The sequence below is a fragment of the Megalobrama amblycephala genome, linkage group LG12 (assembly GCF_018812025.1).
Source record: "Megalobrama amblycephala isolate DHTTF-2021 linkage group LG12, ASM1881202v1, whole genome shotgun sequence".
Lineage (NCBI taxonomy): Eukaryota > Metazoa > Chordata > Actinopteri > Cypriniformes > Xenocyprididae > Megalobrama > Megalobrama amblycephala.
The window spans coordinates 20,892,209-21,036,387 of NC_063055.1; the positions used below are offsets into that span (position 1 = coordinate 20,892,209).

Here is a 144,179-nt window from a genome sequence, read left to right on the forward strand (position 1 = left end):
TAGAGTAACATTACAATAAGAGCGCTTATCACTGGCTTAGAAACAAGTTGTTTCTCATTATGTAGGAAAATGCAGACTCATGTGCAGCAAGCTTACATAACATAAGCCTTGCTCAAACAATATAGGTTCTCACTTGGTCTCTTTGGAAAGAAATTTGTGAGGAATTGTTTTCCCTTAATATGTTTACTCATCTCCCCTCCTATTTTTGATTGACCTTCGTTTGAACATTGTACGCGGCGGCGTCACGACTCGAAGATAACTAGAAGTCCGGCGAGTCTGCTCTCCCTCACAGCCAACTGGTGCTTTGCAACGTTCCTAGACAACCAATCAAATCATGCAAATTGCGTGCATGCTGTGCTTGTGGGAGGTGCCTACACGAACGTGTGCAAAGGTTGTCAAAACGTGCAAACAGAGAAGTAGCGCAGACGCAGTGTACGCGCACAATTGTAAAACAATAATAATAATTTCAGGATCTTCGAGGGCCCCTCACAAGCCAGGGCCCTATGCATTCTGTCACCCTTTCCCCCTCACTTACAATGCCCCTGATAGGGAAACTGATTTTAATGATAACTTACAACTGTTAAAAACATGCATTAAGAAAGTAAATGGTTGATTTTAGTTTCATGTTGCCTTTAATATACAGGCATTATACAAGTTTAAAAATAAAAATACAAAACAAAAAATACTTGCTTTTTTTTCATGCAAACCTCCAGCAGCCTGAAAATATGACAGCATGAAAGCAAATGTGCCTCAGGCTGAAATAAAACACTACTGAAATATGCATGAGACAAAGGCGAAGGATCAATGGTTATGTTTTAGGAATTGATTCTGCGGAGCTAAAATGACCATTGCTTCCTCTAATTATATTTGTGCACAGCTAAACTGAGAAAAATACTCTATTGCCAGAGGGTTAACCCTTAAATGCACACCTCGGGTCTTTAGTGACTCATTCACTACCCTCCTCCTCTTTCATTTTTTTAAAAGTTAGACATCAACCTTCTTAGTATTCCTTAATCAATTCATTATAAACAATATAACAAGGAAAAAAAATTATAAATTAAAATTATAAAAGAATGCCTGTCCATTCATTTTTGTAAAAATTTTATAGGGTCACTAACGACCCAAGGTGTGTAACAGTGTAAGTGTATATTATCTGCGCAACAATAATTTGAATCTTTGATGACTGAATAAGTGCAATCACCTTTATTCCACAAGGTGGCAATGTCTGATACACAATGATGAAGTGACGTTTCACTCATAGTTACCGCAGGCAGAAAACAAAAGAATAGGAAATATCATCAGCAAAACTTGAAATGGCTCAGCGATTTACTGCAGAGCAAGTACTGAATGCAGTGTCACTGTCAAATGATGTTGGATCTGGTGAAGAAGCTGTCAGCAGTCAAAATATTGATTAGATATTGAAAATGATAGTTTTGAGAATATGTTTGAGATCGCAAATATGAGCCAGTCAGCCAGATGCTGAATATACTGGGAAATGAGCTCTAATGAGGACAGTGATTATGGTATAAAACATCTGCTCAAAATGAACCCGTCCAAGCTCCAAAAAAAAGGTAACAAAACATGCTTTATTTTATATTCTTTTCTAATTGTTACTGTAATATCAGGAGAGTTTTATATGATCAAAACAGGTAGAGATCCATCTATGCTATATATAGATCTGGGTCGCTAAAGACCCGAATATGTAATAATGATTGGTGAAACATTCATGCATTTAAAAGGTTAAGCAAAATCAAGTTTGACTAAGATTGGATCAGAGCACAATAGATGAATGGACGGACAAAAACTTTTATTGAGATAGATAGGTAGGTAGGTAGGTAGGTAGGTAGGTAGGTAGGTAGGTAGGTAGATAGATAGATAGATAGATAGATAGATAGATAGATAGATAGATAGATAGATAGATAGATAGATAGATAGATAGATAGATAGATAGATAGATAGATAGATTTTATACAAGCTTACATTCTAATAAATCTCTTTTTCATGTCTTCAAGAGTAAGTCTTAACTGTGCATTGTGAGACCAACTCAAAAGCTCACAGATTTGCAAGATATCTGTGTGGGAGTGGTACGTGTCCAGAATTCTTACTCAAGACATAATTCATTTAGAGCCTTTTGATAAACAGCTGCTACACTAACTTTCCATCATCCACCCACAGCCTTGCCGACAACACAGTTTTACAAAAGTTTTACAAAAGATTGATGATGGCACTGGGTCAAGTTGTCCTCAAGTAGGAAATGTTGCTTCAGTGCTACTGCTTGAATGATGCATCCAGTACAAATGATGCATCCAGTACGATGAAGTCAGAGCACTTACTGTACAGTATGATCAAGAAAGCAGTATGATCCCTGTGGCACATGGTTGAAATAGGTGTTAATCAGGGTTTTAATCAGTGATGTCCGGGCTGATTGCTCCAGCCTTTGGTGCTGTTCAACAACACATATACCACTATATTGGCCGTAACACCAGTCCCTTACAACAGCAAAAGATGAAAACTGCAAGTATTGAGAGTTTAATCATGATTACATTTGTCTCAACAGAAAATATTGACATACACTCAACAAGTGATGATTCATTATTGGTTGTACACCATGAACATGCAGGGCAACGCCTGTATGCAAACACATCTTGCATCCTCTGATTCCAACATGCCTTCCAACATGTTTTTATTGCTTCAGGACAGTGTCAACAATCACAGTTCCTATAGTGATTACGTACATGCTATCTAGGCAAGTTACTCACAACTGCAAGTTACGCACATTGGAGTGCGTTACGGAGAGTGCACCTTGTGAGAAAGGCATCATGGGGTATGATGGAGAGTATGCTGGCAATGAACAAGTGGTTTTATCCTTAAAAATAAAAGTGGGGGTTTTTCGCAGCGAAGCCTTCGAAGAACCATTTTAGTTTCCCAAAGAACCTTTCAGTGAACAGTTCTTAAAAAAAATATCATTATTTTATAGTGTGAGGAATATTTTCCAATGGAAAGGTTCCAAGGTCCTTCATGGAACCACAAATGGCAATAAAGCAGCTATTTTTTGAAGAGTGTATGGAAATTAACGCCTATAAATAAGGTTTAGGTTTTTTAGAGTAGGCTATTGGCTGTCATTAAGATGATGAGTAACCTAATAAAAAAAAAAAACAGAAAAAAAAAACAGTGACGAAGCAATTCTTTACTTCGTCGTTTTTATTTTGTATTTATTTATTTATTTTTCTGATCATCTAACTACAGTATTGGTCTATACATAATCTCTGTGCCGTTTCGTAATATTGTATAGGTCAAAGAAAGCTGTGGCACATGTGTAGCCTAATATGTGTCTCTTAATCCATCGCAGAGACGGATTTCGAGCCCCAAGCAACAAGTGTCCTATTTAATTTATGCCACACGTCTTAACATTATTATAAACTCGCTGGGTTGGAGCAATATTAATGCCGACAACCTATTAGTCACACAATAGCATATGTCATAAGCAGAACCCATTTTATCTACGTTTATGTGACCTCTCACTGCGATGTACGTTTTGAGCAAGAGTTGACTAAAATAATAGGCTACTAAAAACTTTTTTGAAAGGGTCAGTTAAGTCATTCTAGAAGCTGTACCCAAGCATAATTTTTCATATATATATATATATATATATATATATATATATATATATATATATATTCCGCAGCAATTTCTCACTGTTCATAGGCTACTATTCCTCCTATGCGCGCATTAAAAGGCATAACAAGACTTACCCGGTATGGCGAGGTTGGTAAGAGGAATACTGTGCAAGGTTTCAGGTAAACTTGACATCCAGTCCGCATAACGGAGTTCGCTCTTCCCCTGAGACGAAGCCATGCCGTCGGTTCTCCGGTGCGCAGTGTCCGTGCGTCGCTCTGAGTGCTCTAGTATTCAGCGCCCGCGCTCGCGTGAGTTCACAGCACGAGCATCACCACACCCCCGAGACGGCGCGCGCCGCACATACATCACAATTTCCCCAGCCTTCTGAATTTAAAGAGCATCTTGACAAACATATATAAGCTCGTTGCATGTAACAGGTCTAAATTATTCCCTCCCATGTGTCTGCTGGGTGTGGGCGCAATTAGATAGCCTATAGCCTTTGGCGCGCACAAGGCTCGTGCGGATTTAATTAATTAATTTGATGTTGTTGAACAATTAGCCCACTGTGCCGAGGAACAGGGTGGACGAATCCTCAATCCGTGCATCACACACATTTACTCTTTCACGTTGAATATTAACACAGTGGCTGTGCAAGTCTGAATTATTATGAAGCAGTTCAATTCGCGTTGGAAACAAACGCTTGTGCAACAAGTGTAACAGAAGAATCATACAAATAATAAAACAGCATGCTTAAATTACATAGCTTCAATACATATTCTCAAAGTAGATGATAAAACTATTCAAATATCCAATTAAAGGGAGATGTTAGAATCTCGGTCACCACTCAGTTTCATTACATTTAGAAAAGACTCAATGAAAGCAGGACCATAACCACCACAAGCCCCCCTTTTCACATGACGTCACGCAACTTCCGAATCCGTTTTGATTGTATTCCACAGATCAGTGATGTATTCTTACTTCCGTCAGCATAGTTAGTGGAATACTAGCGCCACTCAAATGGATTACACCCAATATTTATATATGCCACAAATTCGGTTAGACGATGACTGTAGCCATACTTTCGTCTACATTCAAGGCAAGGCATATGGCAGATCTTAAACGAACTTACCGATATCGTTCATTTGTACTTAGTATAATCATTAGCCTATCTGATAGTTGATAAAGAATTCCAGGGAGGACCCGATTTGTCATGACAGTGGAACTGAATAAGGTGCGAATAAATAAAACGCACGCCATTGCGGTCTTTTTTTCACGGTCCTTTTTTGTTTAAAGAAACCATACCACATAACGAACATAAAATATGATCAGTCATGAAATAATCAATAATAATTCACAAATAAAGAAGAGGGCATACATGTATATTAAAGCTGCAGTCCATAAGTTTTGCTTCTTTATCGCCATCTCTGTTTGAAACCTGAAATTGCAGTTATTTGCAGAATTATCTTTACATGGGTTGTGCATCGGCACGGCTCCTCAGTGCGGATGAATCTAATGTTTTGAGGAGAACGTGTGGCTGTCAGTCACCGCACCGGTGGATACTGTACTTCAGAATCACAGATTGTAGTCTTGTCATCTGAACAAGTAAGTAACAAATCTGCAACTTTTGTTCTGACCAACTAAAAAAAAAGAGCATTACAATAAATTGCGCTACCAATTGTGATTAAATCTAATGATTGCTTAGATCACATCAAACCGTGCAAATTATTTTTATATTTTGTTCTCAAATTGTTAGTTAACAACATCAGCATTGCGTGACAACGTGTATTAGTGTTACCTGTAGATTTCAATTTCTGTAAAAATTTAGTTTAATCTCTAACGTTAAAGGTGCCCTAGAATTAAAAATTGAATTTTCCTCGGCATAGTTAAATAACAAGAGTTCAGTACATGGAAATTACATACAGTGAGTCTCAAACTCCATTGTTTCCTCCTTCTTATATAAATCTCATTTGTTTAAAAGACCTCCAAAAAACAGGCACCCCCAATATTTGCATATGCCAGCTCATGTTCAAGGCATTACACAAGGGCAGCCAGTATTAACGTCTGGATGTGAACAGCTGAATCATCAGACTAGGTAAGCAAGCAAGGACAATAGCGAAAAATGGCAGATGGAGCAATAATAACTGACATGATCCATGATATCATGATATTTTTAGTGATATTTGTAAATTGTCTTTCTAAATGTTTTGTTAGCATGTTGCTAATGTACTATTAAATGTGGTTAAAGTTACCATCGTTTCTTACTGTATTCACGGAGACAAGAGCCGTCGCTATTTTCATTTTTAAACACTTGCAGTCTGTATAATGCATAAACACAACTTCATTCTTTATAAATCTCTCCAACAGTGTGTAATGTTAGCTTTATCCACGGAGCACTATCAAACTCATTCAGATTCAAATGTAAACATCCAAATAAACACTATACTTACGCGATTAGACATACTGCATGACGAACACTTTGTAAAGATCCATTTTGAGGGTTATATTAGCTGTGTGAACTTTGTTTATGCTGTTCAAGGCAAGCGCGAGCTCCGAGGGCGGGAAGTACGAGAATTTAAAGGGCCAGCAGCCCTGAACTGGTGCATAGTTAATGATGCCCCAAAATCTATGGGGTATTTTGAGCTGAAACTTCACAGACACATTCAGGGGACACCTTAGACTTATATTACATCTTGTAAAAAAACGTTCGATGGCACCTTTAATTTGTCATACCATACAATCCGCCATCAAAATGATATTTTTAAATATTCCAGCTGCTGTGAGAAAAGGCAATAAATGATCTGTCATCTGCAGCATCCTCACCATAGACTGTATTACAGATCTTCACATGCGATATAGCCTGCTTGCTGGGACTCCTTTATGTAAACAGATGTGACGTAATGGCACAAAGACGAATGGCGGCATACTCAAATTTCCAGTGGAAACCTACCAGTACCAATCGAATTAGAAAACATTATTACAAGCTTACCGTTGTGAATCAGGCTAAGTTAAGTTTTGAACACTGGCTGGTTATGTACTTGCTCAAAATTTTATTTTGGATAATTTTTAACCAAAAAAAGTTATGGACTGCAGCTTTAAAATGAGTAATTGTAAATGTCCATAGTCTTAATAACTCTACGGCTTGAAGGTCCTTGCAATGTTTCAAAATAAAGCTTAACTTTATTCTTGAACTGGATTGGGTTTCCTTTCAGACCACTTGCAGGATGTGAAATTTGACATGTAATATGAGAATACTTAATATAAAATATGACTCCAGTGACTGTCCATTTCATTTTTCTCATCGTAAAAAACCCATCACGTCATCGTTTGTCTTTTTATTGCAGAACAAGAACATCACAAAATATACAGAGTGTTTACACAGTATATTCACTGTTACATAATAAATTATCCAAATAAATTATCAAGGGAATAACATTAAATAAATTAACAACTAGGCCTATTCTATTCTTTTGTTTTGCCTTTTTTATTTCTTACAGATTTTATAATCTCAATATATTGCATCAGTTCAGTTTAAAATGGTATGATGTAAAATGATCTAAAATCCTCACACTATTAATTCTTCTGAGTATTATACGTAGATGTAATACTTTTAGTTGTCCATTACTCTTAAACAACTTTCATCAGTACAAAACTTATATCTTTCGAATTTCAAGTTGTTACAACAGTTTCCCAAGAAGTCTCCAGTACAAAGATATACGACGGAAGAAGAGACGCTGTTTTGCGAATAGGCGGAATTTAACTGATGTCATTGTGAAAAGGGTCTATTCTGCTTAACATCTCCTTTTGTGTTCCACTAAAGAAATTAAGAAATACATTTAGAACAACATGAAGGTTTGTGAATATAAAAACACAACATGTTTTCTTTTGCGTAAGTGAATAGACATTTATTGCTTATTTCAAATATGTACACACTGTGGAAAGAACATTTAAGGCCTCAGACCTGTACAGTTGAATTTAATGGCAAATCTGGGATTATGAAATGCAGATGGATTGTTTTGTGAGATTAAACACAGTACTTGTGTTGTTTAACCTATTGATAATACTCTCTGTTTGATACCCAATGACAATACTCTAACAAAACCTTTAAATAAAATAAACCTTAAAAAAAAAGAAGTTTTTAAATAAACTAATGTTGCTAAAACAACCATTCAGACTATTGTACATTCATGGACATTATTTGAACAGATGAAGATACTGTGATGGCTCGATGGCCTTATTGAATATTTGTTTTGAGCACACTCCAGTGAAATGTTCAGTTGAAGCCCTAAAAGTATTTGCGTTGGAGATTTGGTTTCCGTCAGCTGTCCGAACAACCGTAAGCATTTTTCCTAAATGAGTTAAATTTGCTGCATTGGTTTCAAGTTAGCAGAGACCTGTTTGAAAAAAGAAGAAGTCAAAGTTATGACCTTGTATTCTGGATATTGATGGTTCATTCAAGCAAGCATTAAAGGTCTTTATTTGTTATTAAATGTAATTTTGGGCTAAGGAAACTACATACAGTATGGTGCAAAGTGTTCAACTGTATTAACTGTTTGTGTAATTCATCAGTTGTGTCATTCACCTCAAAGTCTGTCCCTGTGCATTTCTTAATGTCATCTGGTGTCAGACCCTCCCAAACCTCAATCAGGGTTAAACCTTTGTCCTTATCCACATCGAATACCGCCTGGAGAAGAAAGGAGAACAATGTGACCATGACAGTGCCATCAAATGTGCAGCCATGTGTAAGTGAACCCTTCTGACCTTGAGGATGTGGTCAGACGGGGTAGAGAAAAGCAATGTAGCACAGAAAAGGCACTTTGTGATGTAATAAAAAGAAAAGAAAAAATGTTTTTAAAAAGTCTGAGACCACATTGCAAACCTGGGAATTTAAACCAGGAAATAGTTATGATGAAAAAAAAAGAGAAATATTTCCAACTGTTTTTTGGTCGCTATTTAAATAAGGAATTTTGTGAATTTCTGCGTACAGATGGTCAGATGTTCTTGCTTCCACTGAACCTCTAGATGCTCTCTGGATTGTCTCAAATCATGCTGGAAAACATGATCGTTGGGTTTATATAAAAACTTGTGGAGCTCGAGTTGCTCTTTAAAGCAAAAGAGTCTTATTAAATACTTGAACATTCAGAAAATCATGTCAATTTTTTTCTATTTAAAGGGTTAGTTCACCTAAAAATGAAAATTCTGTCATTTATTACTCACCCTCATGTCGTTCCAAACCCGTAAGACCTTCGTTCATCTTCGGAACACAAATTAATATTATTTTGATGAAATCCGAGGGGATCTGATCCACACATAGGCAGCGACGTCATTGCACCTTTTGACGTCCAGAAAGGTAGTAAAAAACATGGTTAAAATAGTCAATGTGACTACAGTGGTTCAACCTTAATGTTATGAAGTGACGAGAATATTTTTTGTGTGCAAAACCAAAACAAAAATAATGACTTTATTCAACAATTTGAACTGTTGTCATACGTAGTGAACTCAGGCTTCCTTGTTTACGTCCGAACGGCAACTCAGTATTGGCCAAAGTTGAACACGTGAGCAGTACGACGCATGCATGTGATGCTGACACAGGATCCGGCCAATAATGAGCCGGCATTTGGACGTAAACAAGGAAGCCCGCACTGAGTTCACTACGTATGACAATGGTTCAAACTGTTGAATAAAGTCGATATTTTTGTTTTGTTTTTGTGCACAAATGATGTTGCTGCCTATGTGTGGATCAGATACCCTTGGATTTCATGAAAAATATCTTAATTTGTGTTCCGAAGATGAACAAAGGTCTTACGGGTTTGGAACGACATGAGGGTAATTAATGACAGAATTTTCATTTTTGGGTGAATTAATCCTTTAACTTCTCACGCAAGTTGTTATGCTGATAACATAATTTTTAATGTTTATGTGTGTGTGTGTGTGTGTGTGTGTGTGTGTGTGTGTGTGTGTGTGTGTATGTATATATATATATATATATATATATATATATATATATTATATATATAAAAAAAAAAGATATAATATTATAATATATATTAAATAAAAAATATATTATATATATATATATATTAAAACATTTAAATGAAATAATTATTCAATTCAACCACTGTCTTTAGCATCCCAAGCACTGCAGATCTGTACTGAGATGAAATAGCTCTTTTTTCATAATAATTCATAATCAGCTTTTGACTAAATGAAGAATATTTCTACTAACTATTTCTACTATTTTTTTTTGCATTGCTTTTACTGTATTCTCTATTTAATTCAGCTTGCAGTGATAAAAACACCACCTCAGTAATAGGTACTAAAACACTGTTAATGGGCTCAAAACAGGTGAGGACATCATTAATATAATAACAACATTTAAAACGAATTATTGTTATAATAATGCAATACTTAATACACGTTGTTTGAAGAGACATAAAAACACATTTGCCTGCGTCACAATGACTTGCAAGAGGTCACGTGCATGTGTTGCGCATGCTAAAGGCTATTACTGAACCAAATCATGTATGTTTGCATGAAACCAGCAGTCTGTTTTTAATGTTCAATGTGACCCCGATCTAATGTTCCTGTAGTCTCATTACACTCAATACCTGTGGAGCACAACCTGCCATGGGCAGCACACTTGCTGTCGCTTCGCCTTGAGCCTGCTGTCTCTGTATCCTCTCTTCCACTTGAATGAGAGGCTCTAATTGCTGGAGGATTTGCTTGGGTGTGTAACAATGCAGGCGATAGGATTAATCTACCTGCAAGAGTCCCAGCTGTAAACTCTGACAGTCCAAAAAAAAATGTTTCTCTCCTCAGAGATATTGTGCTGCATGCTTGTTTATTTTTTTTCAACAATCAGGGGAAGGTGAATTGAACAGTCAAATATGGCAAGATGGATGGTGTACTCACATCACAGCTTGCCAGCAATGTTTATATAAAAACTTCCATCGCTGGAGATATGCGTGCTGCTGAGATGACAAGTGGCAAATTGGCTCAGAAAACTACTTTTAGATTCATATGCATTCTAGGAAACAATATTTGCCCTGTATTATAAATTGCTATGAGAAGAAAACATCTTATAATAAAAATCTAAGCATCTTATGATAAAAATAAGCCCAATAACTAACATATGAATCACACGTTAAGTTTCATTCATTGGCTCTAACAGTTGCCCTTTCTTTGTAATACTTCTGTGGGAGGTTCAAAAAGACAGCTTAACCTTCATGTTCTTTTAAAAGTGACTTTACAGTCTTTATGTTTGGGGTCAACAGTATTTTCAATATTTATAATTCATAATTCATTTTAATTAACTAAAAATAAACATTACATTTATAGCATTTATCTTAATGTTACTTCCTGCATATACTTTTAACAAGCTGTATAAAATGAACATTAGTTAATGTATTGTGAATAAATATGAATTAACAATTAACAGTATATACTTATAAATTAACAACAACTTCATTAATAAAAGCTGTATTAGGTTAGGTCATTGTATCAAAGAAAGCATGATTTAAAAAAAATTATTATTACTATTATTCAGAAAATTATTTATTCAGAACACTGTTGTTTCTATTTGGGTTTTTTTTCTTCTATTTTTTATCAAATAAATGCAGCCTTGTTGAGCATGAGACATTTTTCATAAATGTTTTTTGAACGATAATTCAATTCAACAACTGGGTGTGAATTACTAAATGAAGTTGATTACCAAAATAAACAACTATATTGTGTACATCCATCAGAAAATGTTAAAGGGATCATGAAAATCTGACTTTTTCTGTGTTTAAGTGCTATAATTGGGTCTCCGGTGCATCTACCAACCTAGAAAACGTGAAAAAAGACAACCCAGTAACATTGTTTTGGTAAGCATTTCTCTGCAAGCATGTGGAAAAAAAAGAGACGCTCAGATAATGTCCAAATAAATTCATATACTAGTATGTGCAAGTCATTTTACACCAGACTGCTTTGCACACGAAGGTCAGTAAAACATTCTCAAAGACTGATCGATAACAACTGTTCATGATCCAATTTCATATATTTCGTGATGTTTGCAAATTGTCTTTTTGAATGTGTTTCGTTAGCATGTTGCTAATGTACTGTTAAATGTGCCTAAAGTTACCATTGTTTCTTACGGTATTCACGGAGACCAGAGCCATGTTGTTATTTTATTTTTAACCCAAAAATGCTTGCAGTCTGTATAATTCATAAACACATCTTCATTCTTATGGAGTCTCTCCAACAGTGTAGCTTTAGCCACGTTAGCCGTGCAGCACGCTATCAAACTCATTCAGAATCGAATGTTAGCAAACATCCACAAAATACATGCCATACCAACATGATCTGATATGCTGCATCACAAAGAGTTTTAATGATCCATACTGAGAGTTATATTTGCTGTGTGAGCTTCTCCTGTATTGTTTATGCCTCAGTGTATTAGAATCACAAGCTTGGGGGCGGGGAGCACAAGCTCATTTGCATTTAAAGGTACACACACCAAATTAGCACATTTTTTCTCCCACCTAAAAATATGCAGTTAAAAGCTGAAAAGATACATTCTGGGGACACCTGAGACTTATATTACATCTTGCAAAAGGGGGCATAATAGGTCACCTTTAACATGCGCAAATTAATCTGTAATATCTGTGACCAAAAACAGACAAAATATAACAAATTGTTATATTTTGACAACAACAAATTGTTATATTTTGAAATTATAATCAGTTCTTTGTAATCAGTTCTCACAAGATTAGAAAAAGCCACCAAGTATAAAGCAGATACTTCAATATAAAACACATTTCTTGAGTTATTAAAATGGCCTTGGGGTCTCGCAGAACATGAAGGTTAAATAGCCGAGCGGTTCTTCTTACAACCAGAGCTAAAGCTCAGCTTGTTAGGCTGACAGACAGGGGGCTGTGTTGAACAGCAGGGTGGCATGACAAACACGGGCTGAATACAAGGTGGTGGCAGTGTTGCTGGAGAAGTCTAACCTTTCTAAATGTTGACAGAATCCTTTCATTGGAAACCACGTTGTGTGATTGTTACAAAAGCAAATGCTGGCAAAGCATATAAAGAGGAAGTGGGGGAGAGAAATTACTAAAAGGTAAGGAGGGGAGGAAGGCAGGTAAGACTTCTGTTCTACAGTCCAGTGATACAGCTGGTGAGACAAGAGGCCAGGCCAACAAGTGCCAGCAGCATTTCGTAAAAACCAGCAGCTCTAAACAGCTGAGATAGCCTACGAACAGCTGCGTCAGTCAAGAGCCCCTGAACCGTCTCCTAAGGCTTTTAATGAGAGGACAACAAATCCTTAGCCTCCACAATCCATCTGGGACTCCCAGCTCTCCGAACCCTGGCCATGTGGCAGCACTAATAATATTATTAAGTAACAATCACATTAAAGAGCTCTGCATTTGAAAAAAACAGTCAATATGTAATGTCGCTCCGATCAGGAGATTTGATTAGGGTTTGTTTAATAATTGGATTTCCATTTTCTACTGCCTATGTGCAGTGTCATAACAATTCATCATGTCCCCTTATGTATTTGCACATGCGTTAAGGGAAAAGAGCAAAGCCATTTTCACAGCTTTTTACTGTGGTGACTGAAGTTTTATCCGAGGCTGATTCGTTATATTGATGACGTGATAAGATGCTGAATAGATGACATTTATTCTTTACCAGAAGAAACGAGTGTGGGCTGTTGATTAAAGCAGTCTACTATGTTAAAAGGGTAAAATCAATGACTCTTAAATCAAAACCCACCTTTTCTGTGATTATACGGTCCACACACTGTTTTCCAGTCAGAGGCAGGTTGCACTTCTCCATAATCTTGTGTTTACCACCCTACAAAATACATCAAATAACAAAACATAAAATATAAAATATACTGTAGGAATTTCATTAGCACACATGAAAACAAATTAAAAAAAGCAGTCTGAAGACTGGAGTAATTCAGCTTTGCCATCACAGGAATAAATTACTTTGTAAAATATATTCAAATAGAAAAGTTATTTTAAATTGTAATAATATTTTACAATATTACTGTTATTACTGTATTTTTAATTAAATAAATGTAGCCTTCGTGAGCAGACGAAACTTCTTTTAAAATCATTAAAAATCTTACCGATCCCAAACTTTTGAACGGTAGTATATATATATATATATATATATATATGTTAGAGCTATCAATAGATTCAAATTCTTAATCGTAAGTAATTACACACTTAAATTGTGAAATTAAGCATACACCATTTATCTTGTACAACACATAAATTTTGGCATCATTTGCTATATCCAGCAAAGTAAGCCAGGTGATTCTCACAAAATTGTGAAAGACAGCAAATAACCAAATTATGCATATACTTAACTACAGTACACGGATCCATTCAGAATTATAAACACAGAAACATACACATGACAAATCAAAACATCAAACAGCAATCATTTTTACTTTGATTGCAATCCTCATCAATCAAAACCTTAACTAGCGAGATGCTGGTTTGCTTTATCCAGCAGAGAAACATAGTTTGCATATCATCTGGCCATACAGCGGTGGGATGTTTTGACGGTCAGTCTGTATTTCACACAGCGCAATGCGGGAGGGCTCACGCTCTTCAGAAACAATCACAGAATATGACAGAGCTCAGGTTAAAGGGTTAGAATTGACATTTCCACCTACCAGGGTTACAGGGTTATTGTAGATGCTCAGTGTGATAAACTCCCTACTTCTAAGATCATCTAACTGTGTGACGTAAATTACATTAATGATGCAATTTCACATGCTTCAGTCATTTATTTGTGTTAAATTATTTTAACATTAACGTTAACAGCCCTAATATTAATACATAATAATGAGGACTGTTGACCACCAGGGTCAGCTAAAATTCAAGATTTAAGAATTCACTGCTTTACAGTTCATTAAATGGAATTGTAAAGATCCATATGATGTCACAAAACAGAGAAACTGCATAAGTCTAACAAGTTTTGCAACAAAAAAAGCAAAGCAATTGCATTGTGACTAAATGTGTATATTAATCCTTATACTGTATGTAGAATGTTTTTTTTTTTAATTAAACATATTTCTCTAAATGGATAAATGAATATGAAATATACTCATCAAGTGAATACTCATTCAATTAGATAATTTTAGGAACTCCCCCCTCCCCCCTTTAATATGGTCAATTTAGAATTTAGATCCAGGAATTAAAAGTAAAAAAGGAATTCTCAATTAAATTCTGAAATTACATTTGTCATCCACTTAGCCCATGGGTACAGAAACACTCTAAGCTAGCTGTGTTCATCATCAACTGTAATGGATACAGTGGCCCTGCTGACTCCATGTTCTGTTGGATCAGGGGATAATAATTAGATAGCTGATGGTGGTTAATTCTACTCATGTCCAGAGAGCTCATCCCACCAGGGGCAGGCAGCTGGCCCTGTTAGCCTTCCCCCAGGGCAGCTACTGCCAGCATGAACAAAGCAAAGGCAACATGTGAACAGCAGCTATATCTTTCTACGTCCATCTCTCTTGTCTTTCACGCCATCTCTGCCTGGACCAATGTGATCTGAGTGGTGTGAAGGGAATTATGTCATCACTGTCATAATCGAGACTATTCACGACCCTGGAACAAAATTAAGCACATTTCACAGATGGGAACACTGAACTCTGACAGATTAATGAGCAACGGTGTTATTTATGTTCAATAGGATGTTTTGATGATGGACACAGCAAAGCATCAAAATCTATGTCTGAATATTTTTCAGTGCCTGCCACTAGTTTTATTATAACAGACAGCATGAAGATTGCTTTTGAGGCATCTGTTTTACAGCATGTAGTGAGTTGGAATGACAAAATGCACTGCATACACTACTAAAGCTGTACCTAAAGAACAGTTTAAAGAAACAGCACCCTCACGTCGTTCCAAACCGTATGCAGTCAAAGGTTTTTGAAGAATCTTTACATAGCTCTTTCCATTCAATCACAGTTCATAGTGGCTGTCAAGCTACAAAAATACACCATAAAAGCAGCAGAAATACAGTCCATGTGACTCATGCAGTATATTCCAAATCTTCTGGAGCCATACAAAGCTATTGTATGGCTTCAAAATACTCGGAATGTAAAGCATAACACAGTGTCTACATCGGATGCAACAGTTGTTGAGACTTGAGACTGTCTGCAGACGCAACAAAGCAACCAATGCAATTCCATTTGTTCTTTGTGTCAGAAGTAGCACGAGAGCTTGAAGTACGTCAGTTTACTGTCAGGAATTTGTTGCATCCAGTGTAGACAGAATCACTGATAGTAATGGTTTCTATTTGCTTTTGTCGCATCACATTGCTCCGCTTGCGTCTGGTGTAAGCATAGTGTAAGCCAATTTTATGATACTTTCATGATGCTATTAAAGGGCACCCATTATGCAAAATTCACTTTTACATGGTGTTTGACCATAAATGTGTGTTGGCAGTGTGTGAGCAAAACCACCCTAGAATGAGAAAAATCCACCCAGTGGTTTTTTTACAATCTCAATAATTCATAAGCACTGTCTCAGAACGCCCTGTTCTAAGATTGCTCTCACTGTGACGTAGAATTGCGCTAAGCCCCACCCACGTGGTTTGATTGACAATCTGGTTTTGGCATAGACCCCGACCTCGGTGATCTGTCAACCATCCTCCATTGTTTCAACGACAGCCGGTAATGTCTCCTAAGAAACATAAGTGTTCTGTTGTGGGATGTAATAATGAACATAGTAGTTTTCACTTACTTCCGACATCAGAGCCACTGAAAACGCAGTGGATGGATTTTATTTACGAAGGAAAGGCGCCACTCAAAATTCCAAAATACGTTTATGTTTGCGCAAATCATTTTTTGACTGACTGTTTTGAGAACGAGGGTCAATTCAAAGCAGGTCTTGCTTCAAAGTTAATCCTCAAGTGTGGATCGTTTCCTACTGTTCGCGATCCAACGTCACCTCCAGAAGAAGTAAGTGTATTTAATGTTTTTTGAGCAAATAGTCATTTCAGTCGATGTCAGCCAATTCAATAACAAATGCGTCTAAAGTTGTTGTCGTCGTTGTTGTCGTCGTTGTAGAATGTCTGTGTATATAATTTAAACCTTGTTTGTATAGTGTGTATCCACACGTATATATATATTTTTTTTTAAAGATATTGTATTAAAAACTGTGTAGGTTTACTTAGCAAACGTTATCACAGTATTTGTGTTTGTAGTTTCAAAAAATTGCACGAACGTTATCACAGTGTGTGTGTGTGTGTTGCACATCCATAATTGCAAAGGGGGCGAGATTTAAACTCTATAAGTACATAAATGTATCAAATAACCATTCAGAGACGTCCTGCTCCATTCTCAATTGTGTTTCTTCTGCCGGAGTCTCTTCATCATCTGGGTCTGATTCCGGTTCAAACATGTACGGCTGAATGCCATACAAAACAGCGGGTCTCTCACTCTCAGCCATTCTGCTTCTACCGACTGTTTATTGCCATAGGTATGCAAGTTACGCCCTCATCCAAAGACAGGGCGGGGATATGCAGCTCATTTATATTTAAGGTGGTACACACCAAAACAGCTCTTTTTAAAACAGGCCCCAAAAATGACATTTTCAAATGGTTATAATAAATTAACTGTGGGGTATTTTGTGCTGAAACTTCACAAATACTTTCTGGGGACACCCAAGACCAATATTACATCTTGTAAAAAGGGGCATAATAGGTGCCCTTTAAAACTGGCCGATACATTTAGGTCGTGTGTCCACCAAAGACAAAGAAAATGCCTTGCTGTGAGCGCTTCGACAGCGCAGCGTTTGTTTTTTTTTGTGTTTTTTATTTTTATCAGTTGAGACGCTTTGCTTGCTATGATACGGAATATCCTTGGAAGTGATACTAGTATCTCATTTCACTGATATATTCTGTACTGTTTCTATATAAAAATGTTGAACAGTATAGAAGAGTGTTGTAAGTTTCACTCTAATTATCTCTCGGTAGCCGATGCATGAGCGTGCAATTGTGGTGCCGCAAACAATTTTTCTTTTTCTTTTGTTTATTTAATATTTTTTCCCAGTGGAAGAGTTAATTATTTTTGTACAGTTTTATATATTTTATAAACTTGTGTACAGTTTTATATATTGTTTATATCGTAATATTTGTATACATTGCACATCTTTTGCGAGTTGGGCCATCATTTTTACTTTTTCCACCTTTGACCATAACACATCCAGGGAGTGGGCCGCCAAAACCCACTTCCCTACAATGATAATATTTATTAAATGAATGCTGCCTTATTGAAACATTACTTGTCCCTAAAGCCCTAGCCTTATAATTAAACATTAAACACTTCATTCTCTCTTTTAAATATCCCTTAAACACTTTATTCCCACTATTAAAGACCAGTTAATCACTTTATTTCCACTTTTCTAATATATTATTTTTGTTTTTATATAAAATTAATGCCTTTCCAAGCTGATATGCGATGGGAAAAGGGAGAAGAATGAGTTCGGGAAAAAAAGGATTCGAAGATTCGACCAAAAGCTAGCGAAACCCACCTTACTCTCCATGCCACTGCTCCAGTTAGTAGTGGGATTTCTTTTCTAATTTTGTCTGGTTCAATCAAACAATAGTGGGCGGAGTTAATGTAAATGGCCTCTGCCAAAAAGAAGGGCTATTAATTTGCACTTAGACAAATAAAACACTAAATAAATAATAACTAAAAAAAATAAAATCAATCATTTTAAATGCTAAAGGTGAATTTAGGCCTCACAACATTGTATAACATGCAGTATGAAAAAAGGATATTAATTTTGAGATTTGCTAAAGATTGTATTTATCAAATTATTATTGTTTAAAGATCAACTTTGAGTCTAGATTATCTCTAAATGTAAAAACAGAGGAAATGAAAATGCAAATATCAAATATTGTAAGTTTCTAATATCAGGCAAAAGCCAATAAGGTACCAATGTGTTGTGCATCCCTAGCTTTTTGGTCTGTGTGTGTGTGTGTGTGTGTGTGTGTGTGTTTGTGTTTGTGCGTTTTGTGATTCATGAGGACACAAATTTGTATAATGACATGGGTATTACACTGGTATTACGACGTAAACATGAAATATGATGACATTTCATGAGTCCTCATATTTAAAATAGCTCTAAAAACATACTAAACAATGTTTTATTAAAAATGTAAAAATGCAGAATGTTTTCTGTGATGGGTAGATTTAGGGGTAGGGGTAATGTAGGGGGAGAGAATGTACAGTTTGTACAGTATAAAAACCATTATGCCCATGGAATGTCCTCACAGATAGCAAAACAAACCTGTGTGTGTGTGTGTGTGTGTGTGTGTTTTCTTTGCTGTTTGGAGCCCCTGGTAACTATGAACTGTATGGCAAAAATGCTCCATTTACAAGCAAAATCAACATACAAAAAAGAGCATAAGGATTAGAAAAAAACCCCAAAAAACATGAGGGTGAGTAAATAATGATACAATGTTCATTTTTGGGTAACTATCCTTTAAGGTTGCAAACACGCGTAGCATACACCACTGACACTGTGTGTATGCGTACCACTGTCTGCACAGCTGAAAGCTTCTCAGAATACTGACGCCTCTCCAACTGTCTGCTTAGGGAAAAGAGATTCTGTCACTCACGGGAAATAATGATGCCCTTCTCACAGGGAATATGTGCCATGCAATGTGACTCAATAAGAATCTGTTCATTAAAACTGATTGATGCAATCATCACTTGCTTCTACATTTAAAATAAAACTACTTAGAGGAATTACAAATATCACATTGTATCTTTGTAAAACACAATGTTCAATGCTTATTCCAATCTTCGAGATCTGATTCGCCATCCTCTCAAGGGAAAGAGACATATATTACTTTATATTACTACGTTATATTACTTTTCTAAGCAGTGTTCCAAAAGTGCTGACATTTAAAAAAAAAAATAGAGTTTAAATTAGGATTTCGGAGGTGGGAAAAACATTCAAATTTAGTGGTGATTCTGGTGACCTAGGAAAGGTATGACATGGATAAATATACAAATATGACTAATACCTATATGTCGATCCAGTGGTATGATTGTTGCTTCAACACGAAGGATCCCAGGTTCTAAACTTGACTGAAAGCTGCATTTATTTGATCAAAATACAGTAAAACAATTTTGTAAAATATTAAAATAGAAAAGTTATTTTTAATTGTAATAATAGATTTCAAAATGTAATTAGGGCCAAAGCTCAAAAGGCGAAGTCCTTATTGTTCCCCTAAGGATTATTATTAGGGCCCAAGCCACTAAGGCGCAGGGCCCTATTGTTTTTCTAAGGAGAATTTTTTTTTTTTTAACCATCTGGAGCTGGGACCCGGGCATGGCAGGGGGGCTCGACAGCGCCCCCTTGAACGGAGTCCAAAAACTTGGTCCATATATCAAACACACTTGCATGTATTCATATGAAACTCCTAACTACTTTCGTGCTCTAAGTTATACGCCAGCTCAACAGGAAGTCAGCTATTATGGGTTGTTTGATAAACGCATGCTCTGGAATTTGATATACTCCTCCTAGGCAATTAACCCGATCACCACCAAACTCGGTCAGCTTGAAGTCAAGACATTGAGGATGCTAATTTGCAAACGGATTTTTGATATCTCTAACGGTTTGGCTGTGGCGAGGCAACAAATTTATGGTGAGATAAGGGAAACAGGAAATGTGTTATAACCTCTGCATACATTGATTTTGATCAAACTTCAGCTGTGTGTTCATTGTAGGTGTCTGATCACATGGATGTGACTATTGGAAGTTATAGTGCCACCAACTGGCAGCAGGAAGTGTGTCATTTTCAAAATGCTTTGAGAAATGCTTGTTTTTACCCGATTTGCTTCAAACTTCGTAAGAATAATGTCAAGACACATGTGAATGTACACCTGTGAATCGAGTCTTGATATCTCAAACACTGTTGCCATAGCAATGCATCAAACTTTACTATTCGTTTTGGATGCTTTTGAAACTCTTAGCATGCTTCAAATTGCATCCGAGATGTCAACCAGTAGACATGGGCAAAAGCCTAGAAATGGGCAGGGAGGAGGGCCTCTATAGTGCCACCGTTTGACAAAAATGGGGGGGTTAGTTTTAACTACAGTCACCAAACTCGGTACATATATTGTTCTCATTAAGCCGGACAACTTTCTAATTTGCAGTCATTAGCTCCAACCAACAGGAAGTCAGATATTTTGGTTTGAATGTGGATTTTTTGAATAATCAAGCTATAAAATTTTAACTACTCCTCTTAGGGGATTCATGCAATTGCCACCAAACTTCCTGAACATGATGAAAAGACACTCAAGATGCCAAATTGCAAACAATTATAGGATATCTCGAATGGTGTTGCCATGGCCAGGGTTTAAAGTGTGGACAAAAAAGGTAAACAGACAGTGATTCATATCTTGTAAAATCATTGTTTGATTTAAATTAAATTAAGGTTGTATGTTTGGTAATTGAGCCTAAATTAATTTAAAATGAATGTACTAGTTTTCAGATCAATATGTTTTTTTCCTTTAAAATTATGCATTTTGAGATTAATTCATGACACTAAACAATATTCTCCTTTGAATTATACACCATTTATTTATATATACAATACCAACCTTAAAAAAAAAAAAAAAAACACTTTTCAGTTTCTTTTTCAATCAATGTATTATGTATAATTTAAAAATAAGCAGATTAGTGTTCTGTTTATGACAAATATAATACATTGTATAACCAAAAAATGGCACCAAAGGCCTTTTTTAAACAGGGTTGGATAAATCTTTTTTGCTGTCAAAACAGTGTTTTAAAGAGCAATAGTTTCTTTTTATTTAACACTGTATTTGCATGTATATTTAAACATTACCAAAGACTACTTTCTGTCACAATTTAGATATTATTTTTTGTTTAAAATGTTATATCTTCTCAATCTCAGTCTATCTATCTATCTCTCCTTCCCCTCCCCTTTCCTCCCTCAGTTTCAATGTATGGGTGTGTGTGTGTGTGTGTGTGTGTGTGTGTGTGTGTGTGTGTGTGTGTGTGTGTGTGTGTGTGTGTGTGTGTCAAATTTATAACCTTGATCAGTTCTTTAACCCTTTCATTGCAGACTCACTGTCCTTCAGAGTTTAGTGCCAACCCTAATCAAACACACCTAAAGCAGCTAATCAAGCCAGTTTATTTGTTGGCCACTGACAACATAATATTATATAATTAGTTTGATAGTTAGGTTAATTAAAATATAAAAAACACAAGATAAATACTGATGTACTTATAAAAAATTTGAACTGCAAATGATAACTTCACACTCATTTGAAATTGAACTATATCACTATTTGGACAGGACTAGTTTTCTAAATGACAATTGAGTTACAATTCTTATCACCCAACATCTGTGATTTCATGTACTGATTCAAACATGGGTAACATGTTCAACCATCAACGTGTGTTTTCATAGAGAAGGGAGTGTGTGTTTTCTAGACATGGATGTTACACAAGGTCATGTGCTGCGTTTATGCCTTTAAATTAATTATTTATTAATAAAATTCTAATTTATTAAAAAGAGTGAATTTCACATGCTTTATAAAAGTGGCTGTTTATAATAAACTTCTATAAGTGAGCAGAAAAATCTAGACATGTATTTTACTCTTATCTGACACCAATATTAAAATCATCTTTGCAGTTTCTGTGATTTGGCTCCATTTATTAATTTTATAATTATTTTTTTCATCGGATACCACCCATATTGAAATAAAATGAAAGCATGCTTTTGGTGTATAAGATTGATGTACAAACGGTAGCTCAGGTATGTCAAAAAACACATGCAGAGAAGTGTTAGGATAATACAACATCAGCATTCGGAGGGCATTCTGCACTCATTTGAAATTGACCTATTACATCCTATGACATAAAATAATCTAAATTTAAATGATCTCATAGATGTGGCTGTTGCGGTTGTTGGTCAAAGTGACACCAACTTCTGCAGTAAATGTGGTGAATTCAAATGACTTTGAAATAGTTCTTTTATGTTTTCCCTGTTTTAAATGCCTATTGACCGATATGCAAAGTTTCCCTGAAGTCACAGGGTTTGGGCCCGTCATCGGTGTTTGCAGCTATATTTTATTTATGTGATTGCAAAGCTGAATTTTTAGCATCATTACTCCAGTCTTCATTATCACATGATCATTCAGAAATCATTCTAATATGCTGATTTGCTGCTTAAGAAACATTTCTTATTATTATCAATGTTGTGCAGCTCAATTGTTTTTGTTTTGATACACTTTTTTTAATGATACTTTGATGAAAGTTCAAAAGAACAGTACAAAAGAAGAAGTACAGTCACTAAATGGAGATGGAATGTATGTACTGTATCCAAATTGAATAAGAAAGAAAATAAATTCCATTCCAAGGTCCCGAATGTCACTCTGGATCATTCCAGGCAAATTGAACCCCTGCTTATAACAGCACCGGAACACTTTATTGTTTGTCGTTCCGCATGTCTTCATTAGCGACATTCCAGAATGGCTTTCAGTTGCTCTGTGACATGCAAAGCATGATTATTTGGCTTCTTTTGGAACTAATTTCATTAGCAGAGCACAATGAAACACAATAGGCATCAACATTGTGTCTGAAATACAAGTTATGCTATATCAAATTCTTGTTTATTTACAAACTTCTAACAAATTCATATGCAATATAGAAAGCCAGTATAACGCAGTCTTATATGATTACACCTACCTTAGCAGAGTGCTCCATTGTAACAACCACTTTAGTTCCAGCACTGGCCACTAGATCCATAGCCCCTCCCATGCCTTTCACCATCTTACCCTGGAGAGAACATACAAAAAAAGATGTTGCAAGAAATGAGCAACACACACATGTAGTTCAAAATACATTTTTACATTACAAACACACAATATGTCAGGTTAGATAAAACAAATGAGACAATCAAGCAATTAAAATGAAACAGTGGTCTATGTTCAATTCAAAGTGGACACGAAAGCTCGGTCAGGTTTGTTCTGGAGGGGATCTGAAAGGGCATTGTTGCTAGGAAACCATAAACCTGATTACCTGTGGCTGGAGTCACTTAACAAAAGGGCTTTTTCAGTGATGCTGATTTTATTGTTTTTCGCAAACATGCATGAATGCAGACACTTGCACAAACACAGAAATGGAAAAGAAATCCATGAGGAGTATATGTGTTAACACAACGTCTGATAATGACACTTGTTTTGTGCCATATAGATTTTGTTTCAGTTTTGAATGCATCAACACAACATTTCCTGCCGTCCCAGAGGCAACACATTAAGTCAATACCTAAATATTCTGCCATTATTTAGTTCCTCTAAGAAAAAGGAATCTTTTCCCGTTCATGCTTCCTGATCCCCTGTAGTGTCATTTTACAGCAATTTCCAAACTCTATTTTACAGGCTGTGGGAATTCATTTAACAAAATGTCTTCTGCTGTTTCTCAAAGTATTCGGCTCAAGCTCAACCAGCATGATCTCCTTCAGTGTCCAACAGAGACAGACATACTTGAAATGCTTGAGTAGAATCTCAATAAAGTGAGGTGAATATGAATGTAACAACTAAAGTCTTGATGGGTTTTTTGCATTTTGTGCGCTCTCGGATACGGAGGAATTCCTCATAAAAATAAATGTTATGAACAATATTAAAGAATTATTTTTCATGACTTTACAAAAAACATTACATGTGTTTTGTTGAACACATATTAACTATTAACAATGACTTTTCCCCTCAATAAACTCCTAATTTACTGCTTATTAATAGTAAGGTTGTTGTTGTAGTGGTTAAATTCAGGTATTGGGTAGGATTAAGGGATGTAGAATATGGTCATGCAGAATGAGGCATTGAAGGATTAGTTCACTTTCAAATGAAAATTTCCTGATAATTTACTCATCCCCATGTCATCCAAGATGTCCATGTCCTTCTCTGTTCAGTAGAAAAGAAATTAAGATTTTTGACTATATGGACTTCAATGGCCTCCAAATGGTTGAAGGTCACAATTACAGTTTCATTGCAGCTTCAAATCGTTCTACATGATCCCAGACGAGGAATAAGGGTCTTATCTAGAGAAACCATCACTCATTTTCTAAAAAAAAATTACAATTTTATAAATTTTAACCATAAATGCTCATCTTGAACTAGCACTCTTCTTCTTTTCTATTAGAATTCCAGCAGTGTAGACACTGCTAAGTGTATTACAGCCCTCCACAGGTCAAAGTTTGAACTAATTGTTATATACTTGCACTAGCATATTGTATATGACAATTTAGTTCAAACTTTGACCTGAGGCCTCCGTTTGGAGGCCAATGAAGTCCACTATATGGAGAAAAATCCTGGAATGTTTTCATCAAAAAACTTAATTTCTTTTCGACTGAAGAAAGAAAGACATGAACATCTTGGATGACATGGGGGTGAGTAAATTATGAGGAAATTTTAATTTGAAAGTGAACTAATCCTTTAATATGTGCTTTATAAGTACTAATAAACAGACAAATAAGCAGGCTAATAAGCAACTAGTTAAAAGTGATAATTGTTTCCCAAACTGAAGTGTTACCCAGATTCCATTCACAAACAACCAGATTCTCCCGACTGTGAACATAGGAAATCTCACAAAATCTCTCGTCATCAAATGTGAGTTTAGAGTAAACAAACATGGTGGAAGATGGGCAAGAAGAAATGACAATAATAGCATCTGGACTACTTTTTACAGAAAATTCATTTAAAAAAAGTAAAAGGTTTGGATGAAGTCCTGTTATGCTTCTGTCAGCTCACTTTCTTATTGGGTATAGTCTTGTTCCATTTGACAATCTACAAAGTGCATGTGCATTTGTCCTCTGAGTTCCCCCTATACAACAGACATGCTGAATATTTACATTTTGGGATTGGTGCTGCCCAGACATTCTTCCGAGCAGACTCAATCACTCTTAACACACCTCACACCACAGAAAAATCTGATAAGATCATCTGTAGAACCATCAAGAACCTTTTGTTTCAAATCAGTGGTTCGGATCAGGTATCAAACTGCCAAAGTCACATTAAATATAGAAATTTCAAAACACTTATGACGTAATGAAGGCTTGTTTACTGATATCACGTGACTTTGGCGCTCCGAACCACTGATTCCAAATAAAAGATTCGTAAAGCTTCGAAGCAGTGTTGTGAAATCGGCCATCACTAGATATTGTTGAAAAGTCCACTGTACTCACATGAACTGTTTTAAATATGTCTTTTAGTAGCTTTCTGGATCTTGAGAGGTTCAGTGATATTGCTGGCAATAGAGGCCTCACTGAGCCATCGGATTTCAACAAAAATATCTTAATTTGTGTTCCAAAGATGAACAAAGGTCTTACAGGTGTGGAACGACATGAGGGTGAGTAATTAATGACATTATTTTCATTTTTGGGTGAACTAACCCTTTAAATGCATCTCCTGTGACCACTTTTAATCAGATTGCAAGCAGTGTTAACTAAAGCTAGTAAGTATTGTGTTTGTTAATTGAAATAAAGCTGAAATAAAATAAAATATAAATATTAAACGAAAAAATAAAAAAAAAAAAAGAAAAAGAAAAGAAATGTTGACTTTTTATTGAAGTATTTAAAGACAATAATAGTTGTAATAGTAAATAATTATAAGCTATAGATATAAGCTTTCATTGAGTTTCCATTCTTGAAAACCGTTCACAGATTACATCAAATGACGTATATGGATATGAAACTTGAACTGTTATTTGTCAGATGATGAATCATAATGCATTAACCAGTTGAAAATGGTCCAAGAGTCTATCTCAAAACCACAAAGAGCAAATCAATCAACCAACCATCAAGCTCTCATCATCACTGCAAAGGGCTGTTTACACAGAGAGCTTGACAAGATTGCAAATAAATAACTGGGAGCAAAGTGGAAAGGAAAGGTCCAAGTGCAGACACCTACATGGGCTTTTTTCTTTTTCATTTATGCAGGCTTTGAAGGAGGCACATTCTGGAAGGAGAGCTGTTTACACGTTGGGAAAGTGCCACATGGAAGTGCTGCGTGGGTGTGTGTGTATATATATGTGTTGAGGGGATTTTTCACATGAAAAAAAAACAAAAAAAACACAACTTTAGTGGACAGCCGACTGAGAGTTTCCATGACAACTTATCAAATATTTCCCCTGTAAATCACACTATCCTTGCATTTCATGCCTACTGATGAAGACGAGAAATTATGCCCTTCACTTCAGGCAATTTCCTTTTGTCGGCTTGCATCCTTATCCGCTCCTCTAAACTCATTCTCTCCTACACAAACTGGCTGGACATTTAAATGCGTGGTAATTCAACGGCGGCTAGCGTTAATGCCGTTTCCTAGACAACAATTGAAGCGCCAGTGACAGTGTGACAAAAGGCTGTGTAGTTTAACAGAGCTGAACAACTGCAGACAATTGAATAAGTCTTCACATCTTAAAGGACGTCTGTGAACTTTATGGTATTACATCTCATGTTCTTTCTTTTTTTTAACTATTAACCAGAAACATAACCTTTTGGCAAAGTGGCTTTCCTTTGTGCAGCGTATTACCCGTTGTCACTTCCTAATTATATATCAAGAAGTCAGTTTCTGGAAACACTGAAGTATAAATACGTAGTAGTTAAAGGCATAGTTCGTCAAAAAGATAAAATTCCATCAGCATTACCCTCATGTTGCTCCAAACCTGCATGACATTTTCTTCTGCGAAACACTAAATAATATAAACTGATTAGCCACAACATTAAATCCACCTGCCTAATATCGTGTAGGTCCCCTTCGTGCTACAAAAAATGCTCTGATGCTTCGAGACATGGACTCTACAAGACCTCTGAATGTGTCCTGTGGTATCTGGCACAAAGATATTAAGGGGCCATCAAGGGGTGTAGGTGGTCTGCACCAACCTTTAGGTAGTCTAAGAGGTAAATGTCAAAGTAACATCCCCATGACACACACCCAGCCATTCATCTGATATAAAAGAAAACTTGATTCATCAGACCACTTCTGGCTATTGTAGGCACTTTCGGCAGTGAACAGGGGTCATGGGAACTCTGTACCCAGACTGCGGCTATGCAGCCCCATACGCAGCAGAGTGTGATGCACTGTGTGTTCTGACATCTTTCTATCATGGACAGCATTAAATTTTTCAGCAATATGAGCTACAGTGGCTCTTCTGTGTGATCAGACAAGACAGCTAGCCTTTGCTCTCCACGTGCATCAATGAGCCTTGGGCACCCATGACCCTGACTAGTTCCCTGGTTGTCCTTCCTTGCCCCATTTTTGGTAGATACTAACCACTGTATACCCACAAGACTTACCATTTTGAAGATGCTCTGACCCAGCTGTCCAGTCATCACTATATGGCCCTTGTTAAATGGTGCTTTTCCACTGCGTGGTAATACTCGGTTCGGTTCGGCTCGGCTTGGTACGGCACGGCTCGGCTCGGCTCTCTTTACTTTCAGTTTGCTTTTCCACTGCAGTTTAGTACCGCTTCAAAGTGGATGGGATTATAGACTGATCGTATAGTTATGCCAAAGACTATAGAATAACACAAGATGTGTCACTCGTATTGTTTTGAATGGGAGAAAGTGCAATTCTAAATAAGAGCCAATCGATGATTGGTAAAGTCACACGTCACTGCAGCGGCCGTTAAAAGCTCCGGTTCCTATAGAAACAGTCAGATGCACGCCTCTGAAATGAAGCACAAGAGATGCGCATTTAGGACTGCGCATGTGCATCAGGTTGATCAAGCCTGAATAATACAGTTTTTTGTCATGATTCAAGCGTTTAGAAACAAAATTTATGAGACAGTTGTTGTCAGATTTCATTGGTGATTTCAAATCTGAAATTTAATCGAAAGTTTAGCAAACAGCTTTAGAGAATTTGATGTTTCCCCATTCAAAGAGATAGGAGCTGCACTTGAATGCACTTGAGAGGCGTTTCAAAGATGGCCGCTGAGTGAAATGACTTGTCTTAAAGGGACTTTGGTTATGCCGCCTATACTGCCGTGGATCCGCTCCTTGTCTACCAACGAGTCTGCACCTCGTCTACTAAACACGATACAGCCATTTCTTTTTTTAAGTTGCGTGCGACGGTCGTTTAAAGCAAGTTTTTTAGTGAGCAAATTATACTGCGGGTTTGGTGTCTTGTGTTTCAAATCCGATAATGCTGGTAGTGATGATTCTCTCTGACCAATCTGTGATCTGCAATGTTTACACATGACATTTAGTATCGGTTCGGCGCACTTGGAACCTCAACCAAGGTGGTACTATTTAAGTGAGCCGTACTGTTCCATACCGAACCTTACCATGCAGTGGAAAAGCGGCAACAGTCACTCAGATCTTTACACTTACCTGTTTTTCTTGCTTCCAACACATGAAATTGCTGACTAATATATATTCCAGGTGCCATTGTAAAGATATAATCAATGTTACTTTGCCTGTCAGTGGTTTTAAAGTTGTGGCTGTATTTTTTAAAAATGTTGGTAACCAAACAGTTTTGGTAACCATTAACTTCAATTTTATGGACAAAAACATCAAAATGTCATCTTTTATGTTTCACAGAATAAAGAAAAAAAAATTATATATATATATATATATATATATATATATATATATATATATATATACACACACAAACACACACACACACACATATATGTATATATGTATGTATGTATATGTGTAAATTCATATAACATGAATTTAATTTCATTAATCTAATATTAAAATATTCATAAAATGAGTTAGTAAAAAAAAATATTAAAAAATACATTTTTAGCAGAGCTAAGTGGTACTTCAACCTAGATGGTAGGAAAATTCCTTAGTACAAAATTTACATATGGGTCAAGGGGCATGATTAAATGCATTAATTTTTTTAGCATGACATTTCTATGTAATTAACTGTACTAAATAATGCATTGAATTGAAAGCCCTAAAACATATAAAAGAGAACAAGATGCAGAGACTGAGAAGCTTCTGTGGCCTTAAGTTCTGTCAGGTAATGGGTAATTTGAAGTGGACTATAATTTTGTGTCTGGGTTTGCTGAAAGGCTGTATGAGAGCCATTTCTGAATGAGGGTCAAGAGTTAGAGAGTCCCAACTCAGGTTTGCATACATGAATCACATCTTTTTAACAAGAGAGTGTGTGGGAGTTGGGATATGGAAGCAAGCGGGGCTATTTCATTTAGTTCAGAACATGTTCGACCCCCATTTTTTGCATCAGTGTTGTACATTATAATTAAAGGCTCAGCGTGACTATAAAGTGAGGGTTTTTTCCCCTCTTGTCCATAAAAAAAGAAATAACATAGCTTCACCAAAAAAAAACAACCAAAAGCAAGTTTTTGGATTAAGCTGTCCTGGAACATGAATGCAAATTCATTCCTATTACCACCAATGCTTCAGGGGCATTTTTTCAGAGTACACAATAGAGGCAGCGTGTCCTCCACAATCAACAGTACAAAAATAAAAATGAAATTTGATAGGTCAAAGCGGCCATTCATTCACACTGCATGTGTTTTTGCATTGAAAAACATGAGACGCAGGCAGTGGAATGAGAAAAAACAAGGCATGTTTTTTAAAAGCTGAACTGTTAGCTTGAGTGCTGCATCTTTAGAACTTCTATGTCTTCTGCAAAAGATGCAACGTCAATTCTGCTGTTAACGTTCAAATGAATGCATGCATGCATGACTGTTCAATTTCTTTCCGTCATGTTTAGACTCTATGCCACAGGTATTCTGGTGGTGGTTTGGATATTGAATAATGCATTGGTCCAACTTTGAACTTGATTTTTCAAAATAACTTGGACTGACTTGAAACGATGATCTGTGAGTGAGCTGGGTTTTAGCAACACGTCAGCTCGGTTAAATTAAATATTAACCTTCATACCTGTTGCTATCATAACACCTGTGGCGTTTACCGAGGATTTGTTGACTAATGGTCCGAAAAGTGACAATTAATAAAACAACAGTTTCCCACTAAAATTTCCCCAAAATAATAGCTCATACTCTAATCTGCCACACCCTGCCACAACTCTTCTGCTGTTACTGGTACTGGCTCCCTGTTGAAAATGCTATGACTATTTGATGTAGCATGACTTTATCATCATTTTGGGGATGCTGAGGAGAGGAAGAGCTGCTATCAGTCGATGAGCAGATGGAAGAGGAGTGGTTGTGTAATGTCCCCGTTCCTCTCTTGATAATACGAGTCTTCCAGCTCCAGGCCCTCTGGCTACATTACAGTCTGTTGTCCCTTTAGTCTTGAGAGGTGGCCGGGGAGCCCACAGTAATTGGAGGGATTATTGTAATTAGTCTGCCAGGCTTGTCTGATTCATTAAGAGTTTAAAGGCTAAAGACAGCTTGCACACTGTAGCGCTGCATGCAAACCAATTTATGTTTGATAATGTATCCTGATGTCCCCACAGACAGCTACCGACCTAAACATGGATGGATGGATGGATGGATGGATGGTATATCATATAATGGAACGCAAAATATATAACAAAGCCTTTTCTGCCCGGCACCCTTTAATATGGGGACTGTAGCTCAATTGGTAAAGCAAGGTGCTAGCAACACCAAGGTCATGGGTTTGATTCTCAGGGAACACACAAAGTAATAAAGTGTATACTCTGATTGCCTGTCACTTTGGATAAAAGCCTCTGACAAATGCATTAATTCAAATGTTATCAGCTCACAAATCCATATCTTTGCCATCTCAGACACATTAAATATCACATCTTTCATGAGTATAATCTCTGCATTTCAGTGTATGCTTCACATTTTGCCCTTACCAAAGTGCAAGAGAGGAGACTTGGAAAAAAGCAAGTGACCAAAAAAAAAAAGAAGAGAGAGAGAGAGGGAGACAAGGAGGGAGAAAAACACTGAAAGCAGAGTGCAGCTCATGGTCCATGTGTGCCAGTTTGCGAGAAATAACCTTCAACCAAACTCGATAAGCGAGACGCGCAGAGGGCCAGGAGGCTGGGAGGCATCAGTCAGTGACAGGGCAAGGGCCCTGGAGAACTATAAATAACCCTGCAGAGGTGTCTGTATGCAGGGCAGCTGTGTATCGACAGCCCCTCAACTGAAAGCAGGACCAGGCGCCACAGGCGACAGACAGCAAAAGAACGGTTCCAGAAAACCACAGCCAACGTTGACTCTCATTAAGCCTTGGAAACCCTTTTGTGAACCTAGAGGGAAGCAATGACTTTGGATTTAGCAGGTTAAGAGACATGCAGACAATACTTGGATGACTGTAAGGAGTAGTACTGAACACGTAGATAGTAAAAAGTGAAAATCTTGACATTGCGGGGCCATTTGGTCGGGCCTCATGAGGAAAACAGCTTATAAATCATACCAAGTGATGTTTTTTGAAAATATAAAGATGCAGAAAGTTTTCTGTGATGGATAGGTTTAGGCTTAGGGTTAGATAGGGTTACATACATATATACATACATACATACATATATAAATACACATACATACATATATACATATATATATATAACACATACAAATTTGTTTTTATATCTTTATGTAGACTTTCCATAGGCGTAATGGTTTTTATACTGTGCAAACTGTGTATTCTATCCCCCTAATATCTGGATCCTGAAGTAAAAAAAAAAATTGAGAGCCACTGGACTACAGCATCTTGTTCTAGCTAATATTCTAACCAAAATTGTTATGCAATTGTTATCTAAAATGTTCAATCATGAATTAAACCCTTCATGGGTTTGTACAAGTGCTACCTCAGTGACAACTTCTTTTTTTCTGCTTGAAAGGAGATGGTAACAGCCGTAAAATGAGACCATACATCTGTATTTGTGCTCCACTGAGAACATCATCTTCTACATAAATCACGTCTGATTTCACGCTGTGAGTTCTGTCATTAGCTGCTTAGTGATTTCCATAAAACAAAAGGAAAGCTCTCGAGATAATTTCAGCAGGATGCTGGAAAATAGATGCAGATGGAAAGAAGGGAAATATTTGGAGTTGTGCTATGATAGTCTTGAAGTTTGGTTTGATTCAGCAATGAATCAAACCTTTTACACATGCCTCAGTTATAAAATACTTGAGAAGGACATAAGAAAAAGTAATTACAAACATATTGTACCTACAAAACAACATGCAGTAGCCAAAATGTTTTGTGTGTGTGTGACACAAATGGCTGGACTGAAGCAAGTAAAATTTCAAAAAAGTCAAAGTCAGATTGACATATGATATTGCACCAATAAGTGAATGAAATTGTGAACTTGCCGGAATCATCCAGTTGGCCAAATCTCCATACTTGGATACCTGCATGGCTCCTAACATGGTCAAGTTGATATGACCTCTAGAGGGAAACAAAAAGGCAACAATGCCAAAAATTAAGGTGCGGTCACATTGCAGCAAAACTTCAGTAGCAAAAAAGACCCATTGTCTATAGTGTAGCAATGTATGAGGGACAGCACAGAACATCAAACAATGCAGTTTTCTGTTGGTCAATGCAGCAAATTTGCGTGACCAACACGAAATCTACGTGGGGAAATCTTTTGCCCACACACAAAATTCCAGATTGTGTGGATTCCTATTGAAACTAATGGATTTTGCCCAAGAATACTCACGAACAACAGTAAAAGTGACTGCACCTTTACTCAGGAGTATCATAGCTAAATATGTAGACAGATGCAGAGTTAGACACTTAATCTAATACTATTATGTTTGGTCTCACTAATTAACATAATAGTATAATAAAGTGATATTTTTAGAATGTGGAACAACAGAATTTGGTTTCAATGCTGTAATGTCTACAATAGAACATGGGACATCCTTAATATATAAGAATAACAACAATAATCCACTATTTTTGTTATGAGATCATGTCGTTTGGACATGGATTTAACAAATACAAGATTATTACTTAGGTCAATGCTGACAAACAATTTAAAGGGATAGTTCACCCAAAAATGAAAATTTGATGTTTATCTGCTTACCCCCAGCGCATCCAAGATGTAGGTGACTTTGTTTCTTCAGTAGAACACAAATTATGTTTTTTAACTCCAACCGTTGCCGTCTGTCAGTCAAATAATGCGAGTGGATGGGAACTTCTACTATAAGAGTAAATAAAACTTGCATAGACAAGTCCAAATTAAACCCTGTGGTTCGTGACGACACACTGATGTCCTAAGACACAAAATGATCGGTTTGTGTGATAAACCGAACAGTATTTATATCATTTTTAACCCTTATACACCACTATGTCCAACCGCGTTATCAGCACTCGTTAGTAAGGTCTGATTGTGCTCTGACAGCGGCAGTGATGTCTCGCGCATATACTTCAATGAGAGCGAGACATCACTGCCGCTGTCAGAGCGCGATCAGACCTCACTAAGCGAATGCTGAACGCGGCTGGACATAGTGGTGTATTAGAGTTAAAAAATGATATAAATACTGTTCAGTTTCTCACACAAACCGATCGTTTCGTGTCTTAGGACATCAATGTGTCGTCACGATCCGCAGGGTTTAATTTGGACTTGTCTATGCAAGTTTTATTTACTCTTATAGTAGAAGTTCCCATCCACTCGCATTATTTGACTAACAGACGGCAACGGTTGGAGTTAAAAATCATAATTTGTGTTCTACTGAAGAAACAAAGTCACCTACATCTTGGATGCGCTGGGGGTAAGCAGATAAACATCAAATTTGCATTTTTGGGTGAACTATCCCTTTAATGAAATAGTTAACCAGCTTATGTTAGGGTGAACTTCAGTACTTCCTTTATTCAGTACTTCCTTCAGTACTTCCTAGTAATTCATGCTCAATCAACAGTTCTTTTAGGCAAAACTGTCAATTCCAAACAGCCATCCAAAAAAAAAAAAAAAAAACCCTCAACAATAGAACTAATACTAGACTAAATCATTTGAGTAATAAAGTCCCGTGTGCCGACAAGTCGAGCCTATTGGCTTGAAATAGTGCACCACTAAACCACTGGATTGTCAGATGGTCTTATTCATGAATCTACAGACAGACTGTGAGTGGGTGGAAGTGCTCTATTCTTAATGTATGTGCTGTCATGACTCCCCTTGTGCTGGGTATACAGCAAAGACCCCATGACCATTCACTGTGCTCCCTATTGCACCAGACAATTAAGACCTAAATATACGACCACTGCTGGATTCGCAGACGGTGAACACAGAAATAATGCTGAGGCTGAAGAAGAAGGCGTCAGCTGCCTGTGGAAAAATCGATAAGGCTCATAAAACATCAACAGGGAGTTTTCTAAACGACATGGGACTAATGCCTAACATTAAGTTATGCAAATAACAGCATTAAAGATAAATTCAAACTTACGACTTCACTAAAACATATATACATACATATATGTATATATATGTATATGTATGTATGCCTAAGACTTTTGCACAGTACTGTGTGTGTGTATATATATATATATATATATATATATATATATATATATATATATATATATATATATATATATATATACACATACATACACACACACACACACACACACACACATTTACTGTATATACACACATTTTTTTTTTATTTTAACTAATTCTGAAAAAAATAAATACATACAATTCTTATGCTACTAATAACATTGTTTTAAAAGTATTCATTTTAATAATAAATACATTTTTAATTAAATTAAAAAAAAAAAAAGGCATTTTAACCAGTGGTCTCAGACTCCAGTAGCTTTTTAGACGCCTTTGTGTTAATATAGTACACTGGGAAAAACAACACTTTAAAATGGTGTCATCAGGAAATTGATATTCACACACACAGGATGCACAATTACACACTCCCGCACTTAAGACCAGCAAGAGTCAATTGCTTTATTGACAGCACCGCAGGTCTCTCCGCGAAGGCCAGAACGGCCCCGGGAGAGACAAAGCACCTTCGTTCCGGCCGTCTCACCCTACTGAGCAGTACAAGAAGCATCCAATTAAAGTAGCCACCTGTTTTGACAGAGCTGAAAATGTCAGCCAACGTGGCCCGAGGCGCAGTCAGCATCACGGCCGACTTATCGCATATTTTGCCTCCGCTCTATCACTCACTTTCACCATTAACACTCAGCAAATCAAGCCCTTATGCCCCAAAACAGTCACAGCACTTTATCAGACACAAAAAGTCACATTTATTATCATAATGTCTATGTGAGCTCTTCCACCCACAGCTGGTTTCTTTAAAAGAGTCAGCATCTGGGTCAAAGTACTCAGCCTGTCTGAGGACCAAACTACTGAAAATAAAGTCAACTTGTGAAAAAATGTTTTGTGGAAATGGTTACAAAACACTGTTCAGTCCGTGACATGATTGAAGACTAAAATGTGGTTGGTCCTTACCCTCTGATCATGGCAAAGGAATCGTCGCTAGAGAAATAGGCTGCTCCAGGAAGAATTGTGACAGTTTCTTTACCTGAAAGGGTAAGGGTGAAATGGAAAGAGCTTTCATTAAGTGCTCTGAATGGACAATTAAGGTTATTAAAAGGCAATTTATGCAATGCTAATGCTGTATAACTGTCTACAAGAATGAAAGTGAGGGATAATTATTACCAGCATTGATGAGATCTGCATCAACCTCTTCCTCTGTTGGGTAGGGGCCCTGAATTATTCAGACAGCACAAAAAAAAAAAAAAAAAAAAGTACTCATTAATGCTTTTATGATGAGTGCAAAAATCACTCATGTTAATAAAGAATTAAATACACTAAAACAACAACATTTACAGTTAAATGGAGACAAGAATTTAACTCTTGCTTCATGTAGACGAAAGACATTTACACAGATCTAATGCTTTTATGTGTAAACTAATTTCATTTCATATATAATAGCTATATCATTTTGTGATAATATTTGTCTCTCACATAAACTACAGATACAGTTGCTTAGTGTGGTAGATTAGTTTATCAAGTTATTTTAAAATTAGCTTTAAATGTTGTGCGCTTTGGCTAAAGCGTCTCAGAGACAGTTTTAGCATGCTGACAGCATGTAGCGCGCTAGGAGTCTATCAGTACTGTCAGCATGGCAAACTGTCAGAGAAGTTTGTGCTCTGGATTCATCCCCTTTAAAGCACAGTCAGACTTCAAATTACCTGCTGTGAATAATGTGTCTGTTATTTTGAATAATCCGTAGGGCATTTCTTATTATTATGAATGTTGAAACAGTTGTGGTTATTTTTGAAGAAAGCCCGATACATATTTTTCAGTATTCTTTGATGAACAGAAAGTTACAGAGATCATTTATAACATTCTAAATGTCTTCACTGTCACTTTTGATCAATTCAACGCATCCTTGCTGAAAAAAGCATGAATTTATGAAAACGTATGAATCGTAGTGTAGCTCCCTATTAACTGAAACTTCTGCTTGTCAAAATTAAAACTTAAAAAAAACTAGATACTAACAAGTTTCCTCTCATTAATATAATGATAAAAATCATAACAGATGGATTTTCAATGACGTTTCTAACTGCATTTAGCAAATTCAACATAAATCTGTTAAAGAAGAGCTTACCAGCCCCAGAATGCCATTTTCACTCTGCAGGTGGACGGTAATATCTGGTTTAATGAAATTACTTGCCAGCATGGGGATTCCAATGCCCAGGTTAGCTGAAAAGGTTATCAAACTGCATTAACGGATTATCATGAGAGACACAAAGGAAATGTCATTTTTAGTAAACATTAAAACCATTGTTGCTTCCAATAATCTATTAAAATTAAAGGAAAAGCTCAGCCAATTTCATTACGTTTTTCACACAAAGCTATCACATGGCTTCAGAAGACTTGAAATATAGCATACAAAATGTGTGAATCAGTTTTATGGTACTTTGAATGCTTCGGTCCCCATTCATTATAACTGCATGGCAAAGAGAGGCCAGTACAATTCCTCAAAATCCCCCCTTTTGTGCCCCCTTATCTCTTTAAAGGATAAAACAATGGCTCAGTGAGGTTAAAATGGTGTAGCATGGTCTGAAACACTGTACATACCGTACATCCCATCCTCAAACTCCAGCGCAGCCCTGCGAATAATCCTCTCTCTCACAACATCAGAATCTTTCTTGGGTTTGGGATTTTCAGCCTGGCTTTTCTTCACTGTACGCCTCTGCAAAATGTCAGACAGAGGGGCAGCAATAAGAAAAAAAGAAGATGACAGAGGATAGATGGATAAAGGAAAACTCAGACAAATCAAGCCACCTCACCTCGATCCGTTTCTCGTAGCAATCTCCCTTGACGATCCTGTGGACGTAGACGCTGGGGATGTGGATGTCCTCTGCTGCAAATGTGCCCACATCTACAATCTCCTCCACCTGACGAAAGAACATAGACCAGATGAAGGCAAAAATGAGATAAAGATCTCATGTTTCTTTGTAATGCAGCGCAAGAAACTACAGATAGGCAGAACTGTTGACTAGCCATCCAACAACCGATTTGCTGTTTAGTGTGGTAGATTAGTTTATCAACACTAAGTACCTTTGAATCCTTTGTTCAGTGATTAAAAGGGGTGCTGCAACCTCTCAGAGACAGTTTTAGCATGTTGACAGTATGTAGCACACTAAGAGTGCACTAAGAGTCTATCAGCAATGTCTGCATGGCAAACTGTCAGAGACGTTGCTTCTTTGGATTCAACCCCTTTAAACCACTGTTGGACTTCAAATCGCATGCCATGAATAATGCCTTTGTCATTTTGCATAATCCGTAGGGCTCCATTTTTTTGTGAGAACTATAATTTTGTGCAATATCATTGAAAAGATCGGGGTTAGTTCACCCATAAGACTTTCGTTCATCTTTGGAACACAAATTAAGATATTTGTCATAAAATCCGGTGGCTCAGTGAGGCCTGCATTGCCAGCAAGACAATTAACACTTTCAATGCCCAGAAACCTACTAAAGATATATTTACAGTGGTTCAACCTTAATGTTATGAAGTAAAGAGAATACTTTTTGCGCGCCAAAAATCATAAGTGTCTCGAAATTTCAATGGTTCACCACTGGGGGGCGTGACTTTGGCAGTTTTGATTCGTACTCCGAACCACTGATACGAAACAAAAGATTCGTAAAGCTTCGAAGCTTCATGAAGCGGTGTTTTGAAATTGCCCATCACTAGATATTGTTGAATAAAATTGCTATTTTGTTATTTGCCGCACAAAAAGTATTATTGTCGCTTTATAACATTAAGGTTGAACCACTGTAGTCACATGAACTGTTTTAAATACATCTTTAGTGGCTTTTTGGGCATTGAAAGAGTCAATTGTCTTGCTGGCAATGCAGGCCTCACTGAGCCATCAGATTTTATCAAAAAAATATCTTAATTTGTGTTCCAAAGATGAATGAAGATCTTACAGGTGTGGAATGACATGAGGGTGAGTAATTAATGACAGAATTGTCATTTTTGTGTGAACTAACCCTTTAATCAAAAGTGACAGTAAAGACTTTCACATTGTTAGAAAAGGTTATTTATTTATTTATTTTTTATTTAAGGCTGTTCAAGCTGTTTTAACTTTTTATTTATCAAAGAATCCTGGAAAAAATGTATCATGGTTTCCACAAAAATAATAATCAGCACTGTTTCCAACATTGATAATAATAATAGTTTCTTGAGTACTAAGTCAGCATATTAGATATATGATTTCTGAAATTAGATATATGATTTCTGAAGGATCATTTGACAGTACTACAGGAATAAATTGCATATATATATATATATATATATATATATATATATATATATATATATATATATATATATATATATATATATATATATATAAAGCCATTTTAAATTGTAATAATAATAATAATTCTCAATATTATTGTTTTACTGTATTTTTATCAAATAAATGCAGCCTTGGTGAGCACAAGAGTATAGAATCTTACGGACCCCAAACTTTTGAAAGGTAGTGCAGTTTGACACATCCAACAAGAAACCATCAAACTACACATTATACTGTTTCAAGAAATTGCCTGGTGAAACCATTTAAAATGGACACCAGGACAGATGACAGTTCGGTGTCAGACATTTCTTCACTGCTCTGTATCATCATCTATCATTAGCTCACAGTCTAAGATCCATTACAGCTAAAAAACATACCATACACTGTAGGTCAAACTGCCCCTGAAAATGTTGGAAATGCCTTGCATTGTGTCAGATGTAAGAAAAAGATTTATTTGGAATACAGAGATGTAGATATAGCATTTCCAATGACTTCACACAGCATTGATATGGGCAGCTTTGAGGACCCTACTGGGAATAATAAACCTGTCACACATAAGCAGCCTGATTGAGGAGGCTTTGCCCTGCAAATGGGAAAATGTTAACCTATCTCTCTTTGGAGACTGGAGGATATGAGCAGCAGGGAATGAAGTGCTGACAGCTACTCAAGACTTAAACTTTCACAAACTTTTCATAACCACTAATCTTAAAGTCAAGAAGTTTATAAAATTGGCCAAAGGGACAGTTTGCATGTAAGTCAGGCTTTATTCATCCTCAAAAGGAGATGTCTAGCAGAATGTTCACACTTCTCTTTTCCATACAATCATCACTAAAATCATCAATCACCAAAACATCCAAAAACCATAATAAAGGTAGTCCATGATATACTAATTATTAAAGGTACATAAAAGATGTAATACAAGTCTAAGGTGTCCCCTGAATGTGTATTTTGGGGCATTATGAAATATGAGCCGATTTAGGCTGTGGCCCCTTTAAATGCTCATGCTCCCCGCCCACGGAGCTCGCGCTTGCCTTAAACAGCATAAACAAAGTTCACACAGCTAATATAACCCTCAAAATGGATCTTTACAAAGTGTTCATCATGCAGCATGTCTAATCGCGTAAGTATGGTATTTATTTGGATGTTTACATTTGATTCTGAATGAGTTTGATAGTGCTCTGTGGCTAAAGCTAACATTACACACTGTTGGAGAGATTTATAAAGAATGAAGTTGTGTTAAACCACATTTAACAGTACATTAGCAACATGCTAACAAAACATTTAGAAAGGCAATTTACAAATATCACTAAAAATATCATGTTATCATGGATCATGTCAGTTATTATCACTCCATCTGCCATTTTTCGCTATTGTCCTTGCTTGCTTACCTAGTCTGATGATTCAGCTGTGCACATCCAGACGTTAATACTGCCTGCCCTTGTGTAATGCCTTGAACATGAGCTGGCATATGCAAATATTGGGGGCGTGCATATTAATGATCCCGACTGTTACGTAACAGTCGGTGTTATGTTGAGATTCGCCTGTTCTTCGGAGGTCTTTTAAACAAATGAGATTTATATGAGGAGGAGGAAACAACAGTGTTTGAGACTCACTGTATGTCATTTCCATGTACTGAACTTTTGTTATTTAACTATGCCAAGATAAATTCAATTTTTAATTCTAGGGCACCTTTAATATTTTATTTCTATATGCAAATTTAGCACTTGTAACCAGTTAACAAGAAACATAAGAACTAAATAGCGTTTACCATTATTAATACCATGATAAATTACTAATACTCCATACTAGTAATTAATATTTAATTTGCACAGATTAAATATTTCCATATTCAAATCTGGCACTTGTAACCAGAGATACACAAGATACATAAGAACCAACAGCATTTACCATTAATAACAAACATAGGGCCAGATTTACTAAACAGAGCAAATTAGCTTGAGAGTGCAATTCCATAAAAGCGCAGAAGGGAGTGGAAAGTTCTGCCCATGATCTACTGATGATACACAAATTAAAGAACACAGACGCAGCTGGATCATTTTCATAATGACCAACGCAATGTACTAAGAGCAGTGCAAATTAGTGTCTGGTTTAAGACATGCTTTTTTTCTTCATCTTCAGTAAATCCTGAAAGTAGTTTTTTTAACGCCAAAAGAGGGTTTGCGCTGGCGCAGGCTGTTAGTAAATCTGGCCCTTAGTGATTCATTTCTAATACTCCATACTATTGATTAATAGTTAAAGGTGCAATATGTAATAATTCTGTCTGCTAGAGTTCGCTAGAGGCCTATTCAAAACAAAGGCGTAGCTTGATGACGCCAAGTTTGAGAGCGAAATCTTGGGACATGTGGTCTCCACCTCAACGGATGGTGCAAAAGAATAGGGATAGGACTCGGGAAGAAATCATGTTCATGGATGCGATTATTAACGTTACTGTAGTATGAAGCAGAGTAGGACCGAGTGTTGTGGGAGCTGAACAAGGCCACTGGAGCGATTGCGCAACACACGCCTCACGAGCAGCTGAACTTTTATGACACAGTCGCCAGCGCCGCTTCCGCTTTTCCGGTCATGAGTATGAGGTAACACAGCTCTGTTTATCATATTAGATACATTTGAGTGTGTTGAAAATGATGTTATAGCGTTACTCTGTGCGTTCGCTCGGCGGCTGCTGTGAGACATTAGTTTGAGACACACTGCAGTAAGCTAGATCGATTTTAGACTATCATATTAATACTGGATGGCTTGTGTTGATAAATGGCATGCAATTCATTGTAAAACGTATTGTATGATGGAGAAAATTAGGTATTACTGTTAATAAAAATAAAGCTGCATCTGATTATACTATGTTAGCTACTTGACAAAATAGTATTTTTCTCTGAGGCATAGTAAAGCATGGTACTCGCAAAAAAAAAAAAAAAAAAAAAAAAAAAAAAAAAAAATCAAGAAAATTTGATTTAAACAAGACTAAACATGTTGAGCTATATAACAATAATTAGTTTTCTGTCTATAAATATATCAAAACAGTTGTTCCCTTGTCTATTAAAACATGTAATATATTAAAGCGTCTTTGGTGTTTCCATGGTTTCTACAAAATAAAACCAGAAACCGAGGGTAATGCCGGTATGACGCAATTGACAGGCAACTCCTCACACGTCCCGGAGCCTTGGTTAAAATTGCAATTTTCTCACAATTTACAAATAGATGGATATTGTAAGTATTTAAGTGAACAAAATATATAACACTGGCCTAGTGGTTTTTGGATATTTTACTGCAAAAATATTACATATTTCACCTTTAATTTGTGCAATTTTCATACTTGCATATTCAGATTTGTCACTTGAACCAATATAATTTACCATTATTAAAAGGCACAATATGCAAGATTTTTTAATGAAAATATCCAAAAACCACTAGAACAATGTTATATATTTTGTTGACTTGTGTACATACATTATCCCATTATCCAAGAATGTTTACAGAGAAATAAGCAATTTTAACCAGGACACGGCCCGTGTCTGTGCGTCACCTATTAATGACATCATACCCACATTGCACTTTATTTCCGGGTTTTATTTTGAAGAAAACAAGGAAATACCAAAGACGCTATATTATGTGTTTTATTAGACAGGTGAGCAACTGTTTGGACACAAAACATAGACAGAAAACTAATCTTGTTATATAGCTCAACACATTAAGTCTTATTGATTAAATATTGTTTTCTTGATTTACCGCGAGTACCATGTTTTACCATGCCTAATATCTTACCGCTTACTGCAGTGTGCAACAAGTGTCTCACAGTAGCTGCTGAGCGAACACACAGAGTAGCAACTTTCAACACACAAATGTATCTAATATGATAAAACAGCGCTGCATTACCCCACATACGCATGACCGGAAGAAGCGGAAGTGCTTGTCTGCGGCATAATAAAAGCTCCACTGCTCGAGGCATGTGTCACGCTTGTCTCTCATTCGCAATTGCTCCAGCGGCTTTCAGCCACACCCTGCTTCATACTACAGTAATGTTAATAAATCTTTAATACATTAGCTCATCCATTAATATGATTTCTGCCCTTCGGATTCTTTTCCACTGGCTGTAGACGTGAAGACAACACCTCCCATGATTCCGCGAAATCAAAGCGTCATCAAGCTACGCCTTTGTTTTGAATAACCAATCTCTAGTGGAGAAAAACTACATACTGTGCCTTTAATAACAAAACTTGGTGTGGGATCACATTTTACTTTCATTTTGGACAAGAGCACTTTGTTTATGAAACTGTTTATGTTTAATGGAACAGAGAACATCACACAGGTTTAATTTTGATTTTTTGATGAACTTTGTGATCAGTAACTATGTCTCATGTTGCAAAAACATTTTCATCCGCATCCTCCCGGGTTGAATTTTGCTGTTGTACTTGTTCTGGTGGTGTGTGTGATAACAGCACAAAGCCCCACACGCAGATAGCGCCACTGAGAGCTCAGAGAGCGGCTTAGCACTCCTTTAAGGACCAAAAATAAGCTCTTAAAATACTGAACAAAAATCTGAGGCTCAGATAAAGGCTCAGGGGAGAAAACACACTTCGCCAAGAACCAAATCAATGCGCCCAAAGCACGTTTAAGCCCTGCAGATGTGCACAAACAGACAACAAAAGCCAGGCATCAAAAGTATTCTACAGACCGCACAAGCACACCGGCATGACTTTAGTTGTCAGATCCAATACGCTTGCGCATCCAGCATAAAGGGACATTTCCTGAAATTGGTGCATATAACAACTGTGTCATCTACATGCGGCACCGTTAGAGAGGGCAAAAAGATGAGCCTAGATTGAGCGGTGTTGCTGTTGTCATGGTTACCGCTGGTGGCATTTGCCTTTTTATCACTAGCCCGGGCAATGCAGGGCAGTGAGTGATTGAAGGGATCAGGCTTCCAGACGGCCTAAGGGTTTAATGCAGAGCACAAAATGAAATATGGAGTTAGCAACACTTTCTCTGGAGAGTTCTGTGTCTTATTAACCCTTTATGTACACAGTTACCATATACAGTAGGATACAAACAGATAGCACATGGGTTAAAGGAACAGTACATCCAAAAAATGAAAAATCTGCCATTATTTACCTCATACTGGTTCAAATCTGCATGCTGTTAATACAAAAAAAATATCATTTGTTTGAACAAATGAAAATTTTAATTTTTTGGTTAACATCAATTAAAGTGACAATAAGAGAGGTGAATATTGCTTTACATTACATATACAGGTATGTTATAATATGCATATTATGTTTGCATATATACTGTTTTATATTTCTGCATTTACATATATTTCATAAGTATTTTAATTCATACTGTGAAAAGGGAATGTTTTTACTGCTTTATATTATGATATTCTAAAAATGTTGTACATCAAGCATTATTATAGTGTTATAATATTAGTAAGTTAATATCAATAATATTAATTGGTTTATATTATATTAGTAATATAAATAAGGAAAAGGCTTTTGCCAATTTTTTTTTTTTTTTTTTTAAATATAACTATATGATTACATATCGTATAGATATCATGATACTATACATCATATATTATCTATAAATACACTCAGATATTGACATGTCTTCCTTTGAAGCAGCATTTGGTCTTCAATGGGAATGAAAATAAGCTTGATGTCACCTAGAAAGAAGGAAAACAGGGATACAAAATCCTTGAGGGATACAGAGAAGCCTTTTTTTTCATGGGTTTGTTCTTTTTTTGGACTGTGAGCCTTGTCAAAGCCGGTTAAATCTGCAGAAGCTGATGGGTACATGTTGTTATGAAACAGTTAGTGTGTCTCGATCAGAAACATGAAGTGAGTGTATTTTACATATCGCTTTGAATCAGGCAGGTAGCTAAAAATTATTACGTGTTTATTTTTACACGTCTCACTTCACATCAAGTGCCAAGCATAAGCAACAGACGCCACACGAATAAACGGTAATCTTCAAAAAATAGTTAGGCTTTGTGTCAGTAAGCATGATGAGACAAATCCAAACATCCAACGAAGGCATGAACAGCACTCAGCTAACAACGTGACATTTTCCAATAAACAAAAAAAAAGGTATGTTTAAATATACTGAGGATAGAATTGTGTAGTAGTTACAGTCTTGTCTACTTTATAAAGTGTTTAAAACAAACATATTTCTTCTTTCCTTCCTCCTCTCCAGGTGTTTTTGAAGCAAGTTTCAGCTCAGTATGAGTATGTTAGAGGAAACCCAGCCTATCAGCAGCATACACCTTGAGGGGCCGCCAACCCGAAGCTAAATACAATTACCACTTCATTCAAGTGGCCCTTGAGGGGAATATGCACCAACTGAAGAGAAGGGGGCCTCTAAAGACACAGGTTAGTTTTAAAAAAGGTATTTATCAACATGTAGCACATTTTCATGAAATGAATCTACGCCAACATCCTTGATAAAACAGAATTCAGCCTTTAAATAAATTAACATGACAAAGTTATAATACTTTTGGTGTTTTAGTGTCCTTTTGAAACATTGAAAGGTAAAATGAAAGATAATTATAATTGTATTAAAAAGAGCAACCATGTACCTTGTTCAAAATGTCTCCAAGTCATACAGATCTTAAAAAACAAGAGTAAATAATGACAGAAGGTATCATTTTTGAGTGAACTTAAAATTTAATATAGCCTAAATTAGCCTTTCAGGGTCCTATCCTTGGCGCAAATTACAGGGGGGTCTGACCCCCCTAAAGAAAGCGTGATCCCCCCTGAAGGGGGGTGGGTTCAAAGAAAGTAGTCTAACCGTAATATGAAGCTTTACCTGTAAATATGAAGACACATTTCTAGCTCTGACTGATTTTAAATTGGAAATGAGTCATACCATTAACATTACCTGAGCAGTAGACTTAAAGGGTTAGTTCACCCAAATAATGAAATTTCGTGTGAATTTGGGAAATTTGAGGGTGAATGCTTAAAGGTGCCGTAGAACGTCTTTTTAAAATATGTAATATAAGTCTAAGGTGTCCCCTGAATGTGTCTGAAGTTTCAGCTCAAAATACCCCATAGATTTTTTTTTTATTCATTTTTTTAATTGCCTATTTTGGGGCATCATTAAATATGCGCCGATTCAGGCTGCATGGCCCCTTTAAATCTTGTGCTCCCCTCCCCCGGAGCTCGTGCTTGCCTTGAACAGCATAAACACAGTTCACACAGCTAATATAACCCTCAAAATGGATCTTTACAAAGTGTTCATCATGCAGCATGTCTAATCACGTAAGTATGGTATTTATTTGGATGTTTACATTTGATTCTGAATGAGTTTGATAGTGCTCTGTGGCTAAAGCTAACATTACACACTGTTGGAGAGATTTATAAAGAATGAAGTTGTGTTTATGAATTATACAGACTGCAAGTGTTTAAAAATGAAAATAACGACAGTCTTGTCTCCGTGAATACAGTAAGAAACGATGGTAACTTTAACCACATTTAACAGTACATTAGCAACATGCTAACGAAACATTTAGAAAGGCAATTTACAAATATCACTAAAAATATCATGATATCATGGATCATTTCAGTTATTATCACTCCATCTGCCATTTTTCGCTATTGTCCTTGCTTGCTTACCTAGTCTGATGATTCAGCTGTGCACATCCAGACGTTAATACTGCCTGCCCTTGTGTAATGCCTTGAATATGAGCTGGCATATGCAAATATTGGGGGCGTACATATTAATGATCCCGACTGTTATGTGTTATGTTGAGATTCGCCTGTTCTTCGGAGGTCTTTTAAACAAATGAGATTTATATAAGGAGGAGGAAACAACGGTGTTTGAGACTCACTGTATGTCATTTCCATGTACTGAACTTTTGTTATTTAACTATGCCAAGATAAATTCAATTTTTAATTCTAGGGCACCTTTAATGACAGAAGTTTCATTTTTGGGTGAACCAACCCTTTAAATACGCTATAAAATACTGAAATATATGAAACACTTCTAATACTAATTTTCTGCAGAATAGCTCGCTCTCTCATCTCTCTGACAGCAAGTTGACAAAACCCCACCTCTCCTCCCCCTTTCAATTGCTCCGGGTGAATATTTATGGTGTTACACGGTTTGAATTTCGGCGTGGTATCGCACATATTTCACATAATTTCACTCATTCCTGCAGATTTTGTTCCCAAACCCAAAGTGTGCACATAAATCCACCTCTCAGTACAAAATTGAGTTCTTTTTAGCTCCTTATTGCGCTTAAACAGTCAAATACACACAAAATAATGTCAAATATTCACATAAACACAGTCAGTTATGTTTTAAGTGAATGTAAATAGTTGAGAGAAAAATGTGTAACAGTATAATGGATCCATGTGTTAGGTCTTAAAGTGACAGCAGCCTAATATTCCTGTTGCCAAACTATGAGATAAAATTTAAAAATATCTATATGGCAGTTTTTCCCCATGGTATCGATGTCAAAATTGGGCCCAGTGACATGGGCCCAGTGAGTGGCTAGTAACTTTGGAAATATAACCCCCCCCCCAAAAGACATTATGCAATTCGCACCCTGGTCCTATCCAGTAAATATGCAGAATAATAACAGAAAATCTTAACAAACAAATAATCAAATATTATCCTAGGAGGTTATTTGATTGAAATAGGATTGAAAATTCAACACTACGATTTACTGGCTTCACATTTTGCAATATCCCTGATCTCGCTCACAACGCCCCAGCTGTCACACTGGTAATTTATGTGCAACAAACCAAAAGGATAATCAGCGTTTTGAAATTGGACAGAGGGAGGAGGAGAGATAATACCTTTGAGGACGAATTTCATCAATAACCAATTAGCCCCATCCTGGAAAACCCATTTCATGCAACCTGTCGTTTCAATAAAATTTGAAAAAGAACAGATCGGTACCTTTACAACCGATGTGACTAGCAAACACGGCCTTGTTTGAACCAACTGCCCTCCGCATCCCACAATGCTCTGGGCCTCATTGTACCTGCGATAACAGGATAACTGGAATATGCCACAGATCTGCTGTGCAGGCTTCTGTCGCCTGGCAACCGGTTGGCCGAATCGATTTCGCCTGCTTTATTATTATTTTTTTGGCAATCTGCATTTCCTTTGGTTAATGCTAATGATCAGTTCTTTTTAATTCATTAGGAAAATAGCAGCTTTATAGACACACAGCTATCAGATATCCTGTTAATTGGAACGTGGTCTGTTTTATAACGAGAGGAAATAAGGTGTCTGTTTCCTCCAGTGGCATCAGTACTTCCAGCGCCTGGCTCTGACAGGCAACAGGAATGCTTCTCTCGAAACGCTGAGGCATTGGCAAGCCTCATCAGCCAGCCAATTGAGAGGAAATAATTCAACATGGCTGCTGCTTTTGGCAGATTATAACTCGATGATCATAAAACACTGTCTCCCTTCTACGCAGCTAAATATGGCCTCGGCTATTTTAGAAAAAGTAAATGCTGAAGCTATAAAATGTAGTGTACTCCACAGAAAAATAACATATGAAAACACACAAAAAAGGCAAGGGAATACAGGTGAAGGGCCAAACCAAATGACAGTCTCTTTGAAGTAAAACATGGGATAGAGTTTAAGCTGGTTCCAATCAAGCACTCCGTAATAAGCTTATCATGGACTGTAAGGATGATTTTATATGCAGGTAACAGGATGGTTCTGTCTGGGAAAAGAGATGTACGTGCAAAAACTGGGTCATAACCACTATACTCTCAAAATGCATTTGCACAAGATTTCCACTGTAGTAATTTAGTATAACTTTTATGTCTACAATCGATTAAAAATCTAATCAAATTAATTATATCATTTATTAATAAATGACAATTAAATGCATATAAATATTTGCTGAAAAGCCCCAAATGAAGATAGTTCAAAAACATTTTTGCAGACAAGTAAAGCATTAAAAAGACATCACAGAAGAACAGAGGTAATGTTAATGCTGCCTGTAACAGCAGTTTGCTCCAACTGTATTTTATTAATTCGCACCAATAGGTAATGCCAAATAGGTGTTAAAAAAAAAGTGTACCCCCCGGGACTGAAACTACCGATATTTTACAGTGCCAGGGAAGTACATGATGGTGAATGACCATCCAGAAGAAAGTGGTTCAAAAGTCGGGCAAGTGACCCAGCAACTGAGGAAAGGTTATAATTCAAAGTTTAAGCTCATGGTGATAAAGGAAGTGGAGACATCAAACAACTCTTAAGCAGCCAAGAAATACGGTGTATCAGAGTGTAATGTTAGAAGATGGTTTTAAATATGCTAACAGTCAAAGAAAAGCTTAGCGCGGTCCTAAAAGCAGCCACTTCGAAGAAATTGACAGGCTAGTGTGTCAGTAAGTAGCCAAGAAAAAGAAAAATGGAGCTGCCCATAACCAGACCCATCATTCAGCTGAAGGCACTGGATATCGCCAAAGAGCTGAACGTACCCACCAGCGAGTTCAAAGCCAGCCTTGGCTGGTGCAGAAGAATGATGCGGCAAAGCGGATTAGCACTACGCCGCAGAACAAGTCTTGCCCAGCACTTGCCCTTCGACTTCAGGGATAAACCGCTGTCTTTTCAGCGCTATATTGTTTATTGCACTACTGTTTTATGTCATCTAGAGTGTTTTTTTCTTTTCTCAAGACTACAATAATATTTCACTTATACTGTTAATGAAATTTTGGTAGGCTACATGGTTTTCACAATGAGATGGATAGCCTAACTGTTATTAAATTTAGATGGACTACAGGTTATTTTTATGGTATGCCATAAAGTGTTTATTTTTAAATGTGATTGAGGTCCATTTTACCAGTTTTTACCATACTTTCAGTACAAAAATTAAAATATGAAAAATATGCCATACACTGTAAAAAAGAATTGTAGGTTTAACTTAAAAAAGTAAGTTACCTGGTTGCCTTAAAATTTTGAGTTCATTGAAATTAAAAATGTGAGTTAATACAATGAAGCCGATTGGTTTAATCAACAGAAACTCAAAATATTATGTTATCTGAACCACATTAATTAAGTTGATTTGACAAAAGAAGAAATGTTGTGATAAATCATGAAAATATTTTTTTTTTACAGTGTATGAAAATGATTATGCAAAAGACAGGATTTGGTCTTCACAAAGCCCTTTCCCAAAAGGTACATCTTGAAGAAATAAGAAAAAAAAAATGTGGGGGGGATGTGGTTCATCTTATAATCAGGGTCCTCTTATATTCAGAACAATACGGGTAATATAATTCCAATTGCATATTAATAATAATACCATCATTGTTAATATAAACAATTAAAACAATAAAATCATAACAGGATTATAATATTATTCATATAACAGTTGTTTTAATAATTGTTGTAAATGAACATATATTAAAGGTGCTATAGAAGATGTTTTGTTTTATACATTTTTGCAATATTACTTGAAACTGTCTTTACTAACTGATAAAAGACTATTTATTAGGTGCACTGAAAGGAATAATATTAATATACATCATCTGTGCACGAGGTAGGGCCTTAAAAACATCAGCCAATCGTTTGTGTGATCATCGCATAAACGATTGGCCCTCTGGCTTGTCAATCACCGCCATTACGTTCCTTGTGAGAGACGTGTGCGGATTGGCCCTCTTGGCCAATCATGGCAGTGATTGACAAGCCAGAGGGCCAATCCGTGCACGTCTCTCACAAGTGCACAGATGATGTATATTAATATTATTCCTTTCAGTGCACCTAATAAATAGTCTTTTATCAGTTAGTAAAGACAGTTTCAAGTAATATTGCAAAAATGTATAAAACAAAACATCCTCTATAGCACCTTTAACAGCCCTATGTTTTCCTCCAAGAAATAGGGCTGTTAGATTGTTATATTTAATAGAAAGAGTAGAATGTTCAGAAGATATTTGAAATAAAAAACTTTTGTAACATTATAAATGTCTTTCCCGTCACTTTGGATCAATTTAATGTGCCCTTGCTGAATAAAAGCATATGAATTTTCTTAAAAAAAAAAAAAAAAAAAATCTTACTGACCCTAAACATTGTAGTGTACATAAATAGACCTCTCCAGTAAACCTTTTAAAACAGATGAGACAGACACGACACCTGTAGTAAACCAGATGACTGTTTTCTTTTCTCATCCCCAGACAATAGGGATGGCAGTGAGTCAATCTTTATTCTGAGTCCCTGCTGCGAAAGCTGAAGGGTTGGCACCACAAACAACATCTTAACCAGTCAAACAGAGGCAGAATGCAAGATACACACTGTTGCTCAGCACTCAGCCAACTGATTCATTCTCCTAGCAGGATGGCTTTCCTCGCCAGATGCACAAACATTGAAAAAGGCCTTTAACCATTACCGTGTGTTCGGTGAACTGATAGCTTATCTTTAGTGGGACTGCAATAACCGTATTGTCAGATGATACTGGCCACTAATAACTGCTCATATTGCTGTATAGCTACAATAAAGATTTAAAACCAGACAAATAAAAGCTCTAATGCGCTGATAGCATCCGATACAATTGCAGGAGAAGACAATTAAAGAATCTGAGTAAGCTAAAAGTCTTCCTTCCTGATGATAGTACTATTGGTAGACAGATAGTGAAGGGTGAAAACTAGTTACAGAAATATCTGCTCAAAGGGTTCAAATACAGTAGTTACTGTTTCACATTGTAAACCATTTCAAACCAAGGCTGCAAGAGAAAGAATAGGGATGATGGAAGACTAGATTAATTAATGGAGTTCGTTCATGGCGAATGAAAATGCCTTTTGATAAGTCTTTTGTTCGTAGCTGTGTGTTTTGAACAAAGGCTTAGATAAAAGCATATTTGATATGCAGACAAGTGTTTGAAAAGCGCTCTCGGTAGAAAGGAAATGAAAAAGGAGTGAATAGGGGGAAAAAACTTCAAAGATCTAAATGAAACCAACAATTTGTTGTGTTTGTGTGAAAAACAATGATGAAATGAAATGCAGGAGAAGAGATATATGTTGGGGGAATTGAATTTATAGGATGGATATCATGATATATGCACAAGCTTTTAAACCTGTAATAATTCATTCAAGCAGGATCTGACAGAAGCACATGGCCAGAAGTCATGTGATATTCACCTACCTCTACAATTGTGGTCTTGGCTGCCTTGCACATTGGCTGGTTGAAGTTTCGTGCTGTTTTCCTGATAGAAAAAGTACATGCTAAGCATTAAAATCTGTTAAACCAAATTCAAACATGTAAAGCTGAGATGTGGCATGTTCTTTCCTCTATTTAAGAGGCACTGATGATTAAATATGGTTAAATATAAGCCAGAATGACAAGTTATTAAAAATCAGAGCAGAAGAATTGTCAAAAACAGTGGTTACACTTTATTTTGATGGTCCACTTTATACATTCTACTAACTATAAGTAACTTTGCAACTACATGTCAACTACCAGTCATTAGAGACTGTTTAATATCTGCTAACTTTTTATTTTGATGGTTCCTAACAGACATTCTACTGACTACAAGAAATTTTGCAAGTACGTCAATTTATTCTACTAACCCTAACAGCCTACAAATACTCTAATGAGAGTTAGTTGACATGTAGTTGCAAAGTTACTTATAGTTAGTAGAATATCTAAAGTGGACTATTGAAATAAAGTGTAACCAAAACAACTATTGAAGTCATCCATATTGGTGCCATCTTCCTAAAAAATTCAACCAAAGCAGAAGAGTACATTTTTATGGAAAAGGAAACAGTGCACCCTTGTGGTAAAACAAAATACTACATATTAATTTATGTAACTTTGCAAATGTGCATGAGCAATAATAATGTCCTCACTGTTCAAATCTTTATTGTTTTCAAATTCAACATAACACTGCTATTTTATAACATTATTTATAACCTTTTTACATGGCATACTTTATTCTTTTTTTATTCATCAAAGAATCATGAAATAAAGGCATGACGGTTTCCACAAACACATTAAGCAGCTTTAACTGTTTTTAGCATTTATAATAATATGTTTCTTAAGAGCCAAATCAGCATATTAGATTGTTTTTTTGAAGGATCATGTGACTAAAGATTGGAGTAATGTTGCTGAAAATTAATACTTTTAAGAATAAATTACATTTTAAAATATATTAAAACAGAAAAGAGATATTTCAAATAGAAATAATATTGATATTACAGTAATAATATTATTAGTAATAGTAATTATTAGTAATATTAGCAATATTAGCATTTTGAAAATCTTACCAACCCCAAATCTCTGAATGGTAGTAGATTTAAAAAGAATATTTTTAAAATTATTATACCGTTTTCTTTTTTCTTCTTCTTCTGTAAGTATTTTAGCACTATTTTTTTAACATTATTCTCTGTGGGTTGTATAATGAATGAAAATGACTGGGTTTGAAATTACAGTCATTTTAATAGTTTGCCTTGTCTACGGTGTTTAAAATTTTATCTAAAATAAGGTACTGTTTATGTCTCCTTTTCAAAAACTGTCTCATGTGGCCTTGCCTTCACTGAAACAGTCTGTGGGTATGTGCTAAATGGAAACAGAAAGGTGAGAGAAAGGAGCTATTTTCAGGTTTGGGCAAACCATCAACCATGTGATACTGTTGGATTAAGGAAAACAACTTCTAGTCTGTCTGCAGTGGGGCTGAACAACCTCAGAAGACATTTGTACCTGAAGACGATATTTCCAGCTTTGTCTGCTTTCCAGGCTTTGACCAGGGCAAAGTCACCCGTGATAGCTTTTTCCATGATGAAGTGCCTGCCATTAAATTCACGCACCTGAAACAGGACAGTGGCAGAACATTATGAATCCTATATCTATTTTTACTGATCACACTTCAGATATTAATAGCAATCAAACCTCATCTGCAGAGACATCAGCTGCATGATTGCATTACCCAGTAAGACTGGAAGAGAAGCGACAACTGACCTCTCTGGGTTCACTGGCGATGGCAATGGTGCCGTCCTTGTTGTATTTGATAGGAGAGCCTCCCTCTTGGATGAGTGTGCCGTAGCCCGTGGCAGTGAAGAAGGCAGGCACACCTGCGCCACCGGCCCTGATCCGCTCCGCTAGCGTGCCCTGCCGTCAACAGAGTACAATGGGTAAACAAAACCTACCTGATTGGATTTTTTTTGAATAATGGTACTTATAACAGCTTTAGCATACATATACTAGGCAATAAACTTTCCATTGAGAACAAAGGTAAAGTGTTTATTCTGAAGGTATGGGTAAAGGATTCTCTCACCTGTGGGGTCAACTCCACCTCCAGCTCGCCACAGAGATACTGCCTCTCAAACTCCACATTCTCCCCCACGTATGATGAGATCATACGCTTGATCTGTTTGGTCCGAAGGAGCAGGCCCAGGCCAAAGTCATCCACTCTGTATAAAACATACAGAAGATCAAATACTATAGCTAAATATGACTTTCTGCAATACATTTCAACCAATTCAGTGCATACAGTACACAACTACTTTCTTTTATCACTTTATTCAAAAACAACTAGTAGTGTACTGTACTGTAAAAAATGATCATTCTCCATCGATGACTATTCAAAGGAATCCCTTTCAAATAAAGAGTAAAACATATTTTTCCTTATCTGCTATCATTGACGTCACAGATCAACAGTCACTAGAGATGAGACTGTGTGCGTACTTGTGGTGAGATCGGCAATATCACAATGTCATTGTCCTACAGCTCTAGAGTGAGTAATCACATGGCATTTACAGCTCAAGGTGATTGGCTCAATTCAACCTGGCTGCCAAACTAACCTCCCATGGACAAAGATGCTAGATTTAAAAGGTTTTGAAAGAATTCTCTTATATTCGCCAAGGCTGCTTTTATTTGGTTAAAAATACAGTAAAAACAGTAATAAACACAGAAATAAATAACAGTAATAACAGTAATACACAGAAATCATTATAATATGCTGATTTGGTGCTCAAGAAACATTTCTCATTATTATAAATATTGCAAACAGTTGTGCTGCTTAAAGGTGCTGCTTAAATTTACCTTGGCATAGTTAAATAACAGGAGTTCAGTACATGGAAATGACATACAGTGAGTCTCAAACTCCATTGTTTCCTCCTTCATATATAAATCTCATTTGCTTAAAAGATCTCCGAAGAACAGGCGAATCTCAACATAACACCGACTGTTACGTAACAGTCGGGATCATTAATATGTACGCCCCCAATATTTGCATATGCCAGCTCATGTTCAAGGCATTACACAAGGGCAGGCAGTATTAACGTCTGGATCTGTGCACAGCTGAATAACAGACTAGGTAAGCAAGCAAGGACAATAGCGAAAAAATGGCAGATGGAGCGATAATAACTGACATAATCCATGATAACATGATAGTTTTAGTGATATTTGTAAACTGTCTTTCTAAATGTTTCTTTAGCATGTTGCTAATGTACTGTTAAATGTGGTTAAAGTTACCATCGTTTCTTACTGTATTCGCGGAGACAAGAGAGCCGTCGCTATTTTCATTTTTAATCACTTGCAGTCTGTATAATTCATAAACACAACTTCATTCTTTATAAATCTCTCCAACAGTGTAGCATTAGCCGTTAGCCACGGAACATAGCCTCAAACTCATTCAGATTCAAATGTAAACATCCAAATAAATACTATACTCATTTGATCCGACGTATGCATGCAGCATGCATGACAAACACTTTGTAAAGATCCATCTTGAGGGTTATATTAGCCGTGTGAACTTTGTTTATGCAATGATACGAGTCGAGAGCTTGGGAGGGAGCGGAGAGAGCGAGCAATTAAAGGGGCCGCAGCCTGAATCGGCGCATTTCTAATTATGCCCCAAAATAGGCAGTTAAAAAAATGTATTTAAAAAAATCGATGGGGTATTTTGAGCTGAAACTTCACAGACACATTCAGGGGACACCTTAGACTTATATTACATCTTGTAAAAAAACGTTCGATGGCACCTTTAATATTTTTGTGGATACTGTAAAGCATTTTTCAGGATTCTTTGATGAGTAGAATTTTTTTTGAAGTTTTTTGTAACATAAAATGTCTTTACAGTCACTTTTTAACAATTTAATGCATCCTTTCTGAATAAAAGTATTAGTTTCTTCTTTAAAAAAAAAATGTACTAACATCAAACTTTGGAACAGTAGTTAGTTTGAATCCTCAAACTTTCCATTGTAAATCATGATTGTTAACCACTAGGCACTCCACCTTCAGAAAATGTCTAACTGCAAACAAACAAATACACATTTCCAGAAAACCAATGTCCAATTTAGGTTGAACTATTGTTGGAAAAGTAGCACTTATTTCCTTAAACTGGTCCAAATCCAGTGTCCAATGAGCATTCTGTAGCAAACAGATCATTAAAATTCAGAACACGCAAGAATACAGACACAAATGCCACATAACTAATTCTTACTGCAAGAAACATATGAAATGTTTTACAGCTCTCAGACCTCCTCAATTCGGTGTGTGTGGTGGCTTGGCACAGTCACAGAAGCTGTGACTCAAAACTGATGTTGTCATTCATTAACAAATGGCATGACTTATTAAGACTTGAAACGCACTGAGGTATGAAAATGTTGGCCAGCTATCCCATATTTAAAGGCAGTCAGTGCATTAGTGCAGATCTGGACATTTTTTACACTGTTAAAACCAAAGGCATTCTGTTGAAACATGAGGGGGAAATGTCTGATGAAATTAATAGAGACATTTTATAGGCTCATGTATATTTTCTAGGTTCATTCAATCACCAGGGAGCACAGACTCTTCATGTCACGACTCATTCACTGGACCGAGAAAGGTTGCAATTAGACGCATACTGTGTCATTCCCTGTTCTCATTAACTCCCTTCTAATGTGTCTTTTTCACTTTTTCTCCTGCCAGATAAATGGCAAAGTCTTTTTTTAGTGCTTAGAGACTAGTTTTAATATAAAAGGATAAAAGAAGCTGTTATCTAGGCCATATATGCGATTAGAATTCACTGAGGTAAAACAAACGGATTCCTGAATTTCATAAAAAGCACAATAACATAAGTGATATTACCCAACACAAGTTAACAGTGAGTTAATTAGATTTTAGACAGTGTTGCCAGTTACTTGTTCTATATTTGCTCTGCCAAATCAAATCAAAGACCAAATCAAATCGAAGCAAAATAAACTGTTGTGTATCTCCGAACATACAACAGTGTTTTGTTCTTGAATTAATTTATGTGAGAAAATTGTTTAAATGAATGATTATCTGATTCACTCATAAAACATTCTGCATACAAATAAGCATACTTCTCTACTAGTAGGCAAAAAATAGTATGTGAAATGACTAGTATGTCTGAATTCATTGCATTCATAAAACAGTAGCCAAAACGTACCCAAATTACCTACTACTTCTGACGAGATTCCAAAGTGCGCATTCAATGGACACTTTACTATCCCATGAGGCCAAGGGTGAGGATTTGTAAATGGCAGTGAAGTGACGGAACTATGCGACAATGACAACATGACGAATGTAGTATGTCTGGATTATATTCATACTATACACATTCATACTATATAGAACATACATTTTTAACAGTTGTAAAATAATGACTTATTCAAAAGACATCAGAGAGCATGCGTTTTCAGACGCAGACATTCACATGCCTTGTTCCTGAATGAATCAATGTTTTTAAACAAATTGGTTGAATGAATGATTCAACGACTCAACCAAAGACAGAATCACTTATCACCATCTACTGGAGTAACAATACACTAATACACAGAATTACAGTCTGTCTGGAATGCACAAGTACAGACAAGCGAAGTGATACAAACAGTGATACAAGAAAACTTAAATATCAGCACTCTTGGAATGCTCCTCGGCAAATCAAACTCGAAGACCGGTGTTGTGCCGAATTTCAACTCCCTGCCAAATTATTACCCCCCTCGTTGAAGTCGCTATCTGATTGCCTAATCCTAACCCCTCCCCCACACTTAATCCTAAACCTACCTATAGAGGGTATGCATGTGACGTCACCATCGACCGTTACGTCTGCGGCCACGCCCACTGAGTGGCAAAAGACTGAGCGGCAGCATTGGTTCTCAGCGTGAATGTCGCGAAAAACACACAAAACACATCCAAAACGGGAAAGAGCTTTGTGATTGACTGTACAAATAGCTTTGACGCAAAACCTGAGTTATATATATAAAAACTGCAGAAAGCAACAGAAAAAAGAAGCAAATGGATCACTGCAATTCACAGAAACAACTCGACTCCAGGCAGAGAAAATTGGATTGCAGTTTTCATTTTGTGTCAAATTGTTGGGTTTTGAGGTAAAATCATACTGTAATTATTGTATTGTTATATATTATGTTGACAACTCATCAATTAAATATTTTCCATCTTATATTCTGCATAATTGGGTGTTTTTAAATAAACAACACTGACAAATACTATACTATAAAACTATTTATGTTTTAGGGCTGGACAATATGATGATATAACATTGATATAAGTGATTATGCGGATTTAAACCTACTGATATTGTAGTTATATAAAATCTTCACAGGCAGATTTGCTTATGTATTTCCCCGCCGTCGAAATCAGGCACATATAAATGTCAGGAAAGATGACTCCTGGCTGCATGTCAATATCCATGGATATCCATTTATTTGACAAGTTGTAAGGAACACATTCAATTCCAACCTTTAGTGTAATTCGTTAGTTTTACTCGCGTTTTTGCACTTTCCCCTATTAAATCCAGTCATGCAGCAGGTTCTTTTACCACTCAGTCCAGCTGAGGGAGCGCGTTCCAGCGGGAAAGTGACGTCGATGCATACCCTCTATACTAGGGGGTTAATAATTTGGCAGGGGTAGGAATTCAGCACCACACCGGAACTGTTGTATAACTATCCACATAACACTGCTGCAGGGCTGTGGCAGCTCTTTCAATTTAGAATAACACCAATCTGTAACTAAATGTACAGTGGCCAATAACTAATTCAAAACAAGTCAGCACACCTTTTCTGAGTAATTAGCAACGTGTTAAAAGAGCAAAGTGTTAATTCAATAATAATTGCGTGGATTATTTCTTATTTGTTCGCAGAGGAGAACTTCTCACAAAAAATCTCTACCTAATTCACCACACGTGTGTACACACTTAAATTTGGTCTTAACCTCATTCTAATGTTAGTGAATTTGTGGTATTCTAAATGAGCGGCACCATGCACAAGGTTAGTCATTTGCATAAATCACGCCCAAATCATCTCCATATAAGGGCTTTCCGCATAACTTTCCGTTACAGCATTTCGTTGCTTTCTGCAGAAGTGCTCTTGGCAGATCCTTGAGCAATGCCAAGTGTGCCATTCTCAAAACCAGTTCAAACTAAATAAACACATTTTATACAAAGCCCGATTACAGACCTCTGATTAGCCAGCTGTACATATGCGTATATACTGTATGCTGCTTTATTCAGAGAAACCTTGCAGCTGAAGCTATATCGCAGCTTTTCTTACTCTTTCACAGTATATTAAATATATTTAAGATGAAATTAAATTGTATTGTTTATTCATTTATAATATAACAACTTCACAACATAACATAATCGTGATAAGATATATATGGTTTCAGTTCTTCCTATTTTTTTTGTAAATTAAAAAAAAATATTAGTAAAGTTTTTGGTGAATTATCATTTGTTCGTGAAAACTTTTGTATGCAGATTTCATGCACAAATTTGTGCATTCACATCACATGCTTAGTGAATGAGGCCCTGTGTCCTCCTGTGCAAGCAACACATGCATGCTAATGCCAAACACTGCTGTGATGCTGGTTTCATATTTCAGTCTCTGAGCAGTCTTTCTGTGGTAGACCAAAAACTTTTTACCACAGAGATTCAGAACTCACAGAACAAGTTACAACAAACAATGCATTCAAGAACAGCAGGCTTCAAACTGTAAGATGCAAGGAAATAAACTTCAAGAAGGAAGTCGGTGGGGAACTTTCTATCTAAAACAGGTCAAAACTTCCCTTGAGGTTTTCCAAAAACTAACTCTGGAAAAAAGCCAGATGTACTGAATTAAAAGGGTACTTTTATGAGTTTGGGAAGTCTGTATTCTGTTACAAAGGAGTTGACTTCAATAAATGGTGTAAAAAAAAAAAAAAACACAATTACTTTGTTGGCATATTTAACATACACAGAGTAGCCTAACTAGAATGATTAGAATGGATTTCTTCGACCATCTTCAGCAGCAACCCACACTGGCGTCACTCACTGGTCACGATGGAAATATAAAAAACTCAAAATAACATAACTGGCCCACTTTCAGAGATTACGCAATGATATAGTCATAGACAACCAACCTGGGACAATGCCAGCACAGAAAAGCCTATACATAGATCAGCATCAAGTCACATGTTCAGAGCAGCTGCAACATAGCAGCAATAAACTAAACGTCAATGTCCAATAAGACAGTAAATAGACTGTATAACTAGCCATTTAGAAAACATTTACTCTTTCTAAGAAGGAATCTTTATCATTGATCTACCTGTGCACGCTGTGTTCTGTATTTACCAGTAGGTCTAGACCAACTTGCAGATTAGACTTGGTCATACTGGTAATCTCTTTCTATTTGCGGTCAGTTGCGCACACATTCTCATTGTCATTTAAAGGAATAGTTCACCCAAAATGAAAATTTCGTCTTCATTTACTCACCCTCATGTTGTTCCAAACCTGTATGAGTTTCTTTCTTCTGTTGAACACAAAAGAAGATATTCTAAAGAATGTTAGTAATTAAACAGTTAATGGCAGCCTTTGACTTTCATAGTAGGAAAAACAAAAATACTATTGAAGTCAATAGCTACTGTCAACTGTCTGGTTACGAACACTCTTTAAAATATCTTCTTTTGTGTTCAACAGAAGAAAGAAACTCGTACAGGTTTGGAACAACATGAGGGTGAGTTAGTGAAGACTTTTGGGTGAACTATCCCTTGAAGTGACAAATTCTTTTAATGACAACTAGGGGATAATTGATGTTATGGAGCTGTACTCAGTGAGCTCACATGTTGTTTAGAGTGACTGCGATTGTTTTTGTTATTTTGCCATCTCTCAAATTTCTCCAAATGGATTTAAATCTCAAGTCACAGAAGTATACTTTCTGATTATGCTCAGACTTTTACACAATCATGGGCTATGTGACGCATTAATCTTTTACCGTTAGTTCTTGACATTTCTTGGTTTTAATACTTCAGTATACGCTGTTTTTGTCGTTTGCATGTGTCAGGAAGTACAGAAGTTCAATGTTAGGCATATTGGTGGGGTACAAATATAAAGATGGTCGAGTTCAGTCCAGTTACTGCTTTTGGCTGGGTTTAAGCTGTTGTTTACTTCTACAAAGGCTTACCCTGCATTATTGCTGACTGCGGTCAGGCTCTTCACTCCTGTCTTCAACAAACTGTTTATCAGGTTCTCTGGAATACCACATAGGCCAAAACCTGTGAATGAGGAGAGATAGTAAAGAATTTAAAAAATACTTGCTGACCTTACCTCCTCAGCCATTTATCAGGGAGATGTCAATAAATGTTGTTGTGTACAGACCAAAGGATAATATAATCATTAAACATAGTATTAAAAGTAATATAATATAATATAATATAATATAATATAATATAATGTACAAAAGTTTGGGATCAATAAGATTTTTTTAAAGGAAATTAAGATTTATTTATCAAGATATATATTTAAAATAAATGTTGTTCTTTTGAATTTTCCTGAATCCTGAAGAAAATGTATCAGGGTCTCCGCAAAAATATTAAGCAGCAAAACTGTTTTCAACATTGATAATAATAAAAAATGTTTCTTGAGCACCAAATTAGCATATTAGAGTAATTTATGAAAGATCACGCAACACTAAAAACTGGAGTAATGGTTGATGAAAATGTATCTTTGCCATCACAGAAATAAATTGTATTTTTAAAACATATTAACATAAAAACAGTTATTTTAAATTGTAATAATATTTCAAAATATTACTGTTTTTACTGTGTTTTAGATCAAATAAAAACCACTTTGGTGAGCATAAGACACTTCTTTTAAAAAAATTTTTAAAAAATATTCTGACCCCAAACTTTTGAACGGTAGTCTAAGTAACAACTAAGCAGACAGTTACTGATTAAGGTTGAGTTTATGATAAATCATAAACCTTACATTACCTCCCACAAGAATAGTCGCTCCATTAGGAATATCTTTGACGGCGTCTAGAGGGTCAGAATAAAATCGTCCGGACCGTTGACTTGATGTGGAAAAGTAACAGCCACACGTCTGCCAAGCACAGACATTGAGTAGAATGAATGAAACAGGCTGGGCATACAGAAACAAACACTCCAGCAAGCACTTTAAAGCATGAATGAAGCAAATTTCCACACTGGAATGTTAACCATTTACGATGGATTCCTAAATTATGCGTAGAAAAGTGAATTAAAATAAATGTCAAATCAGATCTGTTTCCACTGTCAACTACAGCAGTATGATTTTCCCATGCTGACATTCACGTGATAAAAAACCCCGGGAGTCCAGCCAAGCAATCCTTTTCATTTATATCTTTATTTGTTTATAAAACAGTGTGTGTTTGACCTCACAAATGCTCCACCAAAGGACTAGGAGAGGAAACAGCTGACCACTTATGACTCTGCCTCAATAAATAATATGTTTCTGTTTGGTATAGCAGCCTTGAGTAGTATTACCAAATGATAAACGACAAAAATGCTGAGTTACAGGAGAAACCACTGTGACCATTACCAGTGTTATTCCTTGAAACAGTGATTCAAAGGTTTCTGCTCTGTCTGTATACAGAGCAACTCCATGAACCTCACAGCCACATGACACTAGCATGGGACTGTGTCATAAATATATGACTTCTAAACCAAGGATATCTTAGTGGTCAGGAGAATTCCTCTCCTTGTTCTGAGAACAAGTTATAATAGCAGTCTAGTTCACATGTTATGTGAGACAAATGGTGGGGTGGGACAAAAGGGGAGGTGTGCAGGAGAGTTACTGTTAACCAATCAATAGTGTTGGCAGCGTTGTCAAGGTAGTTGATATTGACAAACAAACAAATAAACAAATAACTAATAGCATTTCCATTAACGTTTTTGATAAAAAAAATGTGGTAGATTATGCCTCAAGTCAGAATTGGTTAATGACCTTGTGTTTTCAACCCAACAATAAAACAAACATATGAAACGAAACAGGAATGATTGGTTGTGACTCAAGATCATGTGTATGCAAACTGTATGGCTTGCTGAATAAAACACACACACAATGCAGCACAAAATAACTACTTTTACAAGTAACGTTAAGCTATATGCAATGATTTTGACAAGAGTATGTAAGCTTTGCAACACATCATTCAAACACATCATGTATAATTATTTTTAGTTTCCTTGTACTGTCTGAACGTCCCATCTTCACCCTGCAATGGGAAGTAGGGTTCAAAAAACAAAAATAGAAGCACCGACACGTTCAACATCATGCAAAATTTCGGATGCACCGTCTTTTGTATCTAAACACTGACCTTGCCAACGGAGAATCGCAATAGGTTTGTCTTGATCGTCGCTGTCACGTTCCTGATGATCACATTCTCCGCTCTAGATAGCGCTTTAAGAGTCGCCATGTCTGAAAATTGCAGGCCTAATTTTGTGTATAGTGAATGATGGTGACAGTATGCCCTCGTTGATCTCGGAAAGGCGGGGATGAGGTAAGCGAAGGAGTGTCGGGGGCTCGATTTGCTTATTTGCATTTAACTCCCTCACTACCATCTAGCGATTTCCGATTCATTCTAATGAGTCGAATCTTTTTAACGTGCCTGTTGTTCGTTCACCATACATGGCTGGATGATTCATTTACGAATCGTACTGAATCTTTCGAAGTGGTGCCAGATTCAACAACGCATTTGAATCGCCGAGAATTGTTTTTTTTTAATACATGTCCGACTTTCAGTAATATGGATAAAGCGAGTCATCGAACAGAACAAAAAAGTATTTGCTTTATTAGCCGTACAGCAAAAATGTTACACATAAAACTCGCTGATATAATATATATGTTTACAGTTATATTTACACACGGTCATTAAATAGCATTTAAACGTGCAAAAACTTATTTTCAGTCAAGCAATGTAAATTAATTGTCGTATTGCTAATGTAAATGAAACATTTGTTTAGGTTCTAAATGTTTATACACTACTCATGCTTTTATTTCAAAGAGTATATATATATATATATATATATATATATTTATTATCCAATATAACAGAATAACAATAATAGGGAGAACAAAGAAAATAATAACAATAACAACAGGCAGGGCGAAAGAGGACTTAATTCAAAAATACAATAAAAATAAAATAATACAAAATATATACATAAGTAAAATGATAAAAGTAGCATAAAAAGTAACGGTGAAAATAAAATAAATAGACGCTAATGGAGAATCTTGAAATGCACAAGAAGCCACGTCATGAATAAAACCACGTGGTGCATAATTACGTCATAACCCAAAGAAATGTATGAATCTTTTTTGAACTGGTTCTTTGAAATGAACTGTTCGAAAGAACCGATTCGCGGAAATGAGTCGGACTTTCCATCATCACTACTGCAAGCAATAATTTCAATTCACTGTTATCAAACACCGATTATTGTCGGGTAATTTGGATAAGTGTGTACAAAGTAAGCTTCTGTTTATATGTAAGAGCTAGGGGTGCCATTTATGAATGAAGTGAAAGAACAAAAAAAAACCCAGTAATCCTCCGCACGTGAGCAATCGCGCGCTCGTCACGTGACTGTCGTTTGCAGTCATGGCCGACGACTACAGACGAAGCGTCGAGCTGGAAAGGAGGATTTTTGAGTTAGATAACAAGTGTGCCACTCTTCGGACCGAGAAACCAGGTAACCGGGAATCGTGGCGTCAATTGCGTAACACCAGACTCTCGTTATTAAAGAAAGTGAGGTTAATTGGTCGAATCAGCCCGGTGTTGTCATCGTTAGCTAGTTAGCTTAGCCGCTCTGCGTTAGCATTCCTGCGAACCATAACAAATATTCCCCTGTCCTTCTATTATACTGTTTATACGGGAAATGTTTGACTAACCAGTTTACAAAAACATCGAAGTAGTCGTGCTCTAAACTCTGCGCTAATTTAAAAGACAAAGCACGTTTGTCGTGTGCTGTAATTTTTCAAAGGTTTGACTAGCTAGTTAGTTGCAGTTTGCATGAAATGAATTCGCATGTGGTCGTGCACTGTTACAGAGCACGATGCATAAATTGTATTAAACATTGTATACGTAGCTATAGTTATTTAGCAATGTTATATTAAAGGTGTACCCATAACTAGAATACCTTTCCAACGACTTCATATTAAAAATTGTGAAAGACAAATAAGAATTTAACGGACTATCAATCTGTTTTTAGCAGTACTCTGCCTACTTCAGGCAGACCAAAGGTCATGTTAATGTAAAAATAGTCACACAATAGTCTAAAATATCTGAAAACCTGAATCTGTTGCAGATTGTTGCACTATTCCTGTAAAGGCACTTTGACGTTTTAGATCCTGTCAGTCATACATAGTTTACACAAACGCACACACAGTAATGCATTCTTGTCTTTAAAGTCAACATGAAATCAACATTTTAAAATGTCATTTTATGTAATATATTATATTCATTATATTCCTGCACATCACAGTTTTTTTTAATATAAATTCATGTGCCCTGGTAATCTAATCTTTAATCAAAATAACTTCCCAGTAGAGGGGACTTGAAAGGACATCTTTGATGATGTGTTTACTGGTGTGAGGGCGGGACAACCTGTCACTCGCATGAGATCATTGCAATGGCTAATCACAACCATCCAATCAAGTACCGCCCTACTTTTTTTTATCTTTTCTGAGAATCCTTTTCACTTGTATATACATCACAATCGCTGCTTTCATTTCATGCCAACTTTTCTTCCCATCACGTATATGTAAGTGAAAAAATGTAGGGTGGGACTTGATTCACAATATCAAATCATAATATTTAAATCATTTATGATAAATACTGCACTATTACATAAAAAAGAATGACTTTAAATGATTCGATTTAAGTAATATGATTTTCAGCAGGTTAGGGTGTAGTCAGAATAATACAAGTCGAGTTTTAAAACAAGCTCTCTTCAGTCAGAGTGCAGAGTTGTTTTTACAGAGCTAGTTTCCTCTTTGTCATTTTGACATTAAATGTTGCGATTTGTTGTTTTGTACCAAAAGCTGTTCTTCAGGTGTCTGAGTACAGATTTGCATTCATTAAAATGTCTAAATAAGTATAATGTTTTCTTTTTATGGGCGCTGTTTTGAAGCCTGATTCCACAGTCATTTAGGACCAAAGATTTGCCATGGCAATATAACTTTTTCTTATACCACCAACTGTATACTCTGATCATGTTGTATGTCCTCTATTATTTATTAAATATTAACACATTATTTTTTTTCTTCCTAGATGATGACTACTTACAGAATGCATCTTCCATACTAGACAAGTTGAAAACCTATTATAGACATGGAGGAGAGAGCAGCAGCCTCCCTAAACTGCTGCAGGATTATACACAGGTACTTCACATAACACACATCTCACCCTGCAGCATTTCCTTAAGCATAGCCTACTCGTATATTAACATGTTGAATGTATGAATAATACGGTTAATAACAAGAACATATTGTTTTAATAAGTGTTTGAATGTAATTTGAATGTCATTGAATATAAATATTTCTTTGCTATATTGTATGGTACATTTAAACTGTAACCTGTATATTGTCAGTCTGCCCCAATCAGAAATTTACAGTTGTTGCTAATCAATTTGCTTTTATTATTACTAATAGCTTTCTGTAGGCTAAGAGGTAACAAAGTAGTTCGTTATTATTTGAGCATATTTAACAGTTTATTCTGAATCACATTAACCTTCATGTTAATTTATATTTAAAAAAGTGTAATAAGTTAAAACTTAACATTATTACTTTCTTTCCAGATTTTACAGGGTCTTTGCAGGTCCTTAAATCAGTTTGATTAAAAGTCTTAAATAACATTTCAGGTCTTAATGTGTTTATTAAACCGTAAAAGACTTTATTGAATTAAATACATATCAAAAGTGGCACTGTTGCACATTCTACAAGCTCGCCATTTCAAAGCAGTTCACAAGCATCGAATGCCGCCCATTTATGCAAAGTGATCGCACATTACTGTTGAATTATGACAGCGTTTACCTTATGGTGTTTATATTGTAATATGTTTTAGATTATTGTAAGAGTGCATATTTTCTCATCTCTTTGAATGAGCAGCTGGAAGTAGTAAAGCATAGACATTTCAAAATTAGAGTCCCATTGTTTTGGGGCTTGTTTATAATGAAAAATTACAATTTTTCTGGATTTTATTTGAATTTCGGTTATGCAATAATCTGCATCTGGCATTTAATTTCATCCAGTTACAGGAAGGAGCATTATGTTACATTAAATATAGAGAGTTTACTAGTATCTGTACAACAATCTGTTTATTGTCTTTCTTTAAACATATTGTCTAAAGTTCCTTGACAGACGAATCTGGTATAACATGTAACACTAAATACAATTAAATGTATGGATAAAATAGATGTTCAGTGACTTGGGCTTAAGGTGCTAAATAATGTACAATACAGTTATGTGTAGATGTTTGTTATGTACAGATCTACATGTAGATCTGTTTGTTTGTCTCTCTCAGGTGTCTTGTATACCTCTATCTACCTGCAGTAATGGATGTTATGGCCATGTACAATATAGGTGTCTGTCATATGTATACAATTTGTAGATCTGTCTGTTTGTATCCTGTGTATTGTATCCTTCAGTGGTTATGTAATAAAATGTTATATCAGGAAAAGTTCAATATTGATCAACATTTAATTTATATGAAATCATATATTAGTGCATAAACTAAATTCAATACATATGTATTGAATTAAAAATGTCTTAAAGGGACATTTCACCCAAAAATTAAAATTATCTCATGATTTACTCACCCTCAAGCCATCCTAGGTGTATAATAAGACTATATTCTTTCAGACGAACACAATCGAAGTTATATTAAAAAATATCCTGGCTCTTCCAAGCTTTATAATGGGAGTGAATGGCCCTCGAGATTTTGAAGCCCAAAAAAGTGCATCCATCCATCAATCATAAAAATAATCCATACGTCTCCAAAGGGGGTTAATAAAGGCCTTCTGAAGTGAAGCAGTGGGTCTTTGTAAGAAAAATATCCATATTTAAAACTTTATAAATCATAATAACTGGCTTCCAGTAACGGCCGTACGCGAGTCTTGTTCCAGCGGAAGAGTGACCTCTGACCCGACACATGACGTATTGACGAATGTGGAAGCAAAACAAAACACCAGTCACGAATTAGAAATCTAAAATTAGGATTTTTGAAGAGAAATGTCAGAGGATTTTGATATAAGAGAAGAGGAGTTTGATTTTGTTGCCCAGCCCTATTTGTTGAACCTTGAGAGCCATCTACTCTCAGCTAAGCTTACGTTACTACTTCATCGTACGTCATGCGTCGGGTCAGAGGTCACTCTTCCGCCGGAACTAAGACGGAACTGGAACTGGAAGACGGTTATTATAGTTTATAAAGTTTAAATACAGATATATTTCTTACAAAAACCCATTGCTTTGCTTCAGAAGGCCTTTATTAACCTCCTGGAGCCATATGGATTATTTTTATAATGGATGGATGCATTTTTTGCGCTTCAAAATTGAGCGCCATTCACTCCCATTATAAAGCTTAGAAGAGCCTGGATATTTTTTAATATAACTCAGATTGTGTTTGTCTGAAAGAAGTCATATACACCTAGGATGGCTTGAAGGTGAGTAGATCATGAGATCATTTTCATTTTTGGATGAACTAACCCTTTAAGTATTTTAAGTGTGCAGTTACCATGCTTTGCGGTTGAATGTATGCCCCAGAAAAAATATGCGATGCATAATTTATTTTGAAATTCTGTGGGTTTGTTCTGCATGGGCATACAGTATTAATTTTATTTGTGTAGGTCTTAAACAAGGCCTTCCATTTTAAAACTCTGCAGATATACCCTGATTTAGATGTAATGGCTCACATGGCCCGTTGTTTTACCCACATTTCTACAGGTTGTCTTGGACATTACATTCTATGAGGAAAACAAGCTTGTAGATCAGGAGTTTCCTGAGGACACTTCTCCTTTCAAAATCCAGCAGTTACTACAGGACTTGACAGAGCCAGAGGTGTTAGCAGGGCGACTGGTACCTGCTCAAGAGGTGTTGTATTTCTGCATCTGTAAAAGATCTTTTCTTGGAACAACTGATTTCATTATTTGCTTATGCTTTTCTGAATAAGCAAATTTTTTATGCATTTTGACTTTACTTTAAACTCGCACAGTAATCGAACACCCACGGGCTTCTATTTTTAGAGCTTAATTGGCATAGACCGAAGAAGAGCAAACTCTTCTGTGAGTAACTGTAGTGTGATGCTCTGGTTTGTCTCAGGTGCAGTCTGTGCTTGGACTGGAGCTGCTGGAGTGCCTTTACTGGAGGCGTGGGGCATTATTATATATGTACTGCCACACACTACACCAGCGCAAGCAATGGATCAAGAAGAACAAAGCCACATTCCTTAAGGTTCTTTCCCCAACCTCTCACTCCACAGTGCCAGTTTTAGTGGCCATGAATTGAGTAAGTGTTGCAATGCTCCGTGTCTTCACAGTGTCTTCAAGAAGGTGTGCGTTACCTTATGAGAATGTTGCAAGTGAGGAACTCAGTCAAGCTGAACGATGGTGTGGTTTTTCATGACTCTGCAACCGCCAATTTTCTGGCAGAAGGTACATCTTTGCAAATGTACTTTCTGTACTAAAACTGAAAGTCGAATGGTTGATTTCTTGTCGAGTATTGTTTGGAATTTGGGAACTGAAAACTCCAGACATGTCAGTTATTGTGTATGCACTGAATGTGTCTCTGTGTGTGACACATCAAGCATTGTGTCTCTACAGGGGCAGATTTTCAAAGCACATGATGATTTATAACAACTGCTGGGTTATCAGTATCTTCAAATATGTTTATTAACAGAGAGATTTATTTTCCATCATAAAGATGTGTAGCTTGTAAACTTTACCTTTAGTGCTTGGATTAATATATAGCAATTAGCAACCAATATTTCAGTGGTTTTTACAATGCAGTGGTTTGTATCCAAGTTCACACATTTAAGTTCATATTGATTAACATTTGCTATATAAGAATAAATTAACTCTTACAGTTTTGTGAAGTCATAGTCACAGAAGTTAAAGGGTTAGTTCACCCATAAATTAAATTTGTCATTAATTACTCACCCCTGTGTCATTCCAAACCTGTAAGACCCTCGTTCATCTTCGGAACACAAATTAATATATTTTTTGATGAAATCTGAGAGGTTTTTTTATCCTCCATAGAAAGCAACATAATTAGCACATTCAATGTCCAGAAAAGTAGTAAAGACATTGTGAAAATAGTCAACTTGACTACAGTGGTTCGACCTTAATGTTATGAAGCGACAAGAATACTTTTTGTGCACAAAAACAAAACAAAAATAACAACTTTATTCAACAATTTCTTCTCTACCCTGTCAGTCTGCTACGCTTTTTATGTTGTATAGACAGTGCAGGCGGACAAGAGAAGAAATTGTTGAATAAAGTCGTTATTTTTGTTTTGATTTTGTGCACAAAGTATTCTCGTTGCTTCAAAACATTGCAGTCACGTGAACTATTTTAACAATGTCTTTACTACTTTTGTGGGCCTTGAAAGGTGCAATGACGTTGCAATCTATCGGAGGTCAGAAAGCTCTTGCGGGTTTGGAACAACATGAGCGTGAGTAATTAATGACAATTTCATTTTTGGGTGAACTAACCCTTTAATGGGCAAGATGTAATGAGATTTGTTCATTAGTTCATCTTATAATTTTGTCGTGTCATTTTTAGAGAATATAATTTGTACAAATTTTTTATATTTTTGACTAATTAAATTTTTTACACTTTCCCCCCCCGTTAGGTATCTTTTCTGATACTCACTTGCTTACAATGATGTACATTGGTGAGATGTGTTTCTGGGCAGTGAAATATGAGGACTGCAGCATGGACACCACAGAGCGCAAAGAGGACAGGCTTCATTTCCGAGATATTGGCACACAAATCCTCCATAAGTACGTGCTGGCATGCGAAGGGCCACTTCAGGGTCAAGGCTGGAACACAGAGAATGCCAAGGAGATTCTTAGTATTTTACAGTAAACCTGGAGAGAGCTTTTAGGAGAGGAGGTTCACAAAATGTCATTGTTCTGAAGCTAGCAAAAAAAAAGAAAAAAAGAAAGAAAAGTAAACACAAACAAAAAAGATTAAAACAGAAAAATACTGAAAACAAAAAAGGCACTTATCTTCCGGTCCAGATTTGCTTTCTGGATGTGTGTTTTCGCTGAGAATGTGGAATAATACTTCTAATGTAAAATATAAACAAATAACTATTTGTTTAAGAAAACAATTATTCCAGCTGAGAAACATCACACAACTTTTTATTTATTTTAATTTTTATTTATTTATTTTTAGTTAATTACATTTATATATGTCATTTATATATGTTAAAAGAAATGGTACAAAGGAGGGGGAAATGCAGATATATGTTGCATATTTAAGTATTCGTGACCATTTTTAAGTATGGACCTTTTCTTTTTAATAACATCTTTGTATATGACACCTCTTCTGCTCACTTATTAAAAGTTGCATCTTTATTGCTTTCGTTGACCAGATGTAATGTTCAGAGATGGGAATTTGGATATTTTGATAGTATACTTTTAAAAAGCTAAACTTTTTGGTCATTATTCTTTTTAAAAGGAAGTTCATTTTTTGTTTTTTATGTCTTCATTGAAATAAATTTTGGGTTAAGAAATGTTGAAATGTTAGTGTGTGAGTGATATTTTGGTTTCACATGCATTGGATGTTGTTACACCAGAAAAGTTATTTGGAGTGTAAAGGTTGCTTTATGTCCCCAGTGATTATCGAAAGGTTTTCAGCCAAATCTCAAGTTTGTGTATGTATTTTATAAGCCTTATCGCTAATCTTGTAATGTTCACATAGTAGCAACTAACATTCTTAAAGCATTATGATTTAATTAACAGTCCAGCTTGCCAGTTCTGAGAACTGCAAACATTTTTCGGTACTGGTGTAATATTCAGAAGATGAGATTTATTTAAAACAAACAAACAAACAAACAAACAAAAACCCATGTGCTTAAAATGTGATCTCAAGCTTATATTCCTATCAGTTGTGGGGTGATTAGCAACATTACATAATGCTAGTGCTATTTACTGGTTAATTGCAGTCTTTGGGTAACTGGGGCACGAGATGAACAATATTTAAGTACCTTAACTGCATTGGAGTATGTCCTTATGGAGGACTAGCAGTGAAACTTAAAAATAAAATGAAGGGATAAGTTATCAATTTAATAATTCAAACATTAAATTTGAAATAAATTACTTTTATATTGACGAATTAATAGACATTTGAAACTTTTAAAAATATATCTTTTAAAATGTGTTAAAATTAATCATTTTTAAATTGAAAAAGAAAAAATGTAGACAAAACATGCTTTCATTTAAAAAATGATTTATTTCCATTTTTATGTTTGAATTATTAATAAGTTGTCTTTCATGTCTGTCCTAGTCCTCGGTTTGTGTTGGTTTTTAAAACTACAATTCCCACAATGCACTGTTGTACGTGACGTTGCATACACGCCTATGAAAACACGAGAGACGTGTAACTTTGACAGTTCCGGGAAAAGCCAGAGGAATACTTCAGATTGCACTACTGAAATTGAAATATCATGTAATAAAATAAAGCAAATTACTCTATTAAAAAGGTTACATGTACAAATCTTTCTAAGAAACTGTTGACAAATAAGTCAGTATGTTGAGCCGATCTATAGTCGTGCAAAGTCTCAGGAGTATTAGAGATAGGTTTTTTGATACAAGACGACAAAGAAATGAGCAAAATGATGTTCAGGAGACAAGTGATGACGTCACAGGCCCCTCTCTGGATAATCTGTCGGTAAGACATGATTCTTTGCATTTCATAATTATTTATTTACCTGACGCTTTATTAAAAGTACGTACTATGGCTATGTGCTGAATAGAATACTGGCTTATTACGTACTGATTACTGTCAGTATACACTGTATGCTGCTTACTGTATACTGCTTACTGAAACAGGTGTCATATTATCAATGTACATTACCACATGACCTCATCAGCTTGCTTGTTTAATTCAGCAAATGGGGCCCTGTTAGCAATTTGGAATTATTTTGGAATTAAGTTTACCTCAGTATTTTCAAAAAAAAAAAAAAAAAGTCTGGTCAAATAATGCTTCTAGATAGAGATCACAGTTGATACTACATCTTGTTAATTTATCACACTTGACATGGATGGTCAAGTCAAGTGCATTGAATTGTGGGATTCAGTATTGCAAACAGTAAACTTTCTTGTTTATGGCTCATTTTCTAAAGCATAGTGTCTATGCATACAGAGAATTTGCATACTGTGTACAACATACATACTATATACTGCGGTAATAGTAAGAGCACTATGGTAGTATGCGCTGCCACTGTATACTAGACTGTATGTAGAATAGACTTAACTGCAGCTATATAGGTGCTAAGACCAGATTGTCTCTAAATAATCAACATTATTTTTATTGTTAGTGTTATTTAAACTACCCTTCAGAAGATTGGGGTCAGTGAGATTTTGTAAAAACAAAATCTATTAAAAGTGACGGTAAAGACATTTGTAATGTTACAAAAGATTTGTATTTCAAATTAATGCTGAACTTCCTACTCATCAAAAATCCTAAAAAAAAATAAATAAACAAAATATCACAGTTTCCACAAAAATATTAAGGAACACAACTGTTTTCAACATGATTATAATAAGAAATGTTTCTTGAGCACCAAATCAGCATATTAGAATGATTTCTTAAGGATCATGTGACACTGAAGACTGAAGTAATGATGCTGAAAATTCAGTTTTGCAATTACAAGAATAAATTACATTTTAAAATGTATTCAAATAGAAATCAATTATTTTAAATTGTAATAATATTTCACAATATTATTGTTTTTACTGTATTTTTAATCAAATAAATGCATCTTTGGTGAAGCTTTTTCAAAAATATTCAAAAATCTTACCAGCTCAAAACTTCTGACTGGTCTAAACACATTTTCTGTCTTCCTTTTTTAAATACACAGGTTGACATGCAGTTTCTCATTATGACCTTTCTGTCTCCGCAAGACCTCTGCAGACTGGGAGGCACCAGTACATACTGGCGGTCAATGGTTCGAGACCCTGTCCTGTGGAAGTACTTCCTGTTGCGTGATATGCCGCTCTGGCAGTCAGTTGACCATTTATCAGTGCCTGATGTGAAGCTCACTGGCTCAGCTGTGCTGGATGACTCTCAGATGCAGTTTGATTATATGGCAGAGTAAGTGCTTAACATTGAGGCAGATGGCACTTTGATATCAGAAATAATTAGCTTTGGGAGCAGCTTGTTTATGTTGTGTTGAGAGATTATAGAATATTGAAAATATATTTATAGGAAAATAAAAATATTAATAAAAGTTGTTTATGTCTTGTATCTATGAAACTTGTTAGCCTGTGCTCAAAAAACACTAATGTTTCCTAATACAGTGTATTCTCTCGGCACCCACAGGTATCTCCGCATCTGCCCGGCCTGTCGAAACCAGTGGCGACACCAACCCAGGGCACCGTTTGAGTCTGTGACTTCCTTCTTCCAGTCCCTTGTACCTGTTGCAGAGCCACAGTTCGCCATGTTCGGCCCGGGTCTTGAGCAGTTGGAGATTTCCCTCATGACTACGATCATGAACTCCCCTCATATACTGCCTATAGCAGGAATACCTCAACGTCAGATTGATGGTGCTCTGCCATTACTTATAGTTTATTCAAGTTGGTTATGTACATTTTCAAAAATGAAAATTCTGTCATCATTTACTTACCCTCACATTGTTCCAAACCTGTATACATTTCTTTGTTCTGTTGAACACAAAGGAAGTTATTTTGAAGAATGTTAATAATGGCACCGTTCACTTCCATAGTATTATTTTTTTCTACTATGGAAGTCAATGGTGTCCCAGATCTGCTTGGTCACAAACATGCTTCAAAATATCTTCCTTTGTGTTCAGCAGAACAAAATATTTATACAGTTTTGGAACAACTTTAGGGTGAGTAAATGATGACAGAATTATCATTTTTAGGTGAACTATCCCTTTAACTGAATAAATGGATGTTGCATGCTGTGGTTGCTTTTTCTGCCCTTGACCTTCACCTTGATGACCTGATTTTTTATTTTTTTCAGGCATTGGATCTGGAATCAGTTTTAAGTACAAAGATCAGCACAGATTCAATATTGCAACTTTATATTCGACTAACAGGTAAGGAAGAGGATAGTTTATTCTCATTTAAAAGTGTTAGAAATGTACACTACTGTTCAAAATTAGGGGTTGGTAAGATTTCTTTAAAAGATTTTTCTTTTTAGTTTTGAATGAAATCTCTTATGCTCACCAAGGCTGCATTTATTTGATCAAAAATATAGTAGAAACAGAAATATTATTGCAATTTAAAATAAATTTAAATTTAAAATTAAATTAAATTAAATTTAAAACAGTCTTCTATTTTAATATATTTTAGAATAATATTTTTAATTTTTTTGCATGAATATTCTTTAATGAATAGAAAGTTCTAAAGAACAGCATTTATTTAAAATACAAATCTTAACATTATCTGTCACATTTGATCAATTTAATGCATCCTTGCTGTATAAAAGTATTAATTTCTTTCAAAAAAAAAAGTTTTAATGGTAGTTTTATGTTGCTCATGTTTTTATTTGCAGCACGTGCATGAAATTTTAAATGTGTCACTTAATCCAGTTTGTATGAATGAGATTCTGTATCTGTGGATTTAGGACGGAGCGAGAAAGAGCTCGCCTGGAGCACCTCAGTCTGCGCAGTAAGCTCTTTGTCTATCAGGAGGATAGTGAGTCCAACATGCCCTTAAGCCTTAACCCAATGTTTAATCAAGTTTGCCAAGCCATGAATGGATTCATCTTTGTGGCAAATGCTGAGACAGAAAGAGGTATGATTCAAGCACGCTATTAATTTAAAAGCTTAAAGAGTTAGTTATTAATGATGAAATTTCTTTAATTAATTACTCACCCTCAAGTCGTTCCACACCCGTAAGATCTTCGTTCATCTTTGGAACACAAATTAAGATATTTTTGATGAAATCCAAGAGCTCTCTGACCTCCCTATAGACAGCAAGGTCATAACCAATTTCAAGGCCCAGAAAGGTAGTAAAGACATCATTAAAGTAGTCCATGTGACTACAGTGGTTCAACCTTAATGTTATGAAGCGACGAGAATACTTTTTGTGAACAAAAACAAAACAGAAATAACGATTTTATTCAACAATTCTTCGCTTTCCTGTCATTATCCTACGTTGTTGACGCAGTAAACACAGTGCAGCGCTTCCGGGTTCTACGGCTTATTATTGGCCAGCTCCTGCGTCAGCATCACACACACGCATGCGTGCTGCTCACATGAACAGCGTCAGCCAATACTGAGCTGGCGTTCTGACGTAGAACCCAGAAGCGCTGCACTGTGTTTACTACGTCAACAGCATACTGAGATGGAAGAGAAGAAATTGTTGAATACAGTGTTTGTTTGTTTGTTTTTTGCACTCAAAAACTATTCATTGTAGCTTCATAACATTAAGGTTGAACCACTATAGTCACATAGACTATTTTAACGATGTCTTTACTACCTTTCTGGACCTTGAAATTGGTTATGACCTTGCTGTCTATAGGGAGGTCAGAGAGCTCTCAGATTTCATCAAAAATATCTTTATTTGTGTTCCAAAGATGAACGAAGATCTTACGGGTGTGGAACGACTTGAGGGTGAGTAATGATAGAAATTTCATTTTTGGGTGAACTAACCCTTTAAATGCATGAAATTAGTTGTTGACTAATGTAAATATGAATTTCTTTATAGTTTAGCTTGCTGAAACATTGTAAGCATATATAGTGATTTTGCAGTTTATACTGTATTTCTCTCATTCATATATTGGAGGAGTGGACAGAGGGTGGGAGGAGGAAAGTGCCCAGATCAGGGTTATGTTAGACCCTGTGGTGGGTACTGTGTCCCACCCTATCCTGGTGCTCTCCTGTGTGACCAGGGAGACAGCAGACAGACACAGGATACCTTGTGTGACCGTTGCCCATCAGCTTCAGCTCAGTTCACTGCCCAACCCCTGGATGGTAAGACATCAAACAGCATCTGGCATGCATTAAAAATTAATATTGTGTTCTATAAGGCTTCAGTATATGTTTTGTGATACTATAGGTTCAGGACACAACTGCAGAAACACTGACAGGACTGCTGGATGGCATTGATTGGCTGCTGAGGCACTCTGGAGTCAAGCTGTAACTACCAATATTGACACGATGCTGCTGGATGTACTATATTATAATAGAGGCCTTTCAAACATCTTATTATCCAAAAGATACAAAATACAAGTCGTACGTTTGGTGGTGATCACAGTCATACCGTGGAATTTATCTACAGTAAATAATTCAGTGAACTGATCTGACGTTTTTATTCATTGCACGTTATACATTGCACTTTTTAACAATTGACCTTTTATTGTTTTTGTCTTAATGTTGTCTTTTAATTGACTTGTTAGAATTTCTTTTTTAAACTGAAACAACACTTTTCATATTTGTTTTTTAAACAGAAATTGTATTTATGTAGCAATATTACACTTTGTACTAACAATCAACACATCTGTGATTGGACTGTAGGCTGCTATTAATCAGAAACAGAACAACAGGAAGGTTATAATTGTGATATAGATTTTATGAAGCGTGCAGTTCAATAAAGAAGTAGTTAATATTAAGCTTACATGTTATGCATAATTTTGCCTGGTACTTCCTCTGTTTTTGCTTTGCAAACACAGCCAAAGCAGAACCAACCATGTCCAAACAACCTTGAACGAATCAGTGTTTTTAAAAGAATCAGTTATAGTATCTCACAAAAGTGAGTACACCCCTCACATTTCAGCAACCATTTTAGTATATCTTCTCAAAGGACAATACTATAGAAATGAAACTTGAATATACTTTAGAGTAATCAATGTGCTGCTTGTATAGCAGTACAGATTTACTGTCCTCTGAAAATAACTTATTGTAAAAATAGCTGGCAACAAAAGTGAGTACACCCTAAGTGATAACAGTTCTATGTTGTTTAACCCTGCAAAGCCACATGTCCTATTCCGTTGTTAAGTCTGACGTCACGCGGCAGCGCTTCCGGGTCCAAACGCTCTATCTCATACCACAAGAAAACAACAAATGGTGCTAATATACACACACGATGTGGTGTAATAGTACAAAAAATATATAATTATAACCTTTATCTCCATACCAAAATCCCAGATGGCCAGACAATGATTCATCTTTTATAAATCGTTAAAATATTAATGTCGACTGTAGACTGTAAGTATTTAAAATGTTTAACTTTTTAAAATGTTTGATGTTTATTATGAATAAATAGCACTCATAAACGGCCATCGATGGCATTCTCAAGTGAAACGAGTCGAGGCTTGGACCCGGAAACGGCGTTCCTAACGTCATGACTTAACAAGCGGATAGAGGGTATGCACGTGACGTCATCGCCGACCGTTACGACTGCGGTCACGCCCACTGAGTGGCACAAAGACTGAGCGGCAGCATTGGTTTTCAGCGTGAATGCCGCGAAAAACACACAAAGCACATCCAAAACGGGAAAGAGCTTTGTGATTGACTGTACAAATAGCTTTGGCACAAAATCTGAGGTATATATCTAAAGACTGCTGAGAGCTACAGAAAAAAGAAGCAAATGGATTACTGCAATTCACAGAAACAGCTGGACTCCAGCAAAAAAACATATATTTGCAGTTATCATTTTGTGTCAAAATGTTGGATTTTGAGGTAAAATCATACCGTATATATTGTATTTTTATATATTATGTTGACAAATCAATTAAATATTTTCCATCTTATATTCTGTATAATTGGTGTTTTTAAATAAACACTGACAAAAACTATACTACAAAACTATGTTTTAGGGCTAGACAATATGACGACATAACATTGATATAAGTGATTACGCGGATTTAAACCTACCTATATTGTAGTTATATAAATATTCACAGGCAGATTTGCTTTATGTGTTTCCTCGGCATCGAAATCAGGCACATATAAATGTCAGGAAACACGATCCAGGCTGCATGTCAATATCCATGGATTCGGTTTATTTGACAAGTTGTAAGAAACACTTTCGAGCCCAACCTTTAGTGTAATAATTTGTTTTACTCGCGTTTTCGCAGTTTCCCCTATTAAATCCAGTCATGCAGCAGGTTCTTTTGGCACTCAGTCCAGCTGAGGGAGCGCGTTCCGGCGGGAAAGTGACGTCGATGCATACCCTCTATTCATCATGTTCATGTTTTTGTCTGTGCTTTGAGTACAATTCTCTCATTCTGACCACTGGATGTTCACCTCATGGCAAAGAACTCTCTGAGGATTTGAGAATTGTTGCTTTCCACAAAAATGACCTAGGCTATAAGAAGATTGGTAACACCAGGAAACTGAGTTACAGCACAGTGGCCAGGGTCATAGAGAGAGATTTTCCAAGACGGGTTCCACTCGGAACAGGCCAAAGAAGTTGAATCAAAAAAGTTGAGACCTTGTGCTGTGCGTCAGGTGCAGAAGCTGGCTTCAAAAAACAGATGCATGAGTGCTGCCAGCATTGCTTTAGAGGTTGCAGAAATGGAAGGTCAGCTTGTCAGTGCTCAGAACATATGCCGCACACTGCAACAGGTCGGTTAGCATGGCTGTCATCCCAGAAGGAAGCCTCTTCTGAAGCTGGCTCACAAGAAAGCCCGCAAACAGTTTGCTGAAGACAACCTGTCCAAGAACATGAATTACTGGAACCATGTCCTGTGGTCTGATGAGACTAAAAGATAAACTTGTTTGGCTCAGATGGTGTCCAGCATGTGTGGCGACGCCCTGGTGAGGAGTACCAAGAAAACTGTGTCTTGCCTACAGTCAAGCATGGTGGTGGTAGCATCATGGTCTGGGGCTACATGATTGCTGCTGAGCTCTGCTTCATTGAGGGAAACATGGATTCCAACATGTACTGTGACATTCTGAAGCAAAACATGATCCCCTCCCTTCAGAAACTGGGCTGAACGGCATGATAATGACCCCAAACACAACGCCAAGATGACAATGCCTTGCTGAGGATGCTGAAGGTGAAGGTGATGGAGTGAGCCTGAAGGTGAAGGAGTGGCCAAGTATGTCTCCAGACCTGAACCCTATTGAGTACCTGTGGGGCATCCTCAAGCGGAAGGTGGAGAAGTGCCATGTGTCTAACAACCAGCAGCTCAGTGATGTCAATATGGAGGAGTGGAAGAGGATCCCAGCAACAACCTGTGCAGCTCTGGTGAATTAGGACTAAGGCAGTGCTAGATAACAGTGGTGCTCGCACAAAATATTGACACTTTGGACACAGTTTTGACGTTCACTTAGGGTGTTATCACTTTTGTTGCCAGTTATTTAGACAATAATGGCTGTATGTTGAGTTATTTTCAGAGGACAGTAAATCTGTACTGCTATACAAGCTGCACATTGTCTACTTTAAAGTATATCCAATTTTCATTTCTATAGTATTGTCTTTTGAGAACATATAATATAATGGTTGCTGAAATGTCAGGGGTGTACTCACTTTTGTGAGATACTGTATGTGAATGATTCATTGACTCACTTGTTCGCAGTCCCAGTGCTGCTGGACTAAATGTTCTGATATTTGCTCTTGGAATGCCTCTCGGCCAATCAAATTTGAGCACTTGAACTAACTTGTGTATAAACATGGTTGTACAACATAACAGTTTCCTCTCCTAATGAAGCTATCTTGTAATTAGTGCATTATAAATATGTAACACTGAAATAATGATTTACTTCAGCTGTCATATATTGTTTTTAATTCTGTATGAATCATTCTTCTCATTAATGGTGTTTTCCCTATTTTGTCCACAAAGAGGCAGCAGCCTCAGCTTTATTGAGAGATTTGTTGACAACAATAAGAACATTGACCTGGTATAACCTCATCATCCTGCTGCCCAGTTTTATTCAGGGTGGAGGTCATCCATTGGCCAGTGTTCCAAAGATATTTAGGTATTGCTTTGTCTCTGTCTTCTCTTTGTCACAAACTCCCTGCAGCCCTGCTCTCTTCCTCTGTTTAATTAAAGTGAAAGCCAGCCTATGCTTTCGGCATTTTGGTAGTATTATAAACTGAGTAATTAAGACTAATCCTAAAGTTCAGCCATACTAAAGGCCACACTGCCACTGAGCATGCTTAAACTGTCAAACTGAGTCACTTGAAATAGTGAAAAATGGGACTCAATAGGAGGATAAAGGTTGCCTTGAAGAAATGAGGCAGCAGTCGTCTTTTTTTATATTTCCAACATATTTTAAAGGTTGAGTGCATGATAGATTAGACAGGTATGTTTTAAAAGACAAAGTGACTCATTTCTAAGTGCATGTACTGATTTTTTTAAGTCTAAAATCCATTCTGAAAGGAAGAACATTTATTAAAATGTATTTAGTCCTATTGTATTTCCCTAGAGGAAGAACAGAATTGTTTCCCTTGCAATCCCTTCTCTTACTCATAAAATGATGTGTAGTAATAATCATTGTCTTGAAAAAAGGTTGTTTTAAAATGAAATCGTAATTGCTGCAATTTGGATGCATTAAGTCTAACATGAATGGTAGAGAAGAGATGGCTGTCTGCTCTGTAATGACATTTGACACAACAGAGAATGTGTTGAACTTTCCGCATTAAAATTTTCCTCCATGCGTCCCTCTTCTCAATCATGCCCTCAACTCATTCATGCCGTGATTTCATGTAGCAAGACAGACTGTACATCGTTCGCAGCCATAAAAGAAGAAATTTGGAAGAAATTTTCTGCTGATTTCCATGGATTATTTTGAAATTACATGCATCACAATTCCTGCCTATTTTAATTGTAACTCAAAGATATATTTTCAAATCTTGTAAATCTTGTCCACTTAAGATTTAACAAACATTAGATAAATTGACTGATTGATTGATTCAGTGATTTAGACTGACAGACAGACAGATTGATTGATTGAGATAAAAAGATAATTATCACAATTGTTTCAGCCAGGGTTTTTTTGTTTTTTTTTTATTGCTGAAGTGTTGAACTTTCTTCTCCTGCATCTTATTCTTCTGCGATCCAGAATGGCGGCACAGCTGAAAGGTTTGTTTGAGCTGCGCCCTCTACTGTACAGGTGTGAATGTGCATTTCTTTCAGCCTGAGGCTTATGCTGCCTTCACGTGCTATCGGAAATTTGATAATTCCCACTTCTGAAGTCATTATTATGAGCTCATCACATTCGAAATGGGAGCGCATTTGTGTGCAATTTTTACCTATAGGAAACTCGTATTTACGATAATTCCGAGAGCATGTGAAGTCAGCATTATTCACTACTAAGGAAGATGTGTTAACTAATCAGTATGTAATAGAATTGTATGTTTATGTTAAGTAACAGTTAGCTAATCAGTAACTAATGAATTCTGTCATACCTCCTGAAGAACTACTATTAATTATCTACAAATTAATTATCTACTAATTAATTACTAATTAAGCTTCAAGAAAAATAACTATGAAGTAACTACTAATGAACAGAAAATGATTCATTTTCAAAATTACTTGAGTAAAATTACAACTACTTTGTTACAGTCCACCACTTATTATTATTATTATGGAAATTAGATATGCATTTATATGCTGCATAATATGCTGCACTCCCAAATTGTTCAGAAGTTTTTGCCTGTATGTGCGCATGTTTTGTAAGAAATCAGCTTCGGAATGGAACCCCACCCCCACTGTCTTGCCATAACAACCATGTATAGGTCTCTGCAGGACAGTAAGGAGTTACCAGATCAGTGGGTGAGGCCATAAACAGAGGGGCGTTTTTGAGAGCGTTACCTGATTTGCTCACGTCAGAGTGTGGGTAGGGTTTAGGGGTGGGGTCGGGTGAAGGGAATCATTTTCATTGCATGATTTATAAACACCAACCAGTTTGAAAACACCCACAAATTCAGAAACGCCCACTTTTGATCCACAGAGACCTCATACTCATAAAAACAGCTCTGGCCATAACTATCCAACTTACCACAGATAAAAAATGTTTTATTTATTTATATTTTACCCAAATGCTGGGATGAGGCTAAGTCATTTTTTGCGTTATTTTTTCAGTAGTTTCAGTAGGTAGTTTTTGTGTTGCTATTCCCCAGGGACTTGCAGAGACTTCCTCAGGGGCAGGGGCTCAAATGTATGGAGCCCCCAAAGGGACATGGTGGTGGAAAAAAATTGGGATGGGAGGAATTTTTTTTTCTTTTGCGTTCCCCTGAGAAACTTTGCCTTCTCTCTCAAAGATATTTGCATTCCCTCGCAAAACTTTTGCGTTCCTTCGCAAAGATATTATCGTTCCCTTGCTGTGAGCTCGGACAAACACTTCCTCTTTAAAGGTGCCCTAGATTATGTTTTTAAAAGATGTAATATAAGTCTAAGGTGTCCCCTGAATGTGTCTGTGAAGTTTCAGATCAAAATACCCCATAGATTTTTTTTTATAAATTTTTTTAACTGCCTATTTTGGGGCATCATTATAAACGCGCCGATTTTATGCTGCGGCCCCTTTAAATCCCGTGGTCCACGCCCACAGAGCTCGCGCGTGCCTTAACAAAGTTTACACAGCTAATATAACCCTCAAAATGGATCTTTACAAAGTGTTCGTCATGCATGCGTCGGATTATGTGAGTATTGTATACTGTTATATTGTTTACATTGGTTCTGAATGAGTTTGAGGCTATGCTCCGTGGCTAACGGCTAATACTACTCTGTTGGAAAGGTTTATAAAAAATGAAGTTGTGTTTATGCATTATACAGACTGCAAGTGTTTAAAAATGAAAATAGCGACGGCTCTCTTGTCTCCGTGAATACAGTAATAACCGATGGTAACTTTAACTACATTTAACAGTACATTAGCAACATGCTAACGAAACATTTAGAAAGACAGTTTACAAATATCACTAAAAATATCATGTTATCATGGATCATGTCAGTTATTATTGCTCCATCTGCCATTTTTCACTGTTGTTCTTGCTTGCTTAACTAGTCTGATGATTTGGTTGTGCACAGATCCAGACGTTAATACTGGCTGCCCTTGTCTAATGCCTTTTATAATGTTGGAAACGTGGGCTGGCATATGCAAATATTGGGGGCGTACACCCCGACTGTTATGTAACAGTCGGTGTTATGTTGAGATTCGCCTGTTCTTCGGAGGTCTTTTAAACAAATGAGATTTATATAAAAAGGAGGAAACAATGGAGTTTGAGACTCACTGTATGTCATTTCCATGTACTGAACTCTTGTTATTTAACAATGCCAAGATAAATTCAATTTTTCATCCGAGGGCACCTTTAATGTCCTGCTGGCTGTCCTGCAGCATAGTGTTTCAGTCATACATTAATAATGCACACAAATAATGTGTGACTCTTGCGTGGGAGCGCAAAAGTTTCTTGAGGGAATGCAAATATCTTTGCAAGGGAACGCAAAAGTTTTGCAACAGAATGCAATTTTCTCAGGGCGGGGAACGTAAAAGTTTTGGAAAAAAATTTCCTCCTATCCCAATTTTTTTCCACCACCAAATGTAAAAAAGGGGCAATGTAAATAAATAAATAAATAAATAAATAAATAAATATAAACAGTAATATTGTGAAGTATTATATTATTACAGTTAAAATAATGGTTTTCTATACTTCAAAATATAATTTATTTCTGTGAAGCAAAACTGAATTTTTTAGCATAATTACTCCAGTCTTCAGTGTCACCTGATCTTTCAAAAATCATTCTAATATGCTGATTTATTATCAATGTTGGAAACAGTTGTGCTGCTTAATATTATAACCTGTGATACTTTTTTTCCCCAGGATTCTTTGATGAATAAAACGTTAAAAAAACTGCATAAATTATAGGAATATATTATATTTTAAAGTATATTAAAATAGAAAACCATTATTTTAACTGTAATAATATTTCACAATATTGCTGTTTTTGATAAAATAAATGATGAATTTAATGAGAATAAATTTGATGAATTTAAGAGACTTTTTTCATAATGCCGCATAATTATCCATAAAAAAATGGAAATATAGTAAAGTCTTTTCACGTCACCATTTCGCCAGCCAACACATAATAGGCCTGTAGGTGGAACTTGGGCTTCATTAACAATGAAAGTTTCATCAAATAGTAAACGGTGTATCAATATACATAAATACACTTGAACACTACTTACCATTAATGTGACTTTTGGTGCTGCATGGTGCAGTGCGTAGTCAGTTAACATCCATTTTGTCAGCGATGCAATTTGATTTATAAAATGAGACAAACCGCAAAAATCAGTCCACAAATGCAAGTTCGTCTGTCCATGTAAACAGTGTTCTAAAGTATTACCTTTTCTTTTATTACACCAGAATATGAATGCCCACTTTGTATGTCATTTGAAATAATTTGTCCTTATTCGTGACCAGACAACAGGCCGGGAGTGGGCTTTAAATTATTTACTTCTGCAAAAACAGTTTGTTTCAACATTATGTCCGCATGTCTGGATCAGAAATAGACTACCTGAAATGATTTTTATTCTATCCAAGTTATGCAGGGAAAATAATCAAATATGTTCAATCAAACAAAATCTCATTTGAACAAGCAAAGTAAGTAAAAGCAAAGTAATGGCTTTCATTTTGGCAATGTATGTAATAGGCCTATGTTTTGGACTTGTCATTTAGTGAAATCCAGGAGCACATACTGACTGCTGGGTGTTGACCTTATATTTATGGGCTGAATTCCATATAGGTCACTTTAATGCGTTTCAAACACTTCAGCTGCATGAACATCTGCGGCATAGACACTCATTTCAGAAACAGAGCTACAGAGATAAAGAGGTGGGTCATGGACAACGTGACTAACATATTAGTTCCTATGTTAGTATGGGAGTTGTTTACTCAAATTTTTCCTTCATGATGACACAGTATGTCAAAGAAACTACACGTTTTTTTCTCCCATTGCATCACTTTTTCTAATAATGTATCATTTTTTCGACTAGTATACTCAAATAGCTATTTTTCTATAAAAGCATATAATGCTGTTGTTTTCTGCCTGTGAAAATAATTAATCCTATTTCCTTTTCGGATGATACCAGTGACATATCCACCAGCGTTGTTACGGTTACCATTCCCCTCACACAAGATAAGCAACAGACCTGAATTTTATCTGCAGGTCTGGCCATATTAGTGTATTTTTGTACCTTTTAGCTCTTTATTCAGTATAGTTTCTTTTTTGCTAGATTAATGGCTATATTTCACACATGGCTCCATGTTACCTCCCTTACCCTCAAACACGCCAATTAGGATTAAATGTCTTATTTGTATTCCTCAACGTTAACCTCCACGAGGATCATTAATGCGCAAGAAAAAATGAGGAAAACATTTCATTTGCATACTATATTAAAACAATGGCAAGGACTGGGATGCTGATTGCTTTGTTTTTACTCTCCCACTGAGACTGTCAGTGGGGGGATAAAAACGTAATTTTTGAGTTCATGGCCTCTGATAAACATTTGCACTAGTGCTCATTAAATTGTCCTGATTCATTGTTCAGATCTGATGTTATTAAGTTCTCTGATAGTTAACTAAGTTCTCTTAATCTGGTGGTGTTTTGCTCCTGAGTGAATCAGTTTTTTAACTAATCAGCTGAGCGAATGATTCAATATGATTCGCTCATAAAGTGATTAGTTTCTGAACTATTTAGAGTTTTTTAACACATCGGTTCAATGAATTGTGTACTGGTTAGTCAACCACTCTTGAAAACGCTGCTCATCCAATCACATTCAAGAAATGGATCTAGATTTTTACATCTAAAAAAGTGCATTTGGGGCATTTGTCAGATACCTAAAAAAGGTAACAGCTAATCTGCTGAATGTGGATGGAGGTCCCTTTGTCTCTCTATTCCTGTCCAGTAATCCGATATTTCCCTTTTCCTTCTTCCACCTTACTGTCATTTCAATTACGCAGCAACTTATACAAATGTTGTTATCTTAATGCCTCAGGGAACTTAAAACCAGTGTTGTGTCCAACCAGCCAACAGGCTGCACAACAGCCCTTCTAATCCAATTGTAGTTTAGCTAGTGACACTGAGGTAAACACACATTAGCTTGGTGTCAGACCAACAAAGTGAATTACGCTTCATTTAGAGAGAGAAAAGGCCACGTTTTGTGAGAAAAAAAAAATCTTTCCTGTTTTGTTCCACTTTTCAAGGTCCATCTGATTCCTGCCAGCTGTTCATTATGCAACTTTTCACAACTATAGGCCTTGAGCACCAGAGAAACAAGGGTGCCGCCATCTTTAGAATTTTGTATTTGAACTTCTGTTTTTGCGGTAGCTCTGTACATTTCTGTGGCATCACTGTCGAAGAGTAATTAGCTGAAAGTTTTAATGTTTGAAGCAGATGTCAAAACAAATGTCATATTTTAAAACGAGCGGTTAATTCATAAATCGGTAAAGTCTTCATGCTGTGGAAATACAAACTGGAAGACAGAATACAACAAGCGCAGCGTTAAAAAGGGGCGGGGCTACCATACAAGGTAAACACTCTTTTCAAATCAGTAAGAATAATTAGCTCCAAAACAAGTACTAAACAGTGTTACAGTATGTGTATGCACAATGCATGTATATTATTGTATTCATAAGTTTGAGAATTTGACCTCGACCCTGACCTGAAACTGATTAACAGCAATAAATGTTGGCCGAACATGTGAATGATGCACATCACTGAGGTGAACAATAGAGGGCAAGGAATGTTTAAAGTTTTGTATAAGAGTGAAGTTGGACGCTCAGAATCTCGTCCAAGAGCTTTATTCACATGCCACATTCGTTTAATGTGAAGTTTCTGTTTTTTTCCACTCTCATTCACTGAGGCACTATAGGGAGCTAAGAATGGGCCCCTTTCAATGGCCCAAATCTGATCAAAATTCACTACAGGGCTATCACACCTCACATGTTGTGGTTTCTTTTTAAAAGATTGATGTAAAAACCTTGAATTTCATATATATTTTAAGACACCTGTGGGCATGAGAACTGATATATAGCCTCTTGTATTAAAAGCACAACCTTTGCACTGATTCAGTCCATCATATTAAGCAGACAGACAAGATTCAGCAAAAAGATGCAGTTCTTAAATTGTACAGCATTCCTTTTCATGAGATCATACATGATGAAACATAATTAAGGTTGACAAGGAAACATTACCGAGGATGTAATTTGATTTGAGCATGTAAGGTTTCCCAATATCTAAAAGACATGTCCAAGTGGTGTCAAGAAACTCCATAGAGACAAATCGAGTAAATAATTAAAAGGCAAGCACACATGATGAACTATGACTTAATGTAAAGATGAGGTCATTTCATCTGGCAAATATTTATGGTGGTTATAATTCTGTTCTCCACCGCAAAGTAGAAAAGATGAAAGGAAAATATTCTCAGCCCTACACAAATATTACACTATACGCCCTTTCCACAGCTCTACAATTACTGTCATTACTCTCTAGTTGGCAGTTGTATTGTTGTACCAATAATCTAGAACACGACTCTTGTCCACACCGTTGATTTGCAGTACATTATCACAGGGATAACCTACAAACTTACAAGATTTATTACATTATATTAAAGTGATTGAAATCTGAATGATCAATGTGAGCATGGTCAAAGGCATTCAGTATTTTAAATATTTTTATGTGACACATTAAAGGGTTAGTTCACCCAAAACTGAAAATTCTGTCATTTATTACTTAAGTTACCCTCGTGCCATTCCACACCCGTAAGACCTTCGTTAATCTTCAGAACACAACTTAAAGGGGACCTATTATGCAAAATTCACTTTTGCCTGGTGTTTGGACATAAATGTGTGTTGGCAGTGTGTGTACAGAACCACCCTATAGTGATAAAAATCCACCCACTCCTTTTTTTTTAAATCTCCATAAATCATAAGCAGCGTCTCAGAACAAGCTGTTTCCAGATCCTTGGCAGTGTGACGTCACAAAAGCAACAGGCCCCGCCCACAGAGTTGACTGACACTGAAGTTTGAACATAGAACCGCCCTGAGCGCGTTGTTTACAGCGATTCCGCCATTGCTGCACTGATGAGAATCTCTCCCAAGTGTTTTAGGTGTTCTGTAGCTGGATGGATTAATCCACATAACTCTCTTCATGTACAACTTAAATCTGAGCTGCTGAAGACGAGGTGGATTAACTTGGTTTTCCAGGAAAATGCTCCCACAGTTCTGCCGAAATTCGTGTATGTCTGCGTGAATCATTTCACACCGGACTGCTTTGTGAATGAATGTCAATACAAAGGGACAATATAAAACAGAGACTGCTAAAAATGTGTTACTCAAGGAGGATATACAAGTTAAAACTGTTCGTGATCAATCTTACAGTCTCAAGAGTGACACTAAATACGGCAGTAATGAAGGTAAGGGCACTTTATTACAGTTCATCTGAGCTTATTTACGGGTATAAAGTTTATTAAGCACCACCGGAAAGGCATAAAGTCTTTATATATTTGTTTACTGGTAGTTGTAACGAGTGTTTCTGTGTTCTTCGCTATGTGTGTTATAATACAAGGGAAAGAGAGAGCGTTTATGGATAATATTTTAAAGCACACTTGCAGTGTTTTATTAAGCTCTTACAGTGATTTTCTCGAGTGAAAAAAGACGCTTCATCTTTTGTGTGAAGTAGAATAAACGTCATAAAACTCATCTGTAAAGTTTTGGCCATCATTCGAACTGTTCAACAGGCTTGTACTAATATAGTGGATTAAAAACAAGGCAATATAAGTTAGAACCGTAATTTAACTAAACTATACCTGTTCTATCTCCATGCAGCATATATTCGTAGTTTCTGACATTATAGCACGTCCCGACTGATTCCTGTCACCGGAGAATCAGCTCGTGAAGCTCCGCCCTCTTAGGCAGCTCATTTGCATTTAAAGGGACCGCACTAAAACGGCTCGTTTTTGCTCAACCACGAAAAGTAGCAATTTTAACATGCTATAAAAAATTATCTGTGGAGTATTTTGAGCTATAACTTCACATACACACTCTGGGAACATCAGAGACTTATTTTACATCTTGTTAAATAGGGCATAATAGGTCCCCTTTAAGATATTTTAGTTGAAATCCGATAGCTCCGTGAGGCCTCCATAGGGAGCAATGGACACTTCCTCTCTCAAGATCCATAAAGGTACTAAAAACATATTTAAATCCGTTCATGAAAGTACAGTGGTTCAATATTAATATTATAAAGCGACGAGAATATTTTTGGAGCGCCAAAAAAAACAAAATAACAATTTATTTAGTGATGGCCGATTTCAAAACACTGCTTCATGAAGCATCGGAGCATAAATGAATCAGTGTGTCGAATCATGATTCAGATCGCGTGTCAAACTGGCAACGGCTGAAATCACGTGAGTTTGGCGCACCAAACAGCAGATTCGACACACTGATTCATCTGTGCTCTGATGCTTCCTGAAGCATTTGTTTTTAGTTTTTTTTGGCGCTCCAAAAATATTCTCGTCGCTTTATAATATTAATATTGAACCACTGTACTCACATGAACCGATTTAAATATGTTTTTAGTAAGTTACCTTTATGGATCTTGAGAGAGGAAGTGTCCATTGCTCCCTATGGAGGCCTCACGGAGCTTTCGGATTTCAACTGAAATATTTGTGTTCTGAAGATTAACGAAGGTCTTACGGGTGTGGAACGGCATGAGGTATAAGTAATAAATGACAGTATTTTCATTTTTGGGTGAACTAACCCTTTAACACACTTGGATTCAGTGATTTTTGCCAAAAGTAGCAAAGTAACAGAAAAATGTGACCAAAGTAACAGAAATTGTGGCCAATGAATGAGCTCTCTCTCTCTCCCTGTCATCCTCAAACAAAACTGAACAAAAGTGACCAAATAGAGTGGCCAGTTCTGGCTCTCTCAGAAAATTGTCAAACTGAATGACAAAGAAAGAGCATTAGAGTCCGTTCTCTCTATTAAGTGACCAAAAAGAATGACCTGAGTTGGCGGAAAAGCGTAAGCAGCGCGCGCTCTCCCAAATAAGTCAACAAAAGAGTGACTTGTCTCCCTCAAAAACGCTGAATAGAAAACTGGCCAATTACGTAAACTAAAAGAGTGACCAGTGCTGACTTTCAAAAACAACAAAAAGAAACTTTCCGAGGGTAATCTGTAACTTGTGACTAAACTCACTCAATTTCATGCGGCATGAGTGTTTTGGATGTTGCGCGCGCTCAGCGCGTGGGAGACCGCTATATTTCGCAGCTCGCGCCAGGACTCGAATATTTGTCGGCAGGGGGCGCGAGCCAGTGACATTGCCCGAGACCAGTAAATGTAAATCTGGACTGGAGACTTGAAGTACTACGCAGTCAACGTGAGACCCTTCAGGATCCGCGCTGTGCCCCCACTCCCTCTTAACATATCCCTGTCAACACTTTTCAGCGCGTTATACCTGAAAATCCTCCAAAGCGTTCATCATTGTTCCCGAAAAGATGTTCGGGTGATTTTTCAGTGTCATCTGATCACGTTTTTGCATCGTTTTAGAGGGGGAGAAAATCGAGAGACCCACAGCACTCAAGTCTGTTGATCCGGATGAACGAACTGGTGAAAAAGTAAAAACTCGCAACAGATTTGATCGCGGACAACTTCTCTGAGGCTGAGTAAGTTTCGCTCTCTTCTTATCAAGTTTTTTTGTTGCATGATATGCATTTATAAATCTCGATTTGAAGTGTTTCACTTAGGCTACACGTTGGATTAAAGGGGTGTGCAGAGCTCGTGGAGCACAGGGCGGTAAACAGTTTGCGAAATCAAGCTTTTTTTGCGTGCTTCGTATGCAGTTTAAAAGTCTTTCGATAATAGGTAATCTTTTTCTTGCTCATCTGATGTTGTTCTGTTGTCTAAACTTTGCTCTGCACTCAGTGCTAGTGGAAATAAGGCAGAAATGTAGTTTACTCACGTCTCAGTATGTTTATAAGGGGCCTCAGATGGCTTATCGGCTACGAAAAGTGTTTGAAAATATTTATTACCCTCGTTAAACCAAGGCCAACAAGTTAAACAGAGTGGGAATTAATGGACACATTTGCTGTTTATCCCTGTTATGAATTTCTGTGACAGCTGGATTTATGCATATGGCGGCAGTCATGCAGGTGTTTTCTGCAGGTTTGACACACTTTAGGGCACTTCAGTAGTTAAGTACGCTTGAGGTATTAGAGTATAAAGCAGCTGGCATTTATTCACGTTTGAATAATGTATGTATAGTTTTGCATAATTATTTTTTGTGCTTTGTTTCTGTAACAATGTAGTGGGAAATTTGGAGTACTTGATAACACTAGAATATTTTCAGAAAATAGTTATAGCTCACATTTAATTATCATCTGTTCATATAGGCTAGTTCTTATTATATTCATGTTTATGTTTAAAATTTATGTCACTGTATAAAAAAAAAACAACCCACTAAAATTTAGATTTTAATTGTTTCCTTAAATTTTAAAATCAATTTGGTGCCCAAGTAAAGTCCTGCAGTGATAACCTTTTTATCACTTAGAATTTCACTGATAAAGAAAATGAATCTTGAAAAGACTAAAAACTCAAAAAATGTGGAGAAATCATAGAAATTATTCTGAGAACCTCTGGCACTTTTTCAGACAGAAACGCTATTTGAAATGAGACTGCAAATCCAATACTCCCTACATTTTATATTTCTAAGCAGCCATGCCATCACCTGTGCAATTGTACAGGTAAAATGCTGCAATCGGTATTCCCTCATTTCTTCAAAGATACTTAAACAGAAAGGTCATGATTTCCTGCTTGAAACAAGTTTGAATACTTCATTCACACACTCGTTTCAAGCTGCTTGTTCTGAAGAGAGAGGTCTTAAGATGATAGAGCCAGAAGAGTGACGCAGATTCCTAAAACACTTGATAATTTCACCCCAAAAATGAAAATTCTGTCATCAATTACTCACTCTCATGCCGTTCCAATGACATTCGTTCATCTTTTAAAACTCAATTGAAGAGATTTTTAATGAAATCTAAAAGAGATTTCTGTTACTCCATTGAAAGTATTCACTCAAAACTCTGGCGCTGCAAAACGTTCATAAAGAAATCTATATTTTAAATAAATGTTTTGAGTGAATAGACTTTCAAAGGAGGTACAGAATTCTCCCAGACTTCATTACAAATATCTTCACATGTGTTCCGAAGATGAATGAAAATCTTAAGGGTTTGGAACAACATGAGGGTGAGTAATTGATGTCAGAATTTTCATTTTTGGGTGAACTAACTTTAAATGTATTGAAAGATTTCCCAGTTTTCCTAGACTCTTACTGGCTTGTTAAAGGTTACAGGTTGTACAGGTTTCCCTCTCAAAGCATGACATGTACAGACCAGCTTATGTTAAACTCTAGATTTTTGCTGCTTTCCTAATGCTGAGGAAATTCAGCTGTATTCTCACATGCTAATTGCAAAATGCAAATTGTTATTCATCCAGAATTTCATTATTATTAATTTAAACTCATTATTCATTATAAAATTGTCGTCATCCATCAGTAAATTGAATTACTCGTTTCATCTTAATGTGTGTCTGTAATTAAATGTTTTCTGTGTCGATTGTAATTGCTTTTTGTGTAGCAGGCTTGCAGGAACATTTAGTGTTGACACACACACACACACACACACACACACACACACACACACACACACACACACACACACATAGAGGAGCTCAAGGTGCTGGTAATCAGAAAAGTGTTACCATTTCGGTTAGATATTTGGACACTTTCAAGACACTCTTAAAATGTCTGCATATCATAGATGTAAAACATCAAACAATTGATGCATTTTCCCAGGAATAACTTCACTTTTCTGAGCCATTTTGTAATTACTTTTAACTCCATATTTAGTAGAAATGTCTTCTCCTCAAGCTGACATAGGTCTAACACACAACTATAATTCATCACATTACCAATGAACATACTAATCTGTATTGTTTTATTAATAAACGTCTTTGTGTGAATTCTTTTTCTACATTTGCTACATTTCATCAAATTAAATGCCATTTGGTAATTTGCTATACACTACCATTCAAAAGTTTGGGGTCGGTGAGATTTTTTAATCTTTTTGAAAGAAGTCACTTATGCTCATCAAGGCTGCAGTACTATTGTGATATATTATTATTATTTAATATTATTTAAAATAACAGGTTTTTATTTTAATATATTTTATAATGTAATTTATTCCTGTGCTGGCAAAACAGAAATCAAGTGTCAGAATATGCTGTTTTGGTGCTCAAGAAACATTTCTTATTATTATCAGTGTTGTGCTGCTTAAAGGGATAGTTCACCCCAAAATGAAAATTTTGTCATCATTTTCTCTCCCTCAAGTTGTTCTAAACCTGTATAAATTTCTTTGTTCGGCTGTACACAAAGGAAGACATTTGGAAGAATGTTTGTAACCAAGCAGATCTCGCCCCCCATTAACTAGCATAGTAGGAAAAAAATACTATGGTAGTCCACGGGGGGCGAAATCTGCTTGGTTACAAACATTCTTCCAAATATCTTCCCTTCATACAGGTTTGGAACAACTTGAGGGTGATAAAACGAGAAAATGATGACAGAATTTTCATTTTTGGGTGAACTATCCCTTTAATATTATGCTGAAAGCGGTGGTACATGTTTTCAGGATTCTTTGCTTAATATAAAGTTCAAATGAAAAGCTTTATATGAAATAGAAATCTTTTGTAACAGTACAGCCTTGCTGAATAAAAGTAATCATTTAAAAAAAATCCTACTGACTTCAAACTTTTGAACGGTGGTGTATAACACAAAGACATAGAGCTTAACTGTCGGACTCTATATCAGTGCAGAGTATGAAGGGTCAAGCGTTGCAGTGCGCCAGCCTTTGGCTCTCAATGACAAACTTCCAGACGACTGAAGACCTTTGCAACACAAACAGGTTTGCAAGCAGTCTCTGCACGAACTTGATTGACCTCAGTTTACCACGGGCGTTGGAAGCATGATATCTCTCTCTGCTTCTTGTTTAGAGTCAGCATCGTAAAACTCAGCTCTCGCCACACACACATATGCGCACACATGCTCCGTTTGGCAGAATCTCGCTCCGTCCCCCTCCAACAGCCTGCTCTGCTGACCCAAACTTTTCCACTGCCCTTGTGAAATAGGAGCGGCAGAGACGATCGGGTCTCACCAGCCAGAAATGAATGCCATCACAAAGTGAAAAGATTCTATATGCTGTGGCTGGCAGAAGCCCACTTTAATCTCTATTTGAACAGTCCAATGAAGTGTTAAACCCCTGTCTAACCAAGTTAAAATCCCCTTTCCACCAGCATAACCGCAGCACATGCACTTTTTTCTGTGCACATGCAGATAGATCCATCTAATGGTTTACACAAGGTTTTGTGCTTGTTTCACCATAACACACTATTTGCTTGCTTGTGCAATCGGGGTGACTGAATGTGACCTTTGAACCTTGCATATCGTCTTCTGACTAAATCAATCAGAATAGGAAAGGTCGAATCCTCTCTGATACCCTCTTTTCTGCTGTAGCCAAATGCTCTGTAGACCTGTGATACATTATTGTACTAATGACATCTAAAGATTATGCTAGAATTAGATTAAATTCAGAGATGTTGCAATGATGCATATGGACTAAATGCTATTGAGATAGCAATTGTTAGGGAACAACCAAAACATTGACATAGTTGATTTGAAAAACAGCAGAAACTTGAGGTGTATGATTTAGTGTTATTTAATGGGCTTGCTAAAATAGGAGATAAAGTGTTACTTTTAAAACAAATGCATTACAATATTGCATATTACTCATAAATAGTTGATTGAGACTCTTCTGAAGTGGAAGCATTTTTGGGCTTTTTTGACATTAGAAATGTCACATTTAAATGTATTAATTTAGCAGATGCTTTTATCTAAAACGACTTGCAAATGAGGAATACAACAAGTGATTCATCTTAAAGAGGCAATAAACAGAAGTGCTAGTAAAACAAAGTTTCAGACATCAATCAGAATAGTACAAGCTAGAACAGGGAGATATTAAGGAATAGTGAAAGCATAGACAAGAAATAGTGAAAGCATCGAGGAATTTTTTATTTATTTATTTTTTTGTCAGCAGGATGCAGCTTGAAGGTGAGTTTTCAGCTGTTTTGTTTTTTATGGACAGCGTTTATCCTTCAAACATATTTTGCATGCAAAAATTTGGTTAACCACTGTAATTTGTGGTGAACGTGATTTCATTTAGTACATGTTCCTGAATCAACATCTTTGTTGATCCTTGAACAACATTTCAATCAACATTTCAGTCAGATTTGAGGGACAAGTTTGCAGTTAATGTCATGTTTAGGCTTAAAACCAGGGTTAGGTGCTTCTACATCAGTGTTATTCACCTATCATTTCATCACTTTCTGCGCCCGGACGCGTCTCGCGCGCAGTCACGTCCTCGCATCTTTCAAAGTATACTAAACCACGGATGCGCGCGGATGACTGAGTTCGATACATGTGCAGTAGGGCTGGGTATTGACACAATTTTCACGATTCGATTCGATTACTATTCACATGCTTTCAATTCGATTCGATTCAATATCGATTATTTTGGATGTAATATTTCAGTTACAGTACATGGCATATTTTCTAGTGGAAAAAAATCTCTCAACTAATGCTGTAAACTACACAAGTCAGTTGGTACTGCTATAATCATATTGAAGGTTAAATTAACTTATTTATATACAAACACTTAAATTACACTCAATTATGTTTTTATTATAAATAAAGTTTAGAATTACATAATCATATTTCTACTCCAATTAGTTTTTTTGAAATATAAACATTTAAATCGAGGCTGCCATAACTTATTTTTTTCAAATATGCATTAAATATTGAAAAACATTAAAAATTATTATGAATATGTAACGGTGCATAGCTATATTTATCAAAATGCTCCTCTCTAGAGTTCATTTTTCATCAAACTCATTTTAATGAGTTTTTGGTCACTGAATATAGTTTTTCTGAGGTAAATGTGACGTTACATGACATTGTTTACAAGCTGTTTTATTGACGTCTTTCTGAGGTTGAAACACTGATTGAGCTATTACACGAGACATGATACGGATTTCGGTAAGTTGTACTGTATATTTTAACATACCTTCAGATGTTTAGTCCTGTTTATTTAGCGCTGTAACTGGTATTAAAGCAGAGGAGAGGATTCTCTTTAACTGAGGCGCTAAAGTTATCTGTCACGTCACATTAAATAGCGCCAAAACGGTATTTATTTTTTTAAACTCATAATAAGATGGACATACATTTGAAACCTGAGACTTTGCTTCATATCAAAAGTAACAAAGCACAAAGATTACTGCAATTTATTGGATGGGAGGCGCTATATTCTGCTCATTCATCAACTGAAAACAGACTAACTACTTGGTATTTAAGAATTGATATCGGTTCGTAAAAATGAGAATCGATTAAAATCGAGAAATCGATATTTTTTACCCAGCCCTAATGCGCAGTACAATTTTTTCTATACTCTTTACCAGACATCGTGTCATCAACGGTACATTCGCTGGGCAGGATTGGAGAAGAAAAATGGTGCATCCACCATTGCAGCATAGTTCAGAAGATACACCAGGAGAACAGGAATCAAAAACGATGGAGAAGGCATGCTTCTGAGTTTACTCGTCTTGTTTTTGAATCGCTCTTTACACACATTTCTTCAATGAATGCACATTGTGCTCGGTACTGTGCGTATTGCCACCTAGTGGACTCTTCTGTCCTGCTTGCGCATGCGCTGTTGCGCGCACACCGTCCGCATGGTCTCGAAATTTGGACGTGGATGGCGGACGAACACAGATGGCTGAAGTATACCCGGGGCTTTATGGGTAGGTTTAGGTTTAGGGTGTTTTCACACTTGGTTCGATTGCCTGGACCGAACACGAGTTCGATTGCTCCCCCTCCCCCTTCCCCCACTGGACTCTGTTCATATTATATTATTTGGGTCCGATCCATGGTTCGTTTGCGTCATCAAACCAGCAGCTGTTTACTCCGTTGCTTAGTAAGGACGGTGCAGGAGAAGGCGCCAAAATGCATAAAGTTGCTGTCCTCACTGTTATATTTTTGTTTTTGAACCGTTGGTTTTGTTTCCAAAGCTTCAGTACATTGCGTCTATCTGCCACGAATGTAGAACGCTTAAGGCGAGCAGAATGAGGTATACAGCTCTCTGCTTGCAGCACGTCAGTCACGCTTATTGGGAAAGTGAGTGAAACACACACACAAACACACATTTTTATCAAATAATACAGCATTAATAGCAGTTCACTTCTGCAATTTGGTACGTTTGCATTCATATCAGCAGTGAACCAAAAGTGCTAATGTGAAAGCACCCTAAGAGGTACGGGTAGGGATAAAATGGGGTAAGATAAAAATTTTCGGACAGGAATTTAGTTTCAGGATCAACAAAATAAGTAGATCCAGGAACAAAGATCTTTCTTGGCAAAATCATGGTGACAGTAATTTGTAATGTGTCATATGTAGTGGCCGAAATCAGATTTATACTTCAGCTGTCAAAATAAGTCTCATTCCTGTCAATATAAATGTCCTGCTTCTGATACTTATCAGCCAAACAGAAAAACGTATCAGCTGAAGCCGATAAAAAAAAATAAATAGTGCTATATTTGTTGACGGCTAGTCATAAGATGTTTATATTTAAATGTATTTACACAGGAAACACAGTGGCGGAAATCACATAAATATATCAAAACCCAAATGTTACATTTTTGACAAAAAAAGTTTTTACATACCCTTAAACATGCATTTTTATTTGCAACTAAATAAAGTACATAAATGGAAAAATAATGTGCGCTACTTTTATTTGAAAAAGTGACTAATATGGTGTAAATTTGACAAATAACACGTTATTTGAACAAATATATTGCGTAACATTTTACCCCGACATTCAGTAATGGACTGATATCATCGGTAGTTTCAGCACAGTTTGCTAAAGGTGATATTCACATGTTTGTTTTACATCATGCTGGCAGCAGGTTTGAGCTCAGAAGAACTGGAGAAAGGTCTCAGTGTACATAGATTCAGTCATTCAGATTTAATCTCTGTTGAATTGTCTGATTGCTGATATAAAGTTGCTAAATAGGTAGCATTAAGAGCAGTTTAACGGCCGAGCACATCACCGCATACAGATTTGGTATTAATTCCTGTTTGGAGTGTGCCATCATACTGGAGTATGACTCAGTGACTCTGGACGTTTTATTATAGTACAGAGATCAACAGGTTTGAAACAGTAAACTCTACATGTATTAGTCACTGCTTTTGGATGTTATTAATTCAGTCTTGGATTTTGGCCAATGAAAGATAGGAATGATACTCTTGCTTGTTAGCCTGAGCTCTAGACCTTTAGACCCCCCCCCCCCCCCCAAAAAAAAAAAGTTTTTGAAGATATAAATAAAACAAAGATTATTGGAGCAATAAAATATTATTTCAGTCCTTCTGCTTCAAAATGTTTTATTCAGTGTTACTTAATTAAACATTATACTTCATGCTATTTCTTTGTAATTGTTTTAAAACTTATTAGCACTTTCTGGGTGAAAATTGTCACTTCACCAACTGTTTTTCATTGTAGTAGTTAATTTAGTGAAGCCTATAACAGTCAATGTTCTGAAGTTTTGTGTTTGCAAATGCATCCAGAATTGTGAAGATGTGAAAATTTCTGCCCTTTCTTAAGCTCAAAAGGTCATCCATTTAAGCAGAAATGCCACCCAGCACCAGATCCTTTTATTAAGGTTGTAGCAACCAATCATTAAAATTCTGACAGATGGTGAACTATTATTTTATATTATATTATATTATATTAGTTTTTAGGTATAATACTAAGTCGGCATTCTGGCGTAGAACCTGCAAGCGCTGCATTGTGTCTACAACATAAACAGCGAAGGAGAATGACAGGGAAGAGAAGAAATTGTTGAATAAAGTCTCTTTTTTTGTGCACAAAAAGTATTCTCGTCGCTTCATAACATTTAAGGTTGAATCACTGTAGTCACGATAAAGTTTTGCTCTGAATGCTTCAAGCAGCAAATAAATCGGAACAAACTGTGGGCTGTCATCCACTCAACCACGCATTGCAACTGATGCAAAACAGACCTGTTTATTTGCACAACCCACTGTGCAGCACTGCCCAGATATATATATTTTGTAACAAAAATTGTTGTAATACAACAGGCTGACTATGAATGATTTAAAAGAGAAACATTACAGTAACATTTGATTCAAAGAAATGGCCCTCAAATGTAAATGTTGTCCAAGATGGGCGATGTTATCAACAGCAGACATATTTTGGAGGTTAAAGGGTGAGAAGCATTGCCTAATATGCATGCAGTGCTAGAGCAATCTGTGAAGCACTTGAGAAGCGGGAAATTCTTTCAGCCAATCAGATTTAAGGGAGGTTCCACCCTCCTCCCTCTCATGGCTATCTGGACAATCAGGCCCTCTATGTTGACTGCCGTGCCCCTTTAACTCCCTCATGGGGTCGGACCCTACTGGCCCTCCCAGTAAACACTCCATATGGCGGAAACGCGACTGCAAACTCAAACAGAGACCACTGAGTGTTTGGATATGCCTCATAGATTTACCAATATAATATAATATAATATAATATAATATAATATAATATAATATAATATAATATAATATAATATAATATAATATAATATAATATAATATAATATAATATAATATAATATATACAGTATGAGTTCAGTAAGGTTTTTTAAAGAAACTAATACTGTTATTACATTGATAAATGTGACAATAAAGACATTTATAATTCAATTTATAGTTTGCTAAATGCAATATAGTCACATACAACAGCGAATAAGCATTGGACTGGCTGTCAATCTGGGTGTGTAGTGCTTTTTACACTCCTTCACTGTATGATATAATTTTACACTCCTTCACAGCGTTCCTGTGAGGAATGGGGCCTCATTACTACCTGACTGATAAGGGCCGTCTCTGTGAGAAGGATCAAGTTTGTTGACTCTGTATGCACCAGACATGAAACCAAACTACATGTACATAATTTTACATAATATTTAGCTTTAATAAATCATAAACCTTTTCAGTGAGTTTAATTAGCTTTTATTTTAGGCAGCTTTGTGAATGCAAATACAAAATACAGAAGTATTTTACTATTCAAGTATTAAAATAAAAAGAGACAGGGTTCTGAAATCTGCATGTTGTTATTTTAGCATTGTTAGATGTTGAGATGGGGTGAAACTACAGGTCAAATGCAACAAAGCCACTTATTTGCTGACTGTACATTTTCCCACATTTGGAAATTATAGCCTGGTGCTGTTTCAACAATCCACTGCCAAGTGCAGAAGAAAAATAGCTCTGAAGCCAAGTTTTGAAGCCAGAACTCATCATTAATCGAATCAGATTCAGAAACACTGCGAGTCTGAACAACATTTGTTGGCCAATTGTTTTTTTGTCGACTTGATTTTATTTGACACACATTTAAACCATATCACTAGTGTTTTCTCTTTTTATTTTATCAGGCTGTCTACATAATGTTTAGTTCGGACTGTTAAGATCAGACTCATCAGTCCCGAAGCGCCACTGACCTCTCTATGATTTGTGGTGGTGACCAAACAAATATAGTGTACTTATTTTTAGCCTAACTCTTGGGCTAGCTGGATACAACCTGTTCCGCCAGTATGCTTGTGATAATAATTTCTCACTATGTCACAATGTCATCACCATTTCAGACAAACCATTATCTCTTTTATGCAATAATATTGCAATAAGACCCAAAGTGGTGAGGGCGAAGGAACATTGACAGAATCAACTAAATACAAAGCGCAAATCATGTAGCGCCCCCACGTATATGGGGGTATTTTTGTTCCAATATTCCAAATATTGGAGTTTCCAGCAGGAGTTTCAGAAAAATAATTAAATTAACAAATAAATAAAATAAGATTTGCTAATTCACAAATATGTTTTTATGTCATAAGCACAACTCTGCCTGCATTTATTTGTGAATCGCTTTCTGTACATTTGTGAATTGCTTTCTGTGCATTTATGGATCGCTGCACGCATTTGTAGATCTCCTCCTGTGCATTCGTGAATCACTTCACGCATTTGTGGATTCTGAAACAGTTCTAACACAAATAGGTCGACTTCACCCACCAACTACTTAAGCCAATCAGATAACGGCTACATTGCCCTGACCAATTGCAGCACACTCTCGCTACAACCAATCACGTTTTGTTTTACAATCGTGGGCGGTCACGTAGGCTTAGAAAGGTACAGTGATGTTTAAAATTTAGATTTCGTTAGACCATTAGTCTTTGTGTTATGGAAGCAAACTATATTTTATGGCCCATTTAAAAATGCCAGAGAAACAGTGTGTCTTTTTGATGTATTGTTATGGGAACAACGGTAAATTGAATACAGATGCGTTATGGAAGCGTCACGTTATTCAAGATAGAACAGAAAGCCTCAATAATTAGCTATTAACTTAACTAACTGGATTTAACCTTGTGATAAACATGCGAGTTTGCAAAATAGATGAAACTGTCGTCACATAACAACAGCCAACAGCATTTCCCAGTTTATCAATCAAACATTGACGGATATGAGCAGCAAACCAGCTATTAAACATTATTTAACAGGCCCTTAAGTAATATTTTAAACATTAATTAAACGTTTAAAGGTTACCATTGTTTGTAGAGAAGATATAGTCTTTTTAAACATGTGACAGGTTGTTGAATTCCATATAAATTATGCATTTCATTTAAAAATAAAATGTCCAGCAGTCAAACACTTGATCATACAAATAATATTTCAAATGAATCAGACTTAATAGAATTTGATTGTAAAAGTTGTTTACAGCATCCAAAATAAATACAAAAATGTATTTTTAAGCATTGCAACCTCTTTATTTGCATTATCCAAAATCATAGTACTTGCTGCAGTGATGCTGAGGCTCGTACGGTTTCATCACTGATGGTCATTCAGGCTCATATTTGGTATTATGCAAGTGTGTATTATACAATATTCTACTGTGCAAGTGTAAGATCTGTTTACAGCCACTGACACGTGTCGCACCATGACGCTTGTAGACAGTATCACAGCTGCATTTACATGGACACTAATAATGTAATCCGTTTGTTTATAATGATTATAATGCCTTCTATTTGCTGCATCGCTCCGTAGACTATAATACCCGTCAAAATAAGAATCCCCCTATTGTAAGAAGGATAATGCAGTCCTTATACATAATTACACCCACAAAAATATGTACAAAACTAATTAGAAGATGAATCACAATAAAGTCTGTTACATTTTGTAAAAGGGGTGTTTTAATCACACAAACAGCTTCAGATCAATTCGAATGAAGAGGCGCCCATGGTGAAATAGTACGGAGCTCCTTTCAGGGGTGCAAAATGAGTCTGTTCCCACCCCGACTGTAAAGCAAAACATGATTGGTTGTAGCGAGAGTGTGCTGCGATTGGTCAGGGCAATGTGGCCGTTATCTGATTGGCTTAAGTAGTCGGTGGGTGGAGTCAACCTATTTGTGGATTTGTCTGCAGTTGTGACGCTAGAACTGTTTCAGAATCCACAAATGCGTGAGGTGATTCACAAATGCGCAGGAAGAGATCCACAAATGCACAGAAAGCAATTCACAAATGTATAGAAAGCGATTCACAAAAAAATGCAGACAGAGTTGTGCTTGTGACATAAAAACATATTTGTTTGTTTCTTATTAGCAAATCTCATTTTATTTATTTGTGAAACTCCTAACATATGTTTGTGGATCTCATTCTATTAATTTGGAATATTGGAAAATATCCCCATACACGTATACATAGATCACAAAATGAACGATGGCAACTTGTCAACAGTAATTCTGTCTCACATCTTGCACTAATATAAGTTGAAGCCGGTTTAAATTTGTTATGCTTTATTCCATATGTTTCACCAGGACCTTTAGCCGAGATAGCATGAACGTTTGACATTTTGAAAGGTTTTCTGTCTCACTAGCATAATTTTATAATGGAAATTCTAGTTTTAACTAAATGTGGAGTATTAGCTTGTGAAAACATCCCCCGCACAGCCTGCATGCTTAAAAGACCCCTGGTAACCTACAGATAATGACAAACCCACGTATGGCTGGAAGTGCTGAGTGTTGCAGAGGTTGTGTCTGGTTGTTAATTGTCTGGTTTCCTCGTATAGGGTTTCACACAGACTAGCTAAGAATTAATGGCGCTAACAGTCAGTGCTCTTTGGTGTGAAGGAGTAGGGAAATGAATTGGAGATGCTGAGAAGATGGCCCTGGGGTTCTCTAGGGGTTTCAGCTCAGTATTTGTCAGAGGGGTGTCATCCGGTAGCACCACTAATAATGATTTTTCTTTTCTTACTTTACCGCACAGGGAGACAGCAGAAGCTATGGCTTACTCTCTCTCTCTCAGTCTGCTCTACCTGGGCTTGCTGTGTGGAAACGGACCGGTGTCTGCACGAGGATCCAAGCTGTTCACTACAGGTACTGCACTCACAAGCACATCAAAAACAGCCGTTATTTCACTTTACCACAGTAGTCTGATTTGTAATCAACTTGGTCAGTCTATACAGGGTAGAATGGTATTCACAAAGAATGACTTCATGCATTCAGTCTACACTATTTTTAATGGTTTGCTTATGTAAATATGCATCAGATGAATGTCTTTGGCTGCTTTGTCAGCTGTGCTTACTGCTTACTGCAGCATTTGCAAAAATGTACTTTTGTATCCGGTCCTATTTGACATGCCCCGAGCGGGATTCGAACTGGCATCTCTAGCATGGGAGACAGGAGCACTAACAAAGGACGCTAAAGGCCGCAGTCTCTAGCACGCCTCTTGAGGCTAAGGGAGTGAGGTTTACATGCACAGCTCTTACTAGCTTGCCTCCATTACACTCATCCCCCTAAACCTCACTCTCATCCAGGTCATGGCACCAAATGTAAACGGTCCTATTCAACATACTTCGAGCAGGAATCGAACTTACGTCTCTGGCATGGGAGACGGGCACACTAACAAGGACCCTAAAGGCCGCAGTCTCTAGCGTGCCTCTTTATGTCAAGGGAGTGACGTTTACATGCACAACTCTTACTAGCTTGCCTCAGTTACACTCAACCCCCACAAACCTCACTCCCATCCGGGTCATGGCACCAAATGTAACCGGTTCTATTCAACACGTTCGGAGCGGGAATCGAACTGACGTCTCTGGCATGGGAGACAAGCACACTAACATGGACCCTAAAGGCCGTAGTTTCTAACACGCCACTTTAGGCCAAGGGAGTGAGGTTTACATGCACAGCTCTTACTAGCTTTCCTCCGTTACACTCAACCCCCATAAACCTCACTCCCATCCGGGTCACGGCACCAAATGTAACCGGTTCTATTCAACACGTTCGGAGTGGGAATCGAACTGACGTCTCTGGCATGGGAGACAGGCACACTAACATGGACCCTAAAGGCTGTAGTTTCTAACACACCACTTTAGGCCAAGGGAGTGAGGTTTACATGCACAGCTCTTACTAGCTTTCCTCCGTTACACTCAACCCCCTATACCTCACTCCCATTCGGGTCATGGCACCAAATGTAACCAGTTCTATTCAACACGCTCGGAGTGGGAATCTAACTGGCGTCTCTGGCATGGGAGATGGCACACTAACAAGGACCCTAAAGGCTGTAGTTTCTAACGTGCCTCTTTAGGCCAAGGCAGTGAGGTTTACATGCACAGCTTTTACTAGTTTGCCTCCATTACACTCAACCCCCTAAACCTCACTCCCATCCGGGTCACGGCACCAAATGTAACCGGTCCTATTCAACACGCTCCGAGCATCTCGGAAACGGGTATGCTAACAAGGACGCCAAAAGCAGCAGTCTCTAGCGTCAGGTTTATTAGCTTGCCTCCATTACACTTTGCATTTAGGTAATACTTCATGGATTGTTAATTTGCATTATTTTTGCTAAATTTTAAATGTGCATTATTTTTGCTATTTTTTTTGTAAATTAATAATTTAAGAAATTATTAAATAAATTATACAATTAACAACAAATAATTAATATTAATAAATAATAAATTTAATACCATAATGCAATATAGACACACACACACACACACACACACATATATATATATATATATATATATATATATATATATATATATATATATATATATATAATAATAATATATAATGTTAATTTATTTATTTAGTATTTTTTTTATTTAGTATTTTTAAATAAATTCTAAAATGAATAAATACTACAATATTTATTGATAATATTATTCATATTTATTGATTTATTTATTTTTATAAATGATTGTAGTACATGTAACATGTTAAAATGTCGTAATAGGGCTTTTATCAATCACAGAATTAAACTGTAGATGTCTGTGCCAAGTCATTATTGGAAAATCATTGGGCCTGTGTCAAGATTATTCACCTTTGAGCACACAGAACATTTTACTTTGGTCTAGTCAAACAATCCTTCAATAAATAGGTTTTGTTTGAAAGTAAACACATTGACTGTGGTCATCCAAAGTCCAGGGACAGGATACAGTGGCGCTTATGGGATGATGAACCAATTGGGATGTCAACAGTGCAGGTAGCTTATCATTGAGACAGAGACAGTGATATGTTATGGTGAATAACGTTTGTGTAATAGGCTTTCACAGGAGCCGTGAATGACTTGGGTTAATGACCCAGTAGCTGCACACAAGTTGGAGCACAGACTTTAGCACTTTGATTAAAGTTTGTTTTTTTAATTCTATGTTTGAAAATATTCTCTTTTAAAGTTTATTAAATTGGTATTTAACTAATATGGACAAAAATATTGCCATATCGCCTGAGCTTTGGGTGTATGGTCATTGGAGAAGTGTGACGAGGAGATCATTTCTTTCATTTTTATAATATTTTAAACTAATGAAAGGGCTATTATTAGCAAGATGTTTTAGCAAAGATGTGCTAGAAATAATTTTTACAATGAGAAAATAATCTATTTTATTCAATCCAACATGTTGCCTTCTGAAATGAATTAGCAATTTAGCATCATTCTGGTTTTAAATGCCACGATTTTCTAACAAAGATGTACTAGAACTAATTTTGACATCAAAGACATTTATTTCCATCAGACTATGTACAAATACTATTTTTTTTATGTACAGCATTACATGTTAAGCCAAATGTTCTTGTTATGCTTCATAAATCTGTTGTCCAGGGTATTTTTCACAAGTAAGTCTGTTCAATGGGTGGTGCCATTGAATATCTGGGTGTTGATCATTCAAATGACCCAACATTTAAAATATGTTTTTGCAAAAAAAAAAAAAAAAAAAAAATCCTAAGAACAGAAATCTGGAAAACCTATTAAATGGACTGTCCATCTGTCCATTTCCATGCTGTCTGCCTTGACTAAGCTCTCTTCAGAGGTGTTCTGAGGACAGGCTGCGGTTTGATTGAGAACAGCAGTAATCGTCTTGAGTTATGGCTTCGGACAGGGGCCATATTTGTGGACTTTTTTGTGAGGGAGGTCTGGCAAGCATGACTCTTGAGTTTTGGCTGGAAATTCAAAGACGTGAGCATGTCTTATGGTGGAGAGAGTGAATTGGCACCGCTGCAGGCCTATGCTGTCAAAGTCATGCGTGTATGCTAATGTGTCTCTAATAAATCAGATGTGCGTGAATCAACTCACTTTGCTCTGCACCAAGCAGAGGGGCGTTCACAATAGTACTCATTTCTATATACTGAAATTATATATACTGTTAATTTCAACTGTTAACAACATGCATATTTGTTGTGCTTGAAAAATTAGATGATTGTTGGTAGATTTTATATCCCCCAATGATTGTGTCATGTGATTACAATATTTAGATGTGCAAAATTCTTGGATAAGACAACCCAAAGGACTCAAGGTGCTTGTTGTGTTTATTAGCTTTTTATTCATAATTATCATTATGATTAATAATAATGAAATGTATTGTCACGTTCATGTTTAGTTAATTTCATTATCATGTTCTGTGTAGTTTCATTGTCATGTTTTGTTTAATTTTCCCTGCATTTGCCTAAGTTCTAGTTCATAGTTAGTTGTCATGGTTTCTGATTAGTTATGCACCTGTTTCTTGTTCTGTTGATTATCATTCCTTGTGTATTTAAGCCCTCAGTTTTCCTCTATTCATTGTCTTGTGTTAAGGTCTTTGCACACTGACTCTGAAATTCTCATCCTAAATTTTCACATGTTAAAAAATAAATACGACCTCACATTGTGTCAATCACGTTTACACACTGCCTCCAAACCTTTCGTCCATCATAAAAAAATTTGGATCGGGTTCAATTTTCTGTGTTTTTCGCATCTGTATATCAAGCATTTTGAGAGGTGTTTTGACAGTTCAGAGTCACCGTACAAGTGAACTTCAAAATCCAGAATGGTGTCTGACAAGTTTCGCAGCACAAGCACTGTATGACAAACAAAGTGCGGAATACAAAGAGACGGAATATAAAGAATTGCTCGGGATAATCCCGCAGCTCCTTGATAACTCTTCTTCCTCTCTATGCAGTCTCAGGATTGGATGGACCCAGTATTTCCTCTTTCTTTTTCTCTTTTTAAGAAGAGACAACAAAATCATCCTCACTGCTTGAAGACTCCATTTTGTATTGTTTTGCAAATTTTTTCGCAATGGATTAATTATCGAACTCAGTGTGCAAGGTTTCTGTGCGTATATGAAAATTGAAACACATATGAACTTTTTGAAAATTTTGAGGACCTTTAACGTTAATGATAGTTGTGTATGTTGATCTTATGGTGTTTATTAAAAGTATCTTCATTTTGCATCATGCATCTCGTCTTTGTTGGATTTACTACACAGCCACCCATGACACTTATGTTGTTATGGTTGCAAATTAGTTTTTTCTTAGTTTTATTGCCTAATTGTTCTGTTTAAAACATTATGCACTTCTCATGTGCGTATGAATGGTTGTTACCTATTTTGGGTTATTGATGCAAACACAATAATAAATAAATTACTTTACCATTTACCTTATCATTAATATATTTACATCATTTATCTGTAGACCTAATATTGAAGAACCATTGACCCCATTAGATTTCACAGTAAGAGCATAATAGTAACTTAAATTTGACTTCAGAGCAATCTGTGCATACATAGGAAACATTCAGAAGCAGGAGTAGATTCTTGGAAGTCAGTCTATTTTTCCTCCACTAACAATATGTTCACTAAGGAAGCAAGCCACCGTACCACTGAAGCAATGTTTTCTGTTGAGCATGCGGCTTTGCGTTTAAAGGCCTAGTGATTATGTTGCCATGTTGATTCCTTAATTTTCCCTGCGCCGTGCTGTCTGCCATAACCCTCACATGGCGCATGATCCGCTGTGAGCGCTGAGCAACATAAGAGTCTACTGCTGTGACTCAGGGAGTTTTAGATGCAGGCGGAGCCCCTTTTGAGCTGAAGTTTATTTACGCTAGACAGCGGGGCGAAGTCAGGGAAACAGCTGGGCTTGCTCGCTTTGAGACATGAGGAGAAAGTAGAACAGCAGAGGACAGCAAAGTTTGCCATTACATAAGGCAGAAGTTGGCTCTTTTTGTGCAAAAAAACAGAGTCCAGTTGCCAGATGGACAGCAGGACCACAGGGCCGTTCGCAAGAAACTTTTTCCAGAAGGATTGTGTGGCCATAAAACAATTCCTCTTCATCTGAAGACATATATAAACCTTCTGTGGTAAACTTGCCTGCAGATTCAGCATATTGGTTTGCAGAAATATGAGAGAAAAATGTTAAATGTTTGGTTGATAGATTTTGAGGGTTAGAAAAAATGTTAAACAGCAATTAGCAATTTAACGAGAGCTTTAATAAGAGCATCCTCTGTCAGTCAAAGTATATGATTGTGTGATGCTGTACTTTATTTATTTATTCATTGAAGTGGTAAAATTCTAAAGATATGATTTAGTAGATTAACTTAAGTAATGGCCTCATTATTACAGTATTAGGGAGGATTACGGTCATTATCGCAGATCCACTTGACATAAATCTGTTGTAATTCAGCCTAAGGGTCTGGATTTGTGTTCCCTGAACATCAAAGTGAAGTTCTGCTAATGATGGACTTATACAGGGCAATTGGAGGCCGGTGTTTGTTTATGGAGCTTTGCACTACATTTGGAATAACAGTCATTTGCATGTTAGTAAATGGCTAAAGATACTGATCTGTCGTTATCGGACATTGATGCCTTTGCCTGTGGTGGATTTCATCCCCCAAATCCTCCATTATATTCTATATAATGTGGTTTCTACTAGTACTTCCCACTATATATCTGGGCACTGGAGTTTGTGTTAAGTGAACACTTGCAACGTATTGAGTTTCTCATCCCCCTTTATGTACACTGTGTGTGTGTGTGTGTGTGTGTGTGTGTGTGTGTTGTTTGCACTTATTTTTAACACCAGTTTACATTCTGCTGGAAGTGTCTGCTGCCTTCGACCTTTTTGTTCATCCTCAAGAATGTTTTGCAGTGACCACTCAACAATAGCTAAGTAAATTAAGACTACGATAGATAGATAGATAGATAGATAGATAGATAGATTTCACCTATTGTAATTATTATTTTTTTTTTACAATTTAATATTTTTATTATTTGTTTTATTGTATTTTTTTAGGGCAATCAAAATTAACGCACTAATTTTGAGATTCATTATTTTCACTTTAACACATTAAAAATATTTAACGCAATTAACAGCATTCAAGTGTTTTTAAAGCATTCAAGAGCAATAAGACAAAAGAGAACTCAATTCTATGGAGCGCACATGACATGCGCACGATTTATATAAATCGAGGAAACAATTAGTAAATTGTGTGCACGATTTAGCAAATCGAGGGAACAATAGTAAATGTGTGCGCACGATTTAGTAAATCAAGGGAACGAATTAGTAAATCTTGCTCACGATTTAGCAAATCGAGGGAACACAATAGTAAATTATGCGCACGATTTAGTAAATCGAGGGAACGAAATAGTAGTAAATCGTGTGCACGATTTAGCAAATTAAGGAAACACAATAGTAAATCGTGCACACAATTTAGTAAATCGAGGGAACGAATTAGTAAAACGTGCGCACGATTTATATAAATCAAGGGAGGGAATTAGTAAATTGTGCACACGATTTAGCAAATCATGGGAACACAATACAGTGCTTCCCACAGGTTTGAAATATACTTGCGGTGGTAGCCGGGTGAAAAATCCTCCTATTACCCACAACACAAAAATGGTCTACTACATGTGACAAACAAATAATGTGTGATTTTTAACAGTATTTTTATTTATTGAAATTAATTTTACATAGCATACTATTACATTTAATTACATACTAATAGTATGCATTATTATGCATTGTAAATTATGCAAAATTATTATGGTATAAAATATACCAATATTATTTCAAATATATAAAATATACCAAAATACCAATAATGCCCAGAAGAAAAAGAAAAAACTTAGCGTGTGACTTTTAATTATAAACAAGCACGAAATACACCAGGACTCTTATTTTGAAATGTCTGTACTATTGCAGGCTGATCCTTCAGATTCTTACAACCATATAAAACATTTTATATAAAGGCCATGAAGTAGACTTTGTAATAATTCATCAACTTGAGTTCATTAGCAATCGCTTGGCATAAATCTGCGCTTTTCATTGATTGAGAATCACTTTGAAGCAGTCTAAAGCGCTGTTGCACGAGCTTGTAGAACACGCAACAGCGCCCCCTTGTGACTTTGCAAAATGCAGCGCCCGTGGGAATGTTAGCGGGAGTAAACAGTTCTGACGCACACATGACGAGCAGGTACGAAACGACTAGTAAATCGATCCCAGATGGTTTCATTATCTTGGGCGGATATAAAAGTATAAGAGGATAAAAATAATAAATGTGTCTCCAAATATACTTGGGCGGCCGTTATTATACCTGGGCAGCCCGCCCAAGTAAAGTCTATGTGTGGGAAGCACTGAAATAGTAAATTGTGTGCGCTATTTTAAATCAAGGGAACAAATTAGTAAATTGTGCGCACATGTGCGGGGCTCCGTACAATTCGGTACAGGCACTCTGTCTGTGAAGCGTCTCTCTCTGACATAGACATGCACACAGAAAGCCTCTTTTATAAAGAGTTGTGAGAAAATCAGTTTTAAAGTGACAGCAGCCTAAAATACCCGCTGCAGTCTGTGTCATTAATGTTAATCAAAGAACAAAAGAAAGAGAGAATCACTCACTGCTCAGAAGAAATCACAGAAATAATAATGATATGTATGTATGTGTATATGTATATAAAAAATAATGCATAAACAATACAATTTTCAATTTGGGGTGAACTATTGCTTTATCAGAATTGTCTCTCTTTTCTCCACCACCACTGCCCTTCCTCCTTGCCCCCCATTCAGCATAATGCTTTTTTAAAGGACAAAGAGCAGCAGGTGGTGCACATGCTGGACTGTCAGTGAGTATTTTTATGTGCTGGTCTGTAAGACCGATGGCAGTCTGACCCAGCCAATGACACAAATTCTTATGCTCAGCACAGTGCTGGAAACACCTACTGCACACTTGGCTTGTGAACACAAAAGTTTTTTCGTAATGTCTGACTGTCCCTCACCTGTTTTTCTTGGGTCTATACGTGAAATTTGAGGGGTGCCACAGCCAAAATCATTCAGTTGATATTTGAGGGTATAAACTAATATCTGATTCTCCTTTAAGATGATTCATATATATATTTGCCAGCACCCAAAAAACTTGAAACATCCTGTATTGTATTCCTATCCTGTATTGTATAACCCAATATATTATAGTATTAAGTGAGTTTCTTTGTTTTCAGTAGTCACCACAGATTTGATAAATGTATTTTAATGTCTCACATGTACAGTACTGTAGGCTATGTATTACAGTGTATTATGATTTACCTGAAAGAATCACTGTCTGTGTCTGTAGTTTTAGAGCATTGAAATGGTCAACAGATGACCCTGAAGGAATAGATCTTTCTAAGAGACTTTCTTCCCTTGGGACTTTAATCAGGCATAATTTGGAAAGCACTTCCTTTGCATGGTTTCCGAGGAAAAGTCTGGCCCCATCGGATTGTACCGACATAGGAAAATCATGACTCTAATACTGGACCTAAACCCAATTTTAATTCCAATTTCTACATGTTGGGTGGCTTATCATTTTGTATTTTTAATGTTAGCAAGTTTGCATAAAGGTTTTTTACTTGGAGTTGTTGCTACTGTACTTCTTGCTCTCTTGAAATTTAATTGATTTATTTTAATTGTGTTTATTTAAAATATTGAACCACTTCAGATGTGGTTATGCCGTGGGTCACAGGCTTTTCAAATATGTGCTCATTAGCCTCTGTGTGTGTGTGCGGGTGATTGGTAATTAGTTTTGAGGGCCAGAGAGAATGAAAATTATATAATCACTGCTGTCATATTTTGTGCTCATTACTTGGCTTGTTTATTAACCAAGCTGACCCCTTTGTAGCTTAGGTCAGAAAAATAAGTCAAAAATATATTTTAAGTGTTTCTGGCAGCAACAGCAATGTGAAAACATAGGCTTGTTTTTACTTCACCCTTTACTTCAACTCAAAAATGTAAATTGAATACCTAAAGCAAAAAGTTATGCTTTTAACCTAATAGTGTTTCAAATGATGAGCAATCTGTGTAGCTCTTTACCCATTAACAGCCCACTGACGTAATGAATTATCCAATCACAACCATTTCATTCAAATGAAATGAATTATGTTCTTTCATAATTCAGGCTTCTGAAGCAAATGAATGTAAAAGAAGCAGCACATGGGATGTTTGATCTTATTTTACATTTTTCCCAAATGAGTGAGGACAATCATGAGCTCTGGATTTATGTTAAGCCATTGCTGTTTGTTTGCTTATTCATTATTTAGTTCTAATTAAGTTGTAAAATATACTGGTCAAAATGCCTCCAGAACAAATTACTGTCGAACAAATAAAAAAACAAATAAAAAAGCTTTCTGTGAATGGTACATGGATGGCAATAAAGCTCATTCTGGTTCTGATCATCTGATGATTATCCTAATGTTTGTTTTCACCATGATAAAGGCTCGGAATCACTGTCTGTTAAAGCATCATATGCTAATGGAACATATGACATGCTGTTTTTCTCACAGAGGCCAGGTTTTTTATTTACCCACTTTGTGATGTTTCCACATTGCTTGAGGTGTCCAAGTGATCTATCTATCTATACTGTATTTAAATACATTATACTAAGATATACATTGCTGAATAAAAGTGTTAATTTCTTACAAAAAATCTTTTGAATGATAATGTATGTATATGCTACATCTTGATTAAATATTTGTTATATATACACATTTTCTCTAAGGTTCTATGTTTGAAATGTTCTGGTTGAATTCTTTCATAAGAATACAATCATAAGAGATGTGACTAAAAATTGCCCTTCAATTTGTAAGGGTTTTTTATTTAATGTAAGTAGGGCTGGGCTATAAAACGATAACGATATGTATCGCGATAGACATGCGATCGATATCAATAAAAAATGTGTTCGATAAAACGTTCGATATTCTTTATTCTTCGTCGGAAGGCACTCGCTCCCTGGTAACCTAGAAACGTAAGGAGTGACACGCTAACAGCCAATCATGTAACAGTATCAATTTTGGTTGCGCCATATCATTGTCTCGTGCTGGACTCCTCTTCAGTAACCGGCGACTGATAAACAGAAAATGATTGCAGCAGCGAGCGAGGAAATTGTAAATAAAAGAGGAAAAGTATTCATTGTGACTTTAGACTAGGGTGACCACCTGACTATTGATCTGTTGCAGGACAGTAGATGTGATTTGGCGGGACACATGAGACAGATAAATTTACATTACACTGTGTAAATATTGATTTACATTGTGTTGGCAAACTTGGCATATGCGCCGATTAATGTTTCTGCCGGTGGGTGCCCACACTATAATGTTGCGCTTATGGCAACATTAAATCCTGGAGAGAAGACAATTCTAGATTCACGGCTGCACATGCAGGAGGACAAAAGTTTGAGCGCGGAAATGTGATATCTGAACGAGAGCGCGAGCGCGCGCGCGTCCAGTTTTGTGCAAGGGAATCCGCCTGTGAGTGGAGAGATTGCTCGCGCATTTGATGCGCTCTCGACATTTTTCAATATAACAACGCCATAGAACCCGCATTAAATGAAATATTAACGTGAGAATTCATGTCTGAATTTCGCAATTTTGTATTGGTTAAAACAAATGGAGAATATCTCGTTTTTCTGTAGGTGCTCGACCATTTCCGTGTGTGGCGCTTGATCGCCACCGTTCGTTGGAAATATTTAACATCAGGATGGATGATTACATGCTTTAATCGATTTGGGCAGCTTTGAGCAGCTCTTGAGTTCTTATCCAGTATGGAAGATGAAATCCTTTCTGGTGTAGTTGTGTTTACTGACTTTGAGGCCTGCTCTTTGCGCTGTCCACTCAGTTGTCATCAGCGGGAAAACCTCTCTCTATGATTGCGCTGGTTGGTTATTTTCACAGCTAGAATATGACGGCTGCACAAATAGATTTTTAAATGCTCACAGTTTTTATTATATGTCTTACTGTGGTATTGTAATTTCAGGGATGAAAAAAATTACAGACATAAATGAAACGCGGGACACTACTTAAGTCTTGCGGGACAAAGCTCCTAATTTCGGGACTGTCCCGCAAAATGCGGGACGGGCAGTCACTCAGTCACCCTACTTTAGACTAGGGCTGCACGATTTGGGGAAAATGTCATATTGCGATTATTGAGGTCAATATTGCGATTGCGATTTGCGATAGCGATATAATAAACAAATAGTATCATGAGTCATCTTGCTTGGTTCTCTATGAAAATACACACACAGATTACTGATAATGCTGAAATGTGTATTTCTCAACTCAAACTAGCAACAACAGCAAACAAATGCACAGCGTTTTCAAATTAAAATATTTTTATGAAATTAAATAACATCTTTGTATTACTGCAAACTTGTTATAATCCCATTTAAGATATTTGTTTCTTTACTAATCTGTAGTGGTTCAACGGATCACAAAACTCATGGTTCGGATCACATCACGGTTATGACGTCACAGATCGGATCATTTTTCGGATCAGCACAAAAAAAAAAAAAAGCCCACTTAAACTATTCTGATATCATAGCATAAACTGCTAGCCTAAATAATACATTATTAAAGGCAAGTGAACAGACTGTAAAAAGAACAAATACTGTACACCAATTACAACAAGCATAGATAAATACTACATAAAGTTACAAATAAAGTATAAGGTCTAACTGTAGTATTAATTTTCATGCACAGAAATGTAATAATTAAATGTAAAATGACACTGTTCATTGTATAAATTTAATATAGATTAATCTTTGTTAAAGCTGTGTTTTGTTGTTTGATTTACATGACAGACAACAGCAGGTATTTATAGGTTGCTGTCACTTTAAGAGTAAGACATGCACGCACACATCGGACAGATATACATCCGAATTCTCACCTCGTTCAATTAAGACATAACTGAATGTGTTCACATGAATACTTGCTGAGAGGGGTATTTTGACTGACATAATGCGTGTATGTGACCATCCAAGTGCATTGAGGACGCGAAAGAGAAATCAATTTGGAGTTCGCGAGCTATAACTCTCTCTCTCTCTGTGCTCGCGAGCCTTGTATGTATGTGCGTCATGCATAACAGCGCTGCGTGCGATACCGAATTAAATCCTCTTTCCTCTTCAACCACTACTAATCTGGGTTTATAATCTTATAGCCAAAATATCGCCATATAACAGATGTAGCGTTTTTTCTTGCCACCAGTTCAGTGACCGTTTGCTCCGCATCCATCTTTACCCGTTCTCTGCGCTGCACACCGGAAAAGTCATGACCGTGCGCGCCACACATGCCACTGCCTAAACTGAAACTGACTGGTCTTCTTTTTATTAGCGGTGTATAAAATGGGCAAACAGCATTCAGATAATGGGTTGTTGTGTCCACACATTTTTTTTTAAATTTATTTATTAACTTATTATTATTTTATTTCATAAAATCGCAGCATTTTGCGTCATATAATCGCACAAGCTTGACATCGCGATTGCGATTGCGATATGATTAATCGTGCAGCTCTACTTTAGACTTATGTTTACATTTTAATTATTTGAGTTTTCCATGGTTGTTGACATTTCTGTCTTAATAACTGAGGGGATTATGATCAGAGGAAGGTTAAGTTTAAAATAAAAATGTTTAAATGTAATATATTTTTCTCCTGGTCCTGGTCCTGGTCCTCCCTGGTCCGATATCGACCGATATGAAACACTGATATCGTGATACAGTTTTCAGCCATATCGCCCAGCCCTAAATGTAAGATATTAATTTCAAAATTCCATTATTAGAATGTTTGTAATTTAAAAACCTTGGTAACTAGCTGTTTCTCTAATTAAATAATTGAAGGAAAGATTCTGATTCAGATGTACAGCTTGTTAGTACTCACTTCAGGTGCTGTGTCCTTCAGTGTCACTATAGGTACAGTGATGCTCATTGTCAAATGGATTTCACATGGTTCCTCAATGACGCACAGCTGTAACTGCATACACACAGAAGCTCACAAGATGTTATGTAAGTGCTGTAATAAGTGTGTAACAGACACTCTGTGAGTGGACACATGATAATTGCCTCAGTCTGTTAGCTTTGCTGAAGTACGCTCTTTTTTCTGATTATGCTATTAAACTGTCGTCTTTGCAGCAAATGAGCTGGAAAAGATGGAGCGTCTGCTCAGCAGCTCATAACCCTAAGCCAGTCAAGACATTTGCTGGACAGCCAGTGATAAAGGTGCTTTTTCAAGTGATTGCAATCCATCAAGACGGTTTAATTGGCAAAATGTTGCCTATTTATTCAGAAGTTTGCAGTTAGCCGAAGTGGAAAACATTTGTCCTGGCTTTCTGTCTGAACCGGTATCCTAGTTACCGGTGGTCTGTCTTTGCGGGGAGCTGAGTAAACATCATGTTTTTCATTCACGGGAAACCTTCACCCACACAAGCTGTAGCTTTATTTAAGTTTCCAAGCAGTAGGTGTGTACATAAGTGACATGTTAATTTTTTATTCATAAGTATCTGGGGAAAAAAAAAAAAAAAAAACGCATAAATTGCAAATTTTTTATATTCACATCTTTCAAAATCAGTGTCAAAGTTCTAACTGAAAAAAAAAAAAATTTTGTTGGTACATTTCATACTGGAACAAGTATATAGTTCAGTATTGCATGTCATTAATGATTTGTAACGCCTCTTGTGTAGGAATTATTGGTCAGTACAGGTCCAAAATATTCGCGCCTGCACAACCACATACACAGATTAGTATTCCACAACACTGCCAACACATCAGAATGATAGATGAGCTCTTTTTTGCGCAAGTACTTTGGCTCATAAGCTCTGACTTAGAGATCACAGTTCCAACAGCATGCTCAAAAACTGCATAACTCACTGTTTGTATAATTGTCAGAAAAGAGATTGTGGTGAAACTTCCCAAAAACAATTTGTATTCTACGCTTGTTGTGAATATGATGGGAGATGATATTGTAAAAGAAAATATTATTTTATTTTGAAATACTCTGTTTTTGCCTGAGAGCAGCTGGTTTTATACTTTATATAGTTTACTTCATCAACAGTGTATAGCCAAAGCACATTTTTTTTATATTTGCACTTGTACCACAACTGATTTGTCAGATGTAAAATAAAAAGTTTCCCACATTGACATCTAACACAGTTGAAACTGGTCCCAAAGTTAAAATTTGGCCTCTTTACAGCTGCTTTTGCAACAATTTTTTGAGAGCAAATTGTGTGTGCTCGAAGACCGCTGGGCTGTTTTTTTTTTTTTGCCCCCGTTGCAGCACCAAACCAAATATTGACCAGGAACAATTTATTGGTGATAATGTTCCTATCTGTTCTGTCCCCATCCTTTCCGCAGTGCCCCACAAATCATCTGTTCATCTCAGACCTAATCGCTTCCATAGCAGGCTCTTTTATTGCACATGCTGGAATTTCGAGGGGGAGGGAGCAGCAATAACAGAGTTTTGGGAGTCAGAAAGAGGGAGAGGGGGAGTTCTAGATAATGAGAAGATCTAGACTAAAGCTTTAGTCTTTATTAGTGATTATTTATGCAGCTTTATGTTATTCTCATATGTATACATGTGTACACAAAAGGGAGCAATCGATAAACATTCAAACAATATTATGAACATTTTTGATGTACAACAACAGTTTTAAGTGCCATATTTGATTTGAGACCTGCTGATTTGAGACCTGCTGTGGATATAAGGATTTTTAATAAATGAGGAGTTAAATTTCGGTTTTTATATATTTTTTCTTTTATTGGCTAATGGTTTTATACAATAAATAAAATCTAAATAAATTAAAAATAAAACACTAAAAACTAAAATCAGTCATTTTAAGTGTATTTATTTAGGTATTATTATAATGTAAGAGTATGAAAAATGGACGTAGTTACACGTTACTACATGTACTTACTATATTAACAACAGTAAATTATGCATAATTACAAGTAACTAACCCGAAACCAAACCCTAGCACGAGGGAGTGAGTGGAGGCGGGGCTAATTTGCATATTCATAGATCTGTGTATACTAAATAAAGCAAGGGTGTAGAGTTACATTCAAGCTATTTTAAGGCATTAAGGGATTTTTTTTTCACAGGAAAAAAACATTTAAATATGTCATTTTGGTGAACAAAGATGACTTTTAAGGGATAAAATTATTGACTACAGGGGGACTTTAATATTACTTAAAATTATTTGAATAAGTACAATGTAAATATGTCACCTTAAAATAAAGTGTAACTGAATATATTTAATAGTTGTATTAAATTATTATTGTTTTAAAAGTCAGTCAAGTCACCTTTTTTTCATATAGCCCTTTTTTCATATTTACAATGATAACAGGAAATTGATGCATTTTGGCTGTTGTTCAGCTGAAGTCAGTTCAGTGTTGATTCAGTTCCATTGTAAAGATAATCAATTATTAAATTAGTTAATTTCATCTAAAGCAGTTCTGCAAAAAAAAAAATAATAAATAAAAAAATAAATCATTGTCCAGCTCAGTACTTACCTATACAACAGCGTCAGTGCAGTCAGATCTATAATATTGATGAATATAAAGATTCAACAACATTATTATAAACACAAGATTAACTTATTAGTGTTTTAAAAGATTAACGTAAGCGTTAGATGACTGCAAAGTTACACACAATTTACTGTCAAACAAATGTTGCAAACGCAGCTGTAAAAAGGCCAGATTTTAACTAGATGTGCAAAAGAGAATGCACAATTAAAAATCTAATAATTTTTTATTTTTTTTATTTAAGTTCCAATATCAAATTTTGATAACCATAATAGTATTGTGCATTCCTGTTTTTTGTCCCTTTTGAACCATGTGATTTAAAAATAATAGCCAAGTTGTTTTATTCATATTTAGCATTCTAAAGTGATTTTAAAATATCTCTGTTTTTAAAATCACACAAGAATATGATTTTCTCAATTTAGTAATTCAGCAAACCCTCACAAGCAAAGTTTGGGTTTACATTTAATGTGTATGTAAATGCGTGTTTGTGAACTCACTTAAGCCGCTGAAAATCCCTTCCCCACACGATCAGTCCTAACCAGCGCCGCTGTGCGTGCTGTTTTGTTGCGCTCAGCAGCTGTGGGATGGGGGGAAATATATCTTGTTGTCACTAGAAGCAGGCTGGACGAAGGAGAACAAGAAAAATTGGTGTGTTGGGGATCCTCAGCAGAAACGTTTCTTCAGAGTAAATTAGATATTTTAACGGCCCTCTCCATTCCCAAAGCCGCTATTAATTTAAGCTAGATTTACTCTTACAGGTACAATTTAGAAAGGGATCAAATAAAAACATGGTGTCATAGAAAATCTTGATACCTAGCGGATTTGGTGCCACATGCTAGCTCTGCTGATTTATACTGCAGTTAGAGGGCGAAATAGAGGGCGAAAAATCAATTGCATCCTCCAAGTCTTATTTATGGCTGCGCAAAAGCAGGGGATGGAGAGGACTGCTGGCAAACTTGGCACCAGAGGAGCTCAACTGCAGAGGACAGAGCTCACAATGTGCCAAAAGATTACATGCATACAGTACATATATAAGAAGAAAATATTAATATTTAATACAATTTTATAGACCGTTCAATTTTTTCTTCCCTTCCTGCTTCAGATCCCAGCAGAGGACCTCATTTTACAGGCTGCCGCTCCAGAGAGCAGGAGACCTTCCGTTGCTGGTGGAGCGCTGGGACCTTCCAGAACCTCACAGAGCCTGGAGCCCTAAGGGTCTTCTACCAGACCAAAAAGTAAGAGACCAGACCTTATGGTGTCACACATGCAGATAAAGGGAAGGCAAATGGAGAGATGGAAGGAGCATGAGAACAAACACTTTACACTATGTAAAGTAAATGCATTACAGTCCTACACAGTCCATAAAATAATGATAACAAAGACAACTTTTGATTTTAAAGGGGACCTATTATGCAAAGTTCACTTTTATAAGGTGTTTGAACTAAGATGTGTGTCCAAAGTGTATGTAAACAACCAGCCTATAATGGTAAAAATCCACCCACTATTTTTTTATAATCCCCATAAATCATAAACAGTCTCTTTAAATGTGCGGTTCCAGAAGCCCTGCCCCTGACTGGTGACAATCTGCCCTATTAGCATAGATACTGCCCTGAGTGAGCCACAGCAGTGCACCATTTCTGTTTCCTCACTGTAGCAGCTGGAGATATACAATGTCTATGCCAAAAAACATTACAAATGTTCTGTTATCGGATGTACCGATGAACATAAGAGTCTCCATAGACTCCCGGCATCTGAGCCACTGAGGACACCATGGTTGGAAATGTTCTGAAGAAAATTGGTAAAAAGTTCTATATTTGCGCAAATTATTTTACACTGGACTGCTTCACAAACAAGGGTCAGTTCAACACTGGATTTGCACAAAAGATTAACATGATGGTACATGCTAGTCGACGTGTTTAATGAATCAACTTAACTCCACAACAACTACATAAATTTATCCACTAACCATTCAGAAACATCCAGTTGCATTCTAAAAGTTGTAAATCTGGTTCTGAACAACGCTACTAACAATTTCTGCCATTTTGGCTATTTGAGATTCTCCAGTTTTGTTGTTGTTGAAGCGCGAGCTAGTAAAGCTCCGCCCTCTTCTGGAAAGGGGGCTGGGAGGAGTAGCTCATTTGCATTTAAAGGGACACGGCGTGTTTTTGCTCACACCGAAATAGGGGAAAATTTGACAAGCTATACTAAATGATCAGTGAACTATTTTGAGCTGAAAATTTACAGACACCAGAGACTTATATTACATCTTGTGAAAAGGGGCATAATAGGTCCCCTTTAATAATGTATTAATAAAGGTTGAATTTAACTTTATCTGGGGGGGGGGAATAAGCATTTTTCATTATTAGTTTATGTTAACCAATGTAGTTAACTAATGTTAACAAATGGAAGCTCATTGTAAAGTGTTACCAATATAATATAATAGTCACAGAGAGGTCAGGCAAGAAGTTATGATGAGGCAAAGTGGATCTATTTGCAGCACTTTACTTGAATAAACAAATCAAGATGAAATCCTCTCCCATGGCCTCACGGGATAGTAAAGTGTCCATCGAATGCACACTTTAGAATCTCTGCAGAAGTAGTAGGTCATCAGTGGACTTTTCACCTACCATTTTTCTAATATTACTGTATGTTTTACTTTTGGCATACTGTTTTTTCCCCGCTTACCGTATAGTAGAGAAGTATTTGATTTCGGACGCAGCATTAAAGTCTATGAAATAGAAACTGATACCTAAACAGAACATGAATAATGTAATATAATATAATATAATATATAGAGAGAAAGACAGAGAATAAAACATATTCAGTATTGTGTCGTGTATAAATTGTGTTATTTGGCGGACAATCAACATTTTAGGTTTTGAACCATTTTTAGTACCTTTAATTGATATGCAGTTTTAAAAAATGAATGATTAAAAGTACAAATAAGATATGTTTTAATTAATGTAAGGGTCATAAATGCTGCCTATAGCCATACATTTACTGATAAATCCATGCAGTGCAATGTACTGAGGTGTCTAGTATTCGTATACATCTAATATTATGGTTTTTTATTATCGTTTGGCCTTTAGTGCCCTCTCTAGTGAGTGGAAGGAGTGTCCAGACTACACGCATACTGTGGAAAATGAGTGCTACTTCAACAAGACCTTCACGCACATCTGGACCTCCTACTGCATCCAGCTGCGCTCGGTTCCTCAGAACATAACCTATGATGAGGCCTGCTTTACAGTGGAAAATATTGGTAAGTTAATATCTGTGAAAGTGCTTCATTAAGGTTTAGACACAGTAACAGAATATTTATGTTGGAGGCCTGACTTAAATATTTCTGACTTCCTAGTGCATCCTGACCCACCAATTGGGCTGAACTGGACTCTACTGAATGTGAGTCGCTCAGGGTTGCACTTTGACATCCTTGTGCGCTGGGCTCCCCCTCCGTCAGCAGATGTGCAGATGGGCTGGATGAGTCTGGTGTACCAGGTTCAGTACCGGGTCAGGAACACCTCCCAATGGGAGATGGTATGTCTCTAGCATCAAAAAAATTAAAAATGGCAGTTTACAATGATCCTTCATTATCAACAATGTACGTTTAATTCAGGAATAAATGATGATTGTGCACTCGTTAATTGTAAATGTGGTGTGCATTAATTGTTACTCTACTTATACCACATTTACCACATGCAAAATGCAACTATTTGGAGCCCTGGAATCCATTTTGCAAAGTAAGACTGTTGCGTTCATCAGACCATCACAGAACATTCTGCTGTAGCTGTTTTGATCTTCCTCTCTCTTGGTGGACTCCCAGGCATTGCGGTTGAGGAAATTGGTTATACCATCGTATTTATTGTATTCTGAGAATTGCAATTTTGTGTTGGAAACACATTATAAGCCAGTATTCATCTACTCTTTCTAAAAGGGTCACCACTGGTCCAGAGCAAACCAATGTGCTCTGTAATTCAAGCTTGGTGCTGGGAGATCTTTGCATCTGGCAGGATCTTTTTAAGAGCTCTGTCTTGGTTTATACTCCCTGACAGCCACGTTCCCCCGGCCTGCCCAGACTGAGCAGATGCACGAAAAAACCACATTCAGCCACATGTTAAATCTCTGCCGTATACTGGCAGGCCTGAATAGATCATAGGGGAATGATTCACTGTTATAGTTATTTCTGTAGGTCTTCTGCTGATTAGATTTTGGTGCCCCAAGAGAATTCCACAGTTATAAACTTTAAGGAGTATTTTTAGTGAGGTTCTTGACAGTTATTCTCTTTGTGGGGTAAAATACAGTGCTAAAGCTAGATTAGTGCAAAAATGGAATTTTACAAATCAGGCTTGGCGAAAACATTACTGGATAGATAGATAGACAGACAGACCTGGAGAAAACATAATCTTTTTACATATCCATTTGTCACGTATCTAATTGCTCACAAATGCCAGTTTATTGCTCAATTTGTTCTTTTCTTATTTACTTTTTCATCCTCTTTTATTGCAGCTGGACCTGGAGAGTGGCACACAGCAGTCCATCTATGGTCTGCACACTGACAAAGAGTACGAAGTCCGTGTGCGCTGCAAGATGTCAGCCTTTGATAACTTTGGTGAATTCAGTGACAGCATCATTGTACATGTGGCACAGATACCAAGCAAAGGTTAGTCAACAACTAGAGCTTAACTTGTTTTTTACACAAAGTGAATCCAGCTGTGCAGCTGAACCATCATGAATCAGTTAAGCAAATTGCTTCAGGGTAAGTAAAGACCATTTATCTTTACACAGAATCAACATTCCCAACGACATTGGTGTTGATTTTTGGAGTGATTGGAGTGGTGATTCTTCTTATCCTGCTCATCTTCTCCCAGCAGCAGAGGTGACAGATTTTTTTTAATACCACCTATAAGGTGTATCTCACAAAGAAATATTCATATAGTCATATTTCATCCCAAAATCAAAAGAATTTTTTAAAATTAAAAATTAGATTCTACACAATGAAAAAAATCTTTTTTAAACCATTAATATTATATAAGATTTGAGATTATGACAATTAAACACATTATACCCAAAGTCTCTTTATTGTAATGTGAAAAATGAACACAAAATCGAATGCAAATATTACAAAAAAGTAAAAAAAAAAAAAAACTGCATAAATTAAATTCAGTACAACAAATACCACTGTGATGTCCCCAGTGAAATAACCTATATCAAAATGTATTTAAAAAAAACATTTATTTTAAACTAAATGCATAGTACAAAGTATAGTACAAATCCATTAAAGGTGCCCTAGAATTAAAAATTGAATTTACCTTGGCATAGTTGAATAACAAGAGTTCAGTACATGGAAATGACATACATTGAGTCTCAATACTTACGCGATTAGACATGCTGCATGATGAACACTTTGTAAAGATCCATTTTGAGGGTTATATTAGCTGTGTGAACTTTGTTTATGCTGTTTAAGGCAAGCGCGAGCTCTGGGGGCGGGGAGCACGAGAATTTAAAGGGGCCGCAGCATGAATCGGCGCATATTTAATGATGCCCCAAAAGTTAAAAAAATGAATAAAAAAAAAATCTATGGGGTATTTTGAGCTGAAACTTCACAGACACATTCAGGGGACACCTCAGACTTATATTACATCTTTTGAAAACACGTTCTACGGCATTATTGCTCCATGCTCAATTTATACCAAAAGTATAACTGCACTGTATTTATATAAGGTACATAAATTGTATTTGTAGTATACTTAACATGAAAAATAAATGTTTTTCAAATACATTTTGGTATTTTTATTTTTACTAGGGGTACAATTTTGTATCTTTAAATTTTTTTTGCAAATGTACTTCAAAATGTGTTATAAAATATTCTAATATATTTTTATATAATATTAATAAAAATACATTATTGTTTTAAATAAAATATATATTATTTGTTTTTCATCAGATTTTTAGCATTTATTTGGGGTGAAATATGACCTGAACATAATTGTAAAAAAGTTTGCAAATTGCTCTGACTAGAGAACCTCAGAAACGATACACAATTACAAATGCATAAAATGGTTTACATTTACAACATTTTGCTAATTTGTTTCCACAGGTTGATGGTAATCTTTTTACCACCTATTCCTGCTCCTAAAATCAAAGGCATCGACCCAGAGCTGCTAAAGGTAATTTTGCATAAAACATTAAACTTCACAGTCTTCATGTATGTCCATTATTTTTTTAATCTTCTTCATACAAATCATACTTGTTTTGTTACTGCAACTACAATTATAACCATGTGTGATACAGTATGTATAAGGAAAAAGTAATGTTTAGTACTTTCATGTTTATAAATATGATGGGAACAAAGATTTAAAGGGTTATTTCACCCAAAAAATGAAAATTCTGTTGTTCCAAACCTGTATGAATTTCTTTCTTCTGTTAAACACGCACACAAAAGAAGATATTTTAAAGAATATGGGTAACCAAACAGTTGATAGACCCCACTGATGTCCATAGTATAGAATAAAATACTGTGGAAGTCAGTGGGGCCAATCAACTGTTTGGTTACTGACATTCTTTAAAATATCTTCTTTTGTGTTCAACAGAAGAAAGAAATTCATACAGGTTTGGAACAAAATAAGGCAGAGTAAATGATAACATAATTTTCATTTTTGGGTGAACTATGCCTTTAAAAATTGTCTGGTTTTTTTTGTTTGTTTGTTTTTTGTTTTTGTTTTTTGTGAATGACAAAAGCATTAAGCCTTGCATGTTGCACATTATAAAGTGCATTACAGCAATTATCATCAAAACAATTAGAGGTGAATACATGCATAAGTATTACACATACATAAGAATTGTTCAAATTGCGGCATTATAAAATTGAGCCTTTGTACGAATCTGGCATGAGTTGCAAAATGGGAATCACTGCAGAGTGAGATTGTTTTGAAAAGGTCATAATTGTTGACATGTTGTGGCCATTCTCCTGCAAATTTCTACCTCCAGAAAGCACTGTTAATTTAACAACCCTCGTAATCCATTTTTAGAGTGCAGTGTAAGCATTAAACATTTAAACCCTGAGAGCAATCTAGAACAAGCACACATATGCCCACATGGAAATGCTGTTTTTGGTGTAGCCAAAAATACAAATGATTTGAAAATGATTGTATGAGTGTATTTTTTCCTAATATTTTATTTTATTTTAATATTTATATATATATTTTTTTTTTTTTGCATATAGGACTTTTGTAGGTCCTGTCTAATAACACTATACATTCTCTCCATTCTTCAACAACAGAATGGAAAACTTGACCAGCTCAATTCTTTGCTGAGCAGCCAAGATATGTACAAGCCGGACTTCTATCATGAGGACCCATGGGTGGAGTTCATCCAGCTGGACCTTGATGACCCTCCAGAGAAGAATGAGGGTTCTGATACACAACACCTGCTGGGCCTGTCCCGCTCGGACTCTTCTCGTGTCCTTAATTTCAAAAGCGACGACGATTCGGGTCGTGCTAGCTGCTACGACCCAGAAACCCCAGATCCTGAGGACTTGGCTTCCCTTCTGCCTGGCCATTCTGGACAGGGAGAGCAGCACCCTCTGGTTTCCAGAAGCAGCTCGTCTTTCCCTGAACTTGGCGTCCAACAGACATCAGAAGTGGTGGAGACGCCCATTCAAGCGCAACCTGCTGTGCCCAGCTGGGTTAACATGGACTTTTATGCCCAAGTAAGTGATTTCACACCAGCGGGAGGAGTGGTGCTCTCACCTGGACAGCTGAACAGCTCTCCAGAGAAAAAGAAAGAGGAAGAGAACGAGAACGAGAAGAAGAAGATACAGTTTCAGCTGCTTTCCGATGGAGCCTACACCTCAGAGAACACGGCCAGGCAGCTTTCCGCCGACGTGCCGCCCGGCCCTGGTCCTGAGCAGGGGTACCAATCATTCCCAACCCAGGCTGTTGAGGGGAACCTCTGGAATGGGGAGTACCTGGTGTCCGCCAGCGATTCCCAAACACCGTACTTGCTTCCTGAAGCTCCTCCGGTCCCCATACTGCCACCAGTGTCAGACTATACTGTAGTGCAGGAAGTTGACGCCCAGCACAGCCTCCTCCTGAATCCTCCTTCCTCGCAACCCACGGTCTGTTCGCACAGCCCAAACAAACACCTCCCTGCGATGCCAACCATGCCAATGGGGTACCTCACCCCAGACCTTCTGGGAAACTTAACTCCATGAAGGGGCAAAGAATCGCAAAACTGATGGTCCTGTTATACCTTCTCACTGCTGGAAACCAAAGTTGCATGAACAACATGGGACGGAAATTCCATTTTGTTTGGGAGCTCTGCACATGGATTTTCTCTGCTGTACGCTACAAAATGGACGAAGCTGAAAACGTTTCTTTTCTAGCAGCTGTTACAGTAGTGCTACGCTAGCTCGCCGAGAGAGTTATAATGCGTTATCGATTTACAATCAGAAACGTCAGCTGGTTACATGCAAAAAAGAAAAATCACTACAGAAATATGCTCGCTTGCTGTGTCAGAAAACCATTTTGAAAATGTGTTTATGTTATTACAAAGTTACAGGTGTAGAGCTACAGTGGCATTGGGATGAAATATATTCGATAAGATAAATTCAAACATATCTTTATACAAAATTGTTTACACACAGATAAAAGACGTATCGCTTTACTGTGATTCATCAACCCACATTTGCTTGTGTGTGGAATATTAACTATATTTCGTTACATAATATCACAGTAACTGAAACAATTCGTTTTTGTTGTCTCAATATCTTTTCTCGAATCTCAACGACATTGATCGTTAGCTTCCCCAAATTTATTTTGTGTGCTGCATCCATCCTGCATGTTTTATCCTTCGCCATAGCCATATGGATAAACTTAGCAAATTAGCTTTTTCCAATATGCTAAAACACAAAAAATGGGGTTGTGGTGCAGATGTGTATTTTAGCACCACTATATGTGACTGTAATATTCGCGATTATTGCTAGAAAATGTCGAGACTAGTGTTGGTAATGATGATAGCCCACTGAACAAACTGTTACCTTGCCTTGTTCAAAGAGTGAGAAATGAATTCGTCTTTATTTGTATTAATGTATCCAGGGGAAATGTCAAAAAATACGCGCTTATAGAGTCTTTGCTGTGCAATGCAAACCGAATGGCGGGTTTTCTTATATTTTACCTTTGTACATGTAGCAGTTTTATATTGATGAAGACACTATAAATGTGTACATGCATTTACAATGGAAGTTACATTATGGAATAGCTGGGAAAGAAGTGCCAATTTTTGGATTCTTATTCTTATTACAAGAAGATTTGCCATTAAATGAAGCTATATAATTCTTGCCAGGATAATTTACTCAATGATGGGACAAAGCTGCTTTTAAATAGAGCAATTTTATGAAATAATGCATTATAATATAAAAAATAATAACTGGAGATTTTTTATTTGCAATCATAGACTGTTAAGAGTTCTCAAGCCACATTGAAAACTTGGTCGGTGGATGTAATTCTATGCTGTTGATAAGTTTGTACAGAAAAAATGTTGCTTGTTAAGTTGTATAGATGAGCTTATTTTGAGCGCTTTGTCACTCTTACATGTTCTCTGTTTTTAGAGAAACACAGTGGAGGTATATGATGGTGAAGAAAGCCTTTGGACTACAGGCTTAATTGGTCCTGGGTTTGCCTATGATGCTTGAATACTGGGTTCTAACTTGTTTTAGGTGTCTGTTGTAGTTGCAGTGCCTTCCAAAAGCACTTGATTTTGTATAAAATTTAATTGTGAACCAACTTTTTCAGGCTCCAAAGATATTCAGACAGTCCCACAAACGTTACGTACTTAATGTTGCATTTGCCAACAGAAGCTAAAAGAATAGTTCATCCAAAAATGATAATTCTGTCTATATTTAAGCAGTTTTTAATGCAGATTTTAGTCTCATCATTTGCAAAGACAGTAGTGACACGGTTTTAAGATTTAAAAATGACCAAAAAAGATCCATAAAGTTGGTCAGTATGACTATGTGCTATATTCCAAGTCACCTGATCAAGTCAATCGATACCTTTGTGGGAAGAACAGACCGAAATTGAAGCCGTTGTTCACTGATACTTTAGCTCTATTCAGACTGGGTCATGAACTCAGTGAGTTGAACTCTGATCCAAAAAACTTAATAGAACAATTTGTGGTTCACTGATTCAGCAGTTCTCAAGTTGACAGCTCATTGGAGACAAAAATTTAAATGGAATAACGGCTTCAGGGAATATAGGCCAGGACACGTATGGATCATTTTTTGGTTTCATTTTCATTGGTGTTATATAAGAAATAACAGCATACGGATTAAGAGCAGCATTATTGTGAACATAAAAATGACAGAATGTTAATTTTTGGGTGAACTGACCTTCGTAAATGACTATTTACAAACATCACAGAACACAGCTGATCTTCCCAGTTGATGTTCTGCCAGATCTGTACAGATGCCATGAACAGAACCTGCTTGTACATTTTTCACCTTAGTATGTTAAAGGTCTAAAATGTGCTGTTATTTTCAACCTGCACATAAGTAACGTGTCCTTAAAAATGAAATTTCTGTCATCAATTACTCACTCTCATGTCATTCCAAACCCACAAGACCTTTGTTCATCTTTGGAACACAAATTAAGATATTTTTGATAAAATCTAAGATGTTTTTTATCTCCCATAGAAAGCAATGAAATTACCACATTCAAGGTCCAGAAAAGTAGTAAAAACATCGTTAACATAGTCCACGTGACTGCAGTGGTTCAACCTTAATGTTATGAAGCGACGAGAATACTTTTTGTGCGCAAAACAAACATAATGACTTTATTCAACAGTTTCTTCTCTACCTTGTCAATCTCCTACGCAGTTTACTTTTGAAGAAAGTTTGAGTCGGCATTCTGACATAGAACCCGGAAGCTCTACGATGTGTCTTCAATGTAAACAGCTTAGGAGATTTTCAAGGTAGAGAAGAAATTGTTGAATAAAGTCATGTTTGTTTTGTTTTTGCGCACAAAAATTATTCTCGTCGCTTCATAACTTTAAGGTTGAACCACTGTAGTCACGTGGACTATTTTAACAATGTCTTTACTACTTTTCTGGACCTTCAATGTGGTAATTTCTCTGCTTTCTATGGGAGATTAAAAAAAACAACAACTCAGATTTCATCAAAAATATCTTAATTTGTGTTCTGAAGATGAACGAAGGTCTTACAGGTTTGGAACAACATGAGGGTGAGTAATTAATTACAGAAATTCCATTTTGAGTGAACTAACCCTTTAAGTGGCTGACAGTCCACACGTAAATTGGAGTTATTTTATCGTCTCAGACCCCCAGTTTTGTTTACTGAGAAAGATTTTTAATTGCTTTTGGAGGGCAGTGTATGTGTTTTCATAATAACAGCTCAGGCTAATCAAATGTATTGTTTGATTTAATAATTTATTTTGTACAACTCAAGTGTTCTAGTACAGCAGTAGAATGAAGTGCCATAATTATAATGCTAAGCCTTTGTTATTGTGCAAACACACAGGTATGCCTGAGACAAATGGAGCCAAAAACTGTTGAACAATGAGCCAGAGGGGAAGACTTGATGCTGAAGCTCAGATTAGAGATATATGTAGTGTAGATACTGGTGTAGTAAAAAAAAAAAAATTATATGGTACAAGAGAAAGTATTGTTTTTTTATATTGAACTTGAGCTGGGAAAAAAAAAAGCATAATTCAGATATTTACTTTTATATTATGACATGCAGGTATATATACACACACACACACACACACACATACAGGTTTATAATGGAGATTTTAATGGCAACCCTAACCCAGCCCACACTTTACGTGCCTCCGTACACATAGATCAAGACATAAGCTAAATCAGTAATGGTAAAGCATAGATGAGGGGTTATGATTTCACTTGTGAAGTCCTGCACATGATTATTATGTGTGTATGTACATATATATGATTACTAGCGGGCCTATACATAATGTAGTCAATCCTTACACTGTGCTAAGCAACGTGCCATTCTTTTATATGTAAAGATATTGCCTTATTGAGAAATATCAAGTATTATACAACTCTGCTGCTGCCATTGCTGTGAAACCAGCATGTTTATGTTTTATTGGAAATGTCTTAAGCTCTCATGATATGTGGTGTACGATATGCATTTTAGCTTATGCTGCTCCTCTCTCTTTCCTCCTCATGTAGCATTTTCTTCTGAATCTCTGTCTTTTGTGAAATTCTTAAAATGCATAGGCTGTTAAATGCCTGTCTGAACATGCAAGTCGACAAATGCACATGATATATAGACATGCTATAATACATTTAATCTTCTGTACGTTTAGTCCTGTATGTGGCTATATATTTTTGGAGCAGTTTTGTGCCATTTTTTCATCAAATGATGTATTTGCCTTATGGATGCACACCGCTGAGCATTATTAGAGACATTATAAAGAACTTGATTCAGGTTTGTTATTGAAACATTTGTACGGTTTGCTTTTGGAATTGGTTGAATTCGTCATACCTCAAATGAATAATTTGCAGCACTTGCTTTTGTTCTGTTTTCTTCAATTTAATAAAGATAGCTAGCTTCAAACAATTGGATTATCTGTGGCCGTATGCTTTTGGTTGTTTCATGTTTTATTTAATGACATGGACTGTTAATTTAATCTCAGTGTATTGTACTGGCTGAATGTGTGTACTGTGCATTTGATGTGAAAATATATGTTTCAGCTATTCAATTTCCCTCAAGGTGAGTGCAGACTGGTAAAAATGAACTGAAATAGCCCTGAACATAAGATTGATTGTGAACAACAAATGGAAAAACCCTCCAGCATGTTAACAGAATTCATTGTTTTTACCAAGCAATACAAGGAAAAAAGTGTTAGACTTGCATTATGGGCACCCAAGAGTGTACAGTTATATAGCAATATACCTTTAAAAATGAGTTCTAGTAAACATATCGTCCACAATATTGTTACAGAAGAGGAAAAGATGTTTTGACTACCTTTGTAGTGAACAGGAGGACAGAATGTGGGTAAAAAATATTATTAATACACGAAAAAAAGAATTGTTGGTTTAACTTAAAGTAAGTTGGTTCCTTTAAAATTTTGAGTTCATTGAAATTAAAAAAAATGAGTTAATGCAATGAAGGCGATTGGTTTAATCAACAGAAACTCAAAATATTGTTATCTGAACCACATTAATTATCTAAGTTGATTTGACAAAAGAAAAAATGTGATAAATCATGAAAATAATTTTTTACAATGTAAAGTAAAATCAGGATTTTTTTTTAGAAATAAAAAATATTAAAATTATTGTGTCTATATATATATATATATATATATATATATATATATATATATATATATATATATATATATATATATATATATATATATAGGGGTGCACATAACTTTTTTGGTCTGGTTCTCAAGGGAGCACCTGGAGACAGTGTTGCCAGATGTACGATAATTATCGTATTTGTACGATAATTTTGACCTCTGTACGATGTACGATCAATAATGAAAAAAATCCCATAATGTACGATAATTTCAGAATTTTGTGATACTTCAAATGATGGTCATTATTATTGGCTTATACTCATTGATGTAGCTGTGGATCCTCTGACTACGTCGTCATGATTGTAAAGGAGAACGTGAACTTTGTTAGGCACGTCTTCCATCTCATCTTGTGTTACGTCTTCTTGGCCAATCATCGTGGAGAATGACTTTCTCTCACGAGAGAGTTAATGTTCCTGCCTGGACCTGCCGCATCGCTTTTAGGTCAGTTGTTTCCCACTAAGGTATGCTACTTATTTATCCATTGTGGTATTTTGCAGGTCATGTCAAAAAGTTGTTGGTCTAGCTAAATAGCTTTATTCTGTACGTTTGACTCATCAAGTCTGTCATCTTTATATAGCGCATTTTACAATGCAGATTGTGTCAAAGTATAGCTTTACAGAGATAGAGGGAACATAATTTTGGCTGTACAGCAGCTAAAATAGTGTGATTGTCAAGCTTAAGTAAGTTCAGTATTGATTAATTTCATTTTAAAAATCATTAGTTATTAATTTAGTTCATTTACCCATACTAAAAACCCGTGTACGACAATTTTATTTCAAATACGATCATTTTGAGCTTCTTGTACGATTGTTGGACATTTCCAATCTGGCAACACTGCCTGGAGATGTTGCTTGGTACTCGCACTTTACGTGACACACTTATCCTAAAAGCTGTCCTCATCACTTTACTCCTGACTGCTCTCCTCACTATCTTCTTTTCTCTCGAACATGGTAGATGATGATAATGATTTTTATTTTATTTTATTTTACTAATATCAATGACAGACAACAGCAAGAATATTAGGCTGCTGTCACTTTAAGAAGGAAAGCACGGACCGAATAACTGACACACATCCGGTTTCTTTCTTAACTGTTCACTTATGACATAACCGAGAGAATACTTGCCGAAACAGGTATTTTTACATAATTTTGTGTGTATGTGTCCGTTCAAGCGCAATTAAACAAGAAAGTGGAATTAATTCGGTGTTCGAGTGCTGTCTGACGCTCTCTCTCTCTCTGCGTGCGCGCGCTCGAGGGTGTGAGTGAGGCTGTGCCACAGAGTCCCGATTTTCGCCTCTTCTTCCGCTTTTAATGTCGTTTGAATGTGTTAATTGGCAAGACAAAACACGTCCAAATGATAAACTTTCACTCTATGATGGTTAAATTTAGCAGTTAATCCGCAAATCACACACGTGCCGAACCGTTGGACCTTAATCGTACGGATCACGGATTAACTGCGATCCGTTACACAACTAATAATTAAAGAACACACTTATCATCATGATTGCTATCTAACCAGATACGGAAAAAAATCCTACTCCAGTAAGTAAATGTGTTCATGTGAACCGGTTCCAAAAGCCAACAGCGCTTCCCTCCATGTTTTCCTGGTTTCTTAGTTTATTTTTTACCACGCATGCGTACTTGCGTATATATATATATATATATATATATATATATATATATATATATATATATATATATATGTATGTATGTATGTATGTATGTATGTATGTATATATGTGTGTGTGTGTGTGTGTATGTGACAGTATTTAAAATGTTACAAAAAAATCTAATTCAAATAAATGCAGTTCTTTTGAACTTTCATTACATCAAAGAATAAAAAGATGTTTCCACAAATATTTATGGCACAAATGTTTTCAACAAAGATAATGAGAAATGTTTCTTGAGGAGCAAATCAGCATATTAGAATGATTTCTGAAGGATCATGTGACACTGACAGGGGTAATGATGCTGAAAATTCAGCTTTGCATCACAGGAATAAAATAAGTTTTGAAACATATTCAAATAGAAAACAGTCATTTTAAAATGTAGCTTTGGCGAGCATAAGAGACTTATTTCAAAAACATTAGAAAAACCTCACCAACCCCAAACTTTTGAATGGTACTGCATAAACAAAAAACAATGTATAAAAATTATCGCATTACATCTCTTTCTATTTCTCAAAATCGTTTCAATTTCCAGGAATTTCTTTATTAATAACGTCTCCCAACAATATATGTATTATATGATGTTTATGAAATGAATAAATGAATCATCTCACTTGGGCATAGGTCATATCCAGTTTATAACACAACAGGAAGCTGTCTTCATTCTCATTTCATAGGGTTGTAATGGAAAACAGGAACAAACCGTAACAGCACAAGGGGTCCATTAGTATGATGTTGGTGTGATGTGTATGACACACTAGCTTAACTGCATCATTGAGAGCCATGCTGTGGAGAAGGCTTGATGCATTATGAAGGCCAGGTCAACACACCGAAGCCTTAATGTACTGGGAAAGAGGGGAAGAGCAGGCGTCCAGCAAGTACCAGATAGAAGCTCTCCGGTCTCCGCTAAGTGGATACAGAAGCAGCAGGACCTCGGCTGATGGGGAAAGCAAATCAGGCAATTTGGCGAGCGGTGCGTACTTAGCAACACTGCGTGAGGCTGATTGAATCTGTGTAGCCCACTCTCACAGTCCGCCTCTCAGGACATTGTAAGTAATTGCCCATGAGTCTCAGCTCCCCAGCACTGGATCTTCAGGCCAATTAGGCCCATCAAAGCCACCCACCCTGTCCATTTATTGCCTCTGCTTGCTTGTTGACCTTTTGCATTGCGTACTCTTTGAGATGTACTTAAAGGAGTTGGCGTTTACATGGCATCTCAAGGGCTGCTGAAAGGCAATGTGATTCTTGATCTTATGCTACAGATGTTTCAGGGTCAAATGATTGCCTGTCCACACAACCCAGACCACCCTCACTGATTTGAAAACAATGAAATAGATGGATCGGGTTACTAAATGAATTGAGGCCATCTATTTATTGCAAATTTTCACTATAGCAAATAAGGTAGAGCTACAGTTACAAGCCCTGTATCCAGTCATGATGAAAACCTCACTGATGAATATTACAGTGCAACAGTAGGCATTATACATTTGGATGTGCTGCTTTAGATTTATATAATGTGGGATCCTGCATAGAAACTCTTAGTCTGCAACTGAGTGGTCTATAGCTGTCTTGCTTTTAATACTGCAAGTAATGTTGTTATAGAAAAGCTCTAGTTCACTTTCTCTTTACCTGTGTTTTCTGCCAGGAGACAGTAAAGTTCCACGGACAGAGACTTCGGTGTGTCTAGAAGGAAACACTGCAGACAGCTCATGAGTCAAGGTCTGGGAAAAAAATGTTGAAGAGGCTCTCAAAGGGAGAGCAACGTGGACGAGAGATTCATCAGAGCGCGCGCGCCATCTGTAGGTGCATTTCAGAATGACAAATTTTATAACCGATGAACTGCTTCAAATTTCAACAGGTTTTGATGTTATATTTTCATTCCCTTTAAAATATTTTTTAGTTAATTTAAATGAATACATTAATTATTTCAGTAAAATAAATAAAACATTTATTTAAATTATGAAACACTAATAATTGTATATTATAAATTGTATTTATAGGTTATTCATTAAATCAAATTAATACATTAATTTATTCATGATTTAAATGATTGAATATATACTTAAAATATCATATATTTATTTAAATAAAACATTTTATAAAATATGAAAATAAATGGAAAATAATTAAATAAATATCCATTTAAATTATAAAAACACAAATAATTATTTATTATAAATTAATTTATAACATGTATTGATAAGTCAATTAATTAAATTAAATGAATCCATTTATTTATTAATGATTTAAATGATTAAACATATACTGAAAATATTATGTATATAAATATTATCTAAATAAAAATTTTTTTGTTAAAAAATATCAAATTAATTTTTATAACAATGAAATAACATTGATTTAAATATTAATTATAGACATGAATATAATCAAACGGTAGCGCGCCCGCTAAAGGCGAAAGGTACGAAACACAGTGAGAAAATAACAGAATATAAGCCTACCTACAAAAAATACTGAAGTGAATAAGGATTTGTTCATTATTTATCAGAAATATATATATGATCTAAATGATTAAAATGATCAAATTAAATGAAAATAAATTATAAAATAAATATAAATTAACAAATTAATTAATCAAGGTTATCAATCAAAATTTAAAATTTATGATAAGATGTTTTGAGGCAGTGTTTAAACTACGTATTATAAGTATAAAAATCAAAGTACTGTGACCAAGCGTTTTTTTTTTTTTTTTAACTTTATTTGATTTTATCTGAGTAACATGTTTTTTTCCCTCTTACATTTCACTTGCTTTCACATTCATATGTCGTTGGCACCACAGCAAACATTGTTTTCATACAATTTCTCGGGTCTTCCAGGTAATGCTATAGATTTTCCAGAAAACCTTCATTAAGTATGTAAAATGTTTCAAACAATCCTTCCCAAGATAACAATGACCTAACCTTTTTCCAGTTACTCCCTTGGATACAAACTCTTCTCTAATAAATGTGTAGTAAAAGTTAAATTTTATAAATTTCCCTATTATCCATTAACCTTTTTGTAATGTCGAGCGTGAAATACATTTTACAACATTTGTGCTAGTAACTAGAATAAAACAGATATAGATCGAGTGCTCCATTACCCTTAAATGAAATAACTCAACAGTGTTTAAAACTCTCATGATCAGAATCTCTCTGCCTACTTTACCACCTCTATCTCCACACAACAAAACTAAAACATCTTTTTGAATATCAGAAGAATGAAAAAAAAAAAAAAAGATTTTAATACCCCAGACCTTCATATAGTAGCTTCGATTGGGTATAGCAAAGGTTACATGATGTTACATGATCTTTGCCCTCTCCTCTGTATGGCCTAACATCAGACAGGCACCACTAGAGCATAGTTTCCGCACCTGCCTTCATAAAGGCCACATAAAGCATCTAGAGGTGAAAAGACACTAACATGACGAACCTAACACACTCTCAGAAGAAAACACACACTGGACCCATTAAAGTCAGATCGTTTTGTTAGTTATATTACAGATTTAACCAGAAAAATATCCAAAACTAGTGCACATGAGGTCATTTAGATCTTCCTGAATTGTTTAACTTCCTTAACCAATTTGCGAATTGTTCAGAATGGGATGTAAAGGTCCAGTGCTGCCAAATGCTGAGGTGTAAATACTAGTTGGTAGCGCTGACCAGCAGTGCGGGGCTCGCTGATGTTTACGTGAAGCTATAAATGATCTAACAAAGGCAACGGCCCTGTTTACTTCTCTTGTCATACTCAACTCGCATCCCCTGCTGGTCAGGCTCAGGTTGTTTGCGACAGCTCTCATTCAGCTGGGGGGGCGGGACGTCACTGTCAGGTCTCCCTGATGTTGTTGTCCTGCACCTTCAGACCCTGTCAGCGTCAGGAGGCTGGAAGAGCCTCCTCACAGTGTCAGAGGCCTGCCACGCGCCCATTGCCCTCCCCGTGAAAGAGCTGTCGTCAGTGTCAGCATCAGCTGGTGACAGGAGAATCTGCCCCCTGCTGTCAGCTGTACTGGACTTTTCACCTAGTGTGCTTAGCTCAAGGCCGTTTCATGACTGGTTTTTCAACGGCTACCTGACCAAAGTCAATCTGGGTCAGGATCTGCTGACCCACATCAACCTGTTGCTGGCCGTGGTGGTGGTGGTGGTGGTGGTGGTGGTGATGATGGCCACCATGCCTATGCCTTTCTGCACTGCCGTGGTGATGCTCGTGATGACCATGTTCATGATGACCATGATGACTGTGATGCTGTTCTTCCTCTGTTGGTGTATTCACATCTGTGGTTTTCTTGCACTCTTCAAGTTGCAGTGAACTCTAACAACCAGAGGAAAAGGGCAAATTGAAAATACTGTATTCACTTTTAAAGTCGTCATGAAATCAAAATTGACCCTATTTATTTTGTTAATAAGTTAATACACAGAAAAAAAATAGTTTGTCGTGGTAATCTTTAATCAAAATCTGAAAATTTGCTTCCGCTTTGTAATGGCGTTCCTTCACTGATGACGTCAGTTTGACGGCTTGGGTTGAATATCCTTAACCACTCCCCCTCCAACCGTCAGTCTGCTATGAGCGAGGGATGGAGAGGAGGTGCGCTAAAATAAAACCCTGCCCTCTATTCAGTATCTCTTTCACTTGGAAGTACGTCGCAACACTAAGTCGGTTGCAACTTCCGGTTCACTGGGACTTTAAAAACTTTTTTTTTTTTTTTGAAGATCCCTTCAGTGAACAGTTCTTAAAAGAACCATTTTTTCTTAGTGTGAACCTAGAACCTTAGAACCTTTTTCCATTATAAAGAACATTTTGAGCAATGGAAAGGTTCCATGCATATTAAAGGATTAGTTCACTTTCAAATGAAAGTTACCCCAAGCTTTACTCATCCTCAAGACATCCTAGGTGTATATGACTTTCTTCTTTCTGATGAACACAATCAGAGAAATATTAATAAATATCCTGACGTATCCAAGCTTTATAATGGCAGTGAGTGAGACCAAGGAGTATGAAGCTGAATAAAGCCATCATAAACCATTTTTAATATGGGGTTAATAAAGGCCTTCTGAAGTGAAGCAATGTGTTTGTGTAAAAAATATATATCCATATTTAACAAGTTATGAAGTAAAATATCTAGCTTCCGCCAGACCGCCTTCTGTATTCAACTTACGAAGAAACTGTAAAACTCACGCAGTTAAAAAATCTTACACTACAACCTACACCTTCCCTATTCAACTTACTGAAAAAGCTTAACTGACGCAACGCCAGTTCCATTTTTTTGTGAGTTGAATATGGAAGGCTGTCTGGTGGAAGCGAGATATTTTACTTTATAACTTGTTAAATATGGATTTTGTTTTGTTTTTTTACACAAATGCATCACTTCGCTTCAGAAGGCCTTTATTAACCCTTGGAGCCGTGTGGAGTATGTTTATGATGGATGGATGTGGATGGAGACATTTTCTTCAGCTTCATACTCGTTGGTATCGCTCACTGCCATTATAAAGCTCGGATGCGTTAGAATATTTATTAATATAACTCTGATTGTGTTCATCAGAAAGAAATAAGTCATATACACCTAGGATGTCTTGAGGGTGAGTAAAGCTTGGGGTCATTTTCATTTGAAAGTGAACAAATCCTTTAAAGGTTCTGTGTGGAAACATAGATGCCAGTAAAGAATCTTTTTAATGCTTTTATTAATGCCAAACAACTTATATGAAAATGTATACCTTCCATGAAATTTTCAAAAAAGTTAAATACGAGAATTTGTGTTGTAATAACAATAAAAAATGATAGTGTTTCTAAATACTCTATTTTTTGCTGAGAGCTGCTTATAAAGAACCTTTATGTTTGAGATTATGTTTTTAGTGGTTCTGAAACTGCAGCGCGCCCCCTAAAGGCGAAAGGAAGTATTGTTACTTCCCTTTCCTCAGCATTGCGCATATTTAAATCTAACTTGTGTTGTAACATTACAAGACTCCTTTTTGTAAAATTAAAATGTTTTGTAATGTTTTTTATGCAGCACAGTAAGAAAATAACAGTACTGCACATAGCAGTTTTGCAATAAAAAATGGTAATATGGGGGTTACACTTTAATGTTTTACCTCTACGTTGCACTCTCCACAAATACCATCACAATAGGTATGTGTTATAGCCTCCTCCACATGTGGGTGGCTCAGGATGGTGTAGGGAAGAGACAGATGGTAAGTGAGTCGGCCACACCTGGTAGAAGAGTGTATTTAGTGGCATATTGATTAAGTAATCATGTTCACTGGGTGAATTAAACTGGATAAGTGATGAACCGAACCTGTCGTAGACCAAAATGTCATCCTTCTCAGCATTCACTGTCTGCCAGACATCCGGCTGGCTGAGGTCTTGGGCGTAAAGGGTGATATTTATCAGCCTTTCATTGAGCAAGTGGTGCAGGTTTTGGGACCGTTCATCTCGGTTGTTTACCACCATGTAGGTTATATTTACATAACCTTGTTTCTCCAACTTCAGGAGCAAGTCATTGAACCTTGAAGAACATTCAACAAGTTGGATTAGATAAATACACTTTGTGTAAACAGTACAGAGAGAACACTATCAAGAATGTGACCCAATATGATTTTGAAAAACAAGGTCTCATCAAACTTTGCTATGTTTGAATTTTAGTATAATCACTGCAAAAAACATCTGCACTGACTTTGATGCTTGCTCCAAGCAGAACAGTCAGCTGGCCTGTAGGTAAGCCACCACTGTCACATGTCCAAGAGCGTTCTTCATGGGCTCAACCTCCCCGATCTTCCACACAGGAGGAAGTTTACAGCGGGCTCCATCAGTCTCGCTCTCTGCACTGCAACCCGCCAGCAGGCAGAGAGCCAAGGTAAGGCTGAGCGCCTTCCACATGACTCCAAACAAACAAACCCACTAACCTACACACAGAGATCAACGGTTAATGCCTCAGATAAAAAAATATCATGCTTTTGGAGTTCTCTAGAGCAGACATTGGAAATGTAAAATGCGGATTAACTTCCAACCTTATAATCAGCAACCAACATTTTATTTGATAGTATATTATTGTTTATTTTATTAATTATTTTATTCATTTTTATATTAAAATGTCAGAGATGTAAAATATATACACGATAACACATTAGTATATGTGTATTTATGTATTTTTTTTTATTTCTTTTACATTTTATTATATTAAAAATGACAGATATATAAAATAAATATACTGCTATATCAGTAAAATATACTGATAAAATCCTGATATTTCATTTAGTCTCTTTTGGTCCACACATATTAAAATTACTGCCCGCTCAGCAACTGCATATCTAATCATATCATTCTTATATCAGCCAATATTCATGCACCTGTATTCATGGTAATTAAAGGGATAGTTCACCCAAAAATGAAAATTCTGTCATAATTTACTTACCGTCAAGTTGTCCCAAATCTGTACGAATTTCTTTCTTCTGTTGAACACAAAAGAAGATATTTTAAACAATGTCGGTAACCAAACAGTTGATGGGCCTCTATGACTTCTTTTTTTTCTTCTTCTCCATACTATGGAAGTCAATGGAGTCCCTTAATTGTTAGGTTTCCAGCATTCTTCAAAATATCTTCTTTTGTGTTCAGCAGAAGAAAGAAATTCATACAGATTTGGGACAACTTGAGGGTACATAAATGATGACAGAATTTTCATTTTTGGGTGAACTATTCCTTTAACTCAGATTTACTGATTAAAGTCAATGAAAGTGAGTTTGGGGCAAGGTCCATAGTCCATCCAGATGCTATTGGAGGACATTGCAAATGTATAACATGTAGTTGTCAGAGCAAACTAATGTGCACAAACTGGTGCGCAAATAATGCATTAATACAATATATCTAGATTAAAACCTTGAGGATCTCATTTTTAAGCATATCTGAATAATTAAAAAATGTTGCTTTACCAAATAACTGAAAAGAATAAGATATCTCATAACTGAGGAGTGCACACTTACTTGTTTTACTTGAGAGTCTTCAGCAGCGATACTTTCTGAGCTGGTTCTGACAAAAACAACCCGCTCCCACACGGCTCCTCCTATTTATACTCCTCTTGTTTTTCCTGACTAAAAGCGGGGCAAAGGTCTCTCTGTCCCTGTTTCAAAAACTTTAATAGCTCACGTATTCATCCCAGGGTTTACACGTATCAGCAGTATATATCTGTAACCTCCTTAATGTGTTTGAAGGGACAAGTCAAAACTTTGAGCTGAAAAAAAAAGAAAAAA

At 36.4% G+C, this 144,179-nt stretch overlaps 6 protein-coding genes across 9 annotated transcripts in view; 3 read left to right on the forward strand and 3 right to left on the reverse strand.

Annotated features, from left to right (window-relative positions):
• plcxd3 (phosphatidylinositol-specific phospholipase C, X domain containing 3) overlaps nucleotides 1–4,069 on the reverse strand; it is an 18,845-nt gene extending 14,776 nt beyond the window's left edge. Inside the window, exon 1 of the mRNA XM_048211074.1 lies at nucleotides 3,753–4,069. Within this exon, the coding sequence (XP_048067031.1) occupies nucleotides 3,753–3,855 (103 nt within the window). The 5' untranslated portion in view covers nucleotides 3,856–4,069. The remainder of the gene's footprint in view (nucleotides 1–3,752) is intronic.
• Nucleotides 4,070–7,498: 3,429 nt separating this feature from the next.
• oxct1a (3-oxoacid CoA transferase 1a) lies at nucleotides 7,499–64,155 on the reverse strand. 2 transcript variants are annotated; one of them, XM_048209578.1, is made up of 18 exons: nucleotides 63,882–64,155; nucleotides 63,750–63,779; nucleotides 62,521–62,629; nucleotides 61,713–61,803; nucleotides 54,590–54,725; nucleotides 54,274–54,423; nucleotides 54,016–54,122; nucleotides 52,462–52,522; nucleotides 37,840–37,947; nucleotides 37,628–37,742; nucleotides 37,155–37,249; nucleotides 36,200–36,248; nucleotides 35,990–36,062; nucleotides 32,898–32,973; nucleotides 23,364–23,453; nucleotides 13,375–13,455; nucleotides 8,198–8,299; nucleotides 7,499–8,009 (listed from the first exon to the last, which is right to left on the reverse strand). In XM_048209578.1, exons 1-18 carry the CDS (start codon nucleotides 64,104–64,106, stop codon nucleotides 7,974–7,976), a joined length of 1,734 nt encoding a protein of 577 aa, XP_048065535.1. In that variant the 5' UTR covers nucleotides 64,107–64,155; the 3' UTR covers nucleotides 7,499–7,973. The 2 variants fall into 2 exon arrangements, with proteins under 2 accessions (XP_048065535.1, XP_048065536.1); XM_048209579.1 differs by lacking the exon at nucleotides 63,750–63,779 and having other exon boundaries at nucleotides 63,882–64,153.
• An 866-nt stretch (nucleotides 64,156–65,021) lies between these two features.
• On the forward strand, nucleotides 65,022–72,300 carry rimoc1 (rab7a interacting mon1-ccz1 complex subunit 1). Its single transcript, XM_048209582.1, has 6 exons — nucleotides 65,022–65,250; nucleotides 66,831–66,940; nucleotides 69,500–69,646; nucleotides 69,875–70,006; nucleotides 70,092–70,206; nucleotides 71,405–72,300. The coding sequence occupies exons 1-6, from the start codon at nucleotides 65,160–65,162 to the stop codon at nucleotides 71,638–71,640; spliced, it is 831 nt and encodes a 276-aa protein (XP_048065539.1). The 5' UTR covers nucleotides 65,022–65,159; the 3' UTR covers nucleotides 71,641–72,300.
• Nucleotides 72,301–72,438: 138 nt separating this feature from the next.
• fbxo4 (F-box protein 4) lies at nucleotides 72,439–78,360 on the forward strand. Its single transcript, XM_048209581.1, has 7 exons — nucleotides 72,439–73,449; nucleotides 74,642–74,874; nucleotides 75,103–75,326; nucleotides 75,766–75,841; nucleotides 76,372–76,541; nucleotides 77,535–77,722; nucleotides 77,808–78,360. The coding sequence occupies exons 1-7, from the start codon at nucleotides 73,309–73,311 to the stop codon at nucleotides 77,889–77,891; spliced, it is 1,116 nt and encodes a 371-aa protein (XP_048065538.1). The 5' UTR covers nucleotides 72,439–73,308; the 3' UTR covers nucleotides 77,892–78,360.
• Nucleotides 78,361–91,898: 13,538 nt separating this feature from the next.
• Nucleotides 91,899–130,148, forward strand: ghra (growth hormone receptor a). Its single transcript, XM_048209583.1, has 9 exons — nucleotides 91,899–92,359; nucleotides 105,159–105,268; nucleotides 122,048–122,180; nucleotides 124,035–124,204; nucleotides 124,301–124,479; nucleotides 125,449–125,602; nucleotides 125,728–125,818; nucleotides 127,040–127,109; nucleotides 128,222–130,148. Exons 2-9 carry the CDS (start codon nucleotides 105,175–105,177, stop codon nucleotides 129,152–129,154), a joined length of 1,824 nt encoding a protein of 607 aa, XP_048065540.1. The 5' UTR covers nucleotides 91,899–92,359; nucleotides 105,159–105,174; the 3' UTR covers nucleotides 129,155–130,148.
• Nucleotides 130,149–138,645: 8,497 nt separating this feature from the next.
• On the reverse strand, nucleotides 138,646–144,062 carry LOC125279663 (selenoprotein P). Of its 3 annotated transcripts, XM_048209585.1 has the most exons (6): nucleotides 143,913–144,014; nucleotides 143,348–143,384; nucleotides 142,610–142,838; nucleotides 142,232–142,441; nucleotides 142,029–142,146; nucleotides 138,646–140,253 (listed from the first exon to the last, which is right to left on the reverse strand). In XM_048209585.1, exons 3-6 carry the CDS (start codon nucleotides 142,810–142,812, stop codon nucleotides 139,675–139,677), a joined length of 1,110 nt encoding a protein of 369 aa, XP_048065542.1. In that variant the 5' UTR covers nucleotides 142,813–142,838; nucleotides 143,348–143,384; nucleotides 143,913–144,014; the 3' UTR covers nucleotides 138,646–139,674. The 3 variants fall into 3 exon arrangements, with proteins under 3 accessions (XP_048065542.1, XP_048065541.1, XP_048065543.1); XM_048209584.1 differs by lacking the exon at nucleotides 143,348–143,384 and having other exon boundaries at nucleotides 143,913–144,062; XM_048209586.1 differs by lacking the exon at nucleotides 143,348–143,384 and having other exon boundaries at nucleotides 139,631–140,253; nucleotides 143,913–144,062.
• Nucleotides 144,063–144,179: the final 117 nt, after the last annotated feature.

Bases quoted from the DNA above. Each gene is read 5' to 3' on its own strand.
- oxct1a (XM_048209578.1), bottom strand. From the start codon at position 64,106: ATGCAAATAAGCAAATCGAGCCCCCGACACTCCTTCGCTTACCTCATC. The intron at 54,726-61,712 runs GTAAGCCTTTGT...TGTTTTATACAG, and splicing joins GCAGTCAGCAATAATGCAGG to AGTGGATGACTTTGGCCTGG. The intron at 37,743-37,839 runs GTGAGGTGGCTT...GACATTTTGCAG, and splicing joins GCTACGAGAAACGGATCGAG to AGGCGTACAGTGAAGAAAAG.
- fbxo4 (XM_048209581.1), top strand. From the start codon at position 73,309: ATGTTGAGCCGATCTATAGTCGTGCAAAGTCTCAGGAGTATTAGAGAT. The intron at 75,327-75,765 runs GTGCTCTGCCAT...TATTTTTTTCAG, and splicing joins ACCTCAACGTCAGATTGATG to GCATTGGATCTGGAATCAGT. The intron at 77,723-77,807 runs GTAAGACATCAA...GTGATACTATAG, and splicing joins CACTGCCCAACCCCTGGATG to GTTCAGGACACAACTGCAGA.
- ghra (XM_048209583.1), top strand. From the start codon at position 105,175: ATGGCTTACTCTCTCTCTCTCAGTCTGCTCTACCTGGGCTTGCTGTGT. The intron at 105,269-122,047 runs GTACTGCACTCA...TTCCTGCTTCAG, and splicing joins ATCCAAGCTGTTCACTACAG to ATCCCAGCAGAGGACCTCAT. The intron at 125,819-127,039 runs GTGACAGATTTT...TTGTTTCCACAG, and splicing joins ATCTTCTCCCAGCAGCAGAG to GTTGATGGTAATCTTTTTAC.
- rimoc1 (XM_048209582.1), top strand. From the start codon at position 65,160: ATGGCCGACGACTACAGACGAAGCGTCGAGCTGGAAAGGAGGATTTTT. The intron at 70,007-70,091 runs GTTCTTTCCCCA...GTGTCTTCACAG, and splicing joins ACAAAGCCACATTCCTTAAG to TGTCTTCAAGAAGGTGTGCG. The intron at 70,207-71,404 runs GTACATCTTTGC...CCCCCCCGTTAG, and splicing joins CGCCAATTTTCTGGCAGAAG to GTATCTTTTCTGATACTCAC.